Below are 144,179 nucleotides of genomic sequence, written 5' to 3'. Positions count from 1 at the left end.
GTTCCTGAGACAGGTGTCAGCAGAGAGCACTGTTGTCAGACAGAAAAGAACTCCACTTCAGAAGCTAAGTACTGGTAGGGTTACAATCTTTAAATTTTAAGTGCGATCTGAAACTTATCCCTTATTCTTTAGGATAGGGGATATGTTTTTCAGGACAGGACTACTCCTTTTAAGTATGTACCTGTAGTCTGGAGCGGTGTCCCTCTGAAGATCCTTTTCTATCCTGCCTGACTTGCACACAGGAGGTGGGCCTGTCGGGTGAATTTGAATATTCATGGGCTCTAGTCTCATGAGTGCTCACATTACCAGTGACAATCTAAATTCATCTGGCAGGCCTGCCTCCTGTGTGCAATTCAGCAGGCATAGAAATGGATTTTCAGAGGGACACTACAGGTATGTATTTAACTCCATTGGGGGAGATTTCTCAATCTGTCCAGAGGAAAAGTTGCCCATAGCAATCAGATCACTTTATAAAAAGACCTCAAACAAATCTGGTTCCTATGGGCAACACAGCAACTTCCCTCCTGACAGGTTTTGATAAATAGTCCCTATTGACCCCTCATAGGTCTCCTGTTCCCCCACACTGTAATTCCAGTGTATTGGGTTTAATGTAGGTGAACAGGATGACCATATTCCTTTTAAAGGGAGTGTCGCCTAGATTTATCCTGATTAGAGATGCAGAAACCTGTTTATTTTCTAATCTTTTTTTATCTCATTGTAATTTTTTGTAGGCATCAATCTTACCTTAGCTGTTCAACAGCATTTAGTGACATGCTTTACACGGGACCTGTCCCATTCAGATGATTTGTAGTCTTTTACAGAGATCATTTTTCAGGGGGGAAGCAGATCTCTGCTGTGATAGGTGGGGATCCAGTGTTATCTCTCTACTGGTGTCACCTTTCACGCTGCTTGAGATAAAAGGCATTCCTAGGAAATGATCTGTACAGAATAGGAAGTCTCAGCTTAGTTTTAGCCCTTGTAGTGAGGATGGAAACAGCAAGATTTTGAGGAATATAACATACAGATCGCAAAATGGAAAATCATTCTTTAAAAAATTATCTTTAAAATGATAGGTAATTTTCTGATCACACACTCCCTTGAAGTTAAAGTACTCAAGTATTTGTAGTAGTGTGTGTGTGTGTGTGTGTGTGTGTGTGTGTGTGTGTGTGTGTGTGTATAGTTGATTCAGAATTTTTTGTCAATGCTTTCTGAACTGGATCCTCCACAATATGTATACAATAGTAAATTTATACCAGCAGTTGAGAGAGAAACAATTTGAAGGCCTTATTCTAGAAAGTGGGAAAAACTAAAGCACTGAACTAATACGTACCACCACTATCCATGCAAAAAAGTTCTTTTCTTTTTGTAATTTTTCCCATTTATCCCTTCTCTCTGCTCTCCAGTTTTTTTGGGCTGGCACCAGTGGGACTTGTGTTAGCATCAAGGAGCTGTATTTCTGCCACCCTTATTACAGCTCAGTTTTCTTGTCCTCTGACCTGCACAGAAAGTATTCCCTCACACACGGCTCCAGCATTCTCACTTATAGTGCTATGGGACATAATATAACATTTTAATTTCCTGGACATCATTAGGCAGCACAAAATGTGCTATATTCCTTAATCCCCTCCTAGGATAGAAGACCTCTTTGGGTATGTTTACACGTTCAGGTTTTGAATTGCAGATTTTTAATACAGATCCTGGAACAGATCAGGACATGTATAAAAAAAAAATTTCATGTTCATTCCTGGCTTTGTAGTCAATAAGGCGTTAAAAACCAGAATGTGTGAACATGCCACAAAAGGATGGCAAAACCAGAAAACTGTATAGTAAAACAAAAGGAGTGGGAATGTTGTGCTGCCTATGGACATCCAGAAAACATTTTTGTTAATTTTATTTAATAGAAGTCCTAAGGCTGTATACAATGGAACTTATATAGCAATTAACCTGGGTGTGGATTAGGTTTCCACCGCTCGCTGAATAACTCCTCTGCCGAAGGTATAACCTGTGCAAAATTGATGCAGTTGCTCAAAGCAACCAATCCAATTGCTTTTTAGAGGACTTTTTAAAAAGCTATCTGATCGGTTGCTATGGGCAACTGTTCCACACTTCATCTGCACAGGTTTTGATAAATCTTCCTCAAGGAGTCCAGTTTATAATGCGCTACAGCCGTAGAGGTGGAGGACCAAAAAAAGCTGCCCTACACATGTGATCCAGAATATAACTTCGGCACAGGACATGGGTGGATATAGTGAAATGTGGTTTAGCACACAGAGGACACTCCTGACCATCTAAAGCAGTGGTCTTAAACTGTGGCCCCCCCAAGATGTTGCAAAACTTCAACTCCCAGCATGCCTTGACAGCCCTCGGCTGCAGAAGCTTCCTAAAAAAAAAATAGCCAGAGCAGAAGCAAATCATTTTTCTTAAATAGCCAGAGCTGAGCTAATATTCTCTATTTTGCAATATGAGTCCTTAGCTAAGTTATGGCTATGACAAGACACCACTTTCCACCTGTCTTGGGATCTACATGAGCTCTTAAATGAGACTGGATATTTTCTTTTGTTTAGGATACATTGATATGGAGCAAAAGTGTAAAATTTATAATTTCTGAAATTTTCATTTCTTGGAGTCTGTAGGCAGCACATTAAGATTCTTATTGACCTTAAATATAAGAATAATGTTCTAGTAGTAGAATCACAGAAACAATGAGTTAAAACACTCCTGAGAACCAGGTATAATACCAACAAAATCCACTCCACACGTATATAGCATGCAACAATTTTGTTAAATTTTTTTTTTTTGGGGGGGGGTATATGTTCTATCTACAGACTTCTGGAAATTAAATCTTAAGGTTAGATACATTTTCCACTTCCTGGTCATCCTAAGGCAGCACAAGAATGGGATATGCAAAGTAATTAACGTAAAAACAAAGAGGGGAAGAGATCACTGGTACTAGCTTCATGGATAACCCTCAGGCCAAAGGCCAATCCTTCAGAGGCCGTGACATCCAAGCAATTGTGTTTGATAAGGGTCGAAGAAGAAGCTTTTCAGATTTGGCCCATGGGTACATGATATTAATCTGCCTATGATGCTGCTACTAAGAGTGTCTTAGTAATAATGGAGATAGAGCCCCATCCCCTGTTTGGGCCTTGGAATGAAGAAAGAATCCCTTCGATTCTCTGAAAGAAGCTGTTGGAAGAAGGTGATTAGACCTTAGTTTTCCCAAAGCTTTAATGAACCTTGAGACCAGAGGTGCGCCAGCAAATATTCCTTAGTTATGCGTTAGTCGCAGTAACTTATGAACCATAAGGGTATTTGGCTTCAAGCCTTTTTCAAACCCTTCTTGCAAAAAATCTGCAAAAGCCCCTGACTCCATAGGCATGAGCATTCATATTCCAGGTTGCTAGATTCAGTCTGGGTGGAAAATCCTTGTAGTAGTAGGTCCTTGGATGGTGGTAACATTATGAAGTCTCGAAGATTCCAATGCAAGCAGAAACCAAGGCCAGAAGGGCAATATGACAATTGCCTAAACCTTTTTGTCCTGGATTTTTCTCAGCAGCTTTGGAATCGGGGACTGGATGAAAGGCATAGATGAGGTCTTGCTCTAATCAGGCTGTCTATGATGATTGGAGATCTGACCAGGACAGGGAGGATAAATTAGTCATTTTTGAATTCCTGCAGGTTGTCATCACATTCAAGGCAGGAAGGCCCCATTTGCTCATTAATTGCACAGAAATGTATTGCAATTTCTCACAACAGGTATGTGAGCTATATATCCTGCAGATCTTATGACATCCCCATGATGGATATTAAGTTATTGGATTTTGAGTTCATTTTACGTTTCTTATTTTTGGCGAATAACTAGTTGAGGAATGATACGTTTATTACAAGTCTCCAGTCCCTCCTGACTTTGGGACTGTGAAGACTGGCTAATACACCCGTTTGCCTCTTTCGTGAGCTGGAACATCATCTAGGGTGTTTTTTTTAGAAACTGACAAATTAGAGTTGATACTGTATTGGAGCTTCTGTTTATCATGAATTCTTCCAGGGACTTTTTCTTTAGCTCCATGGAGCAGCCTCTTCTTATGGTGTTGGTCACCAAGGCATCAGATGATGTCACTGAACAGATGTTTGCAAAAACTTGTGGTCTGGCCCTCACCGGTAAATTGTAAGAAATTGATCTTGACCTGTAGGGGTTGTCGTACTTGAATCACTAAATGATGTCGGACTTTTTTGGATGTGTCTGCCATGTTGTGTATACTCTAAGTAGGCCCACACTGTATAAGGTTATTTAATAAACATTTTAATGTCTTAGTCTCACTTAAGAGTGTTGCAGTCATTAGCATCTGGAAGCCATGTGAGATCCCAGAAAGCCGGACTGATCACACGGTACAGACCAATGTCTATCCATGATAATGCGATGAGGGACCATCCAGATTTCCTAGGAGCAGAAATTAGATTCTTACATAGACTTGGTAAGAGACACAAAAACGGTATTCCATTTAACCCCTTAAGGACCACGGGCTTTTCCGTTTTATTTTTTATTTTTTTTAAATATGCTTTATTGGGTATACAAACCATACATTAATTAGCAAGTAGTGTAAACAATAAGTTTCATACAATAAGTTGCACACACCCCCATAAATCCCAGATAACTACAAACTCCCCCCCCCCCCCCCCCCCTCCTCCCAACCCGTCCCCCCCCCCCTCCCCCTACACACTCCCCGGGGAATATTGAAAAGATGAATAGAAGGGAAAAAAATGAAACTTACTCAAACTCTCCTCTCACCTCCACCCCCCCTTCCCGATCCACCTCCCTCCAAAAAACTCTCCACCACTCCTGCGTACTGATTCGGTTAGCAGAGATCCACTTTTTTACAATAATCATCCTCGCGTGGAATAATCCCAGCATGATTGCTCTAGACACTCTTTTATCCAACCGGGTATCAGGATCCCCGCCCAGAATCGCCATCTCTGCTGTAAGAACAAAAGACACCCTCCATTCCTTTTCCAATTTGTTTTGGACCTCTAACCAAAAAACCCTGATCCTCTCGTATGACCAAAGCATGTGCAACATATCCGCCTCCTCCTCCCCTCACTTTGGGCATGCGAAAAACCTATGCCAACCTATCCTCCTCATTAACTGGGGTGTATAATATAATCTATATACTATATTGAACTGTATCATTCTATAATTGCATCATTTTACAAATACGTGACCATTGAACTTCTGTAATTCTACCTAAATCTCTTTGCCATTTCTCCTTACTACTGTGTCTTAAGTCTTTACTTGTGCAATTACCAATCTCTTTATAAATCCTAGATAACATTCCTTTCTTTATATCTCTTTTTATCATTCCTTTAAGAAAGGGTCCAGTGGGTTCAATCACCAGACCTGTATTTACTGCATGCAAAAAAATACTCCTAATTCTCATATATTCATACCACCCTCCCCTACCATTTCCTATTCCCTCCCTCATTTCTTCCCACTTTATCAATTTCCCATCCTTCCACATTTCTTTCACCTTGTTAATACCTAATTGTCTTATTATTGTGAAATCCTTACCAATCAGTTTCTCACTGATATTCTTATTATCCCATATAGGTGCTATATCTAACATACCCTTTATCTTTAATTTCTTCTTAAATACTTTCCAGGACTTCCTTATATTCTTAATTAATAGAACTGATAGATATCCTCCACCTTCCCCTCACTTGTTATTATCATCAGTTGGAAAAAGTCCAATCTGTCCCAAATATTTATAAAATATATCGATGTGAGGCAAGGAAGTAATTCCTTATGTCTGGGAAGGCAAACCCCCCCCTCTCTTTTGGTTGGCAAAGAAAACCTATTCTAATCCGGGTTCTCCGGCGGCCCCATATCAAGGAGTTAAGGGCAGATATTATTTTTCTAAAAGATGATTCGTCACACCAAATGGGGGATGAAGTAAATACATATAAGAGCTTCGGTAAAAGGACGGTCTTTATCAATGTTATTCTATCTACTCTTGAAATATTAAACCCACTCCACGCCTGTGTCCTTTTTTCAATATTTTTAATTACGGGGGTCAAATTTAGTGCATGATGTGTTCCTCTAGGCTTCCTGAGATCTTAATTCCTAGGTATGTGAAATGGCCCCCTCAACACCTTCAAATCTGTACATGACCAACTTCCCTCCTCACCCAGGGGAAGAAGGATCGATTTTCCCCAATTTATCTCCAACCCTGAGTATAAACAAAATTGTTCTTACCTGTAATTTTGATTTCCTTGAGTCCTAAGGCAGCACACACCACTGGGATCTTTCATCCCCCAGACTCCACCCTAGGGCCGTCCACCTAGCAAGATAATCAAGAAATTAGCATAGTTAATTGCTCACCTGATAAGAACCCTCTCCTACAGATCACACCTGTGTATTAAAATAGAGACGAATTCCATAAAAAAATATTATTGGGAGGGTATTTGTGTGCTGCCTTAGGACTCAAGGAAATCAAAATTACAGGTAAGAACAATTTTGTTTTTCCTATTCGTCCTAAGGCAGCACACACCATTGGGATCTAAAATAGAATCCATAGGGAGGGCAAATCTTAAATGACAATAGCATCAAAGGCTGAATGCTAAGCCTATACTCGAGAATTTCACACAATAACAGTGCGGTCCAGGAGGCTGCATTACAGACTCAAAATTTGGACCCTCCTTGCCGGTAAGGAAGAAGTCGAACTGACAGAACAATCTGAAGAATCTGGAAAAAAGAAAAATTTCCCTTTCTTTTGCTCAAATCCAAGAGATGGAAGAAAACTAATTCCATCTCAGATCTATGAACTTCAACCTACTCTGGCCAGGCAGGACAAAAATGTGCTGATCTCAGCTGGTCAATGCTTTGTTTAGAACAAGACAAGAGCCTCATAACATCCAATGAGGATTTTTCTTCTGTTCTGTAATAGGAGCCTTCAGGTACAGTACATGGTCTAGTCCAAGAACTTCAGCCTCTGGCAGCGGCCTGGGATATATGAAGTAAGGCGACCATTTCTTCTATCCTTCTGGAAGATCATTTTCAGAACAAGAGGAATTCTCAGGCGAAATCAAATACAATTTGCTCACAAGATTCCATAAGGTGATGAGAAAACATGGAGACTTCACATTCTGTAGTCATTGTATGATAGATGTTTTTTCAAGAAAGGAAAACAATTCCTAATGGAGACTCAAGTGTCGCTGACTCTCCTTAGCAAGGGATCAACCATGAAGGGATTTTTTGACTATCAATTGAAGCAAGTTGCAAAGATCATAGGAATCTAGTCTACAGCAAAAATCTTGGTGAAGAAGAAGCATAGAGAATTCTTTCTCAAATACATAATGGTTTGAAAAACCAGACACTGAAAAGCAGACAGGACGACCATCACAATGGATACAGTGGAAACCAGACAGGATGACCATCACAATGGATACAGTGGAAACCAGACAGGATGACCATCACGATGGACTCAGTGGGGGTCTTCTGTAAGATTTCTTAATGAAGAACATTGGTGGAAAACAATTTCACTAACAGAACATCTCGCCCTGGTTGATCGGCATCCTGCGGAGGTGCAATCTCTCCAATAACCGGTTGAACTCAGAGGCACCAAACTATTTCCGGATCTTCTAGATTCTTCAATCTACTGGAAGTAAAAGAGGTTCAAGTCACAATTTGATGGTCTAGTCTCTTCTGTCACATAAGATCTTCCACTATGTAGCTTTAAGATTCTAGTATAAGCTTTGCTGAATCATAATACACTTGTAGAATGGACTGGTTTTTGGTTTCTTGTATGGATCAGGACTGGATTTCTTTGATACAGTTAAACTGCTACAAAGTCAACCACATCTTCAGTGATGAATGTATATACCATTTTAGGGCTGAAGATAGCATTGCTGAATATTACCGCCTTTCTACATGCCAGAAGGAAAACCAACAACCGGACCTGGAGATCTCTGAAGTGGTTCTTTGTCTAACACACAATCTATGTGGCTGAAGGGAGATGGTGAATGTCTCTTCAATAGAATAGACACTCAGCTGCAATCTTCAATGAGAGACCTGGATCTGGTGGTAAAAGAAAATAATTAAAGGATCCATTTTCTGGTTAAAGAAGAATTACTGCTTGTAAACAGCCATACTAAGAGTACACCACCACACGAACGATCTGGAGACAGATCTGCTACTACCACAATAGACTCTTCATAAGATCATTGGGACCAGAGACAAGGAAGAGCTTGGACTTATAGAGATGAGCATCACTTAGACAACAAACCTGATCCTTGGGTTTAGGTGACAGATCTTATAGAAACCATCTCAACTTCTTCCTCCAAGTCTGGACCTGGAGACACACAGAAGACAGTAAAGTCTAACATATAAAGATGTGAATATCTTCTATCATGTTGACTGCCATGTGCCAACTAGAAGCTGTAGCCTTATCTGATAATGTACAAGTCATCACCCGATGTAAATCAGACCCAAGGGAATGTAACTAATTTAGTTTGATGCCTATAACGTAGTGACATTTCTGGCACATACTACACGCCAAGGCTCAGAGCTATGTATTCTTACACAGAGGCTCCATCTGAAGGGTCTGATATCTGTAAAATAAACATATATTAGTAAAGTATAGTGATGAAAACCACAGAACCACCAGCAAAAAGGTGGAACAACATATTGGTGCCAGATCCACTACAAAAATAAGAGACCCTGCACCAGGGCCCTAACACAAGGCAGTGGATAACATGACAGTATACAGGCCCTATACACAAGGCAGTGGGTCCACATGACAGTATACAGAATCCTATACAGAAGGCAGTAGCTCCACATGACAGTATACAGAGCACTATACACAAGGCAGTGGATACACATGACAGTATACAGGATATGCACAATGGAAGCTACTGCATAACTGTATACAGGGTGCAATGCAATGTCTCTAGATGTTAACAACACCATAGATCGACAACAAGAGCCGCACTCCTGAGTATAGGAAGAGGCCTCACCAAACAAGGGTGATAACAGGAGCCATAGCTTGTATCTATAAACCCAATAGATTTATGTAGTTTATGGCCAAGAACATGTATACACAATCCCTACTGGCTTTAACAACTAATGACAGAGTAATAATCTGTATATCTAAGTAATAAGCTTCACCCAAGTATATAGCAGACAACAGGAGCAAAGGCTGGAATATACAAGCACTACAGGTTCCATGCAGACTATAAGGCTGACAACAGGAACAGCTTGTATTCACAGGAACTATAGGGTTAATACAGTCTATATGACTAACTATAGTCAGCAATACATTGTATTCACAGGAACTATAGGGTTAATACAGTCTATATGACTAACTATATTCAGCAGTAGGGAGCAAAGCTTGTATACATGAGCACTACAGGCTCTATGAATCTGACTGATAACAGGGAGCAATAGCTTATTACTAAGCACAAGTACCACATGATATAAGCAGACTAATGGCTGACAACTTATATTTACAAGCACTAAAAGGGCTGACAACAGAGAGCAATAGCTTGTAACTACAAGCATAACATACATGCCGCAAAACCACAACCCCCAGCATGCCAGGACAGAAAGGCTGTCACAACATGCCGGGAGCCGCAGTCCAGCACCACCCAGAGGCACCGCAGACTATATGGCTTATACAGAGAGTAACCGCCCGTATCCACAAGTATTACATACTATATACAGACTATAATGCTTATACAGAGAGCAACCATCTGTATCCACAACATTATATACTATATGGTTTACACCGAGAGCAGACTTTATGGCTGCCAACAGAGAACAATAGCTTGAATTCACAAGCACTACGGCTTATACAGACTAATAATTGACAACCGAGAGCAATAGCCTGTATCCACAAGCACCACAGACCCTATGCAGTCCACATGGCTGACATCAGAGAGCAATAGCCCGTATCCACAAGCATTACAGACCCTATGCAGTCCACATGGCTGACATCAGAGAGCAATAGCCCGTATCCACAAGCATTACAGACCCTATGCAGTGCATATGGCTGACATCAGAGCAATAGCTTGTATTCACAAGTATTACAGGATATATACAGACCATATGGCTGACAACAGAGAGCAACAGCCTGTATTCACAAGCATTACAGACCCTATGCAGTCTAAATGGCTGACATCAGAGAGCAATAGCCTGTATTCACAAGTATTACAGGATATATACAGACTATATGGCTGACAGAGCAATAGCTTGTAACCACAAGCATTAAGGCCTTATATAGCCTATATGGCAGACAACAGAGAGCAATAGCTTGTAACCACAAGCATTAAGGCCTTATATAGCCTATATGGCAGACAACAGAGAGCAATAGCTTGTACTCACAAGCGTTACAGGCCTTATGCAGTCTAAATGGCTGATAACAGTATAGATAATACCGGATACTTATCTGTATTCCTGACATGACGTAACTGCGTACCTTTTACATACCCAGAACGCAGTGCAAAAAAATGGTCGCCATGATTCTCATGCTGGATTTAAACAGCAGCAAGATAGACAGTATATATATAACATATGGTATAGACAGTATAACACATGGTATATACAGTATATATAACATACTGTACATGTCAGGTAAAGTAATACAGCGACCATAGTCAGAATTCTGGTCAGAGAAATCTGCCAAGGGTTAACACATCTCTGCTGCCCGGACCGCACGTCATGTAATGTACTGGATAAAGCAAATTTATTTACATATCACCAGTATATATAATGCCAGGGAACCCCCCCCCCCCCCCAAGCATGAAAAACATACCTGCATGAGGTGCACTCACTCTTCACCAGGCCCCGCACTGAATATACTGTAATAACAGGTATGAGGTGCACTCACTCTTCACTAGGCCACGCACTGGATATACTGTAATAACAGGCATGAGGTGCACTCTTCACTAGGCCCCGCACTGGATATACTGTAATAACAGGCATGAGGTGCACTCTTCACTAGGCCCCGCACTGGATATACTGTAATAACAGGCATGAGGTGCACTCACTCTTCACTAGGCCCCCGCACTGGATCTAGGCCCCGCACTGGATATACTGTAATAACAGGCATGAGGTGCACTCACTCTTCACTAGGCCCCCGCACTGGATCTAGGCCCCGCACTGGATATACTGTAATAACAGGCATGAGGTGCACTCACTCTTCACTAGGCCCCGCACTGGATATACTGTGGCAGTAGACATTAAGCATACTCTGTATTTACCAGGACCCCGCACTGGATATACTGTGGAAGCCGACATTAAGCGTACTCTGTATTTACCAGGACCCCGCACTGGATATACTGTGGCAGCCGACATTAAGCGCTCTCTGTACTTACCAGGACCCCGCACTGGATATACTGTATACAGGCGCCATATACTTGTTATACTTACGGAACCAGTATGAGTCAGCCAGGACCCCGCGCTGGCTTATGACTCAAAAGAAGACACTGGTTCAGGTATTACCAGGACCCCGCACTGGCAAGGCATGAAGCTCAGAACATACTCTGAAACCAGGTCTCTGCCAGGACCCCGCACTGGCACTTCAAACGTTGCAGCCAGGACCCCGCACTGGCACTTCAAACGTTGCAGCCAGGACCCCGCAAGGCTGATCAAAAAAACATCCAAAACAAAATGGAGACAGGAGCAAGTGGAACACATCCTACTGGTGGAATGAGGACAAAATTAAACACAGGTGTGATCTGTAGGAGAGGGTTCTTATCAGGTGAGCAATTAACTATGCTAATTTCTTGATTATCTTGCTAGGTGGACGGTCCTAGGGTGGAGTCTGGGGGATGAAAGATCCCAATGGTGTGTGCTGCCTTAGGACGAATAGGAAACCCCAAATTTTAATTAATTATACTCATTGCGCCCCTCTTTTCCCTCTCCCTTCTCAAAAAGACCAGGATGTCATCGGCGTATAATGACATTTTGTCCTCTCTCCCCCTCGCTCCGAACCCCTCTATACCCTCCTCCGATCTTATTTTAATTGCTAAAGGATCTAGGTTCTATACTTAGGGCGAAGAGCAAAGGGGAGAGAGGACAACCCTGCCTAGTCCCCCTCGACAAACTAAATTGTTCAGATAAACTACCCTCCACCGATATCCTGGCCACCGACCCCGAGTACAACAAGCGAATAATTTCCACCAACCCTCCACCAAACTCAAAGTGCCCCAGGGTCTGCCACAAGAACTCCCACTCCACCCTGCCGAACGCCTTGGATGCGTCCAAACACAGGATGGAGTGGGAGAGCTCCCCCCCAACTCTATATTGGCCATTACTCTAAAGATATTGTGACAGGCCATTCTTCCCGGAATGAAACCACAATGGTCTCTATGCACTAGATCCCCTATCACACTCTGTAGTCTAAGCGCCAAAACCTTAGAGTAGATCTTAATATCGGTGTTTAATAAAGAGATGGGCCTATAAGAGTCCATCTCTTCCCCATCCTTACCCTCCTTAGGGAGAAGAATTATTATAGATTCTCTCATAGATATTGGTAACTGCATTCTCTCCAAGCTAGTGGAGAGAACCCTTGCAAGAGCGGGCAACAAACATCTTCCATACCTTCTGTACACCTCGAAAGAGAGGCCATCACTTCCGGGAGTGGTATTACCCCTAATTTTATTCAGGGCCAAGCTCAATTCCCCTGGTGTTACTGACCCCTCCATCTCTTCCCTATTGGGCCTTTTCACTTGTGGGAACTCAATCCCGTCCAGGTAGTCCATCAGCTCCTCCTTGTCTCCCTTCCACTCGGATTTGTATAGTTTATTATAATACTTCTGAAATTCCTTTACTACCTACTTTGTCCCCTCGTGTACCTTTCCATCTATTCTCTTTATCCTTGTTATTTTTGGGGGTCCTTTCTGATTTCTGACCAGGGACATCAGAAACCTACTGGGTTGTCCAGCTTCCAGAAGTCTCTGTTGGCCCAAAAACAAACACTTATTTTTACTTTTTTCCAGCAGGTATGCGTCCAGGGCTTCCTGACCTTTTTCCCATTCCAACCTATGTTCCTCTGAGGGATCTCTCATATATAAGTTTTCTGCACTAGAGCATGTTAATCTCAGTGTTTCTTCCCTACTTCTAAAATCTCGTTTCTTCTTTTTAATAGCTCTTATTATTTCACCCCTAAGGAAGGCTTTCCCTGCTTCCCAAACAATATGGTCATCCGCCGTGTCCCAGTTATTTGCAAAAAATTCCTTGAGGTTATTGAGTATTCTCTCATTTTCAATGAGGCACAGCCAATGAGCATTAATTTTGGGCATCCCTTCCTGAATTACTCCCCCAGTTTCTATAGTTACCTCAATCGCTGCATGATCCGACAGGCAGCGGGTGAGATAACGTACACGATTAACCCTATCCAAACTGAGAGCATTACCCACACAGGTATCTATTCTGGACAGAGCTCGGCCGGATCTGCTCCAACAGGAGTACTTCCTCACCTCCGGATTCTGCATCCTCCATATATCCGTCCAGCCGAACTCTGTGCAGATTTTAGCCAGGGGGGTAACCCCGCCACCCCTCACATTTCCCTGTATACGATATCTATCCAGTTCCTCTGAAAACACCCCATTCATATCCCCTTGTATAAACAATGGGCAATTATCCCTGTTAGCGCAGAATTCAAAGAGTTTAATTAGAACCTCTGGCGAAAAAGGGGGAGGGATATATACAAAGGCCAAAATGCAAGTCAATCCATCCAGTCTTCCATACAGGAAGACAAATCTCCCATATTGATCTACCCTTTGTCCCAATGTTTCCCACTTTATGTTTCTATGGAAGAGAACTGATACCCCCCGCGAACAAGATGTAAAAAAAGAGTGAAAACTACTTCCCCACCAACTTCTTGTTAATAGCTGGACCGTGTCACTTGTCAGATGTGTTTCCAATAATCCAAGTACACATGGGAGGTAATTTTTAACCACGCTCATTACTGCCATCCTCTTAATATTCTCCCCCAAACCCCGGACATTCCAGGCTATCAATGTTATTTTACTCATACTCTATCTTCTCCTGTCCTTCCATCCATCTGAGGAGGAAGACGGAACACCGGGCAATAAAGAGAGAGGTGAAACAGGAGAGGGAGAGAAAAAAAAAAAACACACACACAGGTCGTAATCAACATTGCCCCAAACCTCCCTCCAACCCCTCCATATTCCCCGGGTCCCCCCCCTAACTACCCCCCCCCCCTTCCTTTTTTCCCCCTAACTGCTGAAAGTATATTGTCCCGGTCTCTGTCGTTTAGCAATTTTAAAATTATCGTGCGCGGCCTACTTCCCACGGGGGGAGGTTTAGCTGGAATTCTGTGGGCCCTAACAATGTTGAAATGGGGGGAGAGATTTTCCTTTCCACTCTGAGAGGACAACCACTCCTGTAAAAAGGAAATTATATCTTTTCCCTCTTCCCCCTCCGGCATCCCCACTATTCTTAGATTCCCCCTTCTTTTTCGGTCCTCTAGATCATTTATTTTTAGAGTAAAGGTTTTATTCGCTGCGGTGGTCTTTTGAACTTCCAATTTTAATTTCTGCTTCTCATCCTCAATTACTGAGACCCTTGTTTCCACTTCAGTACATCTCTCTCTAATTTTCTTAAGATCGTCTCTTATTAGGTTGATGTCCACCCCAATTACTCCCACCTGATTTGACAACACATCAATAGAAGTATTGCATTTGTTCACAGCAAGCAATATTTTTCCCAGAACTGGGGAAGGGGGCTCCTCTTCCCTTTCCCCCTTTGAAGAGTCCAAGGTCTGGTCCCCTAGTGTCGATTTATTGTGGCCTCGGCTCTTAACAGACACCCCCGGTGAAACCATGTACTTATCCAATTTGCCTGGGTTTCTTATATCTTTACTTGGGCTATTTGTTTTATTTTGTTTAAGAGCCATTTTCCAAAAGTGGTGGGTTCCCCACTGTGAAATATACTCAATCAGCGCCCCGTATTTAGTGTCCTGTTCTGGTCTACTCCTACTCTGGGAGTGCTAACAGGTTATAACCCAGTACTCTCTTTACAGGGTGAGATCACGCAACTTTAATTGCGCACAGGGTGGGGAATGTGATATAATCGACTAAAGTTATATAAATACAGCCAGCCAACCCTCTTCCACGTCCCTTACACCACCTCCTAGGTACTCAAGTTGTTAGCTTGACTAGCAGGGGCCACCTTCATTCCAATGTTTTTAATCCTTAGTATTTTAACACTGGCAAAAGCCTTGAGGGGTCTAGCACAAGGCCCACCATAATCCATTGTGGTACAGTAATTATATCAAATACATACAGTGTGGGGGGGGGGGGGGTGGCACAGCCGACTAAGATTATACCAGTACAGCAAACCAACACTCTCCCTCACCGCCTTTTACCACCTCCGGGGCACTCAGATAATTAACTCCAACAAAACAGGGCCTCCTTCGCCCAAATGTCCTCCAGTCCTCTACGGAGTCCTGCACAAGGCACGCGGCAATCCGGCACAGCGCAGGACACACGTATACAGCGCAGGCGGGGTCCACAACAGCGTTCACCGGCTACATCAAGTCACACAGAGTATAAGGGAAAAAGAAAAAGGAACGTTCTCACCCAGTCCCTCTGCACGGTGGCGCCCCCAGAGCTTATCCCTCTGGATGGCCACCTTAGCGTTCCGGGCAGACAGGATCCTCCACTCCTCCGTGTCCCACTCTGAACCGACAGCTGCACCAGCTGGATCACGTGTCCAAGAGTCTCGCAGGTTCACGTGACCGCATCCTCCTCTCTGCGTCGAGGCCCCGCCTCACCACTCCCTCTCTCCTCCAGCGCCTCCGTCCGATCCGCCCGTCACTCCTCGATAGCCAGGCCAGAGCTACTCCACCGCTCACCGAGTCATCCCTCAGGTAGGGACTAGACCACACCGTGTGTCAATAGGACCGTGGGTCGACCATACACCGGCATAGGCTTCCGTCCAGGGTCTAAGCTGAGATCGGTGGTACACCCGGGAAAATCATAGAGGCCCATGGGAGACCGGAAGGGAAGGGGGAGGAGCGTTCAGCCTCCTCCCATCATGCCTCCTCCCTCCGTTTTTGCACTTTAGTTTTTTTTCCTCCCCACCTTTTAAAAATCATAACCCTTTCAATTTTTGCGCCACCAATTCTACTTTGTAATTACATTAGTCATTTTACCCCAAAATCTACAGCAAAACGGAAAAAAAAATAATTGTGTGACGAAATTGAAGAAAAAAAGGCAATGAGCTTCCGTTTCTATGCAGTAAATTTTTCGGTAAAAATGACACCAAATCTTTATTCAGTAGGTCCATACAATTAAAATGATACCCTACTTATATAGATTTGATTTTGTCATACTTCTGGGAAAAATCATAACTACATGCTGGAAAAATTATATGTTTAAAATTGTCATCTTCTGACCCCTATAACTTTTTTTATTTTTCTGCGTATGGGGCGGTATGAGGGCTAATTTTTTGTGCCGTGATTAAGTTTTTATCGGTACCATTTTTGTATTGATCAGACTTTATGATCGCTTTTTATTCATTTGTTTCATGATATAAATAGTGACCAAAAATACGCTATTTTGGACTTTGTATTATACAAAAAGAACCAAAAAAGAGCATTGCTACTGTATAAAATATAAAGTTTATTAAATTAAATAACCAAAGAGACATACAATAAAGAAAATTAGAATTGACTATATGAGACCAATGACTGTTGGTGAAGAATCCTATAACAAGATGCAGGCAGTAGTAAAAATAATGTATCTAAATAGCCTCACTACAGAAGTATAACCAGACACTAGAACCAATGCTCTATATGCTGTATAATAATGCATGGGGATCCCCCTCTTACGCACTCACCGCAATTACATATTAACAGACTGCATGATTCTAGATCTGTAAAGGTAACTTACCCATGTGGGACTTTGGAATTTTTTTGCGCATACGCCATTGGCCCTGCGGTTTAATTAATTATATTTTTTTATAGTTCGAACATTTACGCACAAGGTGATACCAAATAGGTTTATTTTTATTTACATGTTTGTTTGTTAATGGGAAAAGGGGGGGGGGGGGTGATTTGGACTTTTATTTGGGAAAGGGTTAAATCACATTTATTAACTTTTTTTTGCACTTTTTTTTTGCACTGTTATAGCCCCCATAGGGGGGATGTATATTTAATTATTATTATTTAAGGGGTTAATATGGATAATGTGGATGGAATTATACTATTTAAATTGGCAAATAAATGTATTAATTAAATAAAATAATTACCTCCATATTGAGATTATAGTCTTAGGATATTGTGAGACTTCATTCTACCTGCAGAAGAATCAAGAATCATAATCTATCAAAGCATTAAATTACTGCTTTAGATATTGATAGACCTCCTACTTGCCAAGCTAAGTGTTATAAGTAAATTTCCCACACAGGAAACTTGCTTTAAGTTCTTCTTCCTAAAATATAGTTTAGTGAGGTCATATACAGTTGTGCTCATAAGTTTACATACCCTTGCAGAATTTATGATTTCTTAACCATTGTTCAGAGAATATGAATGATAACACAAAAAATGTTCTTTCACTCATGGTTAGTGGTTGGCTGAAGCCATTTATTATCAAACAACTGTTTTTACTCTTTTTAAATCATAATCACAACACAAACTACCCAAATGACCCTAATCAAAAGTTTACATACCCGAGTTCTTAATACCATGTATTGCCCCCTTTAACATCAATGACAGCTTGAATTATTTTGTGGTAGTTGTGTACGAGGCTCTTTATCTTCTCAGATGGTAAAGCTGCCCATTCTTCCTGGCAAAAAGCCTCCAGTTCCCCTAAATTCTTGGGCTGTCTTGCATCAACTGCACGTTTGAAGTCTTCCCAGAATGGCTCAATGATATTGAGGTCTGGAGTCTGAGATGGACCTTTATTTTGCTGTAGCCAATGACAGGTCAACTTGGCCTTGTGTTTTGGATCAATGTCATGTTGGAGTGTCCAAGTATGTCCCATGCGCAGCTTCCTGAATGATGAGTGCAAATTGTCTGCCAGTATTTGTTGATACAGCACAGAGACAAGCCTCAAACCTTCTGGCGCAAAGTCATTTGGAGTGATGAGACTGTTGGACACAACCATAAACGCTACATTTGGAGAGGAGTCAACAAGGCCTATGATGAAAGGTACACCATTCCTACTGTGAAACATGGTGGTGGATCGCTGATGTTTTGGGGATGTGCGAGCTACAAAGGCACAGGAAATTTGGTCTGAATTGATGGCAATATGATTGCAGTAATGTATCAACAAATACTCGTGGACAATTTCATCCAGAAAGCTGCGCATGGGACATACTTGGACATTCCAACATGACAATGATCCAAAACACAAGGCCAAGTTGACCTGTCATTGGCTTCAGCAAAATAAAGTGAAGGTTCTGGAGTGACCATCTCAGTCTCCAGACCTCAATTTAATTGAGCCACTCTGGGGAGATCTCAAACGTGCAGTTCATGCAAGACAGCCATAGAATTTAGAGGAACTGGAGGCTTTTTGCCACAAAGAATGGGCAGTTTTACCATCCTAGATAGATAGAGCCTCATCCACAACTACGACAAAAGACTTCAAGCTGTCATTGGTGTTAAGAATTTGGGGTATTCAAACTTTTGATCAGGGTCATTTGGGTAGTTTGTGTTGTGATTATGATTTAAAAAGAGTAAACACAATTGTTTGACAATAAATGGCTTCAGCCAACCACTAACCATGAGTGAAAGAAAAGTTTTTGTGTTATCATTCATATTCTCTGAGGGTCTGTAAACTTATGAGCACAACTGTATCTCTGCTATCAGTCTTAATAATCTTACCAAAGTGTGGTAATAATCTTACCAAAATGTGTAGAAAATAGTCCAGAATGGGGTGGAAGTATATCAAAGTTCTTCCATGTTTTTATCCTTATATGAATTTGTCCATTCATGGAGTCATGTGATGGTTGGTTAGAAGGGGGCGGGGAGTGTATTTAGCATTCCATATTGATGTCTATGATTAGATATTGCCCATCTTGATATCATGAGGTTTCCTCTGGACAGAGTGGTGTATAACCTTTTTCTTATATGATATCCTAACCTAGTAGCTCATGTTGTATCATAACATAGTTACTCACTACTCACATGTATTGTTCTACTATTACATAGTCAATTAACAAGCTTGTAATGTTACCTTACATATCTAATTGATCATTTGCATATATCATTGTGTTTGTTACTCATTTATGTTTATAATCTTATAACCAATAAATCTGCATACTTTTTCAATACCAGTGTTTTATTGTATATTGAAAAAACTACATCCTTAGCGTTAATGTCATCCCGTCATAAAAATAACTTGTTTTTATCTGAGGAAATAGTCAGATTCAGATGTGAATTGTATTGATAAGCTTTGTCTACAATTCACAGGTCATAATTTTTGATAATTTTCACAATTTTTTATTTCTCATACTTTATATTTTTTTTTATTACCATAATAAATAATTTATAATTAAGTTATTACTGCATGACAGGGTAAAGGGCTTTTTCTGTGAAGAATTAGACTCCAGTTTTCCCCTGTATTGGCGTCTTCTTTCAGGTTTACTAAAAATGGCTTTGTCTTCTGATAGGACACCTGCCTGAAGTGACCTCAAAAGGACCTGACAGGTTCTCCCCTGCCCACTGTTTTATCCATAATGGTTTTCTGGTGGTGTTGACAAATGCCATGAACCTGGATGAGTGCTTCATAACATCCAGTGGTGCATTGCAGAGATTTCAAATGCTGATTTAATCAATGACAGATTTTTGAGTAAGTTCTGACAGGGAACCCCAACTTTTATATCCTGAGAGAGATATTAGCCATAGGCGTAAGGCTTTTGCCATGGGTAAGGATACCACCCCGACCTTAGCGGATGCTGCTGCTGCAGAGTAGGCTTTATTGCAGCGAACATCGGTTTTCGTCTCCATGGGATCAGGAAGCATGGAGGATTCATTAGAAGGAAAAAATGATTTCTTCGCCAGGCGTGCTGATGCCAACTGTCATCAATTTTTGATGGATTTTCCCATTCAGCGAAAACTGCTGGATCCAGCTTGTAAGATAACTTAAACTTGGCGCCTGAGTCTTTGTTTTTCCCGGGCTTGGACCAATTTTTCTAAATTCCTTTAGATACCAAGGAATAGGCTGGGAACATTTTCAGTTGTGTTGATGGTAAATAGAATAACTACTCTTTCTTGCCTCTATGGGAGAAATCTTTATTTGACTTTAAGACTTATTTGGCCGCCATAACCAGCTTATGCATTTTATCCTTATTCAACAGATATGCAGTAAGTCATCTGACAACTCCTCCTCTTCAGAATCAATACTTTGTGAAACCAGTTGTACGCTGGAAAAGGTTCAGACTTCTTTATTGGAATACCCTCTGCACACCAGACAGCAGGGGACTGAGCTAGAGATAACCAACAAGTAATGAAGGTAACAGAGGGAATCATTGCCATCTTTCACAAGAAGTCCTGATCTTCCACCATGCTATGTGTTGATATAGCAGGCACAGCTCAGGGACCAAGGACCAGAATACGGCTGGCACAGGACTCTTCATAGAGGCATCCAGCAGAGAAACCAGGAAAACAGTATACGGCTGGAAACAATACCACCCTAGGGACCAGATGAACTCCCAGTATAGAGGCATTCTTGCTTCTGTGACTCTTTATTTGAGAATAGAAAGATGCAAAGTGGTTTCTGTTGGTATTTTACCTGGTTATCAGGTGTGTTTTATTAACTAGTTACTTGTTTCTGTGTTTCTACTCTTAAATCATCCTTCTTCTATTCCAGGTCAACAAGAATCCGTTAAATCATTCGTGAGTAACTCTGCTGACAACAGAAAAGACACAAGCATCCGAAGAGAAAACTGCCTAAACATGATAATCTAATTTTATTGGACTTTCTTTTGGTGTGCTGAATATATATATGTATATGTATACGTCATGGCAGAAAGGTAGTTAGCGCTCTGTGACAGACAGAGCCATCACAGAGTATTTGTTGGCTCAGAAGCTACTCTTGGCAGTTAACCCTGTAAATGCCATGCCATGGCATCTACATGGCTTTGGCATCTACATGGCTGGCAGAGAAAGGGACTCCTGTAGCTCATCTGCAACTCCATAATGCGAATGTATTAGTTTGAAATAAATAGGAAAAGTGAGGATTAAATAAAAATAAGTAGATAACTAATACAGATAAACAGATAAAGCAAGCTCATAGATATAAAAGTAAGAAAAAGCTGCTGGAAGCTGTAAATCACTGTCTATGTAGAGGACAGGAGCTTCTTCAGGGTCCTGTACAATACACAAAGTGACCTAAAAAAGAGCCGCCCTCACCTGGTGTCCAAAGAAGCAGCAAACCCTGGCATAGGTAAAGAGTAGTACAGAACATGCAGTACCTTCCTGTACTATAGGGAGGTGCTAGCAGACAGTGCATGCACTTCAGTAATACAAGTGTTTTACCAGTGAAATGCCTTTTCTGATTGGTCAATTCTCCCAGCCATTGACATGTTTTGCAGATCTGGACTGTCCATAGTATTGTATGTTGAGTATAGGTTCAAGTTACAATGGTCCAGAAAAACCCATTGTATGTTGATAATATTGTAACCTGAGGCCATTGTAAGTTGAGGGACCACTGTATATTTAGCCATCAGGAAGGGGGGAAAAAGGAGCTTGAAGACCCACTATAGAGTGTGTCAAAACTGTCAGCACCCATTACCTGATGACTGGAATAGAGACATCTGTAACCTATGTTCTTCAGCTGGAGGTGAAGCTTTGTTTAATACTGATGCAAGAAACTTCTTTTGATGGTTCAAGACCTAGCTTTCATGTTATGATTTCTTCCACCCACCCTACTGCTAGCTGTAAAAATCACAAGAGTAGAGCCTCTCATATGTCTGTCACATCTTTTTGTGCCTCTATAGATACATCTGAAGGTGACATTTCTTAATGCTGGTCAATGCAGTGAAGGGTGCTGTGGATTGAAGCAGGGGGTCTAATTACCTAAAAAAGAACAGTTATACTACTTTCCCTGTAAAGAGAACTTTCCTGATCATCTGGTAATTTCTATGTTGTTATCAAAAGGCAGTAAAAAAAAACCTGAAAAAAGCACCTATGGACCGTAAGGCAGACATTGTTATTAAAAAAAAAAAAAAATGAAAAAAAAATCTTATGCAATGTCTGCATCAACTCGCAAAGTATGTCTAGCTTCTACTGCTTCTACTGCACACCTGACACAGCCTGCTGACCCAAAACTTGCACGATCATTAAGAACATGTCTCTTGAAGTCCGCCTCAGTGTGATGCTCCAGTGGATACAGTAAGGCTTTTTGCTAAGAATATGGCCATAGGGAACTCAGCCAGAAGGACCCCTAGATCAATGATTTGTCTGGGGATGCCCTGTCAAAAAACACTTTTTCATTGCTCATTGCGCTTTCAACCAGACAGTATGTTTGGTATGCAGTTGGAGAACATACTGAAGAATCTCAGTGAAGATATAGGTGTTAAGTTTCCTCAGTTGAAAAAAAAAAAAACTCTTCTTCCATGTCTTTCAGTCTAGTTTTTAGAGCTCACTCATAAACAGAAGAGAAAGGCAAGATAGACGACGTAGAGAAAGACCCAGTAGTAGTGGTAGTACTGCCAAGAAACATGAGAACCGAACTAGAAATACAAAACAATAACATCAGAGGGGGACAAGACTTGTAATTCCATCAGATCTTGGAGAAATCCTGTCAGCCCAGTAGTGTAAGAATTCATCAGAGCTAGTCCCTTCAGTGCAGAGATCAGATTTCTGGGGTTTATTTTGGATTCAAGAAGAAGATATCATTGACTCCACCATACTTGATCTCCATTGGTGGCTCAAGGACGGAGTATGAAAGTAAAGAATCATATTCTAATCACATCAGATGCATCCTTTTGGGGCCAGGATGCCCATATCAGTCAGGAATGGGTGCAGAGGATGTTAAGTCCTTCAGAAATTTGGCTTACCTTGAAAATGAAGGGACTCAAAGCGATCAAGTTGACCCGTTTTCATCTTTCAGACCTATCAGTGGTCAATTTGAAAGAAGACCTACTCACTTGCAGAACTCTCAAGCGAAGGTAGTGGTCCTTGATCAAGGAGACATTCAATTGGATTGTCAGCAAGTGGGGAAAACCACAAGTGGGCACATTTGCCACAAAGAGGAATGCACAACTGCCAATGTTCTACTTGATCAACCTAGCAGACAGACCTGACCATTTTGATGCCCTGTCTGTCTAATGGGAGAAAAAAATTATATACATCTTCCCACCAGTCGCCTACCCAGAAACCTCCAGACGACCAAACAGGAGAAAACATCCTGTTGGCATTAATTATGATGGCCAATGAGAGCACTGTTTCCTCTTGTGTTAGAGCTTTCATAGGGAGAATACTTCATACTCACTCACAGACCGGATCTACTAACATAGGATTCTGGCATCCAGGCCCCTACAGGTTACCCTTTCAGCATGGAGGATGAGAGGGTTTCCTTAGAGTCTTCATGTCCATCTTCCAGTGCTATTGACACTATACATGCATCAAGAAGGTCTTCTGCAATAAAGAAATTTTCTTTAGTTAATGTTCATCTAAAGCCATCAAGAATACATCAGTGCAGACATTCAGCAATTCCTATAGGATGACTTTAACAAAGGCCTCAAGTTTAACACCCTTAAAGTTGACTTGTCAGCATCTGTCAGTCTATTATCTGTCAGGATCCGGGTACTGAGAGGATACTGGTTGTGGATCCTCTGTGTCAGTGGGGTGATGATGTGGGCCGTACCAGGGGAACGGAGTCTAAGGGGTTACTGGTATTCACCAGAGCCCGCCGCAAAGCGGGATGGACTTGCTGCGGCAGGTAACCCCCAGGTCGTTCCACCCGATAGCGACTCAACCCCGACTGACTGCTGAGATAGGCGCGGTACAAGGGATTAGGCAAGAGCAAGGTCGGACGTAGCAGAAGGTCAGGGCAGGCAGCAAGGATCGTAGTCAGGGGCAACGGCAGGAGGTCTGGAAAACTGGCTTAGGACATACAAGGAACGCTTTCACTGGCACAATGGCAACAAGATCCGGCAATACAGGGAAGGGGAAGTGAGGTAATATAGACCAGTGCACAGGTGAAGTTACTAATTTGGGCCAGACGCCAATCAGTGGCGCACTGGCCCTTTAAATCGCAGAGAGCCGGCGCGCGGGCACCCTAGGGAGCGGGGCCGCGCGCGCCGGGACTGGACAGACGGAGGACAGGTCCGGTAAGCAGGCTGGGATGTGAACCGCGAGCGGGCGCGTCCTGCATCGCGGGTCTGACCGGGGCGCTGCGAGCAGGTAAACGCTGCGAGCGCTCCGGGGAGGAGTGGGGACCCGGAGCGTTCGGCGTAACATTATCCAGGTTTATTGTCTGATAATGCATAGGTCAAAGTTTTTTTTTTTTAAACGATAAAGAACTTTAGACCTCTGGGACATCAGGTTCATCTACAAGCTCCATTGTGGTATCTTCCTCTGATCATTAAGTATTTGATCACTCCTCCATTTGAAACTATAAAACACGCACATGTCAAATATCTTTCATGGAAGACATTTTCCTAGTGGCTATCTCATCAGCATGCCATGTCAGATAACTTCAGGCTTTTTTTGCGCAAAAGTCCATATTTGAGAGGCCTGTAGGAATTCTGATTCTAAGGACTGTCCCCTCATTCAGGCCAAAGGTTACATTTCAACTAGTTTGCAACCAGCAATTCTCTCTTCAATTGATAGCTCCTGTGGACAAAGATCCAGTGAAAGTCTACCGGATGGATGATTCTTTTTTTCATTCAGTATACAGGGCCCAAGGGGAAGAAAGTGTCCATAGGCGAAGGCCAAGTGTCCATGGTGAATACATTGTCCATAGAAAGATGGATCAAGTCCACTATATCTGATGCGTATAACAAAGAGGGTATACCATCACTGTTGAATGTTAAAGCCCACTCAACTGTGGCATCAGCCACATCCTGGGGGGAAGCTAATCAGATCACTTTAGACAAAATCTGCAGAGCGGCTACTTGGACCAGTCCTTCTACATTTACGAAGTACCACAGACTGTACAATAACTCTGCAGCAAACTCAGCCATAGACAGGACCGTGCTTCAAGTGCTATATCCAGTTACCCTCAATAAGCATATTGCTGTGCATGTCTATTTGTGTGCTGCCTGATATATCATTATTTATATATTTATTAATTACATATTGTGCCCTCCATAAGGTAATAAAAGACCTATTGGGGCATTTTTACATTGAAATACATCTTTAATATTGCTGAGTTTCCCTGTAACTGGGGCAGACATAAGATCCAGAAGCTAGCTAACTGCAGTTACCCTGTACTCTTGCCATCATGAAAGGGTCTCTGCTCTTTACAACCCATCTTTACATAATCTGTGGATATAGATTAAATAACCTTATGGGTATATATACTGTCAAATTATCTAAAACTCTTGAAGGTACAGAATGGGCCAACAGCAGTTTATGAGTACCTTATTTAGTATCTGTTCAACATAATTCTGTTATGAGGCCTAGTGCATGAGGCATAAAATGCCTAGTTGCAAGTAATAGATACACATGTACTGCAGCTTTTTGTGGCTCCGCTTGTTTGATTTTGACTGTTGAGTAGGAGCTGTGGTCCACAGTTTTACATATAACTCAATAAAATGTGTTCCTTGCACTATGTGGCTCAGTGGTCAGGGTAGGTCTGGTGGCACTATGGAAACTTTCAGTGTAGCCCTAGCTCAATGTTAGGATGTTTTTCATACATATCCTTCATTTTAGATTTCAATCTGATAAATTCTCCTAACTATGTCAGCACAAAGCTAATTCTCTTCTAAAAAGTCATATGTCTCCTGCTCTGCAGGCCACAAGGCTGCTCTTACCTCTGTGACCAGGCCTTCCTATCAAGGGTTCAGCCACTTGTGTTTTCGAAAATGGTGTTTTATGAGAGGAAATTCTTCAGATGGTGCCTTTAATGACGTCTGCCTCAGATGTTTATTAGATGTCCTGGGATTCTTTCCCCAATCACTGGTCTTTACCTAAGCTATTAGACTATCTATTACCAGGAATCATTTCTGCGGTTCAATCCAATATTATAGAAAGAGACTTCCACAAAGTTCCTGTTGTGTCCAACATAAATTAATACCAAACACTGACAATGTCATATAAAGGAGATTCCCTTCTCGGGCATTTACCAATCCTACTAATTCACAGGAAGTATTTTAAAACCACTAAAAGTGTTTTGCAATTCTTACAGTTGTCACGATGCCGGCTGGCAGGAGGTGGATCCTCTGTGCCAGAGAGGGATAGCGAGGACCGTGCTAGTGGACCGGTTCTAAGACACTACAGGTTTTCACCAGAGCCCGCCGCAAAGCGGGATGGTCTTGCTGCGGCGGTAGTGACCAGGTCGTATCCACTAGCAACGGCTCACCTCTCTGGCTGCTGAAGATAGGCGAGGTACAAGGGAGTAGGCAGAAGCAAAGTCGGACGTAGCAGAAGGTCGGGGGCAGGCGGCAAGGTTCGTAGTCAGGGGAGATAACAGAAGGTCTGGTACACAGGGTATAAACACACAAAAACGCTTTCACTAGGCTCAAGGCAACAAGATCCGGCAAGGGAGTGCAAGGGAGGAGACTAGATATAAGCAGGGAACAGGTGGGAACCAATTAAGCTAATTGGGCCAGGCACCAATCATTGGTGCACTGGCCCTTTAAGTCTCAGGGAGCTGGCGCGCGCGCGCCCTAGAGAGCGGAGCCGCGCGCGCCAGCACATGACCGCAGGAGACGGGAACGGGTAAGTGACCTGGGATGCGATTCGCGAGCGGGCGCGTCCCGCTGTGCGAATCGCATCCCCAACGGCCATGAGAGAGCAGCGCTCCCGGTCAGCGGGACTGACCGGGGAGCTGCAGGGAAAGAGACGCCGTGAGCGCTCCGGGGAGGAGCGGGGACCCGGAGCGCTAGGCGTAACAGTACCCCCCCCCTTAGGTCTCCCCTTCTCTTTATCGGGTAACTGCCTCCCCTGGGATGAGGACACCGGGAAAGGATGGAGGGATTCCTCAACGGCAGGCAGAACCGCAGGAGTAGGAATGGGGAGAGAGGGCAGAGGGCGGGACCTGGCACGGGGCAGTGTGACACCAGGACGAGGGCCATGAGGGGACACAGAAGCTTGCCTGATGGAACTGGGAGGGGGGGAGGGGCATTTCCTGTGGCAGGCAGAGTCCTTAATGACCTTAGGGGGACCAGATACAGGAGGAACCACAGAGTTACGGCAAGGGTTACTGGGAACCGGTTTTAGACAGTTCTTGGAACAAGAGGACCCCCAACTCTTGATCTCCCCAGTGGACCAATCCAGGGTTGGGGAATGAAGTTGAAGCCAGGGAAGTCCAAGGAGAATTTCCGAGGTGCAATTGGGGAGGACCAAAAGTTCAATCCTCTCGTGGTGAGATCCGATGCTCATAAGAAGGGGCTCCGTGCGGAAACGTATGGTACAGTCCAACCTGGCTCCGTTGACCGCGGAAATGTGGAGTGGCTTGACAAGACGGGTCACCGGAATACGGAATTTATTCACAAAGGAGTCCCGAATAAAATTCCCAGAAGCTCCAGAGTCCAGGCAGGCCACGGCTGAGAGGGGAGAGCTGGCTGAAGTGGAAATCCGAACAGGTACCGTGAGACGTGGAGAAGCCGACTTGGCATCAAGAGACGCCACACCCACGAGAGCTGAGTGCGAGCGTGCGTTTCCCAGACGTGGAGGACGGATTGGGCAATCCACCAGAAAATGTTCAGTACTGGCACAGTACAAACAAAGATTCTCTTCCTTACGGCGATTCCTCTCTTCCAGGGTCAGGCGAGACCGATCCACTTGCATGGCCTCCTCGGCGGGAGGCCTAGGCGCAGATTGCAGTGGAGACTGTGGGAGAGGTGGCCAGAGATCTAAGTCTTTTTCCTGGCGGAGCTCTTGATGCCTCTCAGAAAAACGCATGTCAATGCGAGTGGCTAGATGAATGAGTTCATGCAGGCTAGCAGGAGTCTCTCGTGCGGCCAGAACATCTTTAATGTTGCTGGATAGGCCTTTTTTAAAGGTCGCGCAGAGAGCCTCATTATTCCAGGAAAGTTCAGAAGCAAGAGTACGGAATTGTATGGCGTACTCGCCAACAGAGGAATTACCCTGGACCAGGTTCAGCAGGGCAGTCTCAGCAGAAGAGGCTCGGGCAGGTTCCTCAAAGACACTTCGAATTTCCGAGAAGAAGGAGTGTACAGAGGCAGTGACGGGGTCATCGCGGTCCCAGAGCGGTGTGGCCCATGAGAGGGCTTTTCCAGACAGAAGGCTGACTACGAAAGCCACCTTAGACCTTTCAGTAGGAAACTGATCCGACATCATCTCTAAGTGCAAGGAACATTGCGAAAGAAAGCCACGGCAAAACTTAGAGTCCCCATTAAATTTGTCCGGCAAGGACAGGCGGAGGCTAGGAGCGGCCACTCGCCGCGGAAGGGGTGCTGGAGCTGGCGGAGGAGATGATTGTTGCTGCTGTAGCTGCGACTGTACTTGCTGTAGTTGTGACTGGAGTTGCTGTGTCATGGTAGTCAAGTACGACAGCTGGTGATCTTGTTGCGCTATCTGTTGCGACTGCTGGGCGATCTGACGAGCTTGCTGGGCGACCAGCGTAGGGAGGTCAGCGACCCCTGGCAGAGGAACTTCAGCGGGATCCATGGCCGGATCTACTGTCACGATGCCGGCTGGCAGGAGGTGGATCCTCTGTGCCAGAGAGGGATAGCGAGGACCGTGCTAGTGGACCGGTTCTAAGACACTACAGGTTTTCACCAGAGCCCGCCGCAAAGCGGGATGGTCTTGCTGCGGCGGTAGTGACCAGGTCGTATCCACTAGCAACGGCTCACCTCTCTGGCTGCTGAAGATAGGCGAGGTACAAGGGAGTAGGCAGAAGCAAAGTCGGACGTAGCAGAAGGTCGGGGGCAGGCGGCAAGGTTCGTAGTCAGGGGAGATAACAGAAGGTCTGGTACACAGGGTATAAACACACAAAAACGCTTTCACTAGGCTCAAGGCAACAAGATCCGGCAAGGGAGTGCAAGGGAGGAGACTAGATATAAGCAGGGAACAGGTGGGAACCAATTAAGCTAATTGGGCCAGGCACCAATCATTGGTGCACTGGCCCTTTAAGTCTCAGGGAGCTGGCGCGCGCGCGCCCTAGAGAGCGGAGCCGCGCGCGCCAGCACATGACCGCAGGAGACGGGAACGGGTAAGTGACCTGGGATGCGATTCGCGAGCGGGCGCGTCCCGCTGTGCGAATCGCATCCCCAACGGCCATGAGAGAGCAGCGCTCCCGGTCAGCGGGACTGACCGGGGAGCTGCAGGGAAAGAGACGCCGTGAGCGCTCCGGGGAGGAGCGGGGACCCGGAGCGCTAGGCGTAACAACAGTATTACTAGTATTACAGCAGTCCTGAGATGGAGAAGGGTTTGTATGTTACCATACCGCCACCATTGTTTAGGGAAAGCTCCATTCATCTGCTGTATTACCTGCAGTCACTTTACAGTTTCTACTGGATATGGTGCTCTTCAAAACATCCATATTACAACATCTGAAGTAAATGGATTTCTCATAATCAACTGACACTTTCCATCAGAAAGTGGAATATTATTACCATTGAGAGAATTTAATACTCACCCCAGGGTCACTATCTAGTTTGCTATGAATCTTCAAGGCCTGAACTAAAGCCCACATGCATGTCCTCCAGTAAAATATTCTCTCCTCATTGAACAGATGGCACAAGTGTCTGTATAAATATAGGTTAATATTTCCATTTACTCACCAAGTGGCTGGAAATGGGCAGACTTCTCATGGATAAGTTCCTGGTTCCTCAACCACAGAAAGTGCTCACTCCTCCTGAAGTTGGGGTGCTTAGGTAGATGTCCAAGTGAGTCCCATAAGGGAGCAGCAATGTCCTCTAACCTAATGTTCTTTAGGGCAATGAGGTTGGCACTAATGCTGTTAGGCATTACATATGTAGTTATCATGTACTAGTACAGTCAGACATCTGTCTACAGTATGCTACATAAACAAGAAGGAGGCACCAGGAGAATGCAAATCTGATGGTACAGAATCCCACATAGTATGGATTTCAAGGGTCCACAAAAGAAGAAAAGAGTGGAGTTTAAATCCAGCAATCATAAACCAAACAGTGAAAAGAATGGGAGTCCTGCATGTTAGACATCAGACTGTATGAGAAAGCATTATTATTCTGCTTCCTACAACACTTACATCAGACTGACAATATTCTGCAAAGTGGAAAGTCAGCCTTATGCTGGACATCTAGACAGAGTACAGATCACTCTAAAAGAAAACAAAATCCTCTACCAAAGTGGAATTGAGCAGATCAAAAACACTCTCCTGCTGGTGGAATGAGGACAAAAGTAAACATGGGTGAGCTCTGAGGACAAAGAGGAAAGACTACATTTGGTCTATAAAAACCTAGTAATTAGGATTTTTCCAGTATTCGGATGTATGCCCACAACATAGTGTCATTTTTAGAAGTGAACAAGGCCTCAGGATGAATGATTCCTAAAATAACTGCTTAGTCATACAGGGAACTGGAATGTAGCTAATAAACAAATCATACAACAAATAGGGAAACATAGCCGCACATCCAATATTTTTATTTTGATCTACTTGCTTCTCAACATAATTTCAAAAACTAACAGGTTAGTATACATTTTGATCAAAAAGTACAAGCCCACTCGCCACGTCAAGGCCACTTAGTCAGAGTGGGTCCCTAACCTAACACTGGCTTAGCACCGGGCGGCAACTACTGCCTCCATGACACCAAACCCACAGGGGGAATGACCCAGTGGGCAGGCAGCCCCACTGCTGCCTGACCAAGCCCCTGGCTCTGGGCCACACCACCCCACCTCCAGCCATTCGGCCCAGGCGTTTTTAATTAGCAGGAGACTACATATGGGTTTCCTCCTAGCATTATCCCAGCCCTCTGGCAGGGAGCACATGGTAGGTGTTCACACTGGTGTGGTGCTCTGTGGCGGCCATTGTTTCTGTGATGCTTTGTCTGTGGGGTGGTGTGGCCCGTAGCCAGGAGCTTGGTCGGGCAGCAGTGGGGCTGGCTGGCCACTGGGTCATTCCCCTTGTAGGCTTGGCATTGCAGAGGCAGTGGTTGCCGCCTGGCGCTAAGCCAGTGTTAGATTAGGGACCCACTCTGACTAGGTGGTCTTGATGCGGTGAGTGGTCTTAGTTGGTACTAGTTGGATTAAGAGTAGTGGAGGATTGGCTGAGACGATAATGGATATACATTGGCTAGCCAATTGATGAGGTCATCTCAGTACCACATAAATGGGGCTCATCTTTCAGTCATTCTCCTTGATAAAGCCACATTGAGTGGCGAAATATGTCGGGGTGTGTCAGTAATACTTTTTAAATAGCAACTTCATTACGTCTATACAATAGTGTGATCACAGTCTGGGTCATTGAATAATAATCTAGTGGCTAGTCAGCCACAGTATTTTGAGGGGGTTTATATGTTAAGATTGAGGGTGATTTAGCACCCCTGACATTTACATTCAATTTTTCCTCTGAGTAAGAGTGGCCACCTAAAATAGTGACCTTAGGTGCAATGGTTAACCCAGTTATGGCTTTGAATCAGGTTTAAATAAATGCACCATCTATATTGTCACCCGAACGGTGTCTTATTCTGTGATGACCCGGTAGTGACACTTTGCAATAAGTATATCTTGACGTAATAAGGGTTGTGTTTTTAAGTGTGTGTTTCTCACCTTTGTTTTTATAACGTATCACATAATAAAAGTTACATTTTATTTGTAACACATATAGAAGTTTTTTCAAGCCGATCGGGTTATATTGTTGTGAGGTTAACATAGAAGCCTAGAATGTGTCGGCAGATAAGAACCATTTGGCCCATCTAGTCTGCCCAATAATCTGAATACTATGAATAGTTATTTTCCCTATCTTATATGAAGGATAGCCTTATGCTTATCCCATGCATGTTTAAATTCCTTCACTGTATTTGCAGCAACCACTTCTGCAGGAAGGATATTCCATGCATCCACTACTCTCTCAGTAAAGTAATACTTCCTAATATTACTGCATGAACCTTTGCCCCTCTAATTTAAGGTTCTTATACCTCTAAATGTGTTTATAGGACAAATTAGAGTAGGTTGCTGTCACACTGAAAAACTTGTTCAGGTATGGTTTAAAGAACATGACAAAGACCTAAGGTGTTGATGTGGCCTCCACATTTCCCAGAACCCAACCTGATCAAAAATCAATTGGGTTTGATGGTAAAAGCTAGTTGATCCATGGAAGTATAGTCTGATGCTTTGCCTATACGGAAGGATACAGTAAAAAAAAAAATATATATATATATGTTTTGTTTTTCAGGCTCCCATAAGAGGTATTAAAAGGAATATTCTTGTCCTCTACCTCCATCAAAAGGTAAATTTCATTGCAACACAAAATCAGGTTGGCCCATACAAAATCATTGTGTCATATAAATACATGCAACATAATATATGCAAATGCAACTTCCATGCCGCAATCTTAGTGATCATTTTGGCAATATTCTTTAAATCCCATAGGTAATTATAAATGATGATGTCATGTGTCATCATGTTAATGTTGGATGCAATTTTATTGTTCATGTCACTTACCACATGCACCAGATGTTGCAAATAGCATGTAAATCACACATACAATGTTATGTATTCATGTTTCAGATGTCATACACTGTGTCATTATGCAGCCCCAGCATCAATCTATCTTTCATCTTGTGAGAAAAGAAATGAGGACGGGAACTCACCAGGATGCTGTATCAAAATTATTTCTTTATTCTTGTTTCATAAAACATCTCGAAGAAACAGGGGGGTGCAGACAGGTGGGGAACAGGTTGCAGAGACGCGAGCTACACAAGACAACGTCCGTTAAACAGAAACGGACGTTGTCTTGTGTAGCTCGCGTCTCTGCAACCTGCTCCTCACCTGTCTGCACCCCCCTGTTTCTTCGAGATGTTTTATGAAACAAGAATAAGGTTAAAATTTACTTACCGTAATTTTTTCTTTCCATGAGTCCTGAGGCGGCACACAAAGGGTTAATACCCTCTTTTCTCCTACTGGACAGAAGATATGATATCCAATTAATTAACAATTAAATCATTAACCAATTGTGATCCAGGGATCCAGGGAAATTTTAACCTTCCATTTCGTTCCTCGGCGGCATACAAAGGGATATAAAAAGCAGTAAATTAAAGGGGGGGGTAAAGACGAAGCTACATCCAGCACATGTCTGCCAAAGGACGCCTCCCTGCGAGCTGTGAGATTCAGCTTGTAGTGGTTGATAAAGGTGTCCGGAGACGCCCACGTTGCAGCTCGACAAATGAGATCCAGGGAGACTTGAGCGAGACTTGCCGAGGAAGTGGAAACTGATCTGGTGGAATGAACCCGAACTCCGATTGGGCACTCTTCTACACGAATGTTATAGCAGAGAGAAATTGTGCTTTTAATCCAACGAGCCAGTGAAGCTTTGGATGCTGGTTTACCCTTGTTTGAACCTGTGAACTGCAGGAACAAAGCATCAGAATTTCTAAAGTCTTTGGTTCTATCGGTGTAGGAGATAACTGATCTCTTAACATCAAGGGTATGGAGAGAAGCTTGCTGATCATCTTGAGGATTCGGATAGAAGTCAGGTAAGAAGATTTCTTGGTTGAGATTAAACTCCGAACACACTTTAGGTCTGAAAGAAGGGTTCAGGCGAAAAACCAAGCAATCCTCTAGAATTATCATGTACAGATGCTGAATGGATAATGCCTGAAATTCAGAAACCCTCTTAGCCGAGGTAATAGCCACTAAAAAGAGTTTTCCAGGAAAGAAGCTTTAAATCCACCTCTTGGATAGGCTCGAAGGGGTGAAATTTGAGGATTTGAAGGACCGAAGGCAAATCCCATAGAGGGACTGGAGGAGATACAGATGGTCTAAGGATAGATATTGCTTTAAAGAACCTGGAGACCAAAACGCTGTTAGAAAAGGATCCTTGGTGAAAATTATTAATGGCTGAAAAATGCACCCGCAATTTATTTGGCTTCAGGCCTTTATCGAAGCCATCTTTCAGAAACTCCAGGACTTGGGACAAAGAAGGAGAGTCCACTTTGTGAGAAATACACCATGAACTGAAAAGTTTCATAACTCTTGAATAAACCTTTAGTGTAGAAGGTTTTCTTGAAGCGGCCAGAAGATGGATGACTTCTTCTGAGAAACCTTGAGAACTCAGCATCATCCTCTCAGTAGCCAGGCCGTCAGCCTCAACTTGTGTAGAGCTGGATGACAAAGCCCCTCTTGATGAAGCAAGTCGGGACGAAGAGGCAACTCCCAAAGACAACCTCTCGAAAGCCTCCACGCGAGTTGGAACCAAGCCCTCCGGGGCCAAAATGGAAGGACTGCAAGAACCTTGGCATGTTCCTCTTTGATTTTCAAGAGCATCCGTGGAATGAGGGGAAATGGACGAAATGTGTACAGGAATCTGTTGCTCCAGGGAAACGAGAGGCCGTCTAGATGGTCGGGGAGGTCTTTGCGATAGATGGAGCAAAAAACAGGAAGTTTCCGGTTTGTTCTCATGGCCATAACATCCATGTCTGGTTGGCCGAACCTCTCGACCAGGTGAAGGAAAACATCGGGGTTGAGACTCCATTCTGCCGGGTTGTAACTCTTCCTGCTCAGAAAATCTGCCTGAAGATTGAGAGAGCCTCGGATGTGGACTGCATGAAGGTCCGCCAGATGTTCTTCCGCCCAGATCATTAGAGGAGGACATTCTTCCATCATCTGAGAGGATCTCGTTCCTCCCTGCTTGTTCAGATAAAAGACAGACGAGAGGTTGTCTGACTGAACCAGGACTCGATACCCCTGTAACAGAGAAGAGAAATGGGTTAAGGCTAGACGTACCACTCTAAGCTCTCTACCATTGGAAAACAGAGACGCCTCTGACTCACTCCATGTTCCCTGCACCCATTCGAACCCTAGATGCGCTCCCCAACCGCTGGCAGAGGCATCCGTGCTAAGGAGAACCTGAGGAACGGGCCACAAAGACTTGCCCATCTCGATTTTGTCTGGACGCAACCACCAGGCCAGGTCCCGCCTAGTAACACCAGACAGGGACATGAGCCTGTCTAGGCCCCAGGGTCTCCTATTCCACTGGTTCAAAATGTCATGTTGAAGGGGTCTCATGTGAGCCCTTCCCCAAGGCACTGCATCTAAAGCAGACGTCATTAAGCCCAAAACGCTCATAGCGGACCGAACCGACAACTCTGCAGAATTCAACAGACCATTTACCTCCGTCCTCAACTTGAGAAGCCTGTCTTCTGAGAGGAACAACTTCATTGCCACCGAGTCGATCCTGAATCCAAGAAACCTCCCCTGCGAGGTTGGAGTGAGATGAGATTTCTGGAAATTGAGCAGGAATCCGTGGTCCTGAAGCACAGAGATGGCCAGATGCAGATGATGAACAAGGGCTTCCTTCGAGCGGGCTAGGATTAGCCAGTCATCCAGATAAGGAATTAGGTTCACACCTTGCAGATGCAGGTGGGCAGCTAGCACAACAGTCACTTTTGTGAATACCCGGGGAGCAGATGACAGCCCGAACGGGAGACAAGTAAATTGAAACTGATGAAATTCCTGGTTTATTAACACCGCTAACCTGAGAAATCTCCGATGGGGATTGATAATCGGGATGTGAAGATAGGCGTCTTTCATATCGATTGTAGCCATCTGGTCGCCTTCCTCCAGGAGTGATAGAACTGACCTGATCGTTTCCATTTTGAAACGTTTCTTGATGATGTAGTTGTTCAGAAACGTAAGGTCTATGACAAGCCTCCAGGACCCGCCTTTCTTGGGGACCGCAAAGAACCTGGAGTATACTCCAATACCTCTTTGAGAGGTTTGGACCGGTTCCAATGCTCCCTTCTGAAGAAAATCTGAAATCAAAGGAAGAAGATGAGGGTCTTGTCTGTTCACAAAAAACTTGTTTGGAGGGATCTTTGACAACTCCAGAGCATACCCTTGTCACTACTGAGTTTACACACGAGTCTGATGATGTTTCTAACCAACAAGAGGCAAAATGGAAGAGTGTGGCGCCTACTTGGGGCAAACAGTAGTTGGCGTCAAAAACCCTTCCCCTTCTCCCCACCTTGGGGCGATTTCTTCTTATAAGAAGTGGACTGTGGGCGAGATTGACGCCTCTGTCTTCCTCTCTGTGCATTGTACCTACTATGTGGAAGAGAAGATATGAACTGTCTCCTTCTGGAGTGAAATTTAGGCTTCTTAGAAGGGGAAGAAAAAAAATACGCCCTTTTTATCACTCATACCTTCTAGTATTGGGTTTAACTGAGAGCCAAAAAGTTCCTGACCTTGAAAGGGTAATGAACAAAAATGGTTCTTAGCAGGGACATCACCCGACCATTCCTTCAACCAGAGCGTCCTTCTAGCCGCAGTGAAACTGGCTAAAATCTTGGAATTAATCTGTATAACATCCAACGGAAAATCAGCTAAAAATTCGGCTGCTAATTTCATTTTGGGTAGATCTTGCAGGATCTCTTCCCTAGACACCCCATCCTGAAGGTCCCTGGTTAGTTGTGAGAGCCAGATTCGAAGAGCCCGTCCCACAGAAACTGAAGCCATAGAGGCTTTGCAGGCTGAGGCTGCAGAATTATAAATTCTCTTCAGGGAACCCTCGGCTCTTCTATCCATTTGATCCCTCAACAAAGAGGACTCATCAGAGGGAAACATAGATTTCTTAGACAGTCTAGCAACTGCTAAATCTACCTTAGGCAGGGTGTCCCAAGCAGATGTGCTTCCGGGATCCATCTTGTACGTAGTCTTGAACCTAGAACTGAGGTCAGACTTTTTCTCCGGCTCCTGCCAATCCACCTTAATGAAGGATCCAGAAGCGGTTGGCCTGGAAAAGACAATTAACTAGGTTGTGGAAAATAAAAAAGTGATTCTTTTTTAGGCAATTTATCCTCACTCGGCTCTCCGTCAACTTTTGTCTTTTTTACAGATTTAATTAAAGAATTAATCTTTTCTTTGTTAAATCATCTGGGGTTCTGATTTCAGCCATATCCTGAGAAGAGGAAGAGGAGTCTATTTCTCCCTCGGACACAGAAAAGGAGTCAGATGAAGATATAGGTGAAATCGGACGCTTACAGCGGGATTTGGGAGGTTTGGATGTTTTGCGATTACTTGAAATATCAGAAAAAACTGACTGGAGGCTGGATCTGAACCATCCAAATAGCTGTTTTGCTTCAGACTGGAAAGAACTAGAAGCTGGAGCATAATCAGCACACACAGGGTTGGGAACATTGGAGGCACAACCTGTGATGTTCCTTTCTCTTTCTTTTTTTAGACCTTCGGGCTTCCTGATTTTTGTCCATCCTGTAATCACATGTAAGGACAAAAATAAATATGGGAACTTAACCAAGAAGCCTATAACAGAGGATAACAAGGAATAATTCCCCAATATAAAACACAAACTACAATAGGATCCCCTATGCAGTGGTAGAAAAAGGCCATTTTAAGGTCAGCAAAAAGAGTTATGCGAGCATAACTCAGATGGACCTACCTGAAAACCGGCAGGGACGCGCACCAGGCAGAGGTTGGACCATGGTGCACTGCTTGCCGGGCTAAATACAAAAGGACCGGAAGCGGTGGGTGGAGAAAAAGGCCGTGCGGCACACGGAGAAACATACCCCATACCTGTTGAAGGCTTCCGGTGTCTCAGACACAGGACTCCGGAAGTACGTCATGTCGCGCATGCGCCAAGTGCGCCACTCCTGCTGGGCCGTGCACGTGGCACAGACGCGGAAGCTGCAGCCGCCGCCAAACCAAGCACTCCTCAAGAGAAGAGGCAAGGGATACGGGCAGCGGAATACTGCGGTGAGACAGAGGCACCCCAATACAAAGTACCTACAGCCCACACCACAATAAACGCCGCCCCACCTGTTTTCTCCCGACTGGGAGAGGAACATGGGTCCCGAGACATGCTGGAAGCCTGAGGACTCCCAGGCAGAGCCAGCAATGAATTAACCCCAACGGGGACAGAACTGAGACACATATCATAATGTCCGCTGGACAGAAGAAAACACACGCTTGTGTTTCTGTTCCTGTGGGGAATTTATGGGGTAGAGGAGTGTCTATCCCTGGATCACAATTGGTTAATGATTTAATTGTTAATTAATTGGATATCATATCTTCTGTCCAGTAGGAGAAAAGAGGATGTTAACCCTTTGTGTGCCGCCAAGGGACGAAAGGGAAAGAAGTAATTTTGATACGGCATCCTGGTGAGTTCCCGTCCTCATTTCTTTTCTCACAAGATGAATCATATGAACTTGTATTCTATGTAAGGACGTAGAGAACCACTAGACGTAAGAAGCAGAGTAAGGTCCTGTGAAAACACCGGTTTAATGACCTAGGAAAAGTACACCTGAAATGGTATACAGCAAGTAGTGCCTGGCAGATATCTTCTCTATATATATATAGATTAATCTATCTTTACTCTGTAGCCTCTGATTTATGCTGTGTACATTGTCATGGACAATAATTGACCCCATTCAATGGAGCTAGTTGGCATTCTGTAACCCTAACATGCATTTCTGAGTGATATGCTCGGAATCGCGGGGGGGCCCCAGCGGTCGGACCCCCGCGATCTAACACTTATCCCCTATCCTTAGGAAAGGGGATAAGTTGTACATCCCAGAGGTATCCTTTAATGCTGCTACCTATGCAAGTGACCCATTGTATTTAAAAGGTTGCTTATCCTGGTGCATTTCGACCATCAGTTTTGTGCAAATGTAAAGATGTGTAATAGGGAATAGGTACAAAGGGTGTTTTTATATAGTAGGTATTGAGGGGGGTTTATCAAACTGTTTAGATGGTTTGAGATGGTCCAAATGTGTCTCTTAGAAAGTCTCAGTCAGTTTAGTTGAGACTTATGCGACTTTTGGTTTAGAGCTTTTCTCTTCCCAACAAGAATAGTGGTCTATAATAGTGCACAAAATGCAGTGGTCATCAATTTATCAACTGCGACTTTTTTTGAAAAGTTGCAGAAAAAAGTCGCATCGACACAAACTAAGCCAAAACCTTAGACCAAGTCGACCCAGGCGGTAATACCATCTATATAGGTGGTGGGAAGTTTGCACACCAAATTTATGAAACAGTGTGCAACTTTTGATAAATTTTCCCCACGCTAAACCAAAACTCTGCAAATTCTAATGCCTAAATTATTGCGGAGTATAGATCAAGATGATAAATCTCCCCCTAAAAGTCTAGTGTGCAACAAATTTATCAAAAGTCGCACGCTGTTTCATATATTGGGAGGATAGATTTTATTACCACCTGGGTTGACTTGGTCTGGGGTTTCGGCTTATTTTACATCAATGCACAGTTGATTAGTTAATTACCACTGCATTTTGTGCTCTATTACAGACCACTATGCTTGTTGCCAAGAGAAAAGCTCTAAACCAAAAGTTGCATAAAAGTCTCAGCTAAACTGTCTTAGACTTTATGAGAGACAAATTTAGACCATCTGAAACCGTCTAAACAGTTTGATAAATCTCTCTCACTATGTTTTAAAATATAGTCAGAATATTCAGTGAAGCAAAGATGCATAAGAAAGTAAGTATGGCCGGCAATGCTAAAGAAAACAAGAATAAAAAACCATCAATACTTTTTATTATGAAAATAAATGTATAATGACAATACACATGTACCATGATACAGCTTTTTTTCCAAAGCAAAACCTTACAAAACATTGTTATCCTTTATTTTTCCCTGATAGCTTATAAACCCTTTTATGTAGAACAGATAACTCTAATCCCCTTACAATAGCTGTAGTTCAATTTACTGCTCAGTTTTTCAGTGGAGTTGGGTTGCTACAGAGTTAATACACAAGGAGACGCTCACACCCTATGAAACCGCTGGGACATGCAGTCTCACTTCCTTAACACACCATCACACACTCCTAAAGACAATAGGACTAGACACACGTGATGTCTTTCCACCAATCTTAGGCACCGATTCATTTATTTTTTTTGTTGTTAAATGACCGGGCCATCTTAACAATTAATGGAGATTGCTATTAACCCCTTCCCTGAATGTAATATACTTTATATGGTAAGTATAAATACCGCATAGCAGATGGTTATATCACTATATATGATTAAAGCTCTGTTAGAATCATATTAAATGACTGATTTTTAACAAGAAAGTGGGTCATGGGAGCTGTGTGATGCTACTTATCTAGATGACCCAAAAGTATCAATCTATGTAATGAATGATATATGAGAACATTTCTACACTCTCCACGTGCGTTGACTCTTCCATAAAAATGCACATTCAAAGTATAATATGTACCTCTATAGTTCTCAATTTGGGGAACTATAGGGCATCAATGCTTGAAAATTAGTTAAGAAACAGATATCCTGCCATTTATTTATCATGATTAAAAACGTATCCCCTATCCAAAGGATAGGGGCTAAGTTTTAGATCACGGGGGGTCTGAGCACTGGGGACCCCCGCTATCTCCTGTTTAGAGCCCTGGGTCTCCAGCACAGGAGTGCTTCACGCCTGAAGCAGGAGCCACCATGCTCCCTGTTGTGTCGGAATTCCGCGGTGTGAACACTGCGGAATTTAATTCTGTTCATTCTTTGCGTGGAAGTACCGCGAGTACTGCATAGCTGTTAAGGATGACGGCGCAGTGCCGCACGGTCCTACTGCAGAAGTATTTTGGCGGCAATGGAATTTCTTCATGAATAGCAAAGTAGCTTAGATGTAGACCAGTGTCTAAGTGCGGTCCTGGCTGGTGTCAGATTGCGCAAAAATTGGTTTGAGTGACAATTGTGTGACAAAATTGTGTTTCTAAATGATTTGTCCAAAAAAAGTAAAAAAAAATGACTTTTTAACACAAAACTGAAGTTTACACTATCTTAAAATTAAAGGAAATCTGTCACCAGTGTCACCTGCACTAAGCGGTTGGTACCGACAGGTAGTGCAGGTGACACTGATGACAATGGTGTCCCGTTCCGTGCAGGGGATCTCTGGTAATCTCCTCCTTTACCTTTAGCTCCAGGCCGGCTTGGGGCACGGGCGGAGCTTAGTGACGTCACCGCTGCTGTTCTCTAACAGCGGGACTCAGCAGAGAACAGCAGCGGCTTGGGGCATTTTATCAAAAAATCAACGACGAAACCCAAAAAAAAAGAAAATTGGTGGGACAAAATTGGGGGGAAAAACCCCGCCATTTTTAAATTTTTGGGGGCTTCCGTTTCTACATAGTGCACTTTTCCGTAAAAATGACACCTTATCTTTATTCTGTAGGTCCATATGATTAAAATGATACCCAACTTATAGGTTTGATTCTGTTTTACTTCTGGGGAAAATTATAACAGTTTGAATACGTTTAAAAATGTCCTCTTCTGACCCCTATAACTTTTTTATTTTTCCACATACATATTTTTTTGCACCGTGATCTCAAGTTTTTATCGGTACCTTTTTTCGTTTTGACGGGACTTTTTGATCGCTTTTTATAAATGTTTTATGGTATACAAAGTGACCAAAAATATGTAATTTTGGACTTTTTGATGATGGGATGGCGTGCGCAGTGACGTGATGACGACGATGAAGAGCGCCGACGATGCAGGGATCCCAAAAAGGACGCTCCGGAGCCCCGAGGACAGGTAAGTGATCGTCACCGGACCACACGGGGCACCGTAAACGGCTATCCAGTGGCAGGTGAAGCAGTCTGCGCCGCCAGATAGCCGTTTATGTGATGGCCCCGACATACAAAAGCATTGTATGTTGATGCTGCCTTCAACATACCATGGTCTCTGAGAGGCCATCATATCTTGAAATGATCTATCTCGGGGCCATCGTAGGTCGGGGGGTCACTGTACTAGCAAGATGGATTTCTACTGAACAGCAGACTGTATTAATAATTCTCCTACAAGGGATAAGGGCGGCCCTGAGCTTGCTCAAACCTCTGTTTCTGCCCTTTGGGATGCTCATGGTGCCAGTCTCTAGCCTACTAAAGTGCTTGGCGTAGCAAGATGAAAAACAAAAATACAAACACAGTACAAAAGTCAGGAAAAGGTACAGGGCACAAAAGGGTTAACTTACAACAACACAGTAATAAGACAGATAGAAAATGCACATACAAACAAAAAAATCTGAGTCAAATAACCCAAGTCAATATCGGTGAGAGCGTCACAATACAGATACACTAAGCAAAGGGGTCGTTAAAGAACAAGCCAAAGATCAGGAGAACAAGGGAACGGGATAATAAACACAGGTAACCTGTGCAGAGGAAAAGTTGACCAGTTTCCCATAGCAACCAATCAGATCGCTTCTTTCATTTTTGAAAAGGCCTCTTAAAAATAAGCAAGATCATTGGTTGCTATGGACAACTGCTCTACTTTTCCTCTGCACAGGTCTTACAAAATCTCCCCCAATATCTCTGTTACAGACAACAGGTGGAGAACAAATGAGGTATATATAGCCCACCTCAGGGGGGCAGGGACGCCAAGGCAGTATACCATTGGCTAGTAGTCCACATGTCCTAATTGGGCCTGGCATCAGCAATGAGTGATGTCACAGCTGAAGACAGGAGGAATTGGAACTACAAACAGGGCCACAGAAACACTCATTACTCTTAGTAGTTAAAAATGAATTTTTGGAAGAAAATTATGCGATTTACTTAATAACATGTTTTTTTCTTTCCTATTTACAGAGCTGGTCTATTTTATTAAAGGGAAACTGACAGCCTATTTGTCCGCAATAAACCTAATACACTGGGTATAGTGCGGGTAAACACCATTAAAATGAAGGATCATTTATAGAAATTGGTCTAGCGGATAAAAAGTTATGGCTTCTGATAGCTGCATTGCTATAGTGCTGCTGTGTACAATAGAGGCGGGGAGCCGGCTTGCCGAGCTTCCCTGCCTCCTCAATATGGAGCGCTATGCCAACACTTGATATAAATATGTGCCAGCAGTCTCTTACTTCACTAGGACCTGAGAGTTAGGAAAATTGTATATTCATGTCAGGGGTGGGCATAGTGCTCCATATTGAGGAGGCAGTAAAGCTTGGCAAGCTGGCTCCCCACCTCAATTGCACACAGCAGCGCTATAGAAATGCAGCTACTGGGAGCCATAACTTTTGTCAGGTTCACTCTAAAACGGGAGTGAAATTTTTTTCTCATTTTCTATTTTGCTGCAAATGTATACATATATGGGTTTGGATCTGCCTGCCGCTGACTTTTGGCATAAGATTTTTTGTATAGGCTTTTTTTGTTCTAAAAAGAGCAGAGGCCTATGCTTCTCAGGACACTAAAACATGAAAAGCTATTTAGACAAATGGACACACTTTTCTTCTCTTTTGACTATTTTTTGGATATAGACAAATACATGTAATATCGGCTGCAAACGTGCTCTAAATAGAAATCTAAAAAAAAGATACATTTTTAAACATTTATATTAAAGGGGTATTCTGGGGAAATAGAATATATCCACAGGATAGGGGATACATTTCTGATTGCAGGGCATGGTCCGGCTCAGCTGGTGATTTGCTGAACAGGCTGTTACTGATGCTGATCTCCGAGGGTGGGGGCCAGAGCACGCTGAGGACAGGTGAGTAGCCGGCCCACATTCATGAGATTGTGAAGGACCCCAGCGCTCAGACCCCCTGCAATCAGAAAGTTATACCCTATCCTATGGTTAGGGGATACAGCCTATTTCCCCAGAGTACCCCTTTAAATTTATATTTAAATGGGCACTAGGGGCACTAAATTTTATCCTATGTACAGTAGTGGCTCATTGGACAGGAAACACTGCAGCCATTTGTTACTAAAAGCCTATCCTAAGTACAGTCAATTTTTATTTGTATTTTCTTATACAAAAAAAAAACGGAAAAAAACATGTTACAAATTGCGTTGAAATTAAATATGACAGTAAACCACATTTAAAAAATGCTTCAAAATTTCTGGCGTTAAAAGATTCTGAAAAAATAATATGTGTGGAAGGGCCCCATTATTTCTGGAAGCCTTTTACTTCAGGCTTTATCCCCCTTAGGGTGCGTTCACACGCTATTACTAGCAGCGGGTTGCCCGCTTCGAGTTACACTACCATTGATTTAAATGGGTCCACAGACAGTCCGCAATAGTGTCAGATTTGCGGACTGTCCGCGGAGCCATTCAAATGAATGGTAGCGTAACTCACAGCGGGTTTCCAGCAGAGGGAAACCCGTTGGTAGTTACTAGCGTGTAAACGCACTGTTAAAGGGGTACTCCAAAGGATAGGGGATAAGATGCCTGATCGCGGGGGTCCCCCAGCTGGGGACCCCAGTGATCTTGCACACAGCACCCCAGTTAAATTCAGTCCCCGGAGCAGGGTCTGATTACCAGCGACCACGGGGCAGGCGTGACGTCACGCCTCCGCCCCCCCGTGTGACGTCACACTCCGCCCCTCAATGCAAGCCTATGGGAGGGGGCGTGACAGCGAACACGCTCCGGGGACTGATTTTAACTGGGGTGCTGCGTGCAAGATCACGGGGGTCCCCAGCGGCGGGACTCCCGCGATCAGGCATCTTATCCCCTATCCTTTGGATAGGGGATAAGATGTCTAAGCGCCGGAGAACCCCATTAAGATAAGACCATATTTGCTCTTACAGCAGATCTCAAGCAGGTCTATTAGGCTGCATTCACATCACGATTTTACCATCCTACTTTTTCTCACTATTTTTTTTACCTTCAAATCGTACAAATCCGTATGCCAAGTCATATCCATTGACTTCCATTCAGTAATCACATCCAACACATGCATCAGTTTTGATCCGCATCTGAAGTTGCACGTTTTTAGATTGGCGCTAAAATCATGGTTGACCACGCTCGCCCAGATTCAAAATCGTATTGAAATCGTGTCTGATTTTTTTATTATTATTGTGGCCTACGTAAATCGTATTGAATCGTGTGACGGTGCGATTTCATCAGATTTATCACCCACAAATGTTTTTTACACATGCGCAGTAGCCTCGGCATACTCTGGAAAGTGCTAGAAACTTTAAAATTCTTCAAGATTTTTTTGTTAAAATCGGATGAAATCTTCTGCCATACGATTTTTGGATACGATTTTAAATCGGATGCCAAACAAATATTCAGATTACAATTGTATACGATTTCAGGTAATCCGATTTTGTCTGATTTTACTGTCTGTTAATCAGATGGTAAAATCATCAACTGAACCAGGCCTTTATGTTATTGCTATTTTATATAACGTTGCATCCTCCAGCTCCTCAATGATGAAAACGGATCCTGCGTCTTTAAATAATTCATGTTAATCTAGCTGCTGGATGGAAATGATGGGCAGTGAATACAGTGACATCAGCAGCAAAGCAATATCAGCCACCTGCTTCCAGCGAGAGAGACTCATACACAGAGAGGGTGGAGGGAGAGCCCAAGCTACACCTCCTCTTTAACTCCTTATTACTCCTGAGGACCAAGGCAGGACATCCAGGTGAGTGACCTGCCCTGCAGACACCTCTCTGATCCCTCGCTCCTCCAGTACTGACCCTTCTCATACAAGACTTTGCAGTAAGCTCCTGCCTCATTTCCTGCAGCTGTCGGAGCAGCTGGTGACTATTGGGTCTCAGAGGCCTCAGCTTACAGCCTAGAGCAGTGTTTCCCAACGAGGGTGCCTCCAGCTGTGGCCAAACTACAACTTCCAGCATGCCCAGACAGCCGAAGGCTGTCCAGGCATGCTGGGAGTTGTAGTTTGGCCACAGCTGGAGGCACCTTCATTGGGAAACACTGGCCTAGAGCCAGATCTTACATCTACCTATGTGATGCAGCACTCTTCATTGCTTATCTGATGTAGCAGGGTATCATTGTATCAGTGCAGGCTTGGCAATATGGGTCAAGCCAAGTTACCTTGCAAGAGAACCACCTGGTCTCCTACCCTATAGAAGTTTAGTTACCATTCTAACAGCAGCGTTGTCACTTCCATCCAGTTAACCTTTAAAGTGTAGCTCCCACCATCCTTTTTTTTTTCTGTCCCTGCCTATTGCCCATCTATCCCTAACCCCCTCCCTACTTTAAATTTTTTTTTTAACTATATCAAAAATGCTTTTTTGTCTGCCTGGTAGTGTGCTCACTACCAGGCAGACTTCACCAGCAGGCACAATGTCACTGATGCCTGCTGGGGGGGGCCGACTTCTGCCCTTAGTTTATCTACACAGGGTGCCTCCAGCTGTTTCACCACTACAACTACCAGCTTGCCCTGACACCTATTAGCTGTCAGGGCATGCTGGGAGTTGTAGTAGTAAAACAGCTGGAGGCACCATGTTGAAAATAATAAGTCAGGGCCATGGGCGCGGCGCTACGCCGCCCCCCACCTCCGTGTTAAATCCCCGAACCCAGCTCTCCCCCAACCCCAATGTTAAAACCCCAATCCCCCTAAACATATCTCCCCTAAACATACTTACATGCCGCAGAGTCCTGCAGCAGCAGCGGCAACATGTGCGGGAGGAGTGGCCAATGCGCTCGCTCCCGCCTGTCTGATTGACAGGCAGGGAGCGAGCGCAGGCTGAATGAATTCGGACCGATTGCCCGGCCGGCATCGGTCCGCATTCAGGCGTGACATCACGCCAGCCTGCAGCCGGCCACTAGAAGAGAGACCCCTAGTGGCCGGTTTTCAAACGTAAATTTAAAGGGTTTAATTAAAAAAAAAAATAATAATGAACATATATTAGAGATATGTTGTAGTACATATGTACTACAACATATCAAAAAAAAATGTTGATGACATTGCCCATTCAAGGGGCTGGGTAGCAATGATATAAACCAGAGGCTCATATATAAGATAGATAATAAGATGAGCTATGCAGTCTATTAATATGAACCATATATCAATGCACAACATAAGATAGTGAAGATAAATCCGAAACATTGACACTCATACAACAATTACAATTGCTTTTTTTTTTTTTTATTATTGTTAAAGGGGTACTCCTGTGATAAACTATTTTTTTTTAATCAACTAGTTCCAGAAAGTTAAACAGATTTGTAAATGACTTAAATTAAAAAATCTTTATCCTTCCAGTACTTATTAGCGGCTGTATATTACAGAGAAAGTTCTTTTGTTTTTGGATTTCTTTTTTTTTTCTGTCCACAGTGCTCTCTGCTGACTCCTCTGTCTGTATCAGGAACTGTCAAGAGCAGGATAGGTTTGCTATGGGTATTTGCTCCTGTTCTGGACAGTTCCTGATACAGACAGAGGTGTCAGCAGAGAGCACTGTGGTCAGAAAAAAAATGAAATCCAAAAAGAAAAGAACTTTCTCTGTAGTATATGGTAGCTAATAAATACTGGAAGGATAAAGATTTTTTAATAGAAGTAATTTACAAATCTGTTTAACTTTCTGGCACCAGTTGATAAAAAAAAAAAAATATTCTCCCCCGGAGTACCCCTTTAAAGTAATATAACTTTCTAGACCGGCCTTAGTAACTTCTCAAGCAGGACATGATCCATAGCATAGACCTTAGGCTAGGTTCACACTGCTTTTAGTGCTTCTGTCACAGGTATCCACAGTCATCCCGCTGAGAATGGGATGCTGATATAGACTGGTGGAGTTCAGCAGATGCCATTCAGTTCATTGAGCAGTATACGCTATTTTAAAAGGACTGGACAATGTACCAATCCATTCTTTTGAGTCTGCCTAAAATAACGTATATGGCCCGAACGGATTCACTAGTTGACTCAGTTTGGGCTGTTGAAATGAATGGCATCCTCTGCTCTCCTCCACAGTATATGTCAGCATCCAGTGATGGAAGCAAACACTAAAAAATATTTCCATTATGACTGACCATTATGTTGGTACCACTCCTGGTTTTGGAATTTATCACAGCTGTATGCCAGTTTTCTGGCATACAAGCGTTGCACATTTTTGTGCAAGCTACATTTTGCGCAGCATATTTCAATTTTACAAAAAAGAAGCAGGGCATAGCAGCAAGTGGCGTTACCTCCAGCAGCAGAGCAGATTTATCATAACTTATGCCAGAAATTGGTGTAAGTTATGTCTACTTGGGATAGATTTCTTAGTCTGGTGTGTGGACTGTGCGTAAGATGTGCCAAATTTATAAAGAGACTTGTGCTTATTAAAGTGTACATCCCACGATGGTCCCAGCGGCAGGATATCTGTTAACAATCCGCAGCAACTTCTGAGCCCGAGACTTGCCCAAGATTCACATGATCTGGCGATGTATTTGCCTGAAGTCTTATAGACTTCCATGGGAATCAAGGCGAATATGTTTCCAGATCGCAATAGTCTGGGGCTCAGACATTGCCACAAATTTTAAACAGATATCCTGCCATCGGAACATCATTAGAGGTACACTTTTTAATAAATCTGCCACATCTTAAAGGGAATTTGTCAACAGATTTTACTATACATAACACGTGGCAACGTGATATATGGAAAAATCGTCTTCCTGACCAATCCCGGGAGATGTTCCTGCCCGCAGGGATGGGGAGGATGCGTTAATTTCTTAACTTTAATTTGTTTCCCCTTAGTCCTAACAGCAGCATAAGTGGGGATTTATCTGCCCCTGTGAACTTGCAGGACAGACGGAATGTTAATAAAATCATGCAATTAAAATAGTAATTAAACATTAATTAGCCCCCACCTCCTACCTATAAGAGGGGATAATCCACCAACGACAGTGTGTTATATAACTATTAAAACAAACATAAAAAGGGAGGGACATTTGTGTGCTGCTGTTAAGACTAAGGGAAAACAAATTAACGTTAAGAAATTAACGCTTCCCTTACATCCTAACCAGCAGCACAAGTGGGGACTTTGCAAGAAGTTGTCCTATTGGGTAGGGACTTCCGGCTGAATGGAAAACAGAACAGACTGCACCAAGGCAGTGTCTTCCAAACAAAAATCACAAAAGTAGAGTGTAAGCTTCCAGGAGGCCACAGAACAAAGGTTAGAATATGTATAAGGCAGCCTATGGAGGCTGTACAGTCTGTCCATCAGTCCGACAGAAAGAAAAAAACACACTGTTGTTGGGAAAGTATCCCCTCTTATAGGTAGGAGGTGGGAGCTAATTAGTGATTAATTACTCTTTTACTTGCTTGACTTCATTAACATTCTGTCTGTCCCACCAGTTCACAGGGACAGAAAAAAAAAAAAAAAGGAAATGATGTTTGAAAGTCTCCTCCACCTGCCCTGTAAGTAGTCCCCTGGGCGGGGAGCTATAATCACCTAGTCCTGTCTGTTCCAGCTGTAATCACGCCCTTTCAGCGCGGTCATGGCCCTTGTCATCACTCTGCAGTGTTGCGGGCTGTCAATCACGTTGAGGGGGAGTGATTACAGCTGGAGAAGACGGGACTAGGTGAGTATAGCTCCCCTCCCAGGGGACTACTTATTGGGCCGGCAGGGGACACTTTTAAACTATATATCCTCACCATCCCTGTCTCCCGGGGATGGTGAGGAAGAAGGTTTTACCATATATAACCTGTTGCCACACTTTATATATGGTAAAATATGATGACAGGTTCCCTTTACACTGTAGACTGTTAAGAAGGTGTCTTACTAAATCCCTTCCAATGTGTAGACCCAGACTTAGTCTTTTAATATTGGCCATTATTTTGAAAAAGATTCACGCTGCCTGGCAATAAAAAGCATCAGTTTTAAACCACAATCTTAAAGGGGCGTTCTATCCAAAGGATTTTTAATCGAGGGGGGCCCGCCGATGGGACCCCCGTGATCTCTGTGCAGCACCCGCATTCTAGGCAGAGCTGCTTCTCCAGTCTCAGAAACCTCTGTGTTGACTGGAGACCTTACGCCACTCCCCCTCGTGACATCACGCCACGCCCCCTCCATTCTTGTCTATGGGAGGGGGCGTGACGGCCATCACGCCCCCTCCCATGGACATGAATGGAGGGGGACTGGGGTGACATCACGTCTCCAGTCCCGGAAACAAAGAGGTTTCTGAGACTGGAATAGCAGCCATCATCAGCAGCAGCTGCACGGAGATCGCAAGCGGTGGGCCCCCTGCAATCAGACATTTATAAGATGTCTTTGGCCGGAATACCCCTTTAAGATTGGATGGTAGTACATAGCATATAATATAGGTGATGCCTGTGATTTATTGTAAGGCTCTGAACATTTCCCTGACCGATTATAAAAACAGCAGAAAAGCAGACATCAGATACCTAAAAAATCTAGAGGCCCCCAGAAAGGATGAGGGGAACGTGGGCTTCAAATGTACCTCACAGCCAGCCTTAAGCTTAAGTGACGGTTTTACTCTCTATGAGGAACAAGCCAGAAAGCCCAGGTTGTTTTTATAATATCTTATTTCTCTAAAGGAAACCACAGAATCTGTAGCATTGTACTCTGGAATAAAGATGTCAGATCTTCAGTTTCCTGCATTTATCAAGGATTGTAAAGGGTGCAGGAGCCCCAGGGCTGTAGGATGGGCCAAGCCCAGTATCCAGAGAGCTGTCTGTGTGAGGCTTATGATGTCGGTATAAAACTAAAATAAAACACTGGCAGCTTGTGAATGAAAACAGGTTTAGTCTATTCTAGTTTTTGCCTGAGCTTGTGAGCTTGGCAAGGAGGGGAGTGAGGGGACTGGGAGGAAGGAGCACAGACTGATCCGTGACCAAAGATAAGGGCTGGATGGGAAGTCTCTGTATTTATACACGAGATATATATACGTGTATGTGTGTGTGTACATATATATATATACTCCAGTGAGGCTCTCAGCTTCAGTGCTAAATTATTATTGACAAGAGGTATGTATGTAAAGATGAACATCACGAGGAAACAGGCCACAGACAGGGGCAGAGCTCGCTTTAGTGATTCTACAATATTAATTTACAATATAACACGATATGTTGAAGATCGTAGGTTGCTACAATACCTTTCTAAAAATAAATGAATATGTAGAGCCATAAACTACTCGCTCTGGTGTCATACAGCGGTGACTGAAATCCCCCTAAGGGTAGGGTCACACGTGCCGTATTTTGCAGCTGATTTTGTTACACAATGACTTCAATGGATAGGAAAATACACAGCAGAAAATGTGCAGCTAAATACGACACGTGTGACCCTACTCTAAGGGTACGTTCACACGCAAGGATTTTTTAGCGGGTTTTCTGCTGCGTATTTGAAAGTGGGCGGGCTCTTCTCGGCTGTCCGCAGCATATTCTCTGCAGCGGAATTTACGCTGTGGAAAATCCACCACAGTCCTTACTGACTTCAATGGGGCTTGCGGCGGATTTTCTGCTGCGGACAGCCCAGAAGAGCCCACTCACTTTCAAATACGCAGCAGAAAACCCGCTAAATAATCTGCGCGTGTGAACGTACCCTAAGGCAACATTGTGTCACTCACATACGGTGGTTACAATATGGTGTCCTTATTTGTTTCTATTTCTGATCTTAGGTTTCTATTATCTGATCGTAATTTTTATTATTTAATTTTTTGTACATTATTTTGGTGACAGCCATCTTGCCTGAGCTGGTTTTAACAGCACAAAATCATATACTTTACAGCAAAAGCCTCATTGACATAGGCACATTCTTTGTCCGGACACGGAAAATGTGCCTGTGTGCACCGAGCCGCAGAATCCCGTTGAAGAAATTTATACAGATTTGTAAATTACTTCTATTCAAAAATCTTAATCCTTCCAGTACTTATCAGCTGCTGTATGCTCCACAGGACGTTGTGTAGTTCTTTCCAGTCTGACCACAAGTTCTCTCTGCTGACACCTCTGTTCATCTCAGGAGGATTAAAAGACAGTTATCTTGGTAACGCAGGTTGCATGACCTGAATACAAAGATACAAGGTTGTACTAGTCACTCCGTATGCTGTATAGGGCTCTTCTAGTTTTCAGGGCTCAAAAATACAGATTTCCTTTAATAATAGTTGCCAAGAGCACCTAATAAATGATAAGAGACGTCTTGTTCATCACAACTACATAGTTTCAAGAATTTGAGCTGAAAACCACTGTGCTCTTATACATGTTTTGTCACATCTATAGAAATAGGCACTTGGCATTATGTATGTCTTTACAATAACTGAAGATGGTGTATACCAGTGGTCTTCAACCTGCGGACCTCCAGATGTTGCAAAACTACAACTCCCAGCATGCCCGGACAGCCGTTGGCTGTCCGGGCATGCTGGGAGTTGTAGTTTTGCAACATCTGGAGGTCCGCAGGTTGAAGACCACTGGTGTATACAGTGTCTGTGATCACTTAAAGGGGTACTCCGGTGAAAACCTTTTTTCTTTTAAATCAACTGGTGCCAGAAAGTTAAACATATTTGTAAATTACTTCTATTAAAAAATCTTAATCCTTTCCAGTACTTATTAGCTGCTGAATGCTGCAGAGGAAATTCCTTTCTTTTTGGAACACTGATGACATCATTAGCTCAGTGCTCTCTGCTGACATCTCTGTCCATTTTAGCAACTGTGCTAAGGGCAGCATGGTGGCTTAGTGGTTAGCACTGCTGCCTTGCAGTGCTGGGGCCTTGGGTTAAAATCCCACTAAGGACAACAATAAATAAAGACTTATTATTATTATTATTATTATTATAACGTCAGCAAAGAGCACTGTGCTCGTGATGTCATCAGAGAGCATTCCAAAAAGAAAAGAATTTCCTCTGTAATATTCAGCAGCCAATAAGTACAGGAAGGATTAAGATTTTTTAATAGAAGTAATTTACAAATCTGTTTAACTTTCCAGAGCCAGTTGATTTAAAAGAAAAAAGGTTTTCACCGGAGCACCCCTTTAATGGGTTACTCCACTCCCCAGCGTCTGGAACATTGAGTTCCGAACGCTGTGTGCGGGCTTCCATGTTCACGTCCGCCCCCTTGTGATGTCACGCCCCCTCCCATAGACTTGCATAGAGGGGGCGGGACGTGGCATCACATGATGGGGCGTGATGTCATGAGGGGGCGGGCGTGAACCCGGAAGCCCGCACACAGCGTTCGGAACTCAATGTTCCGGTCGCCGGGGAGCGGAGTCACCCTATAAACTGCATTGCGTCAGATTAGATGTGTGCCTTGATGTACCTGCAGCTGGTGACCTGAGAAGGTAGATCAGTGGTTCCCAACCAGTGTGCTTCCAGATGCTGCAAAATTACAGCTCCCAGCATGCCCGGACAACCATGTTGGGAGTTGCAGTTTTGCAACAGTTGGAGGCACACTGGTTGGGAAACATTGAGGAAGACCTTCTTAATGTGGAGCCCGGCAGTAGGGGGCATTATGGTGGAGATTTATCAAAACCTGTCCAGAGGAAAAGTTGCCCAGTTGCCCATAGCAACCAATCAGATTGTTTCTTTCATTTTTAACAAGGCCTCTGTAAAATGAAAGAAGCGATCTGATTGGTTGCTATGGGCAACTGGGCAACTTTTCCTTTGCACAGGTTTTGATAAGTCTCCCCTATATCACTAAACTATCTCTTCCTCCAGAACCAGGCTGATGGTACAGACCAAGGGAGGTGGGATGAGCTTTATTTAATTATAAAGTTCCCCATCCATAATCTGCTCTCCTACTTTAGGGCAATTTTACATGTAGGGATTTTGCATGTAATATGGAAATTTCTGATCCTATTATAGTGTATAATATAATGTAATGTGTAAATGTTCACCAGCAATGGGTTCTGACCATATATTGTAAAAATCTCTTTAACAAGAAAAAAGGGATTTTCCTTGTAAGGCCACGTTCGCACAGCAGAATTTCTGCATGTCAGCATCAATTCCGCGTCCGCATTCATTTTGGCAGAATTCCGCATATTTCCTGCATTTGCGGAATTGATGCAGAATTTGTGCAGAATTTCCAGATGCTTTCTGCATGATTCCGCAGCACAGTTTTAAAAAGGTGGCCTTTTTAGGCTAAGTTTACACTTCTGGAATGTCCGCATAGAAAATCTCCGTGCGGACATTCCGGAGACTAGGACCGCACAAGAATGCGCTATCTCATAGATGGCTATGCATTCCGTGCGGAGACCACAGAAAGAATGAACAGGTTCATTCTTTCTGCTAAGGCTGTTTCCACTTGGTTTTTTTGTGGCCCCAAAAAATGCAAGAAAAAAACACCCGAAAAAACGCCACAGCATTTTCCTGTGTTTGGCGTTTTTTTCTTGCGTTTTTTTGCATTTGAGTGGAAATTGCATTTTTGGCCCCTTTGGCATTTTTTTTGGTACCCAAAATTTGTTGGGTACCAAAAAAAAAAAATGGGACGGGAAAAAATTTATTTAACGAAATTTATATTTTTTATAATTACATTTTTATTAATTTTTTATAAAGTGTGAGTGTTTCACTATTTTTCATTTTTTAGGTAGTACTACTACTCCCAGTATGGAACAGACTGTTCCATGATGGGAGTTTTAGTACCTGTACTAATAGACATGTCGCCCCCGGGTGTCAGTCGTGACACCCGATGCGATCGTCCGTAAAATAGCAGAGATGCGGAGCGGCTCTATACAGCGCTCACATCTCTGCTCTGTACTCTGGCCAGTGATGTGAATAGAACATCACTCATTTATATTTTCCGCCCAGACTGGTGATTGGCCGGATTGGTGGCAGCCAATCACAGCTCTGAGGGAAATATGAATGAGTGATGTTCTATTCATATCAATGGTCGGAGTATAGTGCAGAGATGCGGAGCGCTGGATAAAGCCGCTCCACATCTCTGTAATAGATAGGACAATCACATTGGGTGTCAGGAGTGATACCCATTGTGATCTGTACTTAACTGCAGGTACTACTACTCCCAACATGGAGCACACTTCTGACACCTGTTGCGATCTGTCTATTAATGCAGGTACTACAGCTCCCATCATTGAGCAGAGTGTGTTAATACCTGCAGTTAAGGAAAGATCACAACATAACATATAGATGCGGGCGACCACTCTTCTATGGTCCCTTACACTCCTGTATATATACACATATTCATATTTCCCGCAGAGAGCTGGAACCATCTGGCCAATCACAGCTCTCTGTGGGAAATATGAATGTGTATATATATGGCAGTGCAGGGGACCATAGACCACATAGGACCACATAAATTGATCCCTGTTTTAAAAATTAATAAAAATTTTGTTATAAAAAAGATAAATTTCGCTAAGTACAATTTTTTCCTTCACTACTGTATCTTTTTATAATTTTTTTTAATGGTACCCTACTAAATTGTATTAAAAAAGGTATCTCCATCACTTTTTTGGATCGCTAAAGTCCAAAAAAGAATAAAAGCCGCCTGAAAAAATGTTAAAACCCACATGTCGTTTTTCTTGCCGTTTTTTCAATCCCATAGACTTCTATGCGAGAAAAACGCCACGATTTCAGGCAAAAAAAGCCATTGGCTCAACATGCTGCTATTATGCAAAACCGCCAAGAAGCTAAAAAGAGTGAAAAAAAAACAAAAACGCCAAAAGGATAATAAAAATGCCAAACTGAAAAACGCCAAGTGGAAAAAGAATTTTTGCAATTTCTCATTGATTTACAGCTAACATCTATCCGCAGAGTTTTTTGGCCGAAAAAAACGCCAAGCGGCAGAATTGGTCTTTTTCTTGGCGCCGCCCCCCCCCCAAAATAAATTTTCCCTGCCAGATGTGCACAGCAGAATCCCGTTGAATTCATCGGGACCCTGCTGCTCTGGAATCTCCGGCAGCATTCCAATTCCGCATTTTGTGCAGAAATTCAAGCCCCATTGACTTCAATAGGATTCCGCAGCCAAAGATCCAGATATTTTTCTGGAGCGTGGAATCTTGGATTTCCGTATCACACATTCCGCAGCAGAAAGTCTGCTGTGTGAATGTCCTTGTAAGTAAATGGGCAATACATTTAGGCGGAATTCCGTGCAGAAAGATCTTGCAGAATTCCGTGCATAATGCCGCATTCACACGGCAGAGATTCTGCATGTCAGCATCAATTCTGTGTCCAAATTAATTTTGGCTTCAATTCTGCATCTGTCCAGCATTTTTGGAATTGATGCAGACTAAAGCTTAGTTAATTCCGCACAAATTCCGCATGCATTCCGCAATTTGTGCAGAAATTTAATCCCCATTGATTTCAATAGGATTTTGCAGCCGAAGTCCAGAAAACTATAATATTAGACTTATTTTTTTCTGGAGCGTGGAAAGCGGGATTTCCGCATCAAACATTCCGCAGCGGAAATTCTGCTGTGTGAATGACCTTGCGGAATCCCATTAAAGTGAATGAGCAATACATTTTGATGGAATTCCATGCAGGAAAATATGTGTGGAATTCCTTAGGCTCAATTCCGCACAAATTCCGTTTAGCAAAGTTTACTAAACGGAATTGCAGATTCATTTCTGTATCCTTAAAACACTAAATTCTGCCGAAATTCAAAGCCCCATTGAGTTTAATGAGATTCCGCCCACAATCCAGCAAAATTTAAAGGCAGGTCTTTAAATTTTGAGGAGTTTATGCAGCGGAAATTCCGCTCTGTGAATGGGTCAGCGGAATCCCATAAAACAATTTGGGGGGGGGGGGGGATGTATTAAAAACTGTGCAGAGGAAGAGTGGTGCAGTTGCCCATGGCAACCAATCAGATCGCTTCTTTCATTTTTAAATAGACCTGTGAAAAATGTAAGGAACAATCTGATTGGTTGTCATGGGCAGCTGCACCACTCTTCCTCTGCACAGGTTTTGATAAATCTTCCCCAATGTGCTTTTAATTTCGGCTTGATTTCCTGGCAGAATTCTTTTTTTGTGGAATTCCAACCGGAAATTCCGCTGTGTGAACATAGCCATAGAACATATGGTTAACAATTGTTACATTAACTATGGAATTTTTGTTTACATTTTTTTAATTTCCCAACACTCAGGGCGTGTTCACACAACTAAATTTCGAGCTGATCTGGATGCACAATCTGCACCGATTTCTGCATCCAAATCGGCATGCTTCCCTGAAATTCATCTCCCTTTCATTGTTCAAAAGTTATAAAATCTGCATGTTATAAATACCACACAGCAGATTTTTCATTGATGATTAACCCCTTAGGGACCAAGCCCATTTTGGCCTTAAAGGGGTACTCCGGTGAAAACCTTTTTTTTTTTTTTTTTACTTTTTTTTTTTTTTTTTTACTTTTTTTTTTTTAAATCAACTGGGGCCAGAAAGTTAAACAGATTTGTAAATTAACCATCGACAGCCGCTCCTAGTCTCCTTGCCAGGAGCAGCTCCCCCTCCCTGCACCCGGGTGTATTTTGATATTGTTTCTTATGGAACTCTGAAGACGCCAATAAAGCATACCCATTTTCTACGGCATGGTGAGTGCGGACATTATTTCCTTCTCCTTACTGCGATTTGTAAATTACTTCTATTAAAAAAAATCTTAATCCTTCCTGTACTTATTAGCTGCTGAATACTACAGCGGAAATGATTTTCTTTTTGAAACACAGAGCTGTCTGCTGAATCACGAGCACAGTTCTCTCTGCTGACATCTCTGTCCATTTTATGAACTGTCTAGAGTAAAAGGAAATCCCCATAGCAAACATATGCTGCTCTGGACAGTTCCTAAAATGGACAGAGATGTCAGCAGAGAGCACTGTGCTCATGATGTCAGCAGACAGTTCTGTGTTTCAAACAGAAAAGAATTTCCGCTGTAGTATTCAGCAGCCAATAAGTACAGGAAGATTTTTTAATAGAAGTAATTTACAAATATGTGCTCTCTGCTGACACCTCTGTCCATGTCAGGATCTGTCCAGAGCAGGACAGTTTTCTGACCCCTAACTTTTTTTTATTTTTCTGTATACAGGAGTGTATGAGGGCTCATTTTTGTGCTGTGATCTGTAGTTTTATTGGTACCATTTTGAGGAGACTTTTTGATCGATTTTTAGAATTTTTATTTTACAATATTTGATGTGGTAAAAATCTGTATTTTTGGTGTTTGATTTTTTTTATGTTTACATTGTTTACCGTGTGGGATCGTAAACATTATATTTTAATAGTTTGAACATTTATGCATGTGGCAATACCAAATATGTAATTTTTAATTTTCGTAAAATGGGAAAATGAGGGGATTTGATTTTTTATTAGGGGAGGGGGTTTTGTATAATTTTAGAAACTTTTTTATTTTCTTTTATTTTACACATATATTAAGTTCTTTTAGGGGACTATTATATGCAATAATTATATTGCATTTACTGTATAATTCTATGACTATGGCAGTATTGTGTGTACGGTACAGGACCCTGAAGAAGCTCCTGCCCTCTACATAGACCAGCGTTTCCCAACCAGGGTGCCTCCAGCTGTTGGAAAACTACAACCCCCAGCATGCCTGGACAGTTAACGGCTGTCCGGGTATGCTGGGAGTTGTAGTTTTGCAACAGCTGGAGGCACCCTGGTTGGGAAACACTGGCCTATGGCATATCATTACACAGTAAGATAGGTGATCCACTGATATAGTCTGGCTAAACAGGCTCCATCTTTGAATCGGTGATCGGGCTGCAAGGGGACCCTCCTCCGCCATTTTGGCTCACGGAACCCCTGTGATCATGTTGCGGGGGTTCTGTGAGCTCCACTGAGCTGCCGGCACCTTCACCTTTCACTTTAGACGCTGTGATCGCTTTGTAGTTTTGCTGGAGGCACCCTGGCTGAAAAACACCGGTCTGGCTGTAACCAGGCTGTCAGGGCATGCTGAGAGCTGTAGTTATGCAACAGCTGAAGTTACCTTGGTTAAAAAAAACACCAGTCTAGATGTGACTAGGCTGTCCTGGCATGCTGGGAAATGTAGTTTTACAAAGACTGGAGACATCCTGGATAAAAACAAACAAACAAACACTGGTTTAGATGTAACTAGGCTGTCTGGGCATGCTGGAAATTGTAGTTATGCAACAGCTGGAGGCACCCTGTTTGGGAAATGCCAGTTGAGATATAACTAGGCTGTCATGGCATGCTGGGAGTTGTAGTTTTACAAAGACTGGAGGCATCCTGGATAAAAAAACAAAAAACACTGGTTTAGATGTAACTAGGCTGTCCTGGCATGCTGGAAATTGTAGTTATGCAACAGCTGGAGGCACCCTGTTTGGGAAGCGCCAGTTGAGATATAACTAGGCTGTCATGGCATGCTGGGAGTTGTAGTTTTACAAAGACTGGAGGCATCCTGGATAAAAAAACAAAAAACACTGGTTTAGATGTAACTAGGCTGTCCTGGCATGCTGGAAATTGTAGTTATGCAACAGCTGGAGGCACCCTGTTTGGGAAGCGCCAGTTGAGATATAACTAGGCTGTCCTAGCATGCTGGGAGTTTGGTTGGGAAAAGTCTAGACCAGTGTTTCCCAAGCAGGGTGCCTCCAGCTGTTGCAAAACTACAACTCCCAGCATGCCCGGACAGCCGGTGGTTGACCGGGCATTCTGGGAGTTGTAGTTTTGCAACAGCTGGAGGCACCCTGGTTGGGAAACACTGGACTAGACATACGATTCTAAACGATTTTTTAAGTACCGGATAAACTACTTGACGGATGTAAAAATCGTGCGTGTGTGAACTGTCCCTTACAATACAAGTGCAGGTGATGTCAGGTAGAACTCAATGCTATGTACAATATTCTCCCCAGGGCAGACTGATATTTTGACACAATACAGGGCGCCATGATGATTTTACTCCCGTGTGGAGGTGACGGGACAGACGCTCCTCCCGTACATCCGCCGTAGACGGGACAGACACGCGAGGAGACAAGTTGTGAGTGTGCGGTGGTAACCGGCTCCTCTAGGACCCCGCGGCCTCCGCCAGCACTTCCTGCCTCGCTCTCACTCGCTCAGCTTCCAACCCCCGGAGCCGCGGCTTCGTCCTGCTACCTCCCCCAGGCCAGGCCGGGGACACCATGTGAGCACAGGCCGCGACCACAACCAATTACACCGCTCTCCGGCGGCTTCAGGTGAGCACAGGTAACCGGGGAGTACGGCGGGAGGAGCCGGGGCTGGAGGGGGCACGGTAGGCCCGGGTGACCTGGGAGCTGTGCCCTGTAGCGGACACTTCATCAAGTTCTTATTGTTGGGATGGAAGTGTCGGAGTTCGGGGCTGTATCCGGGCTGTGCGCAGTGTGCGGTACCGCTGCGGTTCTCTGGACACTGTTACATGGTGTGTACAGGCCGCTCCGTGTAATGTAATGGCCTCCTGATTAATAAGCGGTGACATTATTAATATGGCTGCTGTATAATGGGATAAGAGTGCAGGGCTGCGGTATAGTGTGAACACGGCTCTGATCCCTCCTGCAGTAATGTGATTGCAGCCTTTATCTCCATTTTATGATTGAATAGTTTCTCCTGTAATATGTGAGGAGTGATTCATACAAGAAGCAAATGGAGCTGAGCATTTAAATCCCAGGAAGGCGTCTATTGTTCCTCCGCCGGGTCCTGCTGCACTTTCTCAGGAGTTTGCAGCTTGTTCTTTGGGAATATTATTTTATTTTTTTAATACTTTTTGGGGGGTGACTGTACAGCTGTATGGCAGTATGGTGATCTACCACTGTTCTATTTTGTCAGATCAGGTACAGACCTAAAGATCACATCCTCCCCCTTCAAACTTTATTTTCTATATAACCTTTTCATCTGGACCACCTCCTGATGTTGCTAAACTACAACTCCCAACATGCTGGGACTGCTGTTGTCTGTCTTGCAACATCTAGACCTCCTCCAGATGTAAAAAAAAAAACTACAACTCCCAGCATGCCCAGAAAACCATTGGCGGTCTTTCAACATCTAGACCACCTCCAGATGTTGCAAAACTACAACTCCCAGCATGCCCGGACAACCATTGACTGTCTTACAACATCTAGACCACCTCCTGATGTTGCAAAACTACAACTCCCAGCATGCCCGGACAACCATTGACTGTCTTTCAACATCTAGGTAACTTCCAGATGTTGCAAAACTACAACTCCCAGCATGCCCGGACAACCATTGGCTGTCTTACAACATCTAGACCACCTCCTGATGTTGCAAAACTACAACTCCCAGCATGCCCGGACAACCATTGACTGTCTTACAACATCTAGACCACCTCCAGATGTTGCAAAACTACAACTCCCAGCATGCCCGGACAACCATTGACTGTCTTACAACATCTAGGTAACTTCCAGATGTTGCAAAACTACAACTCCCAGCATGCCCGGACAACCATTGACTGTCTTACAACATCTAGACCACCTCCAGATGTTGCAAAACTACAACTCCCAGCATGCCCGGACAACCATTGACTGTCTTACAACATCTAGGTAACTTCCAGATGTTGCAAAACTACAACTCCCAGCATGCCCGGACAACCATTGGCTGTCTTACAACATCTAGACCACCTCCAGATGTTGCAAAACTACAACTCCCAGCATGCCCGGACAACCATTGGCTGTCTTACAACATCTAGACCACCTCCAGATGTTGCAAAACTACAACTCCCAGCATGCCCGGACAACCATTGGCTGTCTTACAACATCTAGACCACCTCCAGATGTTGCAAAACTACAACTCCCAGCATGCCCGGACAGCCGTTGGCTGTCCGGGCATGCTGGGAGTTGTAGTTTTGCCATATCTGGAGGTCCACAGTTGGGAAACACTGCTCTAGACCAAATAAACACAAAGAGACTTTATCTTGGTTACAGTTTTCCCTAAGGCTGCGTTCACACATAGTATTTTAAGCCGAAACCAGGAGTGGTTTCAAAACCCAACTTTTTACCATTATAGTTTTTTCTGTATCAGATTCTCTACTGGTTTTCGGTGAAAATCCTATGGATCTCTTTTAACAGGCCTCCACACCGAAAACGTAGGGCAACCAATGCCATTTATTTCAGTGGCCCCAATGGAGTATGCTGGAGCATGCTGCATTATCTAGTCCACATAAAATAATAGCCCATTGAAACGAATGGCATCCATCGCCCTCTGATACAGTAAATGGCGGTATGCCGACTGAAAGGTCTGACGGAATCCCTAATTCAGTGTGGACCTAGCCTGAAGCAGTGTTTCCCAAGCAGGGTGCCTCCAGCTGTTGCAAAACTACAACTCTCTGTCCTAGCCTGCTGGGAGTTGTAGTTTGGCCACAGCTGGAGGTGCCCTGTTTGGGAAAAATACTCCTCTAAGGAAATCGACGACAAATTCTCTGTGCTGAGATTTCGGGGCAGAAATCCCTTAAAGGGGTACTCCGCCCCTAGACATCTTATCCTCTATCCAAAGGATAGGGGATAAGATGTCAGATCGCCGGGGTCCCGCTGCTGGGGACCCCGGGGATCGCTGCTGCAGCACCCCGCTATCATTACTGCGCAGAGCGAGATCGCTCTGCACGTGATGACGGGCAATACAGGGGCCGGAGCATCGTTACGTCACGGCTCCGCCCCTTGTGACGTCATGGCCTGCCCCCGTCAATACAAGTCTATGGGAGGGGGCCTGGCGGTCGTCATTAAGGCCAGGACATTAAGGGGACGGGCCGTGATGTCATGAGGGGCGGAGCCATGACGTCACGCTGCTCCGGCCCCTGTATCGCCCTTCATTACGCACAGAGTGAACTCGCTCTGTGCAGTAATGATGGCGGGGTGCCGCAGCGGCGATCCCGCGGGTCCCCAGCAGCGGGACCGTGGCGATCTAACATCTTATCCCCTATGTTTTGGATAGGGGATAAGATGCCAGGGGCGGAGTACCCCTTTAAAGGGGTTCTCCAGTACTTGCACATCTTTTCCACTTTCCAAAGGATAGGGGATAAGATGCCTGATCGCGGGAGTCCCGCCGCTGGGGACCCCCGGGATCATGCACGCGGCACCCCGTTTGTAATCAGTCCCTGGAGCGTGTTCGCTCCGGGTCTGATTACAGGTGACCACCGGGCCGGCGACGTGTGACGTCACGCTCCGCCCCTCAATGCAAGCTATCACGCCCCCTCCCGGCGGCTTGCATTGAGGGGCGGAGCGTGACGTCACACGGGGGCGGAGGTGTGACGTCACACGCCGCCCTGTGGTTGTCCGTAATCAGTCCCGGAGCGAACACACTCCGGGGACTGATTACAAACGGGGTACCGCGTGCATGATCCTGGGGGTCCCCAGCGGCGGGACCCCCGCGATCAGGCATCTTATCCCCTATCCTTTGGATAGGGGAAAAGATGTGTAAGCACCTGAGAAGCCCTTTAAGGACACTACAGTAATCACGAGCTGAGAAATGGGATTCCCCTGCACTGTGCACGCTACAGAATTTCACGGAACCCGTTCATATGATTTGGCAATGTCTGTGTGGTCCTAGCACCGATTTGGCATTACCTCTGGGCAGAGATTATGTAGTGTGCACAGACCCTTACTGCTCCGTGCTAAAATAAAGCGGAATTGGTGCAAAAATACAAAGTCACTTGGAGTCCATGGGATTTTACGTGTGGATTCCGCCTTAATAACTGACATGTCTGTTGTTGCGCCCGGTCTGCTTCAGAAATGTTTGAACGTGTGAACGCCAAGTTGTAGAAATCCTATTGAACTCAATGGGAGGCTTGTTTTAGGTACATTCCTGCTGATTTTCAGGCGCAGTCTACTCTACTTAAAATCAGCATCATTTCCGCCTAAAATGACTCTTTGTGCACAAGGCCTTTGGGTACTTTCACACAGGGACAAAATCGGCCCGCGTGAAGTGCCGCGGCTCTCGGAGCTCCCATAGACTCGGACAGATTGATACATTGGGGCCATGTACTGTAACAGGATGAGCACTTGTGTGATCATTACATCACCAGGACAGACTTGTGTACCCTGGAAGGAAGCAATGAAGGTTTCTATGAGATGATATGAAAGTGGAGATCTTTAAAGTATTTACACAGTATAGTGGAAGACGGTGTCATTTTTTATATGAGGAATAGCGTTAAGTTTTTTTTTTTTGTTTGGACCTTATAATCCGTGCCACGGGTCTTTTAGATCTGCCTGAGTAGATAATTGTAATGTGTATGTGGTCTGATGTGGTCTTCTATGTGTTGCACACCCCTGTTCAGTAATATTGTATTCCCTTTTGTTGTCTAGTAATCAGTATATACAGTACTATGACTAGAGATGAGCGAACTTACAGTAAATTCGATTCGTCACGAACTTCTCGGCTCGGCAGTTGATGACTTTTCCTGCGTAAATTAGTTCAGCCTTCAGGTGCTCCGGTGGGTTGGAAAAGGTGGATACATTCCTAGGAAAGAGTCTCCTAGGACTGTATCCACCTTTTCCAGCCCACCGGAGCACCGGAAAGCTGAACTAATTTATGCAGGATAAGCCATCAACTGCCGAGCCGAGAAGTTCGTGACGAATCGAATTTACTGTAAGTTCGCTCATCTCTAACCATGACCATCCTGTATATTTCTCTCATGTAGTACTGATGTATTTCGGGCTGCTGTTGCCCTTTGCAGTAGAGAGTGTGACTAGGGTTGTCGAGGGAATTCCTTACACCAGTGTTTCCCAACCAGGGTACCGCCAGCTGTTGCAAAACTACAACTCCCAGCATGCCCGGACAGCCGTTGGCTGTCCGGGCATGCTGGGAGTTGTAGTTTTGCAACAGCTGGAGGCACCCTGGTTGGGAAACACTGCCTTATGCAGCCACTGACTTCTTTTGACTCTCTGAACCATCGGCAGCGTGGTCAAATTGAGCCCTGAAGCTTTCATCGACTTCAGTATGAATACAGTGCTGAACCACGTATTGGATGGCTTCCATTGAAGTCAATTGGGGTGAGGTTTTCTAAGGGGACACTGAGAGAAGTTTTTTATATTTCTATGGGGTTTTTTTTTTCCGCCTTACACAATGGAATTAATTCACTGGACAACCCTTTTTAAAGAGTTATTTCAGGAAAAAACGTTATATATTTTTTTATATCAATTGGCTCCAGAAAGTTAAACAGATTTATAAATTCTATTAAAAAAATCTTGCACATGTAATAGAAAAAAAAAAAAGGGAGGAAGGGAGGGACAGACGGGGGCGCAACCTGTGCCGTTACTCTGATGGCAATCGATGCCGTAATGCAAATAGAACGGTGCTCACCTGGTGGTGTTGTACGCAGAGTACAACACCTTGTAGCGTATGTCACCCAATTGCAGGGTAGAGGACCGGGAGCTGCCGGAGGTAATCCCGTGTCGGAGGTTGTCTCTGACCGGTGCTGGATAGCTTGAGTTGTCCCGTGGAGGCAGGAGAAAAGATCCTCGTAGTGGCGCTCACTCGGTGGTTACTGGCAGTAGCCGGGAGAGGTATGTGAAGCCTCGGTCGGCAATAAGCGATAGCGGACAGGTGGAATAATAAATCAAAAGTTTTAATGGAGGGACTACGCGTTACGAGGGGCAAGACCCCCTCTTCATCAGGTCCAATCCTTAATCCTTCCAATAATTAACAGCTGCTGAAGTTAAGTTCTTTTCTGTCTGACGACAGTGCTCTCTGCTGACATCTCTGCTTGTCTCGGGAACTGCACACAGTAGAAAAGGTTTGCTATGGGGATTTGCTTCTACTGTACTCTGGACAGTTCCCGAGACAGGTGTCATCAGAGAGCACTTAGACAGAAAAGAACAACTCAACTTCCCCCTGAGGAAGCAGAGCAATTCTGCGAAACGGTCGTTGGGGTCAGGTATAGGTAGGATTTGGCACTTGATTTTCTTGTGTTAACATGTTGTTTGCCTGCATTCTCCTGTCAGGTCCATGCTTTATCTATATTGTGCTTCTTATATTTCTGGTATTCTATCCAGTATTATTGCTGCTAACTGTGACCTGTTTACCCTATTACCACTACATTGTATTGTCCTCTGTGCCTATCTACCTATATCGTGTATGTACCGGTGCTGTTTTGTGCATTTACATGTATGACCTTTTAACTATTTTTATCTGTTATATGTGAAATAAAGGCATTTTGTATTTTGCTGAATTATTCAGTGTTGGGCTTCTTTCACACTACAAAATTCTCAGTTTTTAAACATCTGTACGAAGATCCCTGTAAAAATCAGCAGTAACAAAATCCTATACGTCCGTTAGAAAATCCCATAATAGTCTATGGGATTTTCTAATATCCGTATGAATCCGTTATAGTCCGTTATTGATAACGGACGTTAGTTTGTTACGGAAGAAATAGTTCATGAGCTATTTCTTCCGTAACTATCTTCCGTAACAAACTAACGTCCGTTATCTATAACGGATTCATACGGATATTAGAAAATCCCATAGACTGTAATGGGATTTTCTAACGGACGTATAGGATTTTGTTACTGCCATTTTCAGCCGATTTTCACACGGATCTTCCTACGGATATTTAAAAACGGAGGATTTCGTAGTGTCGATTCGTCACGAACTTCTCGGCTCGGCAGTTGATGACTTTTACTGCATAAATTAGTTCAGCTTTCAGGTGCTCCGGTGGGCTGGAAAAGGTGGATACAGTCCTAGGAGACTCTTTTTTTCCTAGGACTGTATCCACCTTTTCCAGCCCACCGGAGCACCTGAAGGCTGAACTAATTTCCTGCAGGAAAAGGCATCAACTGCCGAGCCGAGAAATTCGTGACAAATCAAATTTACTGTAAGTTCGCTTATCTCTAAAAGAAGCCTTAGGTGCATTTGTTTATTAATAGGAGTTGCTTTCTATGTATGCACCTTATTCTACCAAGTTGTAGAAAAATTCTATCGGTGATATTACAGAAAAGAACAACTCAACTTCAGCAGCTCATAAGTACTGAAAGGATTAAGATTTTTTTAATAGGACCAGTTGATAGATAGATAGAGATATAGAGAGAGAGAGTTTTTTTCCTGGATGACCCCTTTAATTAATGTCTGTCCGTATTATAATACTTCCTAAATAGCTGATGTTGTAGATGATGGGAGTAGATTATGTATCAGCTGTGCTGGACCTCTAGCATGGTTTATAGTTTCTACATTAATGGGTCGGCGCTAGTTAATCTTTTTGCCCATATTTGGGGAGATTTATCAAAACCTGTGCAGAGGAAGAGTGGTGCAGTTGCCCATAGCAACCAATCAGATTGTTCTTTCATTTTCCACAGGCCTCTTCAGAGGCCTGTGGAAAATGAAAGAAGCAATCTGATTGGTTGCTATGGGCAACTGCACCACTCTTCCTCTGCACAGGTTTTGATAAATCTCCCCCATTGTCTTAATCTTCTTGCATTTTCTAGTGGAAGTATAAGGTCAGTATTGGTGCCTGCCTCCTTTTTATTGATTAATTTTGGGATTCCTAAACAGTAGATCACTTGGAGGTGCCATCGAGCGTGTCATTGGATCTCTCATGTTCTTCCATATAATAGTTACATTTATTGCTGAACAGTGTTGGTATTGTAATGTCTGATGTATTTACAAATCACTGCTTGGTTCTAGTTACTTTGTAGTCATTTTCTTTCTTTTTGCTTTGTAGACATGGAGACAAACAATCACTTTGGAAGCACTGGCCAGCCTCCATTATCCAGCGCCTCAGGACTGAAACAGCTGCCTCAATTGGTGGAACCAGTTTACACACATAATTCTCTTGTAATATTTCCTCAGCAAGCAAAAGGTGAACAAATATGTTAGTCTGTACAGTGGTCCCTCAAGTTACAATATTAATTGGTTCCAGGACCACCATTGTATGTTGAGACCAGAACTCTATGGAAACCTTGTAATTGGTTCTAAAGGCACCAAAATGTCATCCAAAAATAGAGAAAAAGTGAGGATTAAAGAAAAATAAGTAGATAACTAATATAGATAAAGCAAAACCTTACATATAAAAGTAAGAAAGATCTGCTGGGAGCTGTAAATCACTGTCTATTTCAGTGTTTCCCAACCAGAGTGCCTCCAGCTGTGGCAAAACTACAACTCCCAGCATGCCCAGACAGCCTTTGGCTGTCCGGGCATGCTGGGAGTTGTAGTTTTGGAACAGCTGGAGGCAACCTCTTTGGGAAACACTGGTCTATGTAGAGGACAGGAGCTTATTCAGGGTCCTGTACAGAACATGCAATGTCCTAAACAAAAAAAAAAATATGAAAATGAAGCCGCCCTTACCTGATGCCCAAAGGAGAAGCTAACCCTGGAACAGGTAAAGAGTACAGAACATGTAATACCTCCCTGTACTGTAGGGGGCGCTAACAGACACCAGTCAGTGCATGTACTTTAGGAATACGGGGGTTTTACCAGTGAAATATCCATTCTCATTGGTCGGTTCTTCCAGCCATTGACATGTTTCGCAGATTCCATAGCATTGTATGTTGAGTCTGGTTTCAAGTTACAATGGTCCATAAAAGAGCATTGTATGTTGAAACTTGTATGTTGAGGCCATTGTAAGTTGAGGGATCACTGTACTTAGCTTTCTAATGCATTCTAAATATGTGCATTTATACAAACCAAACCGTTCTAACATTAAAACCACTTGTGTTATATTATACAGGGCTTCCTTGTGCTTTCTTACCTATTAAGACTCCACATGACCTCTGAATGTGCCCTGTTGGTTTAAGAGAAAAAAAAGTGATTAAAGGGGTATTTCGGCTTTATACATCTTATCCCTTATCCAAAGGGTAGGGGATAAGATGTATGATCGTAGTGGTCCCGCGAAATCTGTGCAGCCCCCGGCATTCTGTGACGAGCGCTGCCTCAGAGACAGGGGCGGGACGTCACAGCCACGCCCCCCTAGTGACGTCATGCCTCGATCCCGCCATTCATGCCTATGAGAGGGGGTGTCACACATAGACATGAATGGAGGGGGCGTGGCATGACATCACAGCCATGCCCCCTAGTGACGTCATGCCACGATCCCGTGCAGCAATTGACTTTTGTCTTTTTTTTTTTCCTTTTTAGTTTTACTATTTTCTTCATGGTTAAAGGGGTACTCCGGTAGAAAACTATTTATTTATTTTTTAAATCAACTGGTGCCAGAAAGTTAAACAGGCTTGTAAATTACTTCTATTAAAAAAATCTTAATCCTTCCAGTACTTATTAGCTGCTGAATACTACAGAGGAAATTCTTTTCTTTTTGGAACACAGTGCTCTCTGCTGACATCTCTGTCCATTTTAAGAACTGTCCAGAGTAGGAGAAAATCCCCATAGCAAACATTTGCTGCTCTGGACAGTTCCTAAAATGGACAGAGATGTCAGCAGAGAGCACTGTGGTCATGATGTCAGCAGAGAGCAGAAAAGAATTAAGAAAAATCTTAATCCTTCCAGTACTTATTAGCTGCTGAATACTACAGAGGAAATTATTTTCTTTTTGGAACACAGTGCTCTCTGCTGACATCATGACCACAGTGCTCTCTGCTGACATCTCTGTCCATTTTAGGAACTGTCCAGAGCAGCAAATGTTTGCTATGGGGATTTTCTCCTACTCTGGACAGTTCTTAAAATGGACAGAGATGTCAGGAGAGAGCACTGTGTTCCAAAAAGAAAAGAATTTCCTCTGTAGTATTCAGCAGCTAATAAGTACTGGAAGGATTAAGATTTTTTTTTTATTGAAATAATTTACAAATATGTTTAACTTTCTGGCACCAGTTGATTTAAAACAAAAATGGTTTCCACCCGAGTACCCCTTTTTAAAGTTTATCCAGAAGTTGTCATAAATTAATCTTGACATATGTGTCTTTAGGTCTGAATTGCGACATGCCAGTAAATGGTCTGATCTCTCCCTCCATACCAACTAATCCTCATGGGACGTATGCATCAGATGCCAGTACTACCAGTCACCCTGCATCCAATAACTTTGACTACCTCTGGAAATACCCCAAGTCTACTATTATGATTGACAGTCTTGGGCCAAGTCTACATCAAGTTAATGGTTCAGCATCTCCATTGACTAACGGCCCATTTTGTAAAGGAAGCTCGCAGGACGCATGGGAAAACTCTGCCTCCAGCCACCCAGCGTCTCTCACGATCAGTGGTCAAGACTTGTGCAACTTTAGTAATTCTAATGTAAAAGTGGCAGCTGCAGTAAATGAGACACATTGCTTTTCTGAGACATATTGTCCAGCTCCGGCATCACCAGTGTCTAGTGTACGGTGCGTGTCTGTTACCTCTCAATCCCAGGAAGCACAGCAGGGAAAAGTGTCAGATGCTGCAAAAATATTGGAGAATGATGAAATACTTACAGAAGCTGGGGAGTCCTCTGATATACAAACAGGTGGGTAGTGCCCTTCCTTAAGAACTACGAAATGTATCACTGAATTATCTCCTGTTATAATTATATACTCCAGATCATTGTTAGTGGATTTTGTAAGACATCAGGCAGACAAAGATATAGACTGTGGTTTTATTTACATGTGTCCGGAGGTTGAGCGACGACCTGTTGCAAAATTTATGGAATCACTTAGCTTTTTTTTTTTTACTTTATCGCAAATACACAAAATGTTTGTTTAACCCCTTCCCAACAGTCATCGAATAGATATGTCACCTGTTGCATGAAGAAGTATGGCGCTGACGTTGACTGTTGTCTGCAGCTGACACTAGCTGTCAGCGGCCAGCATGGAAGAGGACTCTGATGCTAGCACTTTAACCCCCTAGATGCTGTTGCATATAGAAATGTATATGCCGGGATCCCACCCTCAATTCAGTTGCAAGTTGCCGATTAGTTGTCATGCAGCCTGGGGCCTTCTGAAGGCCTCTGTGGCTGCCATGATATGATTCCTATTACCCCATACCAGGGTGCCTCCAGGTGTTGCAAAACTACAACTCCCAGCATGCCTGGACAGCCGAAGGCTGTCCAGGCATGCTGGGAGTTGTAGTTTTGCAACATCTGGAAGCACCCTGGTTGGGAAACACTGACCCATACCTATAGCATTGTGAAATGAGAGGACAGTAAAATAACAGTATAGTTCAGTCACTTGTACCTCTCCCCTAGGAAAACTAAATATGTCTGTAATATTATGTAAATGATGTAAACATATAAAAATTTGACTCAAGTGCCCAGGTGGTGTTTTCCCAATTTGGCAAGAGCCTATGGTTAAAGAGTAGCTCCCACCATCTGTTTTTTGTTTTCTTCTGTCCCTACCTATTGTTAAATCTATCCTTAACCCCCTCCCTTCCTTTAAAAAAAACTTTTTGTTCAACTCACAAAGTCGTCATCTTCATCTCTTCTTTCTTGCTGCGCTGTCCTCTCCCGGAAGCCAGCTTCCCCAGCAGGCACGACGTCACTGATGCCTGCTGGGCGCCGACTTCCGCCCTCACTTCATCTATGCTGCGCTCCTGTCGGGAGCGCGCATAGATGATCAGCGAATTGCACGACAGGCTGCTCTGGGGTCTCCTCCTCCCTGTTTAGCAGTGCATGTACTACCCAGGGAGGAGGAGTATAGGAGTAGCCTGCCTATAAATATAAACCTGCCGAGACCCGTGTAAAGTTGTAGTGGAGCTTCAGCGCGGCACTGATAACTACTGTGCGCGCGCTGTCTCCACTGCACTTTACATGCTGGGGATGGGCTGCGCGTGAATCTAAGCAGCCAATACGCGCAGCTACGGCGTTCACTGCACTCGCTCCCGCCTGTCTGATTTGACAGGTAGGGAGCGAGCGCAGCCTGAATGAATTCGCTGCCTCTATGTCAGTTAATCAAATGGGATTGGCATTTTCAAGCAGGCATTTACATATTATCAAACCTGCTTATATCTCTGCTGGAAACGACTATGGAGATAAAAAAGAGAGACATGCCCAGAATCCTGACGAAAAGCCCTATATACTAATTTAGCTCCTGGGAGGTCTGCTTTAACTGTTTGGCCAATGCAGATTGGAGATTCATCGCTGAAACTCCCTTTCATCAAATACTCCTCACAACATGATTCTTTAACCCCTTAAGGACCAGGCCCAAATATACCTTAAGGACCCGGCCATTTTTTGCACATCTGACCACTGTCACTTTAAGCATTAATAACTCTGGGATGCTTTTACCTTTCATTCTAATTCCGAGTTTGTTTTTTCGTGACATATTCTACTTTATGTTAGTGGTAACATTTTGTGATACTTGTATCATTTCTTGGTGAAAAATTCAAAAATGTAAATGAAAAAATTGAAAATTTTGCATTTTTTTTCTTTACTTTGAAGCTCTCTGCTTATAAGGAAAATGGATATTCCAAATAAATTACACATTGATTCGCATGTACAATATGTCCACTTTATGTTTGCATCATAAAGTTGACATGTTTTTACTTTTGGAAGACATCAGAGGGCTTCAAAGTACAGCAGCAAATTTTCCAATTTTTCGCACCATTTTCAAAATCGGAATTTTTCAGGGACCAGTTTAGTTTTGAAGTGGATTTGAAGGGCCTTCATATTAGAAATACCCCACAAATGACCCAATTATAAAAACTGCACCCCTCAAAGTATCCAAAATGACATTCAGTAAGTGTGTGAACCCTTTAGGTGTTTCACAGGAATAACAGCAAAGTGAAGGAGAAAATTCAAAATCTTCATTTTTTACACTCGCATGTTCTTGTAGACCCAGTTTTTTAATTTTTACAAGTGGTAATAGGAGAAAAAGCCCCCCAAAATTTGTAACCCAATTTCTCTTGAGTAAGGAAATACCTCATGTGTGTATGTCAAGTATTCGGCGGGCGCATTAGAGGGCTCAGAAGGGTAGGAGCAACAATGGGATTTTGGAGAGTGAATTTTTCTGAAATGGTTTTTGGGGGGCATGTCCCATTTAGAAAGCCCCCATGGTGCCAGGACAGCAGAAAACCCCACATGGCATACCATTTTGGAAACTACACCCCTCAAGGCACGTAACAAGGGGTCCAGTTAGCCTTAAAGGAGTAGTCCGAAGCTAACCTTTTATAGGGGAATTGTATCATGAGGCAAAGTTATATAACATTCTAATATACTCACGTTTTCCATATGGTCTTCTTCCCGGTCTTCTCCTCGCTTTTCTCTCTGTCCGGAAGCTGGGTCTTCTGATGACGCTCGACCTGTATTTCTTCTTGATCCGCCGCCATCTTCGCCCGGTGACTCGTCGCTCCCATGAGTCACTGCGGGATGTGTCGGCCTCCCAACCCGGAGTCGGCTACTCCCCCAAAGTTAATTTATTCTGCGCATGCGCAGTACTACACAAATAGTGTAGGGCTAACGCTAGGCTCCTATCGCCGCGAGCGAGGCTCGTACCCTGAGAGCTTACAGGGAACAGAGCCGCGCTCGGCATTCTTGTGACACCGCTAGTGCAGTGTTTCCCAACTAGGGTGCCTCCAGCTGTTGCGAAACTACAACTCCCAGCATGTCCGGACAGCCTTCGGCTGTCTGGGCATGCTGGGAGTTGTAGTTTTGCAACAGCTGGAGGCACCCTAGTTGGGAAACACTGCGCTAGTGGGCACATCTAAGGAGGGAAGGAGCTGTGGGCGTTACTTTATTATAATTTATTATAATTTCCTGGGGGGGGGGGGAAAGGGGGAGAGAGCAGCAGCTAACAGGAAGCTGGCGCAGGGAGTCATGGGAAATGTAGTCTTTATGACATGGCTGCTTACTGCTACAGGTGGCAATTACAAGAGAATGGCTGGGCCAAATTTGACAAATGAGGTATCATTGGAAAGGTCTTTGCAAGAGCTATCAGATGAGGTAAACTTTTTTTTTTTTTAAGTACCAACGCTCCGGAGTACTCCTTTAACACCCCACAGGTGTTTGACAACTTTTCGTTAAAATCGGATGTGTAAATGGGGAAAAAAATGTTTTCACTAAAGTGCATTTTTACAAAGGGTAATGGGAGAAAATGCCCCCCCCCAAATTTGTAACCCCATCTCTTCTGAGTATGGAAATACCCCATGTTAGGACGTAAAATGCTCTGCTGGCGAACTACAATGCTCAGAATAGAAGGAGTCACATTTGGCTTTTTAAAAGCAACTTTTGCTGAAATGGTTTTTTGGAGGCATGTCGCATTTAGGAAGCCCCTGTGGTGCCAGAACAGCAAAAAATACCCACATGGCATACTATTTTGGAAACTACACCCCTTAAAGGGGTTCTCCGGTGCTTGAACATCTTATCCCCTATCCAAAGGCTAGGGGATAAGATGCCTGATCGCGGGAGTCCCGCCGCTGGGGACCCCCGGGATCATGCACGCGGCACCCCGTTTGTAATCAGTCCCCGGAGCGTGTTCGCTCCGGGACTGATTACGGGCGACTACAGGGCGGGCGGTGTGTGACGAACACGCTCGGGGGACTGATTATAAACTGGGTGCCGCGTGCATGATCCCAGGGGTCCCCAGCGGCGGGACTCCCGCGATCAGGCATCTTATCCCCTATCCTTTGGATAGGGGATAAGATGTTTACGCACCGGAGAACCCCTTTAGGGATCTTACAAGGGGTACAGTGAGCCTTAACTACCCACAAGTGTTTGACTACTTTTAGTTAAAGTTGGATGTGTAAATGAGAATTTTTTTTTTTTTTTTTTACTAAAATGCATTTTTTCCCCAAAATTTTACATTCTTACAAGGGGTAATAGGAGAAAATGACCTCCAAAATTTGTAACCCCGTTTCTTCTGAGTATGGAAATACCCCATGTGTGGACGTCAAGTGCTCTGCTGGCGAACTACAATGCTCAGAAGAGGAGAGGCGCCATTGAGCTTTTGGAAAGAGAATTCATCTGGAATGGAAGTCAGGGGCCATGTGCGTTTACAAAGCCCCCCGTGGTGCCAGAACAGTGGAACCCCGCACATGTGACCCCATTTTGGAAACTACACCCCCCCCCACAGAATTTAATAAGGGGTGCAGTGAGTATTTACACCCCACTGGCGTTCGACAGATCTTTGGAACAGTGGGCTGTGCAAATGAAAAATTTTATTTTTCACGCACCACTGTTCCAAAAATCTGTCAGACACCTGTGGGGTGTAAATTCTCACTGTACCCCTTATTACATTACATGAGGGGTGTAGTTTCCAAAATGGTCACATTTGGGGAGGTGGTCCATTGTTCTGGCACTATGGGGGCTTTGTAAACACGCGTGGCCTTCAATTCCGGACAAATTTTCTCTTCAAAATCCCAATGGCGCTTCTTCTCTTCTGAGCATTGTAGTGTGCCAGCAGAGCACTTAACATCCACATATGGGGTATGTTCTTACTCAGAAGAGATGGGATTACAAATTTTGGGGGGCTTTTTTCCTATTTTCCCTTGTGAAAATGAAAAATTTAGGCTAACACCAGCATTTTAGTGAAAAAAAATTTTTTGTTTTCTTTTTCCCATCCAACTTTAATGAAAATTTGTCAAACACCTGTAAGGCTCACTATACCCCTTGTCACGTTGCGTGAGGGGTGTAGTTTCCAAAATGGGGCCACATGTGGGTATTTATTTTTTTGCGTTTTTCAGAACCACTGTAAAATCAGCCACCCCTGTGCAAATCACCAATTTAGGCCTCAAATGTACATAGTGCGATCTCACTCCTGAGCCCTGTTGTGCGCCCGCAGAGCATTTTACACCCACATGTGGGGTATTTCCGTATTCAGGAGAAATTGCGTTACAAATTTTGGGGGTCTTTTTTTTCCTTTTTTACCGCTTGTGAAAATAAAAAGTATGGGGCAACACCAGCCTGTTAGTGTAACATTTTTTATTTTTTTACACTAACAGGCTGGTGTAGCCCCCAACTTTTCCTTTTCATAAGGGGTAAAAAGAGAAAAAGCCCCCCAAAATTTGTAGTGCAATTTCTCCCGAGTACGGAAATACCCCATATGTGGCCCTAAACTGTTTCCTTGAAATACGACAGGGCTCCGAAGTGAGAGAGCTCCATGCGCATTTGAGGACTAAATTAGGGATTGCATAAGGGTGGACATAGGGGTATTCTACGCCAGTGATTGCCAAACAGGGTGCCTCCAGCTGTTGCTTAACTCCCAGCATGCCTGGACAGTCAGTGGCTGTCCAGGACTGCTGGGAGTTGTTGTTTTCAACAGCTCGAGGCTCCGTTTTGGAAACACTGCCGTACAAGACGTTTTACATTTTTATTGGGGGGGACAGTGTAAGGGGGTGTTTATGTAGTGTTTTACCCTTTATTATGTGTTAGTGTAGTGTTTTTAGGGTACATTCGCACTGGCGTGTTACGGGGAGTTTCCCGCTAGGAGTTTGCGCTACGGCGAAAAATTTGCCGCAGCCCAAACTTGAAGCAGGAAATTTACTGTAAACCTGTCCGTGTGAATGTACCCTGTACAACTCCCAGCATTACTGACAGGCCGTGCATGCTGGGAGTTGTACTTTTGCAACAGTTGGAGGCACACTGGTTGGAAAACCTTCAGTTAGGTCTTGTTGCCTAACTCAGTATTTTCCAACCAATGTGCCTCCAGCTGTTGCAAAACTACAGCTCCCAACATGTACTGATCACCGAAGGGCATGCTGGGAGATGTAGTTATGCAACAGCTGGAGGTACCCAACTACAACTCCCAGCATGCCGAGACAGCTGTTTGCTGTTTGGGCATTCTGGGATTTGCATTTTTGCAACATCTGGAGGGCTACAGATTATAGACCCCTGCACAGTGATCTCCAAACTGTGGACCTCTATATGTTGCAAAACTACAAATCCCAGCATGCCCAGACAGCAAACAGCTATGTGGGCGTGCTAGGAGTTGTAGTTTTGCAAGATCTGGAGGGATATAGTTTAGAGACCACTGTATAGTGGTCTAAAACTGCAGCCCTCCAGCTGTTGCAAAACTACATATTTAATCATGCCCAAACAGCTGTCTGGGCATGCTGGGAGTTGTAGTTTTGCAACATCTGGATGGCTAGAGTTTAGAGACCACAGTCTCAGACTGTAGCCCTCCTGATCAACTTACCGGTTTCCGTAGGATCCCGGGAGCCGTCCTCTTCTGACGCACGTCATGCCGCCCGCCGATCACCGTAGCTGCTGCCTCCCGATCGGTAAGTGGACGTCGTCGCCCGGTCCCCTTCGTTTCCCCGTTCTGCCCCACCTATAGTGGGTGGGCAGAACAGGGAAAACGAAAGTTAACCCCCCCCCCTGCCCCCGATCTGCTATTGGTCGTCGCTTCTGACGATCAATAGCAGACCATTAGCAGGGATAGGAGGGGTGGCACCCCTTATATTCCGGGTCACCATAGACCCGTGTTAACCGGAATCGGCGCAAATCACAAGTGTGAATTCACTTGCGATTTGCGCCGATCGCCGACATGGGGGGGGGGGTCTGATGACCCCCCCCCCCCCCTGGGCATTTGCACGGGGTGCCTGCTGATAGATATCAGCAGTCACCCCGGTCCGGTCCCCGCCCGGCGAGGACCGAAATTCCCATGGTCGTAATTCCCATGTTCCTTAAGTATCAGGACGTCAAGGCATATCCATACGCTCTAGGTCCTTAAGTGGTTAAAGGGGTACTTTTTAGTTGCTGAATACTACAGAGGATATTATTTTCTTTTTGGAACACATAGCGCTTAGCTGACATCATGACCACAGTGCTCTCTGCTGACATCTCTGTCCATTTAAAGAACTGTCCAGAGTAGGAGAAAATCCCCATAGAAAACATATGCTGCTTTGGACAGTTCCTAAAATGGACAGAGACGTCAACAGAGAGCACTGTGGTCATGATGTCAGCAGAGAGCTCTGTGTTCCAAAAAGAAAAGAATTTCTTCTGTAGTATTCAGCAGCTAATAAGTACTGGAAGGATTAAGATTTTTTAATAGAAGTAATTTACAAATCTGTTTAACTTTCTGGCACCAGTTGATTTAAACTAAATTTTTTTCCACCGGAGTACCCCTTTAACACCTAAATAGTAGAAAAGAAGTTTAGAAAGGGCTAGTGTTGGTTCCCCCCCAATAAAAATGAGAAACCTCTGGTACGGCACAGTTTCTAAAACGCAGCCTCCAGCTGTTGCAAAACAACAACTTCAAGTATTTTCGGACAGCCATTGACTGTCCAGGAATGCTTGGAGTTTTGCAACAGCTGGAGGCACCCTGTTTGGGAAACACTGCGTAGGGTCATTTTGGTATCGTATACGAGTGTAATTCTGGCATCTGGGTCCGTCCCTATGCAAATCCCTAATTTAGTCCTCAAATGCGCATGGAGCTCTCTCACTTTGGAGCCCTGTCGTATTTCAAGGAAGCAGTTTAGGGCCACATATGGGGTATTTCCGTACTCAGGAAAAATTGCCCAACAAATTTTGGGGGTCTTTTTCTCATTTTACCCCTTATGAAAAGGTAAAGTTGGGGTCTACACCAGCCTGTTATGTGTGTGTGTGTGTGTGTGTGTGTATATATATGTATATATATATATGTGTGTGTATATATATATATATATATATATATATATATATATATATATATATATGTGTGTGTATATATATATATATATATAATTATATCACTTATGGTGAATTTAATCATACTGGCTATAATTAATGATTAGCTGTGATGTCATGAGCTTAGACATGTGACTTGCCCTGATCTCCATACACACCCTCCAAACATCATTGGATAATATGATATTTGTGGGGGGAGGATCTTTTAGATGGGGACAAGTTAAAATGCGGGTGTGGGACAGACCCAGGACACACAGATCTAGAGGGAGATCACAGCCATACAGACAGAGGGACCCATCCCTATCACAAAGGCTACCTGAAGGGGCGGAGCCATGAAGAGTCCGGGAGAAATACTTTAGTGCATATGCCCATTTATTCCCTACTCACCGGTTATTGACTTCAGGCGTTCCCATGGGATCCAGGCAGCCATCTTTCTTTTATCCAGAAGTGCCCTTGGTAAGATACACTGGCTTCTTATTTGAATAAGTTATCGCATTTTATGTGGACAGTTATGTCATGTTTATGAGCAGACCGGCTTATTACATTTATTTATATATATATATATATATATATATATATATATATATATATATATATATATATTTCTCCATTGTGAGATAGTACCAGTAGTGTATAAGCCACCCCCTTCTACTGCAGATGAACGGGTCTTATGGGGATTAATGCGATAATCATATTGCATATATAGCATAGTCTGTTGGGATCCCACTCTGCTTATATAAATGACATCATAATAATAATTACCACGAGAAAACTTATTTTAAGTTTTCCTAATAAAGTATATTTTATATACTGTATCTTACCAAGGAAAAGCTGGGGTTAGGACTGGGTGGGGTTTATTCCCTTTTTTATATATCTAGAGATAATATGCCCATAGGATATCATATAATGTGGTGATCTCTACACATAGTAATCTACTGATATCTGAACTAACCCACTTATGTGATTAGGTTTAATCTTTTAATAACTTAATAATATTTCATTGTTTAATATCTGACATTGTGTCATTGATATTTTCTTATCTAATTTCATTGATATCATGGTCTGTTTTTATTATTCCTTTATGTAACCAATAAATGTATATATCATTTTTATAATAACTGCGTTATTATTTTATTATATTGCAAAAGTTACACTACCACTACTATAGAACTCATATCTGGGAAAATAGTCGGGCCCAGATATGGTGAATTGCATTGTTTGTTTCTTTTTGGCAATTCATAACGGTCATAATATATTTCATATTTTTGTTGACCATAATTAAAGGGTACCTCTCATCAAAAAAACTTTTGATATATTATAGATTAATGTATGCAGAATAACTTTACAATTGCATGTTATTAAAAAATATGCTTCTTTCTATTTAATTTTCCACTTTGAAGAAATGACCACTAGGGGTCTCCCTACCAGTCCTGGCAGCAAGCATTTCAGACTCATGCTGGAGTCCTAAACACTACGAGCTGCCAGTCTGCTTTGTTCACAAAGGAGAACACTCAGAGCTGCCAGCCTGCTTTGTTCACAGCCTGTTTGGCTGTGAACAAAGCAGGCTGGCAGCTCTGAGTGTTTAGGACTCCAGCATGAGTCAGAAATGCTTGCTGCCAGGACTGATCGGGAAAAATACAATAGAAAGAAGCGTATTTTTTCATTAACATGCTATTGGAAAGTTATTCTGCATTCATTAATCTAAAATATATCAAAAGTTTATTTGATGAGAGGTACCCTTTAATAATTCATAATTCATAAATGAGTTATTAACCCCCGACAGTTAGTGTAATAAAAATTAAAAATTTTACTTACATGCTGGTGTTTTTCATTTTCACAAGAAGTAAAAGGAAAAAAAATTTTTAATGTAATTTCTCCTGAATACGGAAATGCTCCATATGTGGACGTAAAATGCTCTGCGGACGCACAACAGGGCTCAGGAGTGAGCGCGCACTATGTACATTTGAGGCCTAAATTGGTGATTTGCACAGGGGTGGCTGATTTTACACCGGTTCTGACATAAACTCAAAAAAATAAATACCCACATGTGACCACATTTTGGAAACTACACCCCTCACAGAATGTAACAAGGGGTATAGTGAGCTTTAACATCCCACAGGTGTTTGACGAATTTTCGTTAAAGTTGGACGTGAAAATGAAAAATTTAATTTTCTTCACTAAAATGCTGGTGTTATCCAAAATTTTTCATTTTCACTAGGGGTAATAGGAAAAAAAAGCCCCCCAAAATTTATAACCCCATGTGTGGACGTAAAGTGCTCTGCGGACGAACTACAATGCTCAGAAGAGAAGGAGCGCCATTGGGCTTTTGGAGACAGAATGTGTGTGGAATTGAAGGCCATGTGTGTTTACAAAGCCCCCATAGTGCCAGAACAGTGGACCCCCCCACATGTGACCCCATTTTGGAAACTACACCCCTCACGTAATGTAATAAGGGGTGCAGTGAGCATTTACACCCCACAGGTGTCTGACAGATTTTTTGAACAGTGGTCTGTGAAAATGAAAAATGTAATTTTTCATTTGCACAGCCCACTGTTCCAAAGATCTGTCAAATGCCAGTGGGGTGTAAATGCTCACTGCACCCCTTATTACATTCTGTGAGGGGTGTAGTTTCTAAAATGGGGTCACATGTGGGGGGTTTCTGCTGTTCTGGCATCATGGGAGTTTTGTAAATGTACATGGCCCCCGACTTCAATTCCAGCAAAATTCTATCTCCAAAAGTCCAATGGCGCTCCTTCTATTCTGAGACCTGTACTGAGCCAGAAGAGCACTTAACCTCCACATATGGGGTGTTTTCTTAACCGGGAGAAATTGGACTTCAAATTGTGGGGTTTATTTTACCTATTACACCATGTGAAAATGAATAATTTGGGGTAACACCATCATTATAGTGTTTAAAAATCAAATTTTCCATTTTCACGTCCAACTTCAACGCAAAGTCGTCAAACACCTGTGAGGTGTTAAGGTTCACTATACCCCTTGTTACGTTCCTTGAGGGGTTAAGTTTCCAAAATAGTTTGCCATGTGGGGGGATTTTTACTGTTTTGGCACCCTGGGGATTTTCTAAATGCAACATGCCCCCCAAAAACCATTTCAGCAAATATTCTCTTTCAAAAAGCCCAAATTTGCTCCTTCTCTTCTAAGCATTGTATTGCGCCAGCAGAGCACTTAACGTACACATATGGGGCATTTTCTTAATCAGGAGTAATTGAGCTTCAAATTTTCACCCATTTTACCACCAAATCTACAGTGAAAAAGAATAGATATTTGTGACAACCAGAAAAAGAAGCAGAAGTGAATTGGCACTGAATATACTACTGCTATAGATGTAACATTGCTAGTATGCAGACAATGAATGGAGATGGAGCATGTAAAACCCAATTAAGATCCTATGAGGTGCTGCTCGGAAACTGAGAATATTCCAAATGTGTAGGTACCAAGAAAATAGAAAGCGGAGCACTCACCCGGTACCTGTCCTCGAGGGGTGGCTGGTCACCGGCGTCTGAGCTCCCCCCGTTCCATCTACCGCCTCCCTGCTGAAGAACCTGTCCGTTGACCAGCCACCCCTTGAGGACACATTCCGGGTGAGTGCTCTGCTTTCTATTTTCTTGGTACCTATGCAAAAAATTTATATTTTTGGGGCAAAACTGAAAAATAAAAATAAAAAAATAAAACTGAAACCTTTTTTTTTTTTTTTTTTTTTAGCAAATTTTTGAGTCCTATTTTTTGGTAAAAAAAAAAACACACACTATTTTATTCTGTAGGTCCATACAATTACAACAATACCCAATTTCTATAGGTTTTGTTTTACTACATTTAATAAATCATATATTTTGTACGAAAATTAGTATGCTTAAAATTGTCCTTTTTATGACCCCCTATAACTTTTTTTAATTTATTTTTTATTTTTACATATATACAGGCTGTGTGAGGGATCACTTTTTGCTCCGTGATCTGTAGTTTTTATAAGTACCATTTATTTATTTTTTTATTGGACTTTCTGATCACTTTTTATTTATTTTTTATCTGGTATATGAAGTGACCAAAAATACACAATTCTGGAATTTGTATTTGTAATTCTGGAATTTTTTTTTATGTTAACACCATTGATTTAAGTAACGTTTTATTTTGAGTTTGTCCTTTTCTGTACCCTTTGATACCACATATGATTTTATTTTTATTTATTTTTTTGTTACATTATTTTATTTGAAAAAAGGGGAGTGTTTAAAACTTTTATTAGGGACAGGCTTATTCACATTTATTACTTTTGGTTGCGTACACTGCGGTGCTCCATTACCAGAGGCTGCTGAGGCTTCCTTCAGTATTGTAGTACTGATTGAGCAAGACAGAGCGCGGTAAGGGACCTCCGCCTGTACTTTAAGTATTTGGGACCCTGCAATTTTGTCAGCTCCCTAGACTACTACTGGCCATTATTTTTCCCGCATTTAGCTGAGATAGAATAGGTGGTAAGTGACAAATGGCATGGTCTTCCAACCTCTGGTACCTCCACAGTTTGAGTGCAGGGTTCTGTGTCCCCTGATCGAGTGTTGGACCGGTGGAGATAGCCGATCCCTGTATATTCTTCTTTGTCATCCCATAGACTTTAGAGGGGTTATCCAGGAAAAAACTTTTTTTTTTTATATATCAACTGGCTTCAGAAAGTTAAACAGATTTGCAAATTACTTCTATTAAAAAATCTTAATCCTTTCAATAATTATCAGCTGCTGAAATTGAGTTGTTCTTTTCTGTCTGGCAACAGTGCTCTCTGGTGACATCTCTGCTTGTCTCGGGAACTGCACACAGTAGAAGAGGTTTGCTATGGGGATTTGCTTCTAAACTGGGCGTTTCCCGAGACAGGTGTCATCAGAGAGCACTTAGACAGAAAAGAACAACTCAACTTCAGCAGCTCATAAGTACTGAAAGGATTAAGATTTTTTAATAGAAGTAATTTACAAATCTGTTTAACTTTCTGGGGCCAGTTGATGTATATAAAAGTGTTTTCCTGGATAACCCCTTTAAATTGAGCAGTAGTAATAGACAGACCCTCTATTCAAAACATCTTGTGGGTAGTTGTTTTTCTGGGTCAGCACCTTTTTTAGTACACCTATTTCAAATACATTGAACAGTATTTTCCATCTGTAAAATTAGATTAAGAAATATTTAGCAAAAGTAAAATGTGTAAATAACTATATAACCCATAAAGGTCGTGGTTATGTGTATAATAATAACAGTTGTGGCAGGAGTAGGTCTTGTGTTGGTCCTTATTGACATGACTTGCACCAGGGACTATTCATAGTATTCAGATTATTGGGCAGACCAGATGGGCCAAATGGTTCTTATCTGTAGACACATTCTATGTTTCTATAATCAGCAACACTGGCATCTATGAATTTATTTGATATTCTCACAATATAGGTCATAGAATTTCTGAGCACAATGGACCAGACCTGGCAATTGAACAACGAAGTCCTTCTGCATCCAGCCAATCTCCTCCTACTTCTCCTGATGTCATCTGTCAGAATGTACTATCTCCACTTCCAAGCCATCTTGAAGATTGCCATGTTCTAAACTCTGATACTGCCATGGATACCTCTGACAATGAAGACTCTGGTGGTAAGTTATGCCACGTGCATTAACACCTTAAGGTTTTTCCGTTTTTGCTCTTTCGTTTTTTCCTCCTTACCTTTTAAAAAGCAATTCTTTCAATTTTGCACCTAAAATTCCATATTATGGCTTATGTTTTGCGCCACCAATTCTACTTTGCAGTGACATTAGTCATTTTACCAAAATTCTGTTTCTACGCAGTACATTTTTCTGTAAAAATGACACCTTATCTTTATTCTGTAGGTCCATACGATTAAAATGCTACCCTACTTATATAGGATTGATTGTCGTACTTCTGGATGGAAATCATAACTACATGCACGAAAATGAATACGTTTAAAATTTTCATTTTTTGACCCCTATAACTTTTATTTTTCCTTGTACGAGGCGGTATGAGGGCTCGTTTTTTGCGCCGTTATCTGAAGTTTTTATCGGTACCATCTTTGTTTTGATCAGACTTTTTGATCGCTTTTTATTCATTTTTTCATGCTATAAAAAGTGACCAAAAATATGCTATTTTGCACTTTGGAATTGGTCAGTGTGTGATGCACTATTATTATATTATAAACCATTAATATAAACGTTTCATTAGGACAGTCACTGTCATAATGCCCTTTTAAAGCTTCTTGACTAGTTTATCTTATTCTTCTCCCTAGTTAAGCATTTGCTTTTCATATTCAAGATCCGCTGACTTTCTTTTGCATTGTTATAGAAACACTAAGTAGTTGTGAAGGAAATGAGGTTCTCCTATGTATTGAGGGGGTTGAGGACTAGGGAAGGCCTCCAGCAGAGTAGTTTGCACATCTAAACCCTTATCCCTTGGGGTGGGGAATAGTGTATTTTGTTTGTTTAGTTTTCTGGCTCTAGAGGAAGATAAAACCTCCAGTCCTGCTTTTCTGCCATCCTATTTCTTTTGTTTCACTGATAACTTAGGTTTATTTTTGGTGAATTAATAGACTCTGTCAGCAGAACATTGGATAATCCAGAGGAAAGTGAAGTTGTAATGCAGCAGAAAGAGGAGAATCCACCGGTTGAATCTCCAGATTTGGACTGTCTATCACAGTCAGATGCTGCCTTCTGTCCAGTGGTTGAAGAAGTCGAGAACTCTTGTTTATCCCGTTCAGTGTCTGCATCTCCTGAGCTGGGAGACTCTGAAGTACAAGGTAGTAGTATTTCAGCTTGGTTGTATATTTAACATCCTGGTAGAAAACTATGACACGCCTGACAATATGTATCACAACCCTTGTAGACCCTAGTATTAGATATTGTTAAAACTTATAACTTTAATGATATGCCTTAAAATTGAGATAATTTTACATAAATTGTGACTGCACACTAGTGACACAAAGAGAAAAATATTAACTACTACAACACCTGAAAATAATCTCTGTACAAACCCAAAATCAATCCTGACTAATGGACAGGCTTGAATTCAAATAGTCAGTGGTAAGCTCAGAGTAATAAGCTGGTCTCCCAGGATAAACAGACCGAAATACACACCTGAAGCCTACAATGTCCCCTGGATAGGGTCAGAGTAACATGCAATAGCATCAAGAAATCACTCTACCACCTCTTATGCATCATCATGCTCTATATAGGCACAATACAGGGGCATTTGACTCACCACCAAATTCAGGTGTTCACCATAAATAATAACCCCTATTGTGCAAAATACTGTGAATAAAGAAATGATAAAAAGAGAACATTACAGTTTTTTGCTCTTTTGTTCCGACGCGTTTCCCCCCCATACTCTCGGGGTTTCTCAAGGAACATATGGACAGGTGTCACAAGATGAGGCTGGCTCAAGGATAACGCTGATATGCCTGCACAAAACAAGAGCATACTCATTCACTCGTACACCACATGTCAGGTGTGCACCCCAATAGGTATGTTATTCCACAAGTCTGCACATACCTATTGGGGCGCACACCTGACATGTATGTGGTGAACGAGTATGCTCTTGTTTTGTGCAGGCATATCAGCGTTATCCTTGAGCCAGCCTCATCTTGTGACACCTGTCCATATCAATAGGACAAGTTACCCATATGTTCCTTGAGAAACCCCGAGAGTATAGGGGGGAAATGCGTCGGAACGAAAGGGCAAAAAACTGTAATGTTCCCTTTTGATCATTACTACTAATACTAGGGTCTACAAGGGCTGTGACTCTGTTATCTTTTTTTATTCTACTGTTTGAATATGCCTGACAATACAATAAGATTCATGACAATGTACATAAGACACAAGGGGTGTTCCATCTTGTTTGTACATTTAAGGTATGTGTCCCTACTAAGTAATGGATGTGTTAAAGGGTACCTCTCATCAAATAAACTTTTGATATATTTTAGATTAATGAATGTTGAATAACTTTCCAATAGCATGTTAATGAAAAATATGCTTCTTTCTACTGTATTTTTCCTGATCAGTCCTGTCAGCAAGCATTTCTGACTCATGCTGGAGTCCTAAACACTCAGAGCTGCCAGCCTGCTTTGTTCACAGCCAAACAGGCTGTGAACAAAGCAGGCTGGCAACTCGGAGTGTTCTCCTTTGTGAACAAAGCAGACTGGCAGCTCGTAGTGTTTAGGACTCCAGCATGAGTCTGAAATGCTTGCTGCCAGGACTGGTAGGGAGACCCCTAGTGGTCATTTCTTCAAAGTGTAAAATTAAATAGAAAGAAGCATATTTTTTTATAACATGCAATTGTAAAGTTATTCTGCATACATTAATCTATAATATATCAAAAGTTTTTTTGATGAGAGGTACCCTTTAAATGTACATGCGGTACCTGGCAGGGGTGGATTGTCCCTTTTTTGGGGGATTTTCATGCTGATCACAGTGGGACAGCCTGCAGATAGTATGGATTAATTTGGCTTGTTTATGTCCGTGCTGAGTAAAGGTATGTTTACAGATAATAGGTCTGATATGGATAAAAGTCCAGAAGGAATTAAAGCAGAGGAGCCCAGTACTGCATTAGAAACCAACTCGCTGAATGAAATTTACATAGATAACACAACCCCCGAACCAAGTACTGTCCCTGATGCTGAAGAAGAAGATCTGGAGCCTGGGGAAGTAAAGGGTAAGTGCTGATGTGCATGTTGGAAATGTGAATAAGACCTTTGTGACGAATTGCCCTACTATGGTCCATAGGCATTCCCAAACAATGGCCAGAATATACAGGAGGTATGGAGACAGCTAATTGGGTGTGGTAGATTAGTTGGTCATTATTGTAGTTGTCTCCTTAGGTTCTCTTTATGCTTCTTCACACGGTAGCATTTCCGACAGTATTTCACATCTGTAAAACTAGGAGTAGGACCAAAACACATAAGTGATGCAAATATTTGTTTTTCTGTAAGCTCAATACCTGTTTTTTTGCTTACAAATACTGCAAAATAGTAACTAAAGTATTGCTGTATGAAAGTGGCCTAAGGGTCCCCACAGAGGGGCATAACACGCCTGCATTTTAGTATCCGTATTATGGTCATAAGACGCCCTTCTTTCACTGTCAGTCACATTGTGCTGTCACACTTAACAAACTTAATTATAAAAATAGACCTCAATCCCAGAAGTGCAGCACGGAAGGTCGGGGTAGGAACATCTGCAGCAGAGGAATGGGGAAGGAAAGTATAAGTTACTTTTCTATTTAGCAGCTGCTGGGCATAGTACTGACACCTGCTAGTAAAAGTATAAGATGTGCAGGAGTTCACGCATGGCACTTATGCTTATGTCTGCACGTGCCCATACTCACCAGATCTGAAGAGATCAAAAATCTCAGTGATCAGAGTTATGGAGTCAATAAATGTCCTGGGTTTGGGGTTTGGGGTTTGTCACCTGACTCCAGTAGTTTAAAAAAATAAAAAATAAATACCGTATTTTTCGCCATATAAGACACTCCGGCATATAAGACGAACCCAATTTTAAAGGAGGAAAATGTAGAAAAAAAAGATTCTGAACCAAATACAATGTAAAGTATAGGACAGTGGTCTTCAACCTGCGGACCTCCAGATGTTGCAAAACTACAACTCCCAGCATGCCCGGACAGCCGTTGGCTGTCCGTGCATGCCAGGAGTTGTAGTTTTGCAACATCTGGAGGTCCACAGGTTGAAGACCACTGGTATAGGAGGTAATACTCGCGTGTCCCCGCCGCTCCGGACCCGTCACTGCTGCCCTGGATTTCGCCCTCCATCGCTGTCGCCGTGTCCCCGTCGCTCCGGAACATCTCTGCTGCCCGGTATCCTCACTCTCTGTTGCCACCATCACGTTGCTACGCACGCCGCTCCTATTGGATGATGGGACGGCGTGCGCAACGACATGATGACTACGAAGGAGGGCACCGGCCATGCAGGGGATCCCGTCACGGAGCATTCATTCGCTGATCGGACACAGAGGAGGCAGGTAAGGTCCCTCCCGGTGTCCTGTAAGCTGTTCGGGGTGCCGCCATCGCCGCATCTGAAGGGTTAATACAGGGCATCACCGCGATTGGTGATGTCCTGTATTAGCCGCGGTTCCCAGCCATTGATGGCCGAAGGGACCGCCACAATAGGACAGGGTTGTAATGTGTATTTGCCGTATAAGACGCACCAATTCCCCCCCCCCCAGTTTTGTGGAAGAAAAAGTGCGTCTTATACATCTCAGCCATCTCAGCCATTTTGTTATATTGAGGATTCTGCAGCGTGAAATTCGCAGTGGATTACATGTGTGTAAGTGTACCATGGATGTGACCATTTTGTCAATAGTAAGAGGAACTGATAACATGAAGTGTTTTGTGCATCACCTAAACCCTCCCGCCCCCCTTGTCACCTTGGTCCCCCACAGCATCTTCTGGTCCTCCACTTGCTGCCCTACTTTCTACTGCCATGATGGACTCTTTTTGCCAGTGATGGCTTCTTTAGCCAATCACTGGTTGCAACGGGGCTTTCACTGCCAAGAAGATTCCATGATAGCAGTAGGAAGCGGAGCAGCAAGTTGGGGCGCGGAAGATGTCACAGCAGGAAGTGTGGGACACCCAAGTAAGGGAGTGTGTTTTTATTTTTAGTTTGTTGTGGCCCAGCAAAAATCTTACGTGCCTGGAATACCCTTTTAACATTGCTTAGTAGTAAAAATGATAGTATACGCAATCTTTCTCAGTCTCTCTTTTCTCTGTTTGCTTTTCAATTAAACTTATTTGTCAGCCATTATCAACTATTTTGGTCTAGAGAGAGACTAGTGACTGTGAGGGCTGAAAGTAGCTGCCACCATGATCGCAACTTTCCTCCTAATATCTGACTGACGTTTTTAGGTGATATTTATATATGGTTTTTCAATTAAAAAATATATTTGACTGTCAGGTGCCACAGTACGAAGAAGGGTAGCTACTCCAGAAGACGTGCGTCATCCTCTCCTCCATGGGTAAGTTACTTTACTTTCATGATTTTTCCTGTCTTTCTGTTTGTTTTTTTTTTTGTTAGATAAATAAGAAAAAAATATTTGCAAAACATCTTATGATAACATCAAGTAGTCTGCATTGAGTGACTATATAATATGTGTCTTTTCAGTTGGAAGCGTGAAGTTAGGATAAAGAAAGGCAGTCACAGATGGCAAGGAGAGACCTGGTACTATGCTCCCTGTGGGAAAAGAATGAAACAGTTCCCTGAGGTCATAAAGGTAATGCTGCCTTATTTGTGAAATGGGATAACATTATTGCACCAGGATGCTGTATGTATAAGGCTATGTTCACATGACTATTTGTGGCTTAGAGGTACAGATACATATAGAAACTGTAAACTTAACATGCTGATGTATCTGTGCTTTGACAGGTACTGGCCCCATTCATTTCAATGGTCCGAGTGTAGTCAGCTAGTGACAACATTCAGTGAGAAGTGTGGTTTGAAGCACTTTTCAGTCCATGACAAAACTCTTACATTTGGGCAATTGAATTGAGCTCCTGCTTGCCTGACTGAACATGGATATGTCGGCATGTCATTTTGACAGTTTCATGACTTGTCTCAGGCGCAAATCGTGATGTGAACCAAGCATAATATGTAGTTCCAAGTGAGTCCTTCTATGGAAACCTTACATTCGTCTAAATGTTCTGTCTGTTGTGGTTATTGGTCACATGATGTTTCTCCATTTGTGATTGTTGTCCTATACTGTGTCAACCATTTTTCACCTTCTCTTTTCTGTCATCTAGTATCTCTCTAAATACGCCGGTCCTCATGTAAGAAGAGAGCACTTTAGTTTTAGTCCTAGAATGCCAGTGGGAGACTTCTATGAAGAGCGTCACACTCCAGAGGTGAGTCTATATACACTGATACTATTTGTTTATGCAGTTTGGCAGACCTTTTGCTGACTTTTATCTACTTCAAATAGGGCAACCTCTCAACATATTTCAGCCGCTTGTTCTCTTTGCATGGTTTAACACCTAGCTATTGCACACATCAAATGAAGTCTGGCATAGCTGTTGGCCCTGATAAACCTGTGAAACTGTCGTAAGACAATTAAGATTCCTGGAAAGAGCGGTTTCCTACCCTCTTTGGAAAGTTCCCTATGTAGGCAGTACCAGTGAAAAGAAAGGACATATCTCCTGTTTTCTTAGAGAGTGACAGCACTTGTCTGGTCACCTTTTCTCTAAGCCAATTTTGGAAGTGTTGGGGGGAATCACCTCTGAAACCCCCATCCTCCTAGTCATACATTTAAAGCATGTGATGTTTGATGTCACCACTGCAATAATAATGCAGCTGATGTGCAATCTGAATTTTATGGACGTTGGATTGTTTATTTCTCTACTTTGCTTATCTAGGGCTCAAAGTGGGTCTTGTTGAGCTCAGAGGAAATTCCCTCCCGCATTTTGGCTATCACTGGGAAGAGGGGACGTCCACGTAATATGGAAAAGGCTAAAGCAAAGGAGAATAAGGTGAAGCGAGGAAGAGGTCGTCCTCCAAAAGTGAAGATGATTGATCTGCTCAGCAAACCTGATGCTAAACTCTTGAGGAAGCTGGAAAATCAAGGTATAGAGCCATTATGGGATTTAAAGGAATAGTCTAGTGAAAAGTATCTTCAGTATGTTGTGCCCGGGCTGCAAAAGAAAAAAAAAATTCACCTTCCTCCGTTCCCCCGTAGCACCGCAACAGCGGTTTGTTCCTCCGGTCCGGTCTTCCCGTGCACGGATAGTCACACTGTGCTCAGTCTATCGCCGGCCGAGGTGGGACATCACTGCAGCCGTCGATAGGCTGACCGCAGTACGACGATCCGTGCACGTGGAGGAAGAAGACTGGACTGGAGGCGCTACGGGGCAACCAAGGAAGGTGAGTTAAAGTTTTTCTTTTCTCGTTCGGCTCCATTGGGGGACTCAGAGACCGTGGGTATATGCAACAAAAAGAAAGTCTGCCCCTCCTGGCAGGATATACCCCGCCTACAGACTTTGAGCTATCAGTTTTAGCTTGGTGTTCGTAGGAGGCAGACACCGGTCTGGAGTACTCCAGACCTGGTCTTTTACTTTTTTAAATTGTTTAGTTCAGGGATAGTGTTTTTAGATTTTTATCTCCTCTTTATTTCCTTGTTTTTAGGTGGGGGTTCAGGAGCATGGCGCTACCTCTTCCCCCATATGCGATGAAGGAGCACAGGCAAAGAGTTAAATGCACTGTCAACCCCTTCTTGCCACTGGCCAGCACCTGGGGTTATACCTCGGGTCCAGGTCCCCCTTCCTTCCCTGCATGTCTCGCTGTCTCAGCCCGGCATGATTCAGGTATCTAATAGCTGGCTGAAGACTTCAGTAGGTACGTTTCTCTGGGACGGGGTGAGAGAGGGTCACTTATTACTTTTGTGTGGGCTGCAAAACTAAAATGCCTGGTGGTTCCACTGAATCCACCTGTCCCGCCTGCACCACTGCACGCCCCTGCCCTCCAGGTTCTTACTCCCAGGATGTTCCGCCCAGGAGCGTGTGGCTCTGCTACTCCCACCACCTTTCACCTAGAGGAACCAGGAACTCCGGACCCAGCTCCTGAAGTTTCCTTACACCGCTCCCATTGGTCTCCCATTGCGGCCAAGTCGGGCACCTGTAAGCCTCCCTCTGTCTGAAGGGATGCCCCCACCCGGAAATTCTTTTCAAGTGGAAGCTTGTTTGTTCCTGTTCTGGGACGTTTGGAGTGCCCACGTGCAGGACTCTTGGGTCCGAGATGTTGTTTCCGATGGCTATTGGATAGTTTGCTTCCTTTTCAAGGGACCGTTTTTTTTTCGATCCCGCCCTCCTCAGTCTCCTGCCTTGGCGGTGGCTTTCCTGGTCGCACTTCGGACCCTTCTCACTTAGGGAGTGATCGTCCCAGTTCCTCCCAAGGAGCGTTTTTCAGGGTTCTATTCAAACCTGTTCGTTGTGCTCAAGAAAGGGGGTTCTGTCTGCCCGATCCTGGATCTGAAGCCCCTTAACCGCCACCTACTCCTGTGTAATTTCCGTATGGAGGCACTCCATTCTGTGGTGGCATCCATGGATCAAGGGGAGTTTCTTTCCTCGGTGGATATCAGAGACACTTACCTTCACATCCAAATTTTTCCGGCGCATCAGTGCTATCTCCGCTTCGCTGTTCCAGAGGGTCATTTTCAGTTTGTGGCCCTTCCTTTTGGCCTGGCCACGGCCACAAGGGTCTTCACCAAGGTCCTTGCGGCGGTGATCGCCATCCTGCGAGCCCGGGTTGTGTCCGTGATCCCCTATCTGGAAGACCTCCTAATCAAGGCTCCAACCAGGGACAATGATCAGGAGAGTCTCCTTCTCATTCTAAGGACCTTGTCCCGTTTCGGCTGGGTGGTCTATCAGGACAAGTCCATCCTGATTACCACCCAGTCTCTGATCTTCTTGGGACTCCAGTTCGACACGGCGGCTGCCTGGGTTCGGCTCCTGCCAGACAAGCGCCGTGCTCTGTCAACAGGAGTTCGTCTTCTCAGTCGTCCTTTTCCAGTTTCTATTCGTTTCGGATGGTGGCGGCCATGTTCCCTTCGCCCAGTTTCATTGTCGACCTCTTCAACTTACTCTTCTGTCCCGGTGGGACGAGTCTCCGCTATCCCTTGATTGCAGGATTATTCCCCTCCCCCCCCCCCCTCCCAGGGCTCGCCAGTCCCTCCTGTGGTGGCTTCGGTCTCCTCTTCTTCGACTGGGCCGACCTTTCCTGCCCCTCCACCAGCAGGTTATCATGACGGATGCCAGTCTTAGCGGTTGGGGGGAGTTTGCAGTAATTGGACGGTCCAGGGCTGTTGGTCCTCCCAGGAAGCTCTTCTCCCCATCAACATCCTGGCAATTTACCTTTGCCTCCTCTATTGGAGCGCCTTTGGACAAGACCACGGCTGTGGCATATGTCAATCGCCAGTGCGGCACTCGCAGCCCCACAGCCATGACTGAGGTCTCCAGGATCCTTCTCTGGGCAGAACTGAGTTCCTTCCATCTCGGTGATTCACATCCCAGGGCCGGTGTACCACTGCGCCTCCCAGTTCGTCCTGACCTGCTCTCTCAGGGTCCCCCTTTGCCACCCCAGTTTACTGTCGCTGCATTTGACGGCGTGGTGGTTGAAACCGCGGTTCTAAGGGCCAGGGGGTTCTCTCCCCATGTGATCCGCACAAGCCTTCCTCTTGGCGGTCCTACTTTCGATGGTGTGAGTCTCAATCCTACTCAGTTGTTTTCTCCCTTCCACGCCTTCTTTCCTTTTTGCAGTCTGGGCTGGAACAACGCTTAGCTCTTAGTTCCCATAAGGGTCAGGTGTTAGCTTTCTCCATTCTCTTTCAGCGCCCCCCAAGCGTCCAACCCTCACAATCTGCACTTTTCTGCAGGGTGTAGCTCATGCGGCACCCCTGTACAGATCCCCCTACTCCCCTGTGGGATCTGAATCTGGTTCTCAGTGTTTTGCAGGGTACTCCCTCCGAACCTCTCCGGGACGTTTCTCTTTGTGTCCTTTCCTGGAAGGTGGCCTTCCTAATTGCGGTCACTTCCATTCGGAGAGTTTCAGAGCTGGTGGCTCTCTCCTGCCATTCCCCCTACCATGGAACGGTTGCTTCATGGTCTTAGTACGGGCCGTTCGGATTTACCTTTCGGTCACTTTATCCTTTCACCAGTGTGACTCTTAGTGCTTACGGAGGGTTGTCGTAAGAGATTTTCTGCTTTGTAGGCGACCATTTCGCGGTGGATCCATTCTGCCATCTCGGAAGTTTACCTCTGCAAAGGAAAGACTCCGCTCATTCCACTCGTTCCGTCGGGGCCTCCTTGGCTCTCTGCAACAGGGTTTCGGCCTTGCAAGTCTGTAAGGCGGCCACCTGGTCGTCCTTGCACACTTTTACAAAATTTTACCAGGTGCACACCCTTGCGTCAGCTGACGCTGGTTTGGGTTGCAAGGTGTTGCAGGCGGCTGTGGCCCAGCCTTCCACCTGAGTTGCTTGGGTTCTCTTCTACCCCGGCGACTGCTTTGGTACGTCCCATGGTCTCTGTGTCCCCCAATGGAGCCGAATGAGAAAAGTAGATTTTTATGTTTACCCTTAAATCTCTTTCTCAGAGGATCCATTGGGGGACACAGCACCCACACATTTGTTCTGGTGTCCTTGGTTCGGTTGCCTGTCCGAGGGTTGGTTCGGTTATTTTTTGTCTGTGGTTTCCTCAGACAGTTGCCGTTTTTTCTTTCGCGGTTGGTCCTCTCCTACTGCTTTGGGACTAAACTGATAGCTCAGAGTCTGTAGGCGGGGTATATCCTGGTGGCAGCAGCATATACCAACGGTCTTTGTGTCCCCCAATGGATCATCCGAGAGAGATTTTACGGTAAGCATAAAAATCTACTTTTTGCAGCCCTGGCACTATGACCTGAAAATACTTTTCACTAGACTACTCCTTTTTAAATGATTCCCCTACTGTGGAAAGTTGTCCTTGTTTTACATATAGGTACAGAGCATGTCAAACAAATAAGCTAAATGATAAATGTTTATAACCTTTCGTAACTCACCTTGTTCTTCTATGATAGATATTCTAAGTGATGTTGAAAAAGTGCAGCTGAGTAAGTTAAGGAAGAAAATGAGAAGGAAGGTAAGCCTTTATAGGAAATTATAGGTTTTCCAAGAATTCTGGCAAACAATTTGACTCTTAATAATGTGACTTTATTTTGTGGGCTATTATGATTATGGAGGTGCCAAATTTTACACAATCAAAACATTTATTTCCAATTTTTCTATCAACATAACTATTAATGACAAATTATAGTTTTCATTGCTACCATTTTGGGATACTTGAAACTTTAAATCACTTTTCATTCTGTTTCTTGGGAGGCAGGATGAACACAGAATTTCAAGATCAATAACATGATGATTTTTATTTTATATATTAGCTTTTTTGCTACAAATTATTTCTTTAAATGTTATTGATCTTTACGCATCAGCACCCCACAGTCATGTTTTGGGGCACACATGGGATGACAGAGGGAGCATCTGTTAATTTTATGGTCGTTATTGATAACAACATCCAAGGGAGTTAAATACCCAGGAGAGAGCACGGATTTGAGGATATGTTCACACTTAAATGTTCTGCTGCAAATTTTATGCTGCAGATCTTAGCTATATATTTATATTGATTAAAATGTGCAGCATACAATCTGCAGCCTATAATTCAATTAATTACAAGTTAACGTACACTAAGGGCCCCTGCACATTACACAAGTTCAGAGTGGAGGCTTGGGTGCATCAGCCTCCTATTATTTTTAATGGGTTTCTGCTACTGTGGAAATTCCAATTCTGGACTGTACCAAAAGAATGAATATGCTTGTTCTTTCGGCAGAATACCGCACTGATCTGCATTGTCGTCAATGGGAACAGCACATGTCTATGCAGTCATAGTGCCGTTGTGCACACAGCATGTCTCTGGGAATTTCTCCAGACAGCTATTCCATAGTGTGCTTGTGCCCTAAGTGTACAATTACACATGCACATTTTGCAGTGGATTTTCTGCTGGTAAGTCAATGAGTAAATTTCCCAGCAAATAACGCAGCACATTTTCTGTAGATCAGTTGTAGAAAATGAGCAGTGTTTCTGCACCAAAATATTTTTTTGTATTTAAAACCAGTTGCTGAAAATCTGCAGCAGGTACGCAGCATGTAAATGTCTTCCTACTGTCATTATACAGCTGAACACCTAGGACGTTGTGCCCAGCTCATTCTGCAGCAACATAGAAAAATCATAAAGGCGAATTGTCATAATGAGCCTAAGATGTAGAGGGATGTAGATGAAATTTGATTTCTATTTTCATGAAATAAATCTTCTTTATTATTTAGGCCAGAAATCAAGAAGCTAAACAGGAGGCTGCAAAGAAATTAAAAGTGAGTGTGACTCAGCCCTTTCTGCATAGTATTCTTTAATATTCAATGATGGGTTGTATATAATCTCTAGTGACCGCAGGACATAATTGCAACTGTATTACTAATACATTTTTGTAGTTAACTTTTCTGTAACTCTTCTTTACCACATTGTTTTTCATAGTTAAGAGAAAAGAAAGAGAGGGAAAAAGAAGAAAAAGAGCAAAAGATAAAGGAGGCTGAGCAGATGGAGGCAAAAAAGAAAGCAAGAAGAAAACTGAAGCAAAAAGTAACAACCCCCCCTGTTCCAAAGCCAGACAGGAAGCAGCTTGCACAACAACGGCGCCTTGAAGAACGCAAGCGCCAGCAGTTTATGTTGGAGGAGTTGAAGAAGCCTACTGAAGATATGTGTTTGCCTGATCATCAGGTGTGTGACCTTCCTGTTATAGTTTAGCTGTTTTACAGTATTGATACCATTAAAAAATATACAGTCATAACCGTAAATGTTGGCACCCCTGAAAGTATTTCTCACAGAAAAGGATTGCAGTAACACATTTTGCTATACACATGTTTATTCCCTTTGTGTGTATTGGAACTAAACCAAAAAAGGAGGAAAAAAAGAAATTGGACATAATGTCACACCAAACTCCAAATATGGGTTGGACAAAATTATTGGCACCTTTTTGAAATTGTGGAAAAATAAGATTGTTTCAAGCATGTGTTTTCTCCTTTAAACTCACCTGGTGCAAGTAACAGGTGTGGGCAATATAAAAATCACACCTGAAAGCAGACAAAAAGGAGAGAAGTTCACGAAGTCTTTGCATTGTGTGTCTGTGTGCCACACTAAGCATGGACAACAGAAAGAGGAGAGAACTGTCTGAGGACTTGAGAACCAAAATTATGGAAAAATATCAACAATCTCAAGGTTACAAGTCCATCTCCAGAGATCTAGATTTGCCTTTGTCCACAGTGCGCAACATTATCAAGAAATTTGCAACCCATGGCACTGTAGCTAATCTCCCTGGGCATGGACGGAAGAGAGAAATTGATGAAAGGTTTCAACGCAGGATAGTCTGGTGGATAAGCAGCCCCAAACAAGTTCCAAAGATATTCAAGCTGTCCTGCAGGCTCAGGGAGAATCAGTGTCAGAGCGAACTATCCGTCAACATTTCAATGCAATGAGACACTATGGCAGGAGACCCAGGAGGACCCCACTGCTGATACAGACATATAAAAAAGCAAGAGTACATTTTACTAAAATGAACTTTAGTAAGCCAAAATCCTTCTGGGAAAACGTTTTGTGGACAGATGAGACCAAGATAGAGCTTTTTGGTAAAGCCCATCATTCTACTGTTTACCGAAAATGGAATGAGGCCTACAAAGAAAAGAACACAGTACCTACAGTGAAATATGGTGGAGGTTCAATGATGTTTTGGGGTTGTTTTGCTGCCTCTGGCACTGGGTGCCTTGAATGTGTGCAAGGCATCATGAAATCTGAGGATTACCAAAGGATTTTGTATCTCACTGTACAGCTTAGTGTTAGAAAGCTGGGTTTGCGTCCGAGATCTTGGGTCTTTTAGCAGGACAATGACCCCAAACGTAAGTCAAAAAGCACCCAGAAAAGGATGGCAACAAAGCGCTGGAGAGTTCTGATGTGGCCAGCAAGGAGTCCAGATCTAAATCCCATTGAACACCTGTGGAGAGATCTTAAAATTGCTGTTGGGAAAAGGCGCCTTCCAATAAGAGACATGGAGCAGTTTGCAAAGGAAGAATGGTCCGTCTGAGAGGTGTAAGAAGCTTATTAATGGCTATAGGAAGCGACTGATTTCAGTTATTTTTCCCAAAGGGTGTGCAACCAAATATTAAGTTAAGGGTGCCAATAATTTTGTCCAATCCATTTTTGGAGTTTGGTATGACATTATGTCCAATTAGCTTTTTTTCCTCCCTTTTTTTTGGTTTAGTTCCAGTAAACACAAAGGGAATAAACATGTGTATAGCAAAACATGTGTTGCTGCAATCCTTTTCTGTGAGAAATACTTCATTTTCTGGAAAAATTTCAGAGGTGCCAACATAAGTTTTATATCACGGGGGATCGGAGTTCTGAGACCCCCGCTATCTCCTGTACAGGGCCCTGAGTCTCCCCGGGCAACTGCAGCAGGGACTGCCAGGCTCTATTCATATCTCTATGGCAGAGCCGTTCGGTTATCTCCAGCACTCCCATAGTGATATATGCGGGGCCCGAGACTCGCTGCTCTGGGGGGATAGCTGGGGTCCCCTTTAGATAGGGGATACATTTTTCTCCATGATACTTCTCCACACTCAAGATCTATTTACACGTACAGTATTCTGCACGTATTTGCAGGATTTGATGCACAGGATTTGAATGTGTTCAGTCCGTTAGTTTACATTAAAATCTGCAGCATAAAATCCTGCGCATCAAATATGCGCTGGATACTGTATGTGTGAAAGTACTCTGGTGTTTTTGTTTTTTCATGCAGTTGTCAGGCAGCAGGTCTATAGCAACATGCTATCACCCATTATTCATGTCTTCGACATAAGACATAATTAGATTTGGTCTTAATGTTATCTTGAGGTTTAGTTAGCGATCCTTTAGCTTTTTAGGAGCTGGGGTGAAACATTTAATTTTACTTTAATTGTTTTTTTCTTTCAGCCATTACCAGACATTCCACATGTTCCAGGAGTAGTGTTGCCCAGTAGTGCCTTCTCTCATTGCTTAACAACTGTGGAGTTTCTACAGACCTATGGGAAAGTGTTTGGGTTGGATGAAACCAAGGATATACCCAGTCTCCTCACTCTACAAGAGGGGCTCTTCAATATAGGTGACAGTCTAGGGGAGGTACAAGACTTGCTGGTGAAACTCCTAAGGGTTGCGTTGTTTGACCCTGGGCTTCCATCTTACTGCCAGGTAACCAGATGGCTTTAGAAATCAGTGTTTCATTTTAACCATTTTATATGGTTTTCATAGAAGAAATGCCTAACAGATTTAGTGTTTGTCTTTACATTTATCTACAGTCTCTGAAAATCCTAGGAGAAAAAGTTTCTGAAACTAGTTTAACCAGGGAAAATGTGTCTGAAATCCTCCGTATCTTCCTAGAGGCATATGGTGGTGACATAGATCTCTGTGAAAGCCTCCGCACTCATCCATTTCAAGCACATCCACCCCACACCAAAGCTGCTGTGCTCGCATTTCTTATTAATGAACTCAATGCCAGCACTCTCATTATCAGGTAACATCTTTTTGTAGTATTCTACAGTTTTTATTACTAAAAATAAATGTCTAGTATTATACACCTTTTTCCTCTCAAAAAATGTACTTTTTTTTAAAATAGTTTTATACATTTTGAGTGCCCTAATTCATTTTTCTTTTTCTGAATGGTGGCCATACTGTTTCCATGCAACCGTGCAGATACTTCCCCACAATCTCCCTTGCTTGCATACACAATGAGGTTTCAAGGAGTACTTGGGGGAACTAAACCCATAGGGCATACTTTCCCCCTCATGAACATATTTAATTGTCTAAATGTAATTCATGAGCTATATAGAGCTTTTTCCCCTTCAATTGGCACTTACATGCATGAAGTGAGGGAATGACATCATCCAGCCATCCACTTTGTCTCTTTTAAAACCCCTTTTCTGAAAGCAGCCTCCACCCTCCTGAGAGACACAGACCATGTGGTTTCTGCCTTGCACTTAAAAGTGCTGAGAACTGGGAACTGGGTATGTGCAGCCTCAGCCAATTAGGCACGGAATCTCTCTCTGCTGCTCATAGCAGGAGGGTGAGGGCTGCTTTCAGAGAGTGAGCTGCCTGGAGGAGCAGGGCTGCAATGATCTTTGGGAGATGTAGGCAAGGGGAAGAAAGGATAGCAAAGAATATTAAGCAGCCAGAGAAGACAACAGGGGCCATAGAAGCCATGCATATCAGACATGGTTTACCGGAACATATCCAGGTAGTGTAGTGGCTTTGTAGCTTTTAAATATATATATAATATACTTTCATGGAGTACACCTTTAAGTACCAGTACTTCTGGGATAGACCAGGAGATCGCAGTTGAACTGAGCATTTATGACCAGCTTCAATGCCTGACATAAGTTCAAGGCCGGATACTTGGGGGGGGGGGGGGGGGGGGGGGATTAGAAAGTATATATCTCTCAAACAGTAAATTTTCAGACTTTGGTATATTCGATATTAGTTATATTTAAAATGATGTTTCTGTTTAGACCAATTTATCTAAATGGGAAAAACCCTTATAACTAATTGGTTGACTATCTTTTCTCTGGATAGTCAGAATACTTGGTTTACGGGGTGTGATTAAAAACTTCATAATCGCACCCCCTGAACTTGATTCAAACCCCCACAACTTTGCAACTTGGCATTCACACCCCATTTTGCAGCCTATATCTTGGGAACAGGGGGATAGCATAGAAGTAAAAGGAACAATGTTGGCTCAAGGCACGCAAAGCTATGAAATGATTAAAAAATTTTGTTGCACTGACCACTGGTCCTCTTTACATAACTTATTCAGGACATATGATAAAATATCAGTTTTATTATAAAAAAATGTATAAAACTTCCTCTAAATATAACATATTTGTTTGTTTCTGCAGTGAAATTGATAAAACCCTGGAGAACATGTCTAATTACAGAAAGAACAAGTGGATAATCGAGGGCAAAATTCGCAGGTAAACCCCTCCACCAATGTTATGGTTGTTTGTTTATTTTTTTGCTGATGTATACTACTTTACATCCAGGAAACTTTGTAAACCGGGATATAGGCGAAAGAATATTAACCACTCAAACTGATCTGATTGACCAGAACATTTATTGTTCATGGTGTAAAAATATTCTTCGTTTCTACAAGAAAAATACTTGAAGAACAAGGCAAATATCGGTTTCTGACTATATAAAGTTCTTAAAGGGGTTATCCAGGAAAAAACTTTTTCTTATATATATCAACTGGCTCCAGAAAGTTAAACAGATTTGTAAATTACTTCTATTAAAAAAATCTTAATCCTTTCAGTACTTTTGAGCTTCTGAAGTTAAGGTTATTCTTTTATGTCTAAGTGCTCTCTGATGACACGTGTCTCGGGAAACGCCCAGTTTAGAAGCAAATCCCCATAGCAAACCTCTTCTAAACTGGGTGTTTCCCAAGACGTGTGTCATCAGAGAGCACTTAGACAGAAACGAACAACCTTAACTTCAGAAGCTCATAAGTACTGAAAGGATTGAGATTTTTTAATAGAAGTAATTTACAAATCTGTTTAACCTTCTGGAGCCAGTTGATATATAAAGAAAAGTTTTTTCCTGGAATACCCCTTTAATGATGAGCTTGCTAGAATTCCCCATCCAATTCTAAGGAGCATTCCCTCCATTGCCTGGATGTTATTTGAGCTGTCCGGATCTATCTTTCTGTCACCTCCTCCTTCCGGCAGAGTGACTCCTCCTTTCTTATTCCGGAGGGTCGTCGCAAGGGTTTTCCTAGGCGTTCCAAGGCGATCATTTCTCGGTGGATCTGTTCTGCCATCTTGGAATCGTGATGTGAAGGTTTGGGTCACATTCCACGCATTCTATTGGGGCTTCTTGGGCGCTATGCAGTAGGGCTTCAGCCTTACAAGTCTGTAAGGCAGCCACCTGGTTGTCCTTGCACACTTTCACTAAATTCTACCAGGTGCACACTTCTGTGACTGCGGACGCCGGTTTGGGTTGCAGGTAGCAGTGGCCCAGTCTTCTGCCTGATTCTGACTTGGGTGTTTTTCCCACCCCGGGGACTGCTTTGGTATGTCCCATGGTCTCTGTGTCTCCCAATGGAGCCTACCGAGAAGTCTTACCGTAAAATCTCTTTCATGGAGGATACATTGGGGGACACGGCACCCACACATTTGTATTTGTTCCTATGAATCAGGTTTCTGTCCGTGGGTTGTTTTCGGTTGTTTTTTGTCTGGTTCCCTTGGACAATTGCTGGTTTCTTTCTCTGTCGGTCCTCTCCTACTGCTTTGGGACTAAACTGATTAGCTCAGGGTTAGTAGGCGGGGTTTATCCTGCCAGGAGGGGCAGACTTTTTTTGTTGCCTAGTGTCAGCCTCCTAATGGCAGCAAGATATACCCATGGTCTCTGTGTCCCCCAATGGATCCTCCGAGAGAGAGAGATTTTACGGTAAGCTTAAAAAATCAACTTTTTTAAATCAGCTGGTGTCAGAAAGTTAAACAAATTTGTAAATTACTTTTTCAAAAATATTAATCCTTCCAGTATACTACAGAGAAAGTTCTTTTCTTTCTCGGTCGCTCTTCATTGGGGGGACACCTTACTGATGGGTATATGCTCTTGCCACTATGAGGCGCAAACACTAGGAAAAAAGTTGTCTCCTCCCTGGCAGGATATACCCGCCCACCTGCAGTGATGTAATCAGTTTTAGCTAGGAGGCAGTCACAGGTCTGGGAGCTCCCCAGATGTCTTTTTTTTATTTTCTAGTAAGGGCTGTTTAGTTAGATTCTTTACTCCCTTTTGTTTCCTTTTTTTCAGGTGGGGGTTCAGGAGCATGACACTACCTGTTCCCCCATATGTGGCTTAGGGGCATGGGTCATAAAAGTATGCACCATTAACCCCTTCCCGCCAATGGCCAGAGCCTGGGGTTGTACCTAGGGTCCGGGTCCCCATATTCCCCTGCTCGTCCTGTCTGTCGCGGCATGACGTGATGCAGGTGACTAAAAAGCTGGCTGAAGATTTCTCTAGGGGAGTACCCGGCGGGGGTGCGCTCCAGGTTGGTCAGCTGGTGGGAGTTGGGGGGGAGAAATGCACATGGTGGCATGTAGCGCTGCCCTTCGTCACCCTAATTATTCGCGCGAGGTCAGGCAGCTCCTCCTCTCCGGCTCGCATGTTGCTGGGGGAAGGTTCAGTGAGGTATGCACCTTACTCAGCGGAGTTAAACTCCGCCCCCCTCCCTACCTCGGAGCTATGCGGCAGCTTAGCAGGCGCTTCTAAGCTTGCTGCTCTGGCTTGCCGCCGCTCCTGGGACTGCCCGGCTATGACTTATTCTCTTACTGCCCCTGTGGCGTGGGCATCCTGTCCTTCTCCCTTGGGGGCCTTGCGGAAAGTCCCAGCACAGGGCTTGCTTCCCTCGCTTCTTCCCTGTTGAGGAAGGAAGAGGAAGTAAATAAAAAATAAATAAAAAAAGTCATTGTCCATTTGGTGTAGTTTGGCGCCCTCTTGTGGCCAATTCTTGTATTGCACTCTAACTTCTATTGCAGTGCAGGGCCCTTTCCTATGGTCTGTATTATCGGCTGAGCTGACATACCGCTTTATTAATTTTTTTTCACTCACCCTAGAGGGTGACCTGCTATACATTGAATACATGAGCAGCTTAGGGTATCCCTCTGGTGTCCCTAGTTCGGCATTGTTGCTCTCTGTCCTGGAGCACATGCGAACCGCCGTGGCGGTTTGTTCCCGGGATTCACGGCCCCCTGGAAACTAACAGGGATATATTCAGGCAATCTGTTCTCTGCTACCACTGAGGGCCATACCTTGTTCAAGCTCTTTGCATTCCTGGCAGACACTCAGGTCTCTTTTGAGGTTCCTCTTCTGTCATGTCTGCCGGCCACCCATTGTGGGGTGTTCATGGCATGTCATACTCTGATTCCCTTCTCCACAGGCTACCGCATTTAGTGGACCTGATGCCAAACGGGTTTCGCCTGTCACTCATCTCACGGCTGGCACTCCGGTACCTCACTACTTTGTGAGGTGTTCGACGGAGTGTCCCGTTGTTTACTATGGACCCATACCAGTAAGCCAGACAGTGGTCTGCATGGTCTCCTCTGCCGTCTGTCACACGGCTGATGTGTCTGTGGCTGGCGTTCCAATACTCCACTACTGGGTGTGGTATACGAAGATCTGACCCAGTGTGTCCTTGAGACCCTATGTCTCGTTGTCTACTATGGGCCCATACCAATAAGCCAGACAGGGGTCTGCTTGGTTGCCTACGCCGCCTGTCATACATCAAACGGCTGATTTATCTGCGGCTGGAGCTCTGGTACCTCACTACTGGGCGGGTTGCCGACAAAATTACTAGTTGTCTTCTCTGGACTCATACCATGGAAGGAGTGCGGGGTGTCTCTGGCAGGAGGCTTCCCCAAAAATGCCGACAGGGCTAGAGCGCTTCACTGGTACTGGTGAAATAGAACTGCAGACTGCAATATTAAAATAGCAATCTTGTACGGACTACGCATTTTGAGACCTGAGGAAGAAAGGGATCCCTTTCGAAACGCGTAGCCGTACAAGATTGCTATCCCCCCCCCCCCCTGTTTTTTGTTTTCTGTTACCTTTATCATAGCTAATAAATACCTATTGGATTTTAATACTGCAGTCTGCAGTTCTATTTCACCAGTACCAGTGAAGCGCTCCATCCCAGTTGGCATTTTTGGGGAAGCCTCCTGCCAGAGACATCCCGCACTCCTTCCATTGTATTTTACCGCTCTCCAGCGGTTCCAACATCCAGCTGCTCCTGGTCAATTAAAGTGGTCCTCCACCGACCCCTGCACACTACACGTGCAGAGAGACGTGTGACCCCTACCACCATCCAAGCTCGGCTAATCCTAAGGGCTGAGGGGCGCAGGGATCTCCCGACATCTGCCCCGCATCTGGATACCTCTGCCCGCAGCACCGCTACCTGCAGCACCGCTTTTCCAGCTAACGGTACCAGCAGTAACCTGCTCCTGCAGAACATCCACGGCCAGCGGAGAAGATCCAGTAGCAGAGGAGACCTCCAGCGGCATCGGGATTCCCACCGCACTCCCCCCAAAGTGCTGTCCAGAGTTGTGCCTGCTCGCTAGCACAACTTGAAAAGGTGAGCAGGCATTTCATTTCTTAATACCTCTGCCTATCTAACACTCTTTTTTTAGCAAAGGTAAAGGCACCATCAAGGCGCCATCTCTGTTTTTTCTTTCCATATATATCCTGGACTCATACCAGTAAGCCAGAAAATGGCCTGCATGGTTTCCTATGCCACCTGTCACACATCATTGGCTGGTGTTTCTGTGACTGGACTTCTGGTACCTCACTGCTGTGTGAGGTTTCCAATGGAATGACTCGCTGTCCATTATGGCTCCATCCCAGTAAGCCAAACTGCGGTCTGCGTGGTTTACTACACCGCCTGTCACACATCTCACTGCTGTTGTATCGGCAGCTGGAGTTTCGGTACCCCACTGTTGTGCGCGGTATACGTAGAACTGACCCAGCGTGTCCCACGGACACTATGCAGGATGTCGGGGATGAATTCCACGGCTCCTCTGCCTCCCTCTATCTCCCAGGGGGTGGGGTTTCTCGGCCTCCCCGCCCTCCCACCTATGCCTAAGGGGCACAGTTATCGCCCGTCTGACTGTTCCCTTTTCACCAAACGCCTGGGGGTGTTATTGTTCAGCCAGATTGTTGTCTACACTGTTTCCGCCCCCCATCGGTCTTTGACCTCTGGGCTGCCGTGGGCATAGCCAGGTTTCCTGTACCCCACGGCTGGGTGAGGGACTTGCACTAAGGTTCCTACAGGTATACGGGATTACTACCAGTCGGACAATACTTCGTCTGTTGGGTTTTCAACACCACCAGGTCGCCCATTGGATGGGCCACACTGTAGTACCCCGCTTTCTGTGGGAGGTTGAATGGGAGTGCCCCTGGGTGCTCAGGAATCCTTTACCTGCCAGCCTGACTGTTTTCCGCATGGCCTACTACTACTTCGGGTTACCTACCATACACTTTCACCCCGTGAACTGTAGTTCAGGTTACCCACTGCCATGATGTAGTTTTCGAGTGAGTCACCCCATGGGCCTTATACAATGCACCACATACTGGTTTAAAGGGTTACCTATTTGGCCACATCCCTCTCTGCATGCCTGCTTCTCTGTCTGCAGGCTAGTATCTCATTCCACTGTGTGTTTCCGTATGCGGGACCCGGCGTGGCCTCGGTCCCCTTGCCGCATAGCCAGGCTGTCTGCATGGTGTTCTAATCCACCTGGTTATCTCTCCCATTTCTGCTGCTGCCACAGCTGCAGTCCGGTGTCTCTCTTCCAGGTGTTGTTCCGCAGAGTGTGTACCTGTGGGTTCTTGGGACCTTTTCTTCCTGTCAGTCAGTGTGTCTGTATTTTCCAGCTCCACATTCATTCTTCATCTCCTGAGTCTGTGTCTGTAGCCTTGGTGTCTGGCACCCTAGGAGATGGGGTGTGGGCTTTTTTTCTGCAGGTCACAGGGTCTTTCTCAGCAACAGCAGCATCACTCTGTTCTCCTTTCTTAGGTTGCACTATTGATCTGCTAGAGGCATACCTCCCTTCCTGCTGGTCCCTTGGATGTCTGTGGTTTCTTTCATGTCTGCAGTCTTGGTACCCCACTGCTATTGCAGGGTGCCCATGTCTGGGTTCCTACATATGTTAGGACTAGGGATCGACCGATATCGGTTTTTTAGGGCCGATACCGATAATCGGTGCAGGTTAGGGCCGATAGCCGATAACTTATACCGATATTCCGGTATAAGTTATCGGCTATTTAACCCCCTGCGACACCGCTGCAGATCATTGATTTAAAGATCTGCAGTGGCTTTTGCGGGGCCATAGGCCGCCGCCGCCACCACCTGCTTCTCTCCCCTACCTGCCAGGGTGCTCCGGGCCATCCATCCATCGTTCCTGTAGTGTCTGGGGGCGTTCCGGGTGGAGGGTGCACCGGTCCGGGCTGTCCTTCTTCTCCGGCGGGCCTCTTCTCCACTCCGGGCAGGCTCCGGCCTAGTACGCTGCATAGACGTCGCTGCGCAGTGACGCCCGTGCGCAGCGACGCACCTGACGTCACGGCGTAGCGGCGTCTATGCAGCGTACTAGGCCGGAGCCTGCCCGGAGTGGAGAAGAAGACCGTGCGAGAAGGACAGCCCGGACCGGACCACCCTCCACCCGGAACGCCCCCGGACACTACATGAAGGAAGGATGGCCTGGACCACCCCCATTACGGGTAAGTTTAATTTTTTTATTCACTCGGAGGGTGGGGGAGGGGCCTGACCGGTATAGCGGTATGGGCAAAAATCCATACCGGTATACCGCCCAGCATCACGGTGGGGGGTGCGACGCGGTGGGTCGGAGGTGCGGTGTGGCGGGTCGAGGGGGTGGCGGGGGCGGTGCGGGGGGCGGGGCATTATCGGCTTATCGGCAAGATATTTGCCGATACCGATAATGCCCAAAATCGTGATGATCGGACGATAATATCGGCCATACCGATAATCGGTCGATCCCTAGTTAGGACCACCTTGTAGGTGTGGAGCCCCCACTTTCCTTTTTGTTCGGTGGGGTGTGCCTCGGGGCTTCCGGTGATTTTGTTTCCGCAGTTCTACGACGGTTGAGCACTTCTGTTCTGACATGTGGCCTGCTGGGGTGACAGTCAGTTCAGCTCCTCCCTATTTCTCCAGGGGTGTTTCCCAGGGTTTCGATCTGGGGTAGCTCAGGCACCTACTCGTCACTGTCTGGAATGGTTCTCAACACGTCTTGTAGGTTTTGCCCAGCTCCAGTGTACAGGATTCCGATCCCTCTTGGAACACAAGGTGGCTCCTCCAGACAGAGTTGGGTTGCCGTTGGGGCCTGGGGGCTCCGTCCTCCCAGTACTTGTTCGGTGGCTGTGAGGCAGCATTTCCCTGCGCCTGGTGCACTTTGCCATTCCCCTTCCACAGGGGGTATGGGGATCTGGGTGCTTGGCATGGGTCTGTACTTGAGTTTTCCTCTCGACCACCCTTGTTTTCCCTCCTCTGGAGGGACTATTTTGTAGATTTTTTTTCTTTTTCAGCCGCCAATATGTTGTCGTCTCGGTGTTACCACTGTATAGGTGGAGTATCTGGCGGGGCCCTTGTTTTTTTGCTGCTAGCATTCAACAGAGCTTTTTCTCTATCGGCTCCATTGGGGGACACAGACCATGGGTGTATGCTGCTGTCACTAGGAGGTTCGACACTATGGCAACAAGAGAAGTCTGCTCCTCCCAGCAGGATATACCCGCCCACAGGCACCTGAGGTAATCAGTTTTAGCTTAGTGTCTAAGGAGGGCTTATGTTTTATTATTTTCCTAGTTAGGGATGTGTTAGTGTTTTATTCCTTTTTCTTTCATGTTTTCAGGTGGGGATTCAGGAACTGCGGCTCACTGTCTCCCCATTGCGATTGAGGAGGCACAGACATTGCATATATGCACTGTTAACCCCCTCTCGCCAACGGTCCGTGCCTGGGGTTGTACCTCATGGTTCCGGGTCCCCCTATTTCCCTGCTCGCCTCGCTCGCACATGGTAGCTCGGCATGATGCAGGCGACAGAAAGCTGACTGAAGACTTCATAGGAAGACTTCATGAGGTAAGTTCTTCTGACTGAGGTGAGTATATTCCCTTTCTCCTAGGTACAGCCTTGCAACCTCTGGAGACCCTCACTTTTTCCCCACTTTTTCTGAGGGGCTGGCCTGGACAGGTTTTTTTTTCTATATTTATAAAAAAAAAACTGGGGTGAGCAGGAGCATTTTTGGACTGGGGCACAGCTTTATTCAGAGGGCACTATACTTTTCACTTTCCTGAACGATGTGTGTGAGTGGTGTGTATGTTTCTTTAAGCGGCTGATAGCTGTGGCGTTTATACTATGCGGGCCAATCAGCAGTGCCCCTGCTCCTGGCCTGCCCCTCATATGCTATTGGCTGGCATCTCTCCCTTCTTTGTCTACACTAGAACGGAGTTCTCCTCACAGCAGCTGCCTGGGGTCACAGACTTGGGCTGCACAGACAACTGGAGCATTAGTTCATCATTTTGTCTGTAAAGCTGTAATTCCAAAATGTCTGGTTCTGCTGAACCCATTTGCTCCCTCAAAACAGTTAACTGGAGTGTTAGCCACTCATTACATCTGTAAAAGCTTTATCTCAAAAATGTCTGTTTCTGCTGAACCACAGTTTTGCCTGCTCCACTGCTCCCCCAGACCCCCCTGCTATTCTACCCCGGTTGTCTACCAGACCCGGTGGGTTCGGCCGCCCCTCCAGCCTGGGTTCTCTCCCTCCCCCAGTCTATATCCGACTTGGCTCAGGTCTCCTGTTATGAGGAGACTGCATTGGAGAGGCCCTCACGGCCCTGCGGAGGGTCCGACTCTCCTCCTATACTGATGCTCTTGCAGCGTCATGGGGGTGTTTTTCATCTGACTCATCCTCCGAGTCTTCTGGCAGGCACGGGCGCTCCCCTCACAGGCATTGCTCCGTTACTCCGCCCTGTAGCAAGCGTCGCTCCCCTAGAGGACGCTTCCATGGTCGCCACTTTGGCTCTCCAGACCTGCGTACCTGGCCAGTCTCCCCCTCTTCCAGGGCCACCTCACACGTTCCCATTCACCTGGAGAACTTGTGGATTGCCGTTTCCGATTCAGCCTCTGATTCGGAGGACCACGCGGATATGTCGGACATGTAGCACTCATTGGTCTCGGCCACAAGAGACACCTTCCATCTAGAGGACCCAGGAACTTCGGACGTGGCTCCAGAAGTTTCCTTTAATCGTGCCCAACCTCCAGGGTTGCCTCACCTCGTTCCCATTCTCCTGGAAAACTTGTGGATGAGGTTTCTGATTCGGCCTCCCACTCAGAGGACCTCACGTATGTGCCTTATGTGGTGTACTCATTGGTTTCGGCCATAGGAGACACCTTCCAGCTAAGGACCCAGGAACTTCGGACATGGTCCAGAAGTTTCCTCTCGTCGTGCCCGACCTCTTCCAGGGCTGCCTCACCTCGTTCCCATTCACCTCGAGAACTTGCGGATGAGGTTTCTGATTCGGCCTCCAACTTAAAGGAACGCACGGATGCCTGATGTGGTGTACTCATTGGTTTCAGCCATAAGATACACCTTCCATCTAAAGGACCTAGGAACTTCGGACGTGGCTCCAGAAGTCTCCTTTTCTTCATGCCCGACCGACACCCAAGACCTTCAGTTCTCACGCTTAATTTTACACCCTGCTGGTATCTGCCTGGAGGCACCCTGACAAGAAGTTTCAGGAAACTTAGAAGGTTCAAGCACGGTATCCCTTCACCAAGGACCTCTATGCTCGGTGGACCTACTCTCCAACTGTGGATTTGCCGGTCTCCCGCTTCTAAGACGCCTACCGGGCCTTTGGCTGATGCGGCTGCATTCAAGATCCAGCCGATATGTAGGTGGAGACTTTGGCAAACTTTGCCTTGAGACAGCAGGATCTTCCTGCTTTTGCTTCTGCCTGGGGGTCAAGGGCCCTTTCAGTGTGGTCTCCCAACTCCGCCAGGGTAGTCTTCAAGATCCCTGTGGAGGATTTATTTAATCTAGCCCGATGCTCCGCAGCTGGAGATTTTCTGTTCCATGCGCAGCCACTGTGCTGCCTTTGCCACAAGCTACCTGGTAGCCACTGTCCCTCCATGTGGCTTAAAGCCTGGAATGTGGACGCCGCCTTCAGGAAGTGAGGCGTCGGGTGGAAAAGAGTTCTTTATTACCTCTGGATACGGCTCACAGAACCGCTTTCCGTCGTAAGTCCTCCTTCGGGTTCTGCGGACCTTTGGTGCCACACATTGTACCAACAAGGGGTCCAGCCGGGCACCTTCACGGGAAGAGGGCTTCCTCCTTCCGGACCTGTCCCTCCCGGAGGTTGGCTATCTGTTCAGGCCGTTTTGCGGCCACATCGGGCACCCGTAGGCCTTCCTCGATCTGATGGGTCGCCCCCACCCGCCGACCTTTCTCGGGTGGTTGTTCGCCTCTTACTCTTCCTTCATTGTCCCGGTTCCTTCAGGGAAACGTTTTCGAGGTTTATTCCAACCTCTTTGTGGTCCCCAAGAAAGGCGTTTCTATTCACCCAATCTTGGTTCTCGAGTATCTCAGCCAGCATCTTCTGCTTCTCATCCCGGATGGAGTTTCTCCGTTCGGTGCTGGCGTCCCTGGTTCATGGGGAATTTTTGTTCATCGGTGGACATCAAGGATGCCTGCCTCCACATCTCATTGTTCCGGTCAACAGCGGTACCTCCGCTTTGCAGTTCCGGACGGTCATTTTCTATTGTGGCTTTCCATTTCGGTCTGGTCACTTCTCCGCGGACCTTTAACAAAGTCCCGGCGCCTGTGATAGCCCCTTTTACAGACAACAGTTGTTTCCGTGATTCCTTACTTGGACGACCTTTTCCCCTTCAACATGTTGGGGCCTAGGGCAATCCTTTCTTTGCTTTCTTCTTGGGAAATTCCCTTTTGGGCGGAACTCAGGTTTCCGGCCATCTCAGCGCCTTTCATTCCGGGTGTTTCTGGGATGTGGTCTTTCTCAGCCGGTCCTCAGCCTTCCAAGGCGAGTGGTCCCTACATCCGGAGGTGTTTGCAGTGATCTGCAACCTCTGGGGCGCTCCAGGCGTGGACCTCTGCACGTGCCGCCACAAACAAGCGTTCCTCTTTCTTGGTCGGGCTTTGCCCTACCTTATCTGTTTATTGGTCGGGCTTTGCCCTACCTTATCTGTTTCCTCACAGCAGAGGGCGTTCCCGCCATTCTCGTGGCCCAGACTGGCCCCGGCGGGCGTGGTACATCGTCGTGGTCAGGCTCCTGTACTACTTACCTCTGCACCTTCCCTATCGTCCAGACCTCCTATATCAGGTCTCCTGTGCCACCCCTATTCGCCGTCTCTGCTTTTGACGGCGTGGCGTATGACACAGCGGTTATGAGGACCCGCGGTTTCTCTTCCCAAGTGGTTCACACCATGCTGAGGGCTCACAAGCCTTCCTCTGCAAAGGTTTACCACCATACCTGGCGGTCTTATTTCTGTTGGTGTGAAACTCAGCCTTTTTCTCCGGTCGTGGTTGGCTTTGGCCGTTTCCATTCTTTTTCAACGTTCTTTGGCGTTCAATTATCATGTCCGAACCTAGTTCAGGGAGTGGCACAAGCTGCCCCTCCTTATCAGTCCCCTTTTTCCCTTGGGACTTACACTTGGTCTTAGGTGCTCTGCAGAATGCCCCTTTTGACCCTCTCAGGGACATTTCTTTTCTCCTCCTTCCCCGTAAGGTGGCGTTCCTTATTGCTCTTACCTCTGTTAGGAGGGTGTCAGAGCTGGTAGCTCTCTCCTGCCGTTCTCCCTTCCTGGTGGTATACCAGGACAAGTTGTTTTCCGTCCAGGTCCGTCCTTCTTACCTGAGATGGTTTTTTGACTTTTTCATCTCAATGAGAACATCGTCCAACCGTCCTCTTGTCCGGCGCCTTCTCATTCCTGGAAGCGTTTGTTCCACAACCTGGTTGTGGTGAGGGCTGTTCGGACTTATCTCTATCACTCTTTCCTTTCGGCAGTGTGACCCCCTTTTTTTGTTTTTCCGGAAGGTTGTTGTATAGGACAACCTGCTCCTACGACCACCATTTTTCGGTGGATCCGGTCTGCTCTTTTTGGAAGCTTACCGCTGCAAGGGGAAGATCCCACCCTTCAGGGGTTTGGCTCATTCCACCTGTTTTTCGGGGCATCCTGGGCCCTCCGCTACATGGCTTCGGCCTTGCAGTTCTGTAAGGCATCCGCGTGGTCGTCTTTGTACACTTTCTCAAGGTGCTACTGGATTCATGCCATCGCATCGGTTTATGCTACTCTGGGCTGTAAGATGTTGCAGACAGCGGTGGTCCAACCGACCACCTGTCTGATTCCTTACCCACCCAAGGAACGGCTTTGGTACGTCCCATGGTCTGTGTCCCCCAATGGAGCCAATAGAGAAAAGGAGATTTTTTTTTTATGCTTACCGTAAAATCTCTTTCTCGAAGGATCCATTGGGGGACACGGCTCCCCCTCTTTTTTTTTCTGGTGTTCCTATTTCAGTTATCTGCCCGAAGGGGTGTTCAGTTGCCTTTTCTTCTGATTGCTCGGACAGTTTGTGGTTTTCTCTTGACCTGTCGGTCTTCTCCTATTGCTGTGGGACTAAAACTGATTACCTCAGGTGCCTGTGGGCGGGTGTACCCTGCTGGGAGGAGCCGACTTCTTTTGTTGCCATAGTGTCGAACCTCCTAGTGACAGCAGCATACACCCATGGTCTGTGTCCCCCAATGGATCCTTCGAGAAAGAGATTTTACGGTAAGCATAAAAAATCTCATTTTTCCTGTCTTGGCTTGTGGGCTTACTGTCCACTATCATAGCCTGGCTCTCTCTCTGTTTTTTGGGGCTCTCTCCTCTGTTGGAAAAGTTTGTACAATCTCCCTGGAAGGGGTGTGTTCTTCCTTCCCTTTGTCTGTGTCAGTTGTTCTGCACTGGCACCTAAGCCTTCTGGGGTCATCCTTCCTGGGCCTAGACCCTGAGAATTCCAGTTGGGTTCTCATTTGTTTCTCCCTCCGTTCCCATTCTGGCAGGAGGTTTCTTTAGTGTGCTCTGGTCCGCTTGCACCACTGGGGTCTAGGAGTGGTTGGTCTCCTTGGTTTGGTCTCTGTCCTAAGAGGCTGTGGCATGACTTCTTTTTAGGCAGCTCTTCAGGTTCCTTGGGCCTGGGTGATGGTTCAGGTCTTGGCATGTGTAGTGATCCTGCCAAGACTCCTCTGCGATCCCTGCTGTTTTTCTGAACTCCTTCACTTCTTCATGGAAGTTTGTCGCCCGGAGAGTTTGCGCAGACGTCGGTTTTCCTTACTCTTCAGGGGTTCGTCTTCCTGGTGACTCTACGTCTCCAGTTTATTTGTTGGTCTCTTCGGTATCCGAGAGGCCCCGCTTTTCAGGGTGTTTGTCGCTCCTTCTTCCTCGGGGTCCATGTCTTCCAGAGTTGGAGGGCGTTCAGGTTATTAGCATTACACCAGTACGGCTCTCTCGTCTTCTGGGTGATCATGGTGGGCCCCTGGGACAGTGGTTTTTGTGTCTGCACCTGTTCAGGTCTTTGCGCTCATGCACCGGGCCTCTCCAGAGCAGAAGTCCATCTTTCCTTTTTTTTCCCCTGTGGTTTCTTGTTTCCCTATGTGACCCAGGTGCCTTGGGTCTCTATAGAGGACAGCCCTTTCCTTGGCATCCTCGTCCATCTCCTTGGACGGGAGATCTGCCGGGAGTTCAATTCCTGGGCCTAGTGTGTCTCGCCTGGGGGCTCGTCCGCAGGCCTTATGGACACGCGAGTTCAGTCTCGGGACTGATTTCTTTTCTCTGGGGGTTGTTTTTCTGGAAGGATTAGGATTTTTTTTATAGAAAAAATTAAAAAATTTATTCAACTTTCTGGCACCAGATAATTAAAAAAAAAAAAAATTCCACCAGAGTACCACTTTAAACTAAACAATTTCGATCTCTTTGTACTTATTATGGTACGAAAAAAAACACTTTCTACATAGTTTTTTCTTCTTTATGAAGTTAGCTTAATTTCTCTTCTATTACAGTCTGACAGTGGTTCTCAGCCTGGGGTACAAATATCCCCAGGGGTACTTAGCAGGGGTACTTGAAAAAAAAAAAAAACAGTTATGGCAGCCACAGCAACTAGTTACTGGTCTGGGACACTTAAAAGAAATGGTAGGCTGACGTCACTGCACCGAGGAGCGGAGCAGGAGGACAGCAAAGGAGAAGCGTGGGCACTGGGCTGCTGTGGGCAGTAACTACCATCAGCTTTGTTGCTCCACTGCAGACCAGGGACCTACTGCTATGAGCCATAAAAATAGGTCCCCAGATCAGAGGAGCAGTGAAGCAACAAAGCGGGACAGTATGGTGGCCTACAACTATATATTGGGGCCTACAGCTATATTTGCGGGCACAGAGGGGGGGGGGGGGGCCTAACAACTTTATAAGGGTGTAAAGTGGGTACTATTACTGTATGTGACAAAAAACATGGGGAGTTGGTAAATAGGTGGGTATTGTGCTGCAGAAAGAAGCCTAAAATGTTTGTTTACCTGGTTCTGTGGAGAAGTCTTGTATGGGAGAAATAATCTTAATCGCGGTCTAGGCCAAATAGTGAAGAAAAGAAAAGTAAACCATTCCAGTTAGAGAAGATTTCACCTGTAAATCGGGGGAGTGGGGAGATAGGGAGAAGAACAGGGGACCTGTTATAGAAGAAAGTAAAGCATATGAATTATACTATAATCATTACAAAATGTCTCTAATATGGGGGTACAATGTTTTGGGAATAGGCTGTCAAGGGGTATTCAGGCAAAAAAGGTTGAGAACTACTGGTCTATGAAATCGGTGCATTTCCAAGCGGTCCTAATGCCACCGATTCAACATAATGTGCGGAATGTCCGCCAGTATTATCTGGCGGACATTTCGCATATTTTACGCGATGTAAACATGGCCTTATCTTTCTCTGAGTAGTAGCTAAATGGTAAGAAATGTGTAATGAAGACTATATAAAAATGGCTTCATTTTATATTTAGGAAATCAACAATAAAAAACTGTCCAAAAGTGTCTAAAGCATTTAAAGTTTTACTGTGTAAAAGTTTGGATCAGTTGGTCTGGATGCTACAACTTCTACTGATCTCTTAAATGAGCATAGAGAAGCATGCAGCTAAGCTCATCTCTCTTTCTCAGACCCTAACTGATCAAACTTTTGACAGGTTTATTTACATGCAAGACAAAACTTTAAAGGGGTTCTCCGGTGCTTAAACATCTTATCCCCTATCCTGTAGTCGCCCGTAATCAGACCCGGAGCGAACACGCTCCGGGGACTGATTACAAACGGGGTGCCGCGTGCATGATCCCGGGGGTCCCCAGCGGCGGGAATCCCGCGATCAGGCATCTTATCCCCTATCTTTTGGATAGGGGGTAAGATGTTTAAAGGGGTACTCCGGTGAAAACCTTTTTTCTTTTAAATCAACTGGTGGCAGAAAGTTAAACATATTTGTAAATTACTTCTATTAAAAAATATTAATCCTTCCAGTACTTATTAGCTGCTGAATGCTACAGAGGAAATTCCTTTCTTTTTGGAACACTGATGACATCACGAGCACAGTGCTCTCTGCTGACATCTCTGTCCATTTTAGCAACCATGCATAGCAGATGTATGCTGAGGGCAGCATGATGGCTCAGTGGTTAGCACTGCTGCCTTGCAGTGCCGGGGACTTGGGTTCAAATCCCACTAGGGAAAACAATAAATAAAACGTTATTATTATTATAATAACGTCAGCAGAGAGAACTGTGCTCGTGATGTCATCAGAGAGCATTCCAAAAAGAAAATAATTTCCTCTGTAGTATTCAGCAGCTAATAAGTACAGGAAGGATTAAGATTTTTTAATAGAAGTCATTTACAAATATGTTTAACTTTCTGCCACCAGTTGATTTAAAAGAAAAAAGGTTTTCACCGGAGTACCCCTTTAACCCCTTAAGGACGCAGGACGTAAATGTACATTTACGTCCTAAGCATAACCGCGGGCATCGGAGCGATGCCCGTGTCATGCGCGGCTGATCCCGGCTGCTGATCGCAGCCAGGGACCCGCCGGCAATGGCCGACGCCCGCGATCTCGCGGGCGTCCGCCATTAACCCCTCAGGTGCCGGGATCAATACAGATCCCGGCATCTGCGGCAGTGCGCGATTTGAATGAATGATCAGATCGCCCGCATCGCTGCTGCGGGGATCCGATCATTCATAACGCCGCACGGAGGTCCCCTCTCCTTTCTCCGTCCGGCTCCCGGCGTCTCCTGCTCTGGTCTGTGATCGAGCAGACCAGAGCAGGAGATGACCGATAATACTGATCTGTTCTATGTCCTATACATAGAACAGATCAGTATTAGCAATCATGGTATTGCTATGAATAGTCCCCTATGGGGACTATTCAAGTGTAAAAAAAAATGTAAAAGTAAAAGTAAAAAAAAAGTGAAAAATCCCCTCCCCCAATAAAAAAGTAAAACGTCCGTTTTTTCCTATTTTACCCCCAAAAAGCGTAAAAATGTTTTTTTTTATAGACATATTTGGTATTGCCGCGTGCGTAAATGTCCGAACTATTAAAATAAAATGTTAATGATCCCGTACGGTTAACGGCGTGAACGAAAAAAAAAAAAGTCCCAAATTCCTACTTTTTTAATACAATTTATTTTAAAAAAATTATAAAAAATGTATTAAAAGTTTTTTATATGCAAATGTGGTATCAAAAAAAAGTACAGATCATGGCGCAAAAAATGAGCCCCCATACCGCCGCTTATACGGAAAAATAAAAAAGTTATAGGTCATCAAAATAAAGGGATTATAAACGTACTAATTTGGTTAAAAAGTTTGTGATTTTTTTTAAGCGCAACAATAATATAAAAGTATGTAATAATGGGTATCATTTTAATCGTATTGACCCTCAGAATAAAGAACACACATCATTTTTACCATAAATTGTACGGCGTGAAAACGAAACCTTCCAAAATTAGCAAAATTGTGTTTTTCTTTTTAATTTCCCCACAAAAATAGTTTTTTGGTTGCGCCATACATTTTATGATAAGAGTGATGTCATTACAAAGGACAACTGGTCGCGCAAAAAACAAGCCCTCATACTAGTCTGTGGATGAAAATATAAAAGAGTTATGATTTTTAGAAGGCGAGGAGGAAAAAATGAAAACGTAAAAATTAAATTGTCTGAGTCCTTAAGGCCAAAATGGGCTGAGTCCTTAAGGGGTTAAGCACCGGAGAACCCCTTTAACAATTCATGGTATCTAATGCAAAGTGTAAAAAGTATTGTTATTCTTCAATTATCACTTAACGTATGATCATACTTTAAATACCTTTGTACTGTGTTTTTTGTAAACTTGTTGCTATGAAACAACCCCAGTAAAGCTTCTGCCAGTTTATAGTAGTTTAAGGCCTGGTTCCTTCTGCTTTACACTGATTATCTATTTTGTCATTCGCTATATCTAGCCTACACAGATTAACTAGTTTACTATGGTCCACTATAATTTTATCATAATCCACAGGTTAAAGTTCGCATTAGGAAAAAAAACTGGACGAGAGGAACTTCAAGTCAACATTGCAGAGGATTGTCGGACTAGACGCAACACACGGAATAATGAGGAAAACGAAGATGCTGTGGGTAATGAATCTGCTTTACTGAAACCAACGGAGGATGAAAAGGTAAAACCAATGTTGAACATTAAGAAGATTTTTAGAAACCCACACAATTTGTATAGATGATGATGTAACATTCTGAAGAAGGAGAATGCTGCTTTGCCTTCAGATATCAGATGCCCACTTCTCCACATCTTGGATTGAAAGATATTTTCTTCTAGGGTAATAATAGCGAAGGAATAAACCTTGTGGAGGAAGATACATTTTCACAAGCAGTGACATAATGAATTTAGCCATAAACCATAACATTCTACTTTATAAACATTCAGAATTAACTTTTTTTATTTATATTGCAGGAAGAAGTTTCATCTAATGTGAATACTTTGGAATTAGAAAGACAGATAGAAAAACTTACTAAGGTAAAAATGTTATTCCTAAATGAAAAGTTGCTGAACCAGGAGCCTCCCTCCTCTTTAACTCTTTAATAACAAGGAAAGCATTACTTTTTCTTTTTTTTTTTTTCCCTCACCTTTTAAGGGTCATAACAAATTTTATTCATTGATTGCTTTTTTTATTATTTTATTTTTATTTTTTTTTGCATAACCAATTGAATTTTGCATTGGCATCCTTCACTTTACCATAAAGTTTATTGAAAAACGTTGCAGGCACTGAGGCCTAGCAGAGACCAGTTGACACCCCACGATTACATAGAGGGGCTGGTGATCTGTCCACTAGATCCCTAGGATTTCAGCACAGAACTTTTTAAATGTTGCAATCACTATTGAACAGTTAAATGACCGCTTTTCCGATTTTAGTCTTTACCGGCGGATATCAGCTGCAGATAGCAGTCGGCATCCTACAGGTTTGGAACAGATTCCCAAGCTCTGTTCATACTCTCCCAATGCCCAGCTGCTATACATGTAACAGGTTAACTAAATCATTCCCCATCAGAAAATTGAGTAGATCAGCAGGAATTTAACCCCTGTGTTCTCTGCCGGATATGTGTTAAAAAAAAAAAAAAATGTTTTCCACCTGCACTTTTAAATGGTTTTTCTCAGTGTTTTTTTTTTTTATTTGTTACTTTGGCTTATAGCGTCAGATGTTTCTGAGAAAGAAAATTATTAGCTGTTCACAAAGGCTTCGGTGTATGTCTCTGGGTCAGGATCGATTCCGCAGATTCTATTGGATGCTCCCGCGCATAGGTGGCATCTTTGTAGAGGGACTGACAGACAGTACTGGTGAGTACTCAACAGTAAAACCTTATGTTACCCTTCATTTATAATCAGTTAAAGTGCAACTCCACTCCTTTGTGATAGTGAAGACTGATTCCTTGTAATTTTAGAGGATGTGTTACATAGTTTGAATTAAAAGTATTCTATTTTTTTGTTTAACCCCATTAACGACCACGGACGTAAATGTACGTCCTGGTTTGGTGGTACTTCGCGCACCAGGACGTACAGTTATGTCCTGTGTATGACCGCGAGCATCGGAGCGGTGCTCGCGTCATACATGGCAGGTTTCATACATGGCTATCAGCAGCCGGGGACCCGCCGGTAATGGCCAAAATCCGCCATTGTGCGGATGTCCGCCATTAACCCCTCAGATGCCGTGATCAGTACAGATCACAGCATCTGCGGCAATGCTCAAGTTAAAATAGATGATCGGATTGCCCACAGCACTGCTGCAGCGATCCGATCATCTGTAATGGTGGACAGAGGTCCCCTCACCTGCCTCCCTCCGTCTTCCGGCGTCTCCTGCTCTGGTCTGAGATTGAGCAGACCAGGGCAGAAGATCACCCATAATACTGAGCAGTGCTGTGTCCTATGCATAGCACTGAACAGTATTAGCTATCAAATGATTGCTATAGATAGTCCCCTATGGGGACATAAGTGTGTAAAAAAAAAAAAAGTTGAAAAAAATTTAATGTGGATTAAATGTGGATCCTGTGGATTGGGGATAAGTTTTATTTTTCGCCGGAGATCTTCTTTTAAATAAGATTTCTTTTGTCTTTGGGGCCTTAAATGGGCACTGTCAGATACAAAACTTTTCATATGTTGTAAAGCATGCAAAACCAATAGGTTTTGCAATTGCTTTCATTAGAACATTTTCAGTATTTCATACTGAAAAAGCCAGTCAAATAACTCCCTTTGAGAGGAATTCTGACTAGTGAGCTAAATTAAATGTGTAATAAAAAAAATAAAGGTGCTAGACACATAAAAATTGGATGTACATGGTCAGGAGTAGGTACTGAGTGATATATTAAATTTTTTTTTTTGTGTTTCGTCATTTAGTTTACATCGCGCTCTGCAACTTTAAAAACCTACGCATCAAATATGTGCAGAATACTGTGTGTGAATACACACTAAAGGAGATATCTCATTTTCAAAAAAATTATCTCCACAATGCCCAGACGGCGTGCAAAAAAATAAAAATAAATAGGACTCCGCTGCTGCTGGTGTCCCTGTATCTGGCTCCGCTCTTCTGCCGCCGTCTTCATCCTCGTCTGCCGTGGTTATTGTGTCACAATGCCCTGACCGCAGCAATGTTGTCTAGTCTGAGTCACACTGCCGCTCACCTGCTGCCGGCCGAGGTGGGACATTGCTGTGGGTGGTGATTTGTTGCTAGGCATTGCATTTTATGCGTTTTACACCACTCGACGTAGAATAAAAATAACTTTACAGGTTTATCCTTTGGGTCAATACAATGACAGTAATACCAACTTTTATATAGGTTTTTTTTTTTTTTAACCACATTGCCCTAATTAAAAAGCAGATAAAAAATTAATAAATGCAGCAATCATGGTGTTATAACATAATGCAGACAAGCAATGTATCCAGCCAGGCTGCACAACACGGTTGGATAAAAGGATACCCATGGCAAGCCTGGAGACTTCACAAGAACCCCCAGCTGCCATAGAAACCAGAGCTGGGGATCACAGGAGCCTGGAATGCTCGAGCCTGGAGCCTCGATGCTGGAAGTAAGAATAATTTTTTACATGCAGTTGTCATGATTTGACCACGGCACGTGAAGGGTTAAACTACCCGCTACTGGTAGTTACAGCGGGAGCCTGGCTATCATACTAACAGCAGAGCTCCTGCGATCTTTACACGTACCCTTATAAAAATTGGCGTCTGTACTGTAAGATAACAACATCAATGTTGTTACTTATCAGGTGACACATGTTAATATATTGCCACATGTTTAATTTAATTCTGTACACCGGGTGTGATAAGCCTTAAAAATTAAAGGGGAGATTTATTGTGTTGTCTATAGTAAGATTCTCTTTGTTGCCCATAGCAACCAATCACAGCTTAGCTTTCATTTCTCATATTGCTCTGGTTCTGATTAAGACACACACAGACCCCTTAAGGACTCGGGGTTTTTCCGTTTTTGCATTTTCGTTTTTTTTCCTCCTTACCTTAAAAAAAATTATAATTTTTTCAATTTTGGACCTAAAAATCCGTATGAAGGCTTATCTTTTGCACCACCAATTCTACTTTGTAATGACTTCAGTCATTTTCCCCAAAAATCGACGGCGAAACAGAAAAAAAAATCATTGTGAGTCAAAATTGGAAAAAAACACACCATTTTGTAACTTTTGGGGGCTTTCGTTTCTACACAGTAAATTTTTCGGTAAAAATGACACCTTATCATTATTCTGTAGGTCCATATGATTAAAATGATCCCCTACTTATATAGGTTTGATTTTGTCGTACTTCTGGAAAATATCATAACTACATGCAGGAAAATTTATACGTTTTAAAATTGTCATCTTCTGACACCTATAACTTTTGTATTTTTCCGCGGTATGAGGGCTCATTTTTTGCACCATAATCTGAAGTTTTTAGCTGTACCCTTTTTGTATTCATAGGACTTATTGGTTGCTTTTTATAAATTTTTTTCATGATATTGAAGGTGACCAAAAGTACACTATTTTTGACTTTGAAATTTTTTTGCGCGTACGCCATTGACCGTGCGGTTTAATTAACAATATATTTTTATAATTCGGACATTTCCACATGCGGCGATACCACATATGTTTATTTTTATTTACAGTTTTTTTTTTTTTTTTTTTTAATGGGAAAAGGGTGGTGATTCAAACTTTTATTAGGGAAGGGGTTAAATGACCTTCACTTTTTTTTTTTTTTCACTTTTATTTCAATTTCACTTTTAGTCCCATAGGGTGCCATAACACTGCACACACTGATCTTTTACATTGATCAATGGTTTCTCATAGGAAACCATTGATCAATGATTCTGCCACTTGACTGCTCATGCCTGGATCTCAGGCACTGAGCAGTCATTCGGCAATCGGACACCAGGAGGCAAGGTAAGGGACCCTCCTGCTGTGTCACAGCTGTTGGGGATGCCGTGATTTCGCCGCGGACATCCCGAACTGCCCCCTGAGCTAACCGGAATCAATTTACTTTCACTTTAGACGCAGCGTTCCACTTTGAACGCCGCGTCTAAAGGGTTAATAGCGCATGGCACTGTGATCCGTGGCCCCGCGTTATAGCACAAAACATGCTGACACATCCTGATTTATCGATTATTCTTTTCCAGTTATGACTTCATATACTCCGCAAACTGAACTTCCCGAATCTTTGGGGATGAAGAATGAAGAGAAAGAAGGGACAGAAGACAAATTTTTTTGTTCATTTAATCGTTCGCGAGGTCGACCGCGGAAGTCGGAGCATTGCAAATACTGTCAGTGTCTTGGACCACAACAAGCGCCACTAAATGGACTTTTGCAGGCAAATCTTTCTGAAGGCCAACAGGACATAAGCCAGACAACAGTGCTGTCATGGCTGACTCAGTGTCAAACTCCTATTGTGAACAGTGCGGTGTTGACACCAGAGAATAGTCCTCCTCACACTGAGGGAACGTCTACATTTGATATTGGTCCCTGTCCTGGGGCTACGGACACAGATGAAAAGGATAACCGGTTGTTCAACTCACTACTTAGGACTCATTGCACTGAAAATTTCCCAAACCTCAATTCACAGTCAAACACCCTGCTTTCCCCATCTTCTCTCGCTGCAACTACAGAGCCTGTACAGGTAATGTTATTGTTATGAAGGTTGTACTTTTATCAAACATTTTTATCACCAGGATCGCTTTTATTATGTTTTTCTCCAGATAATGAACTAGGGTCTCAGGAGGGGAGACCTGGTCGATCAAAACTTTTGACACCTATATGGGCAACTTGCCAAAAGTTTTTTATGTTTAATGACATTGACCCTTATGTCTGGCCTGCGCTGGGGCACATGAGCGCTCACTCATTCTGTAAACTTCATAATTTTCGGCTACACAGGGGAGATTTAACAAAACCTGTCCAGAGGAAAAGTTGCTGAGTTGCCCATGGCAATCAATCAGATCGTTTCTTTCATTTTGCAGAGACCTTGTTAAAAATGAAAGAAGCGATCTGATTGGTTGCTATGGGCAACTCAGTAACTTTTCCTCTGGACAGGTTTTGATAAATGTCCCACTACCTGTTTACACAGGGCCTATAACAGTGTTTCCCAACCAGGGTGCCTCCAGCTGTTGCAAAACTACAACTCCCAGCCTTTGGCTGTCCGAGCATGCTGGGAGTTGTAGTTTTGCAGCAGCTGGAGGCACCCTGGTTTGGAAACACTGGCCTATAACAATGACTAAATGGGTGTTCCTCATAGGATTTCAGTATATTACGTTTTTTATTTATTTATTTATTTATTTTTTTAACTAGTGATGAGTCACATGATCATTTATCTTTTTAATGTTCTCTTAAATTCAATTTAAGAGGTTTAAAGTCAGTGTTTAAGACAGAACATTAAAAAGAGAAATGATCATGTGACTTATCATTAGTTAAAAAAAATAAAAAAAAATGTAATATACTGAAATCCTATGTTAAAAAGAAATGTCGCCAGGATAATTGTCCCATGCTACACTGCCTTTAAAATCCATAGTATGCAGATGACACCTGCTTCTCACCAGGTTTCTCCATATTATTTTTGTATATATTGATAAGAAAGAAAGGACACTTTTTTTGCTTATGGTAGAAAATTGAAACATCTCTATTATTCACACATTGGGTTTGCAAGAAACTCTATGATACCATCTTCTTACATTACACAGGGCCGTGGATTGGCAGACGAACAGCATCAATCTGTGGGTTCTCAGCTGCCACCTGTGTCTTCAGTTTGCCAAGTATGTAACAAGCCTGTAAGCAATGCCACCACAGCAATGGAGAAACGAAGAGGGCGGCCATCCGGTAAACTGATAACACAAATAGAGCAAAGATACTTCAGTCAACTGGTAGAAAGGCCCATACCAGAAAGTAAGTTGTTGGTTAATTGAATTTGAATCTAGTGGAACGTAGTTGTTACGCTTAATTTTGTGTAACGGAAGGGTCACACGTGTTGCCTCTGCAGCATGTTTCACGCTGCAATTGCGCCCATGCCGGTCACTAGAGCGAGTTCCCTGCTGCGGCTGGAAAGGTGTGTCTGCCCGTGGCAGCAGATTTCCTACTGCAGATCTGCTACGAGCAGACACACAAGGCTACCCGACTGCAGCGGGAAGCTTACTCTAGTTACTGGCATTGGTGCATCCACAACGTGAAATACCCTGCGGATGCGCTACTTGTGGCCCTACCCTAATAGTTTGAGTGTGTTCAGACATGAAGTTGTCACAGGTAAGTATTTTGACCATATGTGTTGGCTGTAATTCAGTGAAGGTAAAAGTACAGTTTACTTTCAGGAAGTCTTGCACTGTTTAGAGAACTGTATTGTGTGCAACTCCCTCATATTATCCTTATAGCAGAGATGATCTTTAAACAGAGCAGGGGAAGGACATTCTCTATGGTGTCCTTGCACCCCTGAGGTCACATGAATACAGACTATTTTGCATTCACGAAAGCTGATGCCTTGTTTATTAGTTATGTTGGTAATTGACGGAAATTTTGCCTTCCCTGTAACTAACTAAAGATTGCTTTCCCATAAAGCAATTAGTAAGTATAGGTTGGGAACCTGCTTATATGAGAACTGTTTCTCTGCAGATTGTAAGGCCTTAATGTGCTCATACGCAAATTATGGTATTATTATGATGGTGAAACGCATACTCTGCGGGGCAGGCATGCCAGCGTTTTATCTAACATAGGAACAAAGAATACAGCATTTTAAAATACATCTTTCTCTGTTGGACAGGTATATTTTGAGTTTGACCAGCTTTATTCTCATTTGCAAGGGTGATTTCCTGCATAGGATAGAATTTACTCAAATTGGCCATAAGGTCAAATAATAAACATGGAATATCCCATGGGCGTGGCTCCTGTCCAGTAATGGCTACAGTAAGCGGCAAGCACCAATCAGTTAATGTGTTTTAACTGGGAAAATAGGCAATCGTAAAGGATCTGAATCTTGACAAAGGCCAAATTGATGGCTAGAGGACTGGCTGAGGGTCCTGGGCACCCAAGGCACCTTGTTGCTAATCCCAGAGAGAAGCTATAGCAGCACAGATTGCTTAAAACCTTAATACTGGCATCCCTTTACTCAGTCAGCATAGATGCATAGTCACAGACTAGTCCAAACTGCTCATGCCTTGGCTATCTGGGCATGCTGGAAGTTGTAGTTTTTGCAACAACTAGAGGCTCCCTGATTTGGAAAAAAAACTGTTCTAGTGCCTATATAACTTGACCGTAGAGAAAGAAGGTGGCTTATTCTGACGAATTCCACTAGGCTAGGAAAATGTATATTGTTTACCTGGGAAAACAGGATGCACCATAGGAACAAGGAACAAGATCAAAGGTCTCATACATTTGGCTTTAATGTAATCGCTGATTGGTATATATGTGTTTTTGTGTTAGTAGTAGTTAAAAAATATATAACTTAGCTGTCATTATTCAATGACTTTTATTGGCTTTTCTTAATACACAGACATGAAATATGGCTGGTGGTGGATAAAGGACCCAGCTGTGCTGGAGTCATTGCTAAAAGCTCTGCATCCGCGAGGTATCCGTGAAAAATCCTTGCACAAACATCTCACAAAGCATCTTGTGCACCTCAAGGAGATGTGTGCACGGTCAGCCACTGGTAAGAGAGGTTTCTTTTTTAAGCTTTACCATGTAGAAACAACATATAATTCCTGTGCCTCATAAACATATCATTGAAGGTAACTCTCATTTCTGCTTTGTGTGCGCCCCTAGATGGACTCTTTCAGTTCAAACCATCTGAAGGTCACCCTGTGAGTCAGGAAACACTGGACAAATGGTCGGTTGAGCAGTGGACATTCCAGGTGGATCTCTCTGTTCTGCAGTGGGTGGAAGATTTAGAACAGAGGGTCATGATGTCTGACCTGCAACTGCGGGTCAGTCTTGTTTACCATTTATTTTCTTCTATAATTTCTGAGCCTATAAAATTATACATGCTGTTATTAGAGTGTGTGTTTATTTAGTAAATAAAGTTTATTGAATGTAAATAGGTCAAAATACAATACAGTATACTTGCAGTGCAGTTGTCATAATAGTTTTGCAGGTTGTAGAAACTGCTGTGTCCTATTGTACATTTAAAGGGGTTCTCCGGTGCTTAGACATCTTATCCCCTATCCAAAGGATAGGGGATAAGATGCCTGATCGCGGGAGTCCCGCCGCTGGGGACCCCCGTGATCATGCATGCGGCACCCCGTTTATAATCAGTCCCCGGAGCGCCGGGTCTGGTTACCGGCGAACACAGGGCCAACGGCGTGTGACGTCAAGCCTCCGCCCCTGTGTGACGTCACGCTCCGCCCCTCAATGCAAGCCTATGGGAGGCGGCGTGACAGCTATCATGCCCCCTCCCGTAGGCTTGCATTGAGGGGCGGATCGTGACGTCACACTTGGACGGAGTCTTGACGTCACACGCAGTCGGCCCTGTGGTCGCCGGTAATCAGACCCGGAGTGAACATGCTCCAGGGACTGATTATAAACGGGGTGCCGTGTGCAAGATCACAGGGGTCCCCAGCGGCGGGACTCCCGCGATCAGGCATCTTATCTCCTATCCTTTGCATAGGGGATAAGATGTCTAAGCATCGGAGAACCATTTAACCCCTTAAGGACTCAGGGTTTTTCAGTTTTTGCACTTTCGTTTTTTCCTCCTTACCTTTTAAAAATCATAATCCTTTCAATTTTCCACCTAAAAATCCATATTATGGCTTATTTTTTGCGTCACCAATTCTACTTTGCAGTGACATTAGTCATTTTACCCAAAAATTCACGGCGAAACGGAAAAAAAAATCATTGTGCGACAAAATCTAAGAAAAACGCCATTTTGTAACTTTTGGGGGCTTCCGTTTCTACGCAGTGCATATTTCAGTAAAAATGACACCTTATCATTATTCTGTAGGTCCATATGGTTAAAATGATACCCTACTTATATAGGTTTGATTTTGTCGTACTTCTGGAAAAAATCAGAACTACATGCAGGAAAATTTATACGTTTAAAAATGTCATCTTCTGACCCCTATAACTTTTTTTTATTTTTCCACGTACAGGGCGGTATGAGGACTCATTTTTTGCGCCGTGATCTGAAGTTTTTATCGGTACGATTTTGGTTTTGATCTCACTTTTTGATCACTTTTTATTCATTTTTTAATGGTATAAAAAGTGACCAAAAATACGCTTTTTTGGACTTTGCAATTTTTTTGCGCGTACGCCATTGACCGTGCGGTTTAATCAATGATATATTTTTATAGTTTGGACATTTACGCACGCGGCGATACCACATATGTTTATTTTTATTTACACTGTTTAATTTTTTTTATGGGAAAAGGGGGGTTAAATGACCTTTTATTAACACTTAACTTTTTTTTTTTGCAGTGTTATAGGTCCCATAGGGACCTATAACACTGCACACACTGATCTCTTACACAGATCACTGGCGTGTATTAACATGCCTGTGGTCAGTGTTATCGGCGCTTGACTGCTCCTGCCTGGATCTCGGGCACGGAGCAGTCATTCGTCGATCGGACACCGAGGAGACAGGTAAGGGCCATCCCGGTGTCCTGTAAGCTGTTCGGGACGCTGCGATTTCACCGCATTGGTCCCGGATAGCCCGACTGAGCAGCCGGGATACTTTCACTTCAGACGCGGCGGTCAGCTTTGATCGCCGCGTCTGGAGGGTTAATACAGGGCATTACCGCAATCGGTGATGTCCTGTATTAGCCGCCGGGACCGACCCGATATGATGCGGGTACACCGCGTGACCCCGCGGCATATCACGGGAGCCGGCGGAGGACGTAAATGTATGTCCTGTGTCGTTAAGGAGTTAAAGGTCATCAGAAAATAACCTATTGTTTAAATCATGTTTTTACATATTTATTTAAAAACTATGTTTTTCTAATTTTCCATTGTACTGTCTTATGTTTTTAAATAGTCCAGAATGTTGAAGTTTCACTCTGGCCACTAAGCATAATAATAAGCTGACACTTCCTTTTATGTATGGAGAACTTTTTAGTAGTCTTCTCCTTATCACAGACAGGATTACAATGATAAAGGACACCAGTATATAGATAAGATGGGATCTGGGCATTCACAATTGTTGGTCTCAGTTACCCCCTCCATAAACAATAATCTCTGCTCAGGTCACAGCACTTTCCTACAAAACTCTCCAATTGAAGTAATTGTCCTTGGGGCTGCTGTAAAGCATCTCTCTAAATACTGTGCAGGCAATATGCCTGTCCCCATAATAATCTGTGAAGAATTAAATACAATTTTAAATAAAAAAATAGAAACAGATAACAAAAAAGTGCACTTACATATACGTATTACTTTTTACATATTTTACAGGGCTGGTCTCCTCCTAGCTTAGATTCTGTTCGGAGCGACCTTAAATACTTTGAACACAAAGTGGAAGCGTCTGATGATATTCTTGCAAAAGTGAAAAGAGAAGAGGGACGAGCACATAGAGAGCCAGATAATCCACTAGACATAGCTGTGTTGCGGCTTTTGGACATGGAACAGAATGTGGAAAGAAGATATTTAAAGGAACCACTGTGGATATTGAGTGAGGTGCAGCAGGAGAAGATTGTGATCACTGACGCAGAGACATTGTCTACCACTGAAATGTAAGTACACCAATCCTATCCTCATAGACAATATTATGTGCTTACCTACTATTTATCATTTTTACATAAACTCTACTAAATCTGTGCAATGTCTTTTCTGTTTGTGACAGTCAGTACAGCATCACATCACGTCTGCGTTTGTGGCGCCAAACAGTGGAGCGATGCCGGAGTTCAGCTCAGTTGGCTCTCTGTCTGCAGCAGCTCGAGAAGTCCTTAGCTTGGGAGCGTTCGGTGAATAAAGTTGTAAGTGACTGACTGAGTAGCACTCTAGTAGCTTATATTGCTTGAGCTTCAGTTACTTTGTTGCATAGGTCTTCTACTATGGGTTTTCATGAATCTTGTCATTATTCTTACAGACCTGCATTTATTGTCGAAAAGGTGACAATGATGAATGCTTGCTGCTTTGTGATAGCTGTGATCGGGGTTGCCACACTTACTGCCATCGACCACCAATGTTGGAGATTCCAGAAGGGGACTGGTTTTGCCCCACTTGTATCTCTTTGGTATGAGACTTGACAATAAGTAATATTTTTAATCTGAGCCTACTGTTTTTTTTTACACTGGGATATATTGATCAACATTGTAAATATTCTTTTTTTTTAACCTTAAGACAACATTGGGCATACCTGTACACCCTTGCCCTATAGGACTGAACAATCAAAGGCGTACCTGTACGCTCTGGATCAATATATGCCTTTGAAACAAGGGCAGGAGTTCTGTGCGCTTCATAGGCAATGAGGGACGGCTAATGTCAGTAGCGGGACCTAACCACTGACAGGGTGCGTCAATTCCACAGCTGCTCATCATCAACCCTTTGGTTGCCATGATCAATGCCGATCATGGCGTCAAAAGTACTAACCCCTTAAGGACGCAGGACGTATCCATACGCCCCCATTTCCGAGTCCTTAAGCACTCGGGGCGTATGGGTATGCCCTGCGTTCTTCTGGCCCCTGACGCTTGCCGGGCAGGGACCGGACCGGGATGCCTGCTGATATTGTTCAGCAGGCATCCCGGCATATCGCCCAGGGGGGTCCTGAGGTTCAGACCTGCGATTTGCGGTTATTCCGGGTCAATCGGGTCTCTGGTGACCCGGTGACCTGGAAAAAAAAGGGTGAATGGGGCTGTCCGAGACAGCCCCATTCACCCTTACCCAGCAGGAGTGAGGTGGCACGGGTGCCGCCTCACGATCACGTGATTGATCGGTCGGAACGACCGACCAATCACGGACCTGCTGGGCGGTGATCTGGACGACGATCGGAGGTGAGATTGGCTCCAGCGGGGGTCTCCTACCTTGCCCTGGTCCGGCAGGGGTCCCCTCAGGATCGGTGTCTGCAACAGGAGCAGCAGGATTGGTCCCGGCGGCAGGATACAGCGGCGGTGGTCCCAGCAGCAGGATACAGCAGGAGGTGAGGCCTGTTCATCACCTGCTGTTGCTTAGCAACAACTCTCGGCATGCAAAGCCAAAAGGCATGCTGGAAGTTGTAGTTTTGCAACAGCTGGAGTTCCAAATACAACTCCCAGCATGCCCTTCAGTAGTCTGTGCATGCTGGGGGTTGTAGTTATGCAACAGCTGGAGGCACATTTTTTTTCTATGAAAAAGTGTGCATCCAGCTGTTGCATAACTACAACTCCCAACATGCACAGACTTCCAAAGGGCATGCTGGGAGTTGTAGCAGTGTGCCTCCAGCTGTTGCAAAACTACAACTCTCAGCATGCCCTTCGGCTGTCAATGCAAGCTGATTGTTGCAGATTTGCAACAGATGGAGACACATTGGTTCTGAAACAGACTTTGTTACCTAACTCAGTGTTTTGCAACCAGTGTACCTCCAACTGTTGCAAAAATACAACTCCCAGCATGCACTGAGAGACTGTATGTGCTGGAAGTTCTAGTTTTGCAAGAGCTGGAGGCACACTGGTTGCAAAACACTGAGCTAAGTGACAAACTCTGTTTCGCAACCAGTGTGCCTCCAGCTGTTGCATAACTACAACTCCCAGCATGTATGGTCTTTCATGTTGGGAGTTGTACATGCTGGGAGTTGTAGTTTTACCCACAGTATTGCCGGAGAGCCACTGACAGTCAAGGCATGCTGGGAGTTTTGCAACAGCTGGAGACACCCTGTTTGGGAAACACTGCCGCAGGGTATTTTTGTGGCGAATTCAAATCCCCAATTTAGGCCTCAAATGCGCATGGTGCTCTCTTGCTTTGGAGCCCTGACGTATTTCAAGGAAACCATTTAGGGCCACATATGGGGTATCTCCGTACTCGGGAGAAATTGCGTTACAAATTTTGGGGGGCTTTTTTTCCTTTTACCCCTTATGAAAAGGTAAAGTTGGGGTCTACACTAGCATGTTAGTGTAAAAAACAATTTTTTTTTTTACACTAACATGCTGGTGTTGCCCCATACTTTTAATTTTCACAAGCGGTAAAAGGAAAAAAAGACCCCATAATTTGTAACGCAATTTCTCCTGAGTACAGAAATACACCATATGTGGGCGTATAATTCTCTGCGGACGTACAACATGGCTCAGAAGTGAGAGCGTGCCATGTACATTTGAGGTCTAAATTGGTGATTTGCACACGGGTGGCTGATTTTACGGCAGTTCTGACATAAACGCAAAACAATAAATACCCACATGTGACCCCATTTTGGAAACTACACCCCGCACGGAATTTAACAAGGGGGGTATAGTGAACCTTAACACCCCACAGGTGTTTGACAAATTTTCGTTAAAGTTGGATGTGAAAATGAAGAAAACTTTTTTTTCTCACTAAAATGCTGGTGTTACCCTAAATTTTTCATTTTCACAAGGGAGAATAGGAAACAAGCCCCCCAAAATTTGTAACCCCACTTCTACTGAGTAAGAAAATACCTCATATGTGGATATAAAGTGCTCTGCGGGTGAACTACAATGCTCAGAAGAGAAGGGGCGCCATTGGGCTTTTGGCAAGAGATGGTGTCTGAAATTGAAGGCCATGTGTGTTTACAAAGCCCCCCATAGTGCCAGAACAGTGGACCCCCCCCCCCCCCCCCCCCCACCCACCCACACACACACACACACACACACATTTTGGAAACTACACCCCTCATGTAATGTAATTATGGTTTGCAGTGAACATTTACACCCCACAAGTGTCTGACAGATTTTTGGAACAGTGGTCTGTGAAAATGAAAAATTTTCTTTTTTATTTGCACAACCCACTGTTCCAAAGATCTGTCAATCGCCAGTGGGGTGTAAATGTTCACCGCACCCCTTATTAAATTCTGTGAGGGGTGTAGTTTCCAAAATGGGGTCACATGTGGGGGGGGGGGGGGTCCACTGTTCTGGCACCACGGGGGGGGGGGGGGGGGGGCTTTGTAAACGCACATGGCCTCTCACTTCTATTCCAACCAAATTCTCTCACCAAAAGCCCAATGGCGCTCCGTCTCTTCTGAGCATTGTAGTTCGCCCGCTTTACATCCACATATGGGGTATTTCCATATGGGGTTACAAATTTTGGGAGGCTTTTTCTCCAATTATCCCCTTGTGAAAATGAAAAATTTGGGGTAACACCAGCATTTTAGTGAAAAAAATCAAATTTTTCATTTTCACGTCCAACTTTAGCAGAAATTTGTCAAGCACCTGTGGGGTGTTAAGGCTCACTGTACCCCTTGTTACATTCCTTGAGGGGTGTAGTTTCCAAAATAGTATGCCATGTGGGGGGTTTGCTGCTGTTCTGGCACCATAGGGGCTTCCTAAATGTGACATGCCCCCCAAAAACCATTTCAGATAAACTCGCTCTCCAAAATCCCATTGTCGCTCCTTCCCTTCTGAGCCTTGTAGTGCACCCACAGAGCACTTGGCAGCCACATATGAGGTATTTCCTTACTCGAGAGAAATTGGGTTACAAATTTTGGGGGCTTTTTCTCCTTTTACCCCTTGTAAAATTTCAAAAACTGGGTCTACAAGAACATGCGAGTGTAAAAAATGAAGATTTTGAATTTTTCCTTTACCTTGCTGCTATTCCTGTGAAACACCTAAAGGATTAACGCACTTTCTGAATGTCATTTTGAATACTTTGGGGGGTGCAGTTTTTATAATGGGGTCATTTATGGGGTATTTCTAATAAGACGACCCCTCAAATCCACTTCAAAACTGAACTGGTCCCTGAAAAATTCTGATTTTGAAAATGTTGTGGATAACTGCTGCTGAACTTTGAAGCCCTCTGATGTCTTCCAAAAGTAAAAACATGTCAACTTTACGATGCAAATATAAAGTAGACATATTGTATATGTGAATCAAAATATAATTTTTGTGCAATAGCCATTTTCCTTACAAGCAGAGCGTTTCAAAGTTAGAAAAATGCTAAATTTTCATGAAATTTGGGGATTTTTCACCAGAAAGGATGCAAGTATCGATGAAAGTTTCCCACTGTGTTAAAGTAGAATATGTCACGAAAAAACAATCTCTGAATCAGAATAATCGGTAAAAGCATCCCAGAGTTATTAATGCATAAAGTGACAGTGGCCAGAATTGCAAAAAAGGGCTGAGTCCTTAAGGTGAAAAAGGACTCAGTCCGTAACAGGTTAATGAAAGATGATGGCTGTTCAGTGGTGGTCATCGGACCCCTGCAACATGATTGCAGGGAGCCAATGAACTAAAGTGGGTCTCTTTATGTGCCTCCCTTCGGCCACCAGATCGTAGATCCAATGACGCAGCCTAGCTTGGCCAGTGAAGCTCCGATCACACTGTATAATATGCAATAGGCATAGCTTTATACAGTGAATGCAATCTTCTGATTGCATATAAAAGTTTTCTATGGAGAATTATAAAGTATAAAATAGAAAAAAAAAAAAAATTATATAAGTGCCCCCTAATAAAAAGTAAAATCACTCACAATTTTACAAAAATTAAGAAAAATAATCCTATTTGGTATCATAAACCAATGGAAGAATTGTCCAAGCTATTAAAATATGTTTTTGATCCTCCACAGTAAACAGTGATAACATAAAAAATATACCATATGCCAAAAATACAGATTTTTGGTTGCATCATATTTTAGAAAAAAAAGTAAAAAAATGAAACTATTTCCTCACAAAAATACTTTGGTTGCGCCATACATTTTATGGCTGCAGCATCACGTGAGTAATGTATGCAACATTTTTATTTTTCCAGTCCTGGCAAGGGACTTCAGAGCAATGGTGTATTCTGAAAAACCTCTTTTACTTGTGCTTAACTTGACAGACAGCAGAGTAAAGCAAACTTCTATGTTACCAAGATGTATTTGCATTCCTAAATGTGAAACCTTTTTTTTTGTTTTGTTTTGTGGACTTGAATTTCACATTATTATTATTGGTAGTAGTATTTTATTTATTAATTCATTTATTTATTTATTTTTAGCAAGGAGAAAGTGAGTATCTACGACCTGGTGGCTCTTCAAAAAGAGCCAAAAAAAGTGTGCAGCGATATCAAGATAATAGTCCCTTAAAGCAGTCACGTCGAAAAGAGCCAGCTGCAGCCTCTACACAGTCTCCAGTAGAAGCATCACTAGCAAAACGAAGGCGAATTGGAACTAGGAGCCAGTGTCCAGATTTAACATTCTGCGAGTAAGTCATAGGGCAGCTTTTGTATCTCCGAGGTAGTGCAATGATTTTTCCCCGTCTAGTTTTCTCACATCTGGGTGAGACATGATAGAAGGGTCACACTGTGCAGGAGTTTGGTCTTTCACGAATATATTTATAAACCAACCAACCCCCCCAAAAAAAGGCTTCATTGTTTTGGTGGATTATAGGTATGTGGTCTCTGGTACACAACGTGGCCTAATGTATGATAGCGTTTGTCGACAACCGTACAAAGCGGCGGCCGACACGCCCCCTCAATACAACGCCATGGCAGAGCCGTAGATTGCCGAAGGCAGCGCTCCTGCCATAGAGTTGTATTGAGGGGGTGTGTCAACTCACGCTTTGTGCTGTGGTCGACACACCCCCTTCCGGCGGGCTGCCGGGGCCTCGTACAGGAGATCGCGCTCGGACTCCCCGCTATCTGAAACTTATCCCCTATCCTTAGGATAGGGGATAAGTATTTCAGGACTGTACCCCTTTAAATTAGAAGGACCTTTAGTAATGCTTTTGGCTGAATGTAGACACAACCCACATACACACTCCAACATCTTTTGTAAAGTCTTCCCAGAAGTGTGTAGTCCGTTCTAGCTGCAAATAAGGGTTCTCCGCCATATTTATGCCCATGGTTCTGGAATGTCCAAGCTTGTGTACATGTGATAGGTGTCTTTTGATAATACTGTGCAGTTTAAATTCTCTTTATGGAGCAACAGAAACATTTGTATTCAAATGGACCAGGGCTCGTTTATTTATTATAGCTAGAGATGAGCGAACTTACAGTAAATTCGATTCGTCACGGACTTCTCAGCTCGGCAGTTGATGACTTATCCTGCATAAATTAGTTCAGATTTAAGGTGCTCTGGTGGATACAGTCCTAGGAGACTCTTTCCTAGGAATGTATCCACCTTTTCCAGCCCACCGGAGCACCTGAAGGCTGAACTAATTTACGCAGGATAAGTCATCAACTGCCGAGCCCAGAAGTTCGTGACGAATCGAATTTACTGTAAGTTCGCTCATCTCTAATTATAGCCTAAAACAATGTTTCCCAACCAAAGGGCCTCCAGGTTTTGCAAAACTACAACTCCCAGCATGCCCGGACAGCCTTTGGCTGTCCGGGCATGCTGGGAGTTGTCGTTTTGCAACAGCTGGAGGCCCCTTGGTCTGGAAACCCTAGCCTAAAATATAACAGGACCTAGTAGTCTAATCATTATTTGTCTGCATTATAGAATCATCTTGATGGAGATGGAGTCACATGATGATGCGTGGCCCTTCCTAGAACCCGTGAACCCACGCCTTGTTCCTGGATACAGGAAAATCATCAAAAACCCTATGGATTTTTCCACTATGCGGAACAAGTTGTTGAATGGAAGGTAAGATTTTAAATGGTAGCCTTTATAGCAGATTTCCGTTTTAGGGGGTTTATCAGAACGCTAAAGCATTGACTATATTTAGTAGTCATGACCGCTGCTTGCCTATTCTTTAATAGGATCATTGAGTGGTTGTAAGATCTTTTGCTGGCTGCTTTTTCTCCATATTTATAACCAAGGTACGCAACAAGCGCCAATATTTCTGGTTTAATTGTGTGGCCTGTCATCGCACATCCTTTGTTTACACAATTTATATGGCCCTACAAAGTAGGCTGATCACTGATTATCAGAAATGAGCATTCGTAGTAATGCTTATTTGCCTAATAATTGTCCGTGTAAAAGGGCCCTTACAAATAGTCACGATGAAGTATAATACTTAATTTAAAGGGGAACTCCGCCGTTAGACTTATTCCCTATCCAAAGGAACGAACACTGGGTTCTGGCTTCACACCCCCCTCCCATATACATACAAGCGGGATGGGCCATGATGTCACGACCACTGCCGCCGGAACCCAGTGTTTGTTCAGTACTGCACGTAGATTGTGGGGTCCCAGTAGTGGAACCCCCGCTATCAGACATCTTGTTCCCTATCCTTTGGACAGGGGATAAGATATCTAGTGGCAGAGTACCCCTTTTAAAGGGGTACTCCGGCGCTTAAACATCTTATCCCCTATCCAAAGGATAGGGCATAAGATGCCTGATTGCGGGGGTCCTGCCGCTGGGGACCCCCGTGATCTTGCATGCAGCACCCCGTTAAAATCAGTCCCCGGAGCTCTGGGTCTGATTACTGTCGATCATGGGACAGGAGCATTGTGACGTCGCGCCCCGCCCCCTCAATGCAAGCCTATGGGAGGGGATGTGACAGCTGTCACGTCCCCTCCCATTGACTTGCATTGAGGGGGCGGGGCGTGGCATCACACGGGGCGGGGTCGTGAGGTCAGAACCTTCAGCGCTGCCGGAAGCGGATACAGGTGGGTGATGCATTCTATATTGCGGGGGTCCCCAGCGGCGGAATCCCCGCGATCAGACATCTTATCCCCTATCCTTTGGATAGGGGATAAGATGTCTAGGGGTGGAGTACCCCTTTAATGCATTTTCTGTGAGTAGTTGATTTTTGGGGTAGGTGGGAAATACATAGAATGATCCAATACTTTTATCTCCTCCTCCATGTCTCCAGATATTCCAGCTGTAAAGAGTTTGCAGACGATGCCGAGCTGGTGTTCAGCAATTGCCAGCTGTTTAATGAGGACGACTCCGAAGTAGGGAAGGCTGGACTGGCTCTGAAAAAGTTCTACGAAAGCCGATGGGAGGAATTTAACCAAGAACGAGAAAACAATTCACTTTGAGACTTGGGGCGCAGGAATTTTTTCGATTTTTAACATTTGTATGTGCATCTCCGCAACACTGAAAAACGGGTTCATCTCTCTTGTTGGCCATTCATCTTTCAAGGTGTGCACCCACTTGGAAGAGACCTAATGGCAACTTAGGGTTTCATTTCTCTTTATCTAGGACCCCTGCAGCCTGTCTTCTAACCCACCACCCAGTGTGTCTGACTTCCGTACATGTCCTCAGTGTCTCTGAGGTAGAACTCTTTTATATTGTCACCAGGTCAGTAGCTGTGCTACAAGATTCTTCTGTGTCCAGCTCATTCTAGCTGAATCCGTATTCACTTCTCTCAGTGTTAAGTATGCTGGTGTAGACATTCCTACGTGAGCGCCCATGTCTACATGAGCCAATATGTTTCATATCTACTGAACTTAAATAACCCGACTAAAATATGCACGTTTACATGTATTCCATTCCTACATATACATTAGCATAATGTACAAAATGCATATTTATATTGTACATGTATACATAAAATCAGTACATTCACACAAAATGGGCACAAAATTACCCAAATGATGATGTACATCTTAGTTGTGTACTAGAGTTGTTCATAAGTTGCCACGTGTCTGTGTTTTACACTTTCGGCATCGGCTCACTTCTGTTCCTGTGGCCAGGTTTCTAACCCTTACATATAACCCTTAATCAGGATCTACTCAATAGCAATAGACTTTGTGCATTAGGATGAGGTATCTTTATAGTATGTGGTGTTGTATGGCCAGTTTTCAGTACACTAACTCTGACAGAACAATACATTTCCATGCCCTGTGCTGAACCTGGATTTATCCACCTCCCACTATGTTTTGTTCAATGTGCTGCTTCATTTTGGTTTATCACTGTTTGTTATACAAGCCATTTATTTTTGTCCCCATAATTTTTTGGCACTACCTCCTCCCATGCCAGTGGCTTCTTTTTCTGTAATTTGCCCCCATTGTTTAGACTGAGAGGTACCAGCTATTGCCTAGTAGAAGTACCTTTTGATCTTTATAGGCCTTAAGCACTACAGGGTTCCCAGAGGACACTTGCTACAACTTTTTTATTTTTGTATTTTCTTCATTTGACGTTATAATAAGTTGTATAAAGTTGGACGTGTCCTTTTCTTTTTTTTATTTACGTTGTGTATTTATTTATCATGGTGTCTGCTAAATAGTCATTTCCTTTTTTGGTATTTAAGATCTTGTTTAAACATTTTTTATTTTTTAAACCTTTTCTGAGAACTATTTTACAAGTATATGCTATAACAGTCTGTGTTTTATACCTCCACCGTGTTGGTGACCTTCGGCATTTATTTATTAGGCTGCAGATCATTCATTTGGCTTCCCAGTAGCATCAAGTGGTTCATCTTTTGGCCGAAATGTTTTGGGAACTGGTCGGCATCTGTTAGTATTCCATTGTGTTCCAGAGGTGTCTCCCCCTGTAGGCAGTACTAGACTAGGGCTGGGCGGTATGACCAAATGTGTTTATCACGGTATTTTTGTAACTTTTAGAGATTCCACTGTATATAACGGAATTTCCTCCCCCCCCCAAATTATCAGCCCAGTGCTGCCCCCATCGGGGTAAATACTCACATGTCTACCGCAAGCGCTGCCCTCCTTGTCCTGTTTGTTGCGGCCGCCGGCGCTGACACTCTATACTGTACGCTGTATCCCTATGCCCGGGCTGCAAAAGGTAAACAAAATAAGCTAACGCATGTTCTGCCTCGGCCGGTGATAGGCTGAGCGCACTGTCATGTAAGGAGCTCTGGTCGGCTTCTTACATGACATTGGGCTCAGCCTATCACCGACCGAGGTGGAACATCGCTGCGGCCGGTGATAGGCTGACGGCTGTCCGACGTTCCCGTCCCCACGAAGCAGATGAGCCCGGTACCAGACCAACGGGAGGTGAGTTAAAGTTTATTTTGTTTATTTTTTGCAGCCCGGGCATAGGGATACCGCACAGTATAGAGCAGTGGTCTTCAACCTGCGGACCTCCAGAAGTTGCTAAACTACAACCGGGCATGCTGAGAGTTGTAGTTTTGCAACATCTGGAGGTCTGCAGGTTGAAGACAACTGGTATAGAGTTTCAGCGCCGGCGGCCGCAACAAACAGGAGGAAGAGGAGGGCAGCGCTTGCAAATGACATGTGAGTATTTACCCCGATGGGGACAGCGCTGGGCTGATAATTAATTGGGCGGGCAGAACAGTGCTCGCGGGTCACATATGATTAGTTCCCCGATATGGGGATAGCGCAGCGCTCGGCTGATTCATTCATTCCAGAGGGGGAGGGGCCAAACCGGTATTGCGGTATGGGTTAAAATTCATATTGTGCAGCACAAAAATTTCTGTATCCGGTATGAACTGGTGAACCGCCCAGCCCTATACTAGACTATTGCTTCTTCTATTCATTGCTTTGGTTGGCCTGTCCAGAGGTTAGTAAGGATCACTGATCCGTAGACTAATCCAGTTCCTTTATATACATGCTACAGTGTCTAAAGGTATAAATATGACACTTGGCAAAAAGGGACAAGTCCTCGGTGTGGACCAGAGATCTGTGCTTTTTGGTACCATGGCCTCTTATCATTTATCCTTCCTTTTTCATTCACATAAAAGGTTTTTGTAGGGACAAATATTCTTCTTCCATAATAGAAACCGCAGTGCCAGCACATTCCACCCCATTCCTTTGTTCTGCCTACAATCTGTAGGATACATACATGTTTCCTCGTCTTCAGAATAGTCTGGTATAGCTGTTCTTGCACTTTATAAAGGTGGTTTCTTCACCAAAATGTCCTTATCTAGCAGACACGAGTCTTAATCCCTCTAGATCTGGGGCTCACCCGGGGTCGTAATCCTACATCCTCTGAATAATGGGAGTCCCTCCAGTAATAGGACTATTAATGGGATCGTGCAGTTGGTGTACAGAGCAATATCTAACTGCAACTAATGCGTTGCGCTGTGAAGCAATAAACTATAATGTCGTATGCACTGAACCCAATGAAATCATCTTTTTAAATCATTGAACCTCTGGAATTTTACACTGAATTGTTTTTCTTCTGTCAGGGAAGGTTGTAGGGATGAATTTTGGTTTCCTCATGTGTGAAATGCATTTCTGTGGTAGGACTGGGCTAGGACTTTCCTTTCAGACGTATGCTGGCACTGCATTTAAATATTTTTATATTCAGGATGTTCAAGAGTTGTTTTTGCTTTTATTTTATTAAGTAGTAAATGACAAACTTTATAGTGAATTTATAAAATGCAGACATATTTATTTTTTTCTAAATGACCACGGTATCCTTAGTAATGTTAGAGCATTTGTTGGTATATTTTCAAATCAGTTTTCTCTGGGAATTGTTGCTACAGACAGTACTGCCCAGGTTTAACCCTATATTAGCTGTCATTGCATAAAAAGTTGTGTTGTATAGCGTCGCACTGTGCTTTGTGACAAGGTTTTTAATATACCATGGCCTTAAAGGGGTACTCCACCCCTAGACATCTTATCCCCTATCCAAAGGATAGGGGATAAGATGTCTGATTGCGGGGGTCCCGCCGCTGGGCATGCAGCACCCACCTGTTACTGCTCCGGAGGCGCTGGAGGGTCTGGCTCCCGACCACTGTGATGGAAGATCGTGACGCCCCCTCCCATAGACTTGCATTGAGGGGACGGGGTGTGACGTCACAATGGGACGGAGTCATGTCACGATCTTCTGTCCCCGTGGTCGGGAGCCAGACCCTCCAGCGCTTCCTGAGCAGTAACAGGTGGGTGCTGCATGCTATATTGCGGGGGTCCCCAGCGGCGGGACCCCCGGGATCAGACATCTTATCCCCTATCCTTTGGATAGGGGATAAGATTTTTAGGGGTGGAGTACCCCTTTAAAAGGATTGTCCACCTTTGATTGAGGTCCAACATTTTGATGATTTATATAATGGATGGAGCTCCTTTTTTCCCCCTTTATATGGGTCTTCAAGTGCCCTACATGAACAGAGCTACAGGGATTAGCCGGGCTTTGAAGGGTTACTCCACTGGCCAGCCTTCAGAAGTAAGTGTTCCAAATGCTATTTTCGTGCTGTGGGAGTCGGCCACGCTCCTCGTGATGTCATGGTCAAATTCCCTCAATGCAAGTCAATGGGAGGGAGCATGGCGGGCATCACGCCCCCTCCCATTGACTTGCATTGAGGGGGCTTGACAATGACGTCACAAAGGGCGTGTCCGACTCCCACAGCGCGAAAACAGCATTTGGAACACTTACTTCTGAAGGCTGGTATGCAGTAATTTTTCCGCCACGATGACCCGTCACTATATAACGCCCGTAATGAATTACGGGCATATGGGGGTGCAAACGGGCAGTTACAAAACCCCATAGGCTGCAATGCAATTTAGTCACGGCCGCCAGGGGTTTCGTAACGGACGGGTTTCCCCGATTTAGTGACGGAACCTCTGACGGAAGTTCCTAAACGGAGATATTTCATAGTGTGAAAGAGGCCTAACCCAACAAGCTTTTTGGGAGCTCCCTTCTATGGTTTGTGTGTAAATAGTATGCCAGTTTCTAGATGTATTTCCACGATAAGTGAATCAGGGATCATCACAGAATGTTGGGGCCATTTACCTTGAAATAAAATCACTTTAATGACAAGACGTTTGTCACTGCGTGTGGGCTCAAACTTAAAGGGGGTATTCTGGGTTTATACATCTTATCCCCTATCCAAAGGATAGGGGATAAGATGTCTGATCGCAGGGGTCCTGCTGCTGGGGACCCCTATGATCTCGGTGCAGCCTCCGGCATTCTGTGGCACGTCCCCGTCTCGGAGGCATCGCCCAGCAAAGAATGCCAGGGGCTGCCCTGAGATTGTCGAGACCCCCGGGATCATACATCTTACCCCCTATCCTTTGGATAGTGGATAAGATGTATAAACCCGGAATAAACCTTTAAAAACGTTAAATCAATTTTAATAGGAATAGTGTGAGATTGTCCTCCGGCATGGATGTAACCAGTGTTTTTTTTTTTTTACGATCATGGTTTTACCAGAAGCCCAATAGCAAATGTGGGTATTTTTATTCTTGCTGTGAATAGACTCTACTTTTCACCCTGTCTGATACCACCATGGAGCTCGATCTGCTCTCACATCACTATATATTCCAATAATCCAGGCCCCAACATTTCAGTGCAGCGTGTTACAGTTCTTTTATGAGGATTTATTTAAAGTGCTGTGTTTTCTTTGACACAAGTCACTTCCATGGAAGGTATATGCATCAATACTAGTAGCAGATATATTGCCGAAATATGCTCAACAGCTTAATACAGAATAGGAAAAACACAGGTTTAGTCTTTGCTACACTGAATGAGAGTGAGTGTGGATTTTCTACCGGTGCACTAAGCATCTCTGTGTGACTGCGTTCCACTCCACGGTCAGTCTTGCAGCTTTAGCAGGTGCTTTGGACCCTCACCAGGATTACCCCCACCAGCTCTCACATCCTCCTATATTATTTTTTATATATATATGTAACCAAACTGTGTTATAGTGACTTTTGATAAATGTACAGTTTTTCTGTGAATTTAAATTTATTTCTTTCTATATTTTTAGGACCAATCTCGTTTTTAAGAAATAAAACAAACAAAAAAAAAATTTAGAACTTCACGTTGTTGCACATGTGCTGTAGTGTGCCCTTTAGCAGCTGAACTGAAATAAAGTTACAATGAGTTATAGAAATGTATTGATTATTGTGTCCTCTCTTATGCCTTGATATTGCCTCAAGAACCAGGCCTAGTTTTCAACTTGAACAAAAGTCATTACTGTTTTCCTTCCCCCCCCCCCCCCCCTCAGGACAAATGTTCTTTTCAATTACATCATATTTGGACACTTATCATGCATAAATGACAAATGTATTCTGTATGCCACAATACTAACTCCATAGGGTTTTTATTTTATTTTTATTTTTTTTATATGGTCCCACCAAAGGGTGTTTTTTTTGTTTTTTAAATCAAAGAGCTGTAATTGTGGGTACAGTGCTCATGTGTTTTTTTTTTTTGTTGTTGTTGTTGTTGTTGTTGTTGTTTACAGTATTCACACTAACCTGTTGGGGATGGAGGGTGTACAGGTATGCCCTCTCATTCCGGTACTTAAGAACGGAGGGCCTACCTGCACGCCCTCCGTATTTCCGATCACCGCCGCTCTCCGGGCCGTGATCGGAACTGGATGACTGCTGATATCTAATTTTCCACCACAGCTCAAACTCCCTGTGAACCCCCGCCCGTGTGAATGTACCCTGAAAACACACTACACAAAATAAATAGTAAAACACTACATATACACACCCCCTATCAAAAGGATAGGGGATAAGATGTCTGATCGCGGGGGTCCCGCGGGGGACCACTGTGTTCTCCGCTGCGGCATCCCGCTGTCATCACTGCACAGAGCAAACTCACTCTGTGCGTAATGACGGGCATTACAGGGGCCGGAGCCTCCGCCCCCTCAATGCAAGTCTATGGGAGGGGGCGTGGTGGCCGGCATGCCCCCTCCCATAGACTTGCATTAAGGGGGCGGGCCATGATGTTACGAGGGGCGGAGGCGTGACATCATGATGCTCCAACCCCTGTATCGAGTTTGCTCTGTGCAGTGATGACAGCGAGGTGCTGCAGCCGAGATCACGGGGGTCCCCAGCATCGGGACCCCCGTGATCAGGCATTTTATTGCTTATCCTT

At 44.0% G+C, this 144,179-nt stretch overlaps 1 protein-coding gene across 9 annotated transcripts; it reads left to right on the top strand.

Annotated features, from left to right (window-relative positions):
- Positions 1 to 45,503: 45,503 nt before the first annotated feature.
- Positions 45,504 to 143,187, top strand: BAZ2A (bromodomain adjacent to zinc finger domain 2A). 9 transcript variants are annotated; one of them, XR_008889637.1, is made up of 31 exons: positions 59,870 to 60,021; positions 67,464 to 67,601; positions 69,657 to 70,187; positions 83,691 to 83,888; positions 84,836 to 85,042; positions 86,785 to 86,952; positions 89,201 to 89,261; positions 89,408 to 89,516; positions 90,043 to 90,144; positions 90,652 to 90,859; positions 94,838 to 94,899; positions 96,137 to 96,181; positions 96,342 to 96,584; positions 98,829 to 99,083; positions 99,191 to 99,405; positions 100,784 to 100,858; positions 117,994 to 118,150; positions 118,441 to 118,503; positions 119,178 to 119,322; positions 122,648 to 123,144; positions 124,199 to 124,400; positions 125,995 to 126,150; positions 126,264 to 126,424; positions 128,880 to 129,157; positions 129,268 to 129,400; positions 129,514 to 129,660; positions 134,537 to 134,742; positions 135,981 to 136,124; positions 137,299 to 137,505; positions 137,631 to 137,729; positions 143,062 to 143,187. XR_008889637.1 is itself a non-coding variant. In XM_056562414.1 (30 exons), the coding sequence occupies exons 2-29, from the start codon at positions 67,466 to 67,468 to the stop codon at positions 137,465 to 137,467; spliced, it is 5,073 nt and encodes a 1,690-aa protein (XP_056418389.1). In that variant the 5' UTR covers positions 59,870 to 60,021; positions 67,464 to 67,465; the 3' UTR covers positions 137,468 to 137,505; positions 137,631 to 140,997. The 9 variants fall into 9 exon arrangements, 5 of the variants coding, with proteins under 5 accessions (XP_056418386.1, XP_056418389.1, XP_056418390.1 ...); XR_008889635.1 differs by having other exon boundaries at positions 137,299 to 137,729; XR_008889636.1 differs by lacking the exon at positions 137,631 to 137,729 and having other exon boundaries at positions 137,299 to 137,570; positions 143,062 to 143,179.
- The last annotated feature ends 992 nt before the right edge of the window (positions 143,188 to 144,179 follow it).

Source organism: Hyla sarda, chromosome 2 (genome assembly GCF_029499605.1).
Source record: "Hyla sarda isolate aHylSar1 chromosome 2, aHylSar1.hap1, whole genome shotgun sequence".
Classification (NCBI taxonomy): domain Eukaryota; kingdom Metazoa; phylum Chordata; class Amphibia; order Anura; family Hylidae; genus Hyla; species Hyla sarda.
The sequence above is the reverse complement of the archived record's forward strand: the minus strand, read 5'-3'. Positions and strand labels throughout refer to the sequence as shown.

Bases quoted from the DNA above. Each gene is read 5' to 3' on its own strand.
- BAZ2A (XM_056562414.1), top strand. From the start codon at position 67,466: ATGGAGACAAACAATCACTTTGGAAGCACTGGCCAGCCTCCATTATCC. The intron at 83,889-84,835 runs GTAAGTTATGCC...GTGAATTAATAG, and splicing joins TGACAATGAAGACTCTGGTG to ACTCTGTCAGCAGAACATTG. The intron at 118,504-119,177 runs GTAAAAATGTTA...TTTGGCTTATAG, and splicing joins AGATAGAAAAACTTACTAAG to CGTCAGATGTTTCTGAGAAA.